This window comes from Phyllopteryx taeniolatus, chromosome 10 (genome assembly GCF_024500385.1).
Source record: "Phyllopteryx taeniolatus isolate TA_2022b chromosome 10, UOR_Ptae_1.2, whole genome shotgun sequence".
In the NCBI taxonomy this organism is placed as follows: domain Eukaryota; kingdom Metazoa; phylum Chordata; class Actinopteri; order Syngnathiformes; family Syngnathidae; genus Phyllopteryx; species Phyllopteryx taeniolatus.
In genome coordinates, this window is record NC_084511.1 from 21,501,495 (window position 1) to 21,645,673 (window position 144,179).

Consider the following 144,179-nt stretch of genomic DNA (forward strand, 5'->3'; position numbering starts at 1 on the left):
TAGTGCATTTTAGGTTTGCAGACGACTATCCCTTACTCAACTATTGTGAGTGTCTCAACCAGGAAAGTGTAATGATTGTACAGATTTAGTAATGTCCTATAAACTGCCCTTCCTGACTGTACCTTTTTTTTCTCAAAGCTGAATGAAGCAGGGTGGTACGCAGGGATGGACCAGCTGTAAGGATAGTCATCGGTGTGGTTCGAGGCGATGCCTGCAGAAAAACACAGCACGGCCATCGTTCACAACGTTCCAGTGAAAACGTGAATGACACAGCCAATCAGAAGACAATGGACAAGTGCGTGCAGGGTGTTATGAATTCAATTTACCCGGGTGAAAAACCTTGCCCACAGACATCGTAGCATAACCTTGTGATTTAAAGTACTGTGGAAGAGTTGTGTAGTTTCCAGAGTGCACCCTCCAGTAGGATTTAAAATCATACAGCCTGGTTGTATCTGGTCTGCGACTTGTTAACATGGAAATCCGACTAGGAGCGCACACAGCTTGCTGCAGACAACAACAAACATAAAACGTATAAACGTGCATGGGGGGGGGGGGATTCTAATCTTGCTGTGTTTGCGTCATCGTCGAACATTGATTCAAATACAAAAAGTTGGCTAACCTGTGCAAATGCATTGAGAAAAACGTGACTTTTGGATGCCAGTTGGTCAATATTTGGTGATTTTACGGTGACGTCTCCATAGCAACCCAAAGACGTCCTCAGATCGTCAGCGACGATGAACAGGACATTTCGTCTCTCTACACGCAAAGAAAGAAAACTGTGACACCAACATCGGCTGCAACGGTGAGAGGAAGTCATAAATCTGGGCCAGCAAACTGGAACGGACACAAACGCTGAAACAGTTGACTCCAGCCACAAATTGGACAACAAGCCTCGAATTATGACGAATCGCCGCTGAATTAGATTAAACACTTAAACCCTTCTTTCTCCTGTTAACATTCCTTCTTCAGCCCCACAGTACTGCTAATATAACGTTGCAAACTTTGACGGATTTACCTTTTATCGCAACAGCAACAAGCGCGTGCAGGACGACGATAAGACATTTATGGACAGTAACGCACATGTTGCTATGACGTCTAAATGGCCCTTTTAACGAACGATAATCAGTTTTGACATCTCGCCTCCGCACTTTTTGAATCTCCTGTCACCAAACTTTCTCACACATCCGGGCTCTTCCTCCTATTAAAACGCTTCTGATTAGCGTCTGAATGCTGTATCTGCATTGGTCTGCTCTGAAGGAACCCCGCCCCTAACTCATGATCCCATTGGCTACATAATGTGTCAATCACATTAAGCGTGTCGCTCTGCAAGAGCTCGTTTTTTCATTATACAATGACAGAAATATAGACAATTGTGATGAAAAAGCACTTAATTGTGTATTAATAGGAAAAAAGGTCGAGTCATATGTAAATGATTGAAACACACAGCCGGAGTTGAGAAGCAAGGCACGCATCGAAATCTCTTGGAGGAAAAATGTGACATTTAAAATTAATTGGGACGCGAGATATTTAAATTGTACATTAAATTAGCTTGAAAGTTAAAAAAATAATAATCATTTTAGGGATCTGTGCATGGTGCACATATTCAGGGTTAATCTTTCAATTTTAAAAAGAAATCTCAACAAGACCTCAAGAGATTGCGATGACATTTTTTTTTCAATTCAAAAAAACAAAAGGTATTCATGCCCAAAAAATAAGTCTGGCCTGTGACAGGAGAGGGCGCCATATTTTTACCAAGCCTTAACATAACGACCCTATGCTAGTCCCTAGTATTCATCTCTTTAAAGTAATGATGCTAGATTTGTTTCATTAATATTTGATTATTATAGGGTTTACCTCCCACAGGCGTTGTCTTTTTTGGTTTGTCGGGAAATGACATGTTCTGTATTGAATGCACACGCTTTGGCATTGGGGAAAAAATAGTAAAACCTTTGAAAATCGGTGGAGAAATTATCACATTACGACTTAATTTCAATATTCACGCATTGCCTTTGACGGGAACGTTGCCCCTGCCAACGTGGCCGCCACGTAGGCACGTCTGTTAGCCGGCCTGCTACTACGCGCTGATGTCTTTAGTCTTCTTAATCGAGTCTTTTTATCTGTGGGAACAGCCTACAGCCACACAACCAACTACTTTGCCCAAAATTTACCGCAATTCACTTAAAGGGCAAACAACAGTCTGAGGATAACGCCGGGCAACGTGGTGATTAGAGACAACGCGGCTTCTGTAAACCATGTGACATGAAGTTAACCAATAGGGAGCAGTTCGGTAAGTTCAAAGTGTGCAGACTTTCCTTTCCTCTGTTTTGATTGTGGATGCCGAGTGAATTATCTTGACTTCTAAACGATCTTTGGGCAATGTTGAGGAAGAGGCGTCAAACAAACATGGCCGCCGTTTCAACTAAACGTGAAAATAATCGCGAGGCATCGGACGAATTGTCTCCAAAAAACAAAAAGACAAAAACGGATCATGAAAATAGTCAAGGAGAGAATGGAAAGGAGTCTGAAGAAAATGTCCTCTCTGGCTTTCAAACCACGACCGTGTTGAGTGATTCTACCAGGGAGAAAACCATCTTTGTCCACGGAAAGGTACATAATATGAACGTTAGATTTTATTCCTAATTGTGGACGTGATTACTATGTAGTTTTAACGCGACGGTTTAATTTAAATTCCAACGAGAGTGAGAAGTTTTGTTTTTTTTCATGTTGCCCGCTGCGGTATGTTAATTTGTACACAAAGTGGGTTTTGAGGGATTGAACAATACTCTTTAGATGACTGGCCGTGTAAAAACGGCGAGGAAAAAAAGTATTTGCTGTAATTTTAAGAGGTAGCAACCTTTTCATACTTTTAAAAGCAGCTATGCGGTACACCTGAACAGGTCTGCAACCCGCGGCTCCAGAGCCACATGTGGCTCTTTCATCCTTCTGCTGTGGCTCTCTGTGAATTTAAATAATAATACATATCGTGAGTATTAATTCTGTTTCGTTCATTTTTCAGAGGTAATTCTAAATTGGAATATTATGGTGCTTTTATAACATTAAAATACTTTTTTGTTTGTTTTTATAATATTTTTAATATCCGTCACACCTGCCAGTGTGTGTCCCCTGGCACCAGGTTTTATTGAGCTATTAATCCACCAGTAGAAAAAAGAACATTTAATGCTACGTGCTACATAAAATATATGAAAAAAAACATCGCTCACATATTCTCTGACAGTTTGCAATCATGTGTGAAATAGTTGGCGGAGCTAGGCGGTGGCCACGGCCACCCTAAACTGAAGACTGGCCACCCTACCGACGGCCACGTGTCGGGAATAATTAGAAAAATATTAATATTTAAACCGTTGACGATCGGTTTTCAAGAGGCAAAAAAAAAGATAGCATTCTTGCCATACATTTATGTTTGGGTTGTTCACATTCTCATCAGCTTGACAACCAGAATGCTGTGGTCATCCTGGAGAAGACTCCCATCACAGAAGACGCTCTGGCTGAAATATTCACTGCTTCGACCCTGAAGCTAGATATGAGGAATGACATCTATAGCACCTACCGTCTCCAGGCTCCACCTCACCTTAATGGTACAGATAAGACCGGTACATAAAATATCTGTACAGAAGGAGCAAAGATGGAGGACTCGTATGTTTGTGATTTTCAGAGCTCAAGGCAACTGTGGTATTTCCTGCCACTGAAAAGCATGTGAAGAAATACCAGCGTCAGGAGAGCTTCCTGGTGGAGGAGACGGCGGATGACTACCAGTCCATCACTCTTCCCTTCATCCAGAAGCAAAGTTTTAGTGTGCAGGTTAGTGTGCCTTAAAAAAAAACTCCTCACTTAAATTCTCTGGTGATATTTTTCTTAACATCATATTCACCTCCTAGTGGGTATACAACATCTTGGAGAAGAAGGCAGAGTCTGAGCGGATAGTGTTTGAAGATCCAGACCCAAAGCTTGGTTTTGTGCTCCTCCCGGATTTCAAATGGGACCAAAAACAGGTGAAAGAAATCATTTCACTTCTGGAGGCAGCGCTTCATCACTAAGTTTCTGAATTGCTCTCGTCAATAAGTGTGTGTATCTGTGTATGTGGCGGATGCAGTGGACAGGTCCCCAGACACAAATACCCACCGCTCTCACGTCGGCAACTTCGGCGAACATTCGAGAACGTGCTGGTTATCAGCAGCCGACACTCGTGACACTGTTGACTAGCACCAATTGAAAATGTGTTCATCTAAGGTCTGTCTGCTCTTTTTGGAATAAGTGTCAAACCTCAGGGGCATTTGACTTTTAGAAGTTCCAATTGAGTGTACAGTATTTGCATTGGACCACTCAGCAGTAGCTACACTGCAAAACAGTGTTGATATATGAGCTGACTATCGTGTCAATCACTTAAAACACCTTCCACTGATTGAGTCGTAGGCAGTGTAGGTGTACTTAATGAAATGACTAGTGAATGCGTCATTGTGTTTCATAATGTGTGTCCCCTTTCAGCTGGATAATTTGTACCTGATCGCCATTACACATCAGAGAAACCTCAAAAGTCTGAGGGACCTGACATCAGAGCATTTACCGCTCCTTCAAAACATTTTCCAGAAAGGAAAGGTGACACTGCGCTAATTTTATTGAAGGCTGTCTTTTTTTTATATTCTAATGGTGTGCCACGTGCCGTCAGGACGCCATCTTGCAACACTACAGCCTCCCAGCCAGCAAGTTGAGAGTCTACTTGCACTACCAGCCGTCTTACTACCACCTTCACGTCCACTTCACCAAGCTTGGCTACGAGGCGCCAGGTTGCGGTGTGGAGCGTGCCCACCTCCTTATAGACGTCATCCAGAACCTCCAGTCTGACCCACACTACTATAAAACCAGGACCCTCTCCTTCCCACTGCGGGCGGATGATGGACTGCTCAGTCAGTTCAAGGAAGCTGGGAAATTATAAGCTTATGACAAGGTGTTTTTCAGTCAGTTTTTTTATTTTTATTAATTTTTATTTTTTATTATTATTTTTTAAATTGTGAGACTGAATCCAGACTCTTTTCAGCAGTACTGATTCAAAAATGTTAGCTCGCAGGTGAGCATGTACCGTCTAACTGCAAAACATTTTTATGTAAAATATTTTGGGGGGGATTTATCTTTTGTAACAACAGAAATCATTTAATAAATGGCTTCTGTCCCTCTTTTCTATGTCTAATTTCTAAACCTTCAGATCTTATACAATTATAATGATGCTGATTATCTTTGGCACACAATTTCAAACCCAACTAATGATGTATCTTTTTTTTTCAAGCTTATGTAGATAACCCCAAGGTGAGAAATACTATGAATTGAAACTTCAGTAAAAAAAGTAAAATGGTTTGTCACATAATTTTTTTTCTAATATAAAGTTTCAAAGCAAATTCACTGAAATGTCATTATTTTCTTATATTTGTTAAATTACTGACACGTGAGCTGCATAATGGGCATCTGTTGTAGAGTTATATACTATGTAGTCATTTATACTGTACAGTACATTGGAAAATGAACAGATGAATGTCTTAACTGTATTCCATATTTTAACTTAAATGTTATACTGTAAAGTATCTAACTCTAAATATAACTTCCTCCACAATTGAATTTAACTGTTGTTGTGGATTATAAATTTTTGTTTGTTTCCCTAATAATGACTCACTGTTTTGTGCTCTCAATAAGTAGTCTGATATTAAGAAGCAATCAATTTCCAAGAGTGCATTTTTCTTTTAACAAACTAAATTATGTTGATCTGTGAAGGTTTTTAAGGGAATTTCTTCATTGATGGACAAAGGTTTGGGTGTGGTAAGTAAATTGTGCTCCAAAAACTCAACACTAGATGGAAGTGTTTAGGTCCAAAATAATCAAACATTTATAGTGCAAATACATACAAGAGCTTATTCTTTCGACATGGTGGGGGAAAAAAATTATTCTGTAGAGTTACTTTAAATGGTCTAACAAAATAATTCAATGTTGTCATCAATTATATAATACCTTTGCGTTGTAATTACGATGCCTTCATGTGTTGCTGTGTAACAATAGCAGATACGGATGGTAGTGTTGAACCAGTTCTCAACTGTTATCTTTAGAACACTACAAACCACACATTTTTTATACTATCTGAAACTCAAAACTGCAAAATATGCTGTGGATATTCGATTATCTTGATCAGGCATGTGCACACATAGACCCCAAGTGGTGAACAACCACCTGCCCTTGTGCCCTGGATTTAAAGATAAAAAAATGCACTTTTTTGCTTTAGCCCCTTTTTTTTTTTGTCCATTATTTAAAAATATGAAAATTACCCTCTGTATCATCAATTCCACCCAAAGTGTTTTGCTATTTAATGGACATTTATTTGAGTCCTTGGGAGAAGTATACATATGATATATGACATTGATGCAGTTTTTTTTTTTTTTTTTGTACCCTTCTTCTGATTAATATCAGGAAAAGCCGAGTAGAACGTCTAGAGAGATTTATTTGGGGTTTATCACCGCCACTTTAAATGGTGGCAGGTGTGTGGTGACTCCCATTTAGCCTGAGTTTGAATGTGATTGCTTCATTCTGAAAACATCCACATTTATAAGAGAGTGTGTGCACTTATGCAACTGCGTTATCTCAGTTATTTATTTTGACTTCGCCTCTCCAAAATAATGTATTTTCTTTTCAATAGTGTTGTACAGATTACAGGTGAATTAATACAGGGGTGGAAGTTTTTAAAGGATTTATCTTGGCCTCATTTTTGTTACATCACAAAAACCTGTCATTGGGGTGTGTGGACTTTTTGTATCCAACGGAGCTTGATTTCACCTGCTTTTTTAATAGTTGTATTCTTGACTGTGTTGTGTTAACAGAAATAAATATATAAAACATATACTACTATTTTTTTCCTGAATTGTATGAATAATTTGGGGCGATTGTGGGCCTTTTTTTTTTTTTTTTTGGCTTGAGCACCTGCTCCCCCAAATGTCTGTTTACGTGCCCGATCTCGATTGCAATGGCTGATGATACTTCATACGCTACAAACACAATTTTAGTAGTGAAATTAAGTTGTGTGTGTGTAATTGGCTAATGGTGTTGTAGTATACAGTATAAATTAAAACGCAAAAGACGCTCTGGATTTTTGTAAGTGTGAAATGTCCGTGGCGTCCTTGAACGCATCGTGTGAATGCCGAGGAAACTGGGCTGGACTCCGACAAATAATCCAATCATGAGTCCACCAACAGCGCTCATGTCTTGCTTTCACTCACTGAGAGATGACTTCACTTTGAGGCCTTTCGAGAATCGGGAGACGCCGTAAGTGTGTTTTGTTCTCTCGAAGCTCGAACACGCCAATTTTGGCTTGAGTCTGCGCGAGCGAAGGCAACTTTGGCTGAGCTTTGTTTTGGGGCGCGGAGGACGAGTTTGTGCGCTGCGGGGAGGAGCGATTGGTGATCCATACATGCGGTGCATAAAGTGCTTTGAATTGTTGGGAGTTAGTATTTGAGTCAGGAAGAGGTGTCATTTCTTTCTACGTCACAAGGCTTCTCTGCCTATGGTTCAATTCCGCTGTTTAGCGTTGTTTTCTTCTTCTTGGAATATTCCCAAATAACTGCATACATTTGTATTTATTTTTTTATTTATTAGATTTGTAATCCTTCCACTAACTAAACCATCGTTGATCTGTCTGAGCCATGTTTGTGATGGCATCTTTTCATACTGCCTAGTTTAGTGCTGGTACGAAATGAGAGACTGCAATGGTAGTTTTTGACAGACAAATCAAGGGCGCTCCAGATTAAGACAGTTATCTTTAACTGCAATGGTACCACTATAATCCTACACACAGACACGCCTGTTGCGCGCTCTCTCTCTCTCTCTCTCTGTGTGTGTGTGTGTGTGTACACACGAGGGCGTGAAGTGGAAAGCAGCATTTGAGCATTTCTTTGATATTCTACTAGTGCGCTGAATTGTCCGTGTACTAGTATGCTTTTTGTCCTCACTCGTCAGACAATTTGGCACACTAGTAAAACGACTAGGGCTCACTATTGAGATTTTCACTACTGTATGATATTTCTTCCCACTGGTAGAATGACTAGAAGTTGCTCGTGAGGCAAGATGGTGTAATAGTTGACATCTGCGAGCTACTAGTTGCTCCTACTAGTGAAACGCTAGATGTTAACGGGTAAGAGTTTTATAATGTCATTAGTGCATCTAGTAGGAGGCAGTTGTCGACTAGTTTTCCCTTAATTTGTAACAGTCATTCTACTAGTGCGCAAAAATGTCATACAGTAGTGGAAGGCAGCAGTGGAAAAAAACAAAAAAACTTGTAAGTCAGTCGGTCTACTAGTGCGTGCTAGTTGTTCTACTAGTTCGCTAAATAGTATCAGTAGTGATGACAAAGCGCATCGTAGTACACGGACAATCTAGCACACTAGTCAGATATCAAATAAATGCTCGAACGGCTTGCCATAAATGAATCATGACGCGAGCGAGAGTTACAGTATGATGAACTGTTTTGGATGGGGATACGTAGCGTATATTTAAAAGCTTCAGATCTGGTAATCTGACCAATAGGTTTGGTGTGTGTGTGTGCGTGTGCGTGCATGTGGCATCCTGATTAGAGAGGCCTGATCAGGTCATCTCTCAGTCTCACTAGGTCATTGGCCAAACCATGTGAGAGCGTGTACAGAGATGTCATGTTCAGTCTTCTATCGTGATCATCATCATCAGGAAACAATTCGATGCTTGTTTTAACTCGCCAGGGACATGTACACAATGTCACCGTGGAAAAGCTCGGTTTCACCATTGATTGTCTCCGGATGAGCACACTGTTGGAGGTGCTCACACATAATTTCTTCTCTTCAAGGAAAACAAAAATGATCTTGTTGTTTATACAAAACCAATTGTTCTAAAGATGACACTTTGCACAGCTAAACACATACAGTATTTATGATACTGTATTTATCCGTATAATGTGTTTTTTATTATTATTATTTTTTTATTAGGCACTACAGTTGACACAATCAGTGTGACACTGGCATATTGTATGGAGGGTCAATATATTTGGTTGCCTTATGGGAAATGAAGCCGATAAAGGTGACTTAAAATCACTAGTATGCAACAATAAGCTGTTTTGGTAAATGCAAACTTGTATGTATGTTGGCAATATGTATTTAGGTGTCTATAGTTATAATTACCAGTTACTGGACTTCATGTTAGTATTTGTATTTTATCACAAGTATGTATAAAATGTTTGATTTTGTCGTCTTTTAGTAATTTCGCAAAATAATATAACGGCTAGCCTGCTTGTAGACTACAGCACACTATTATTTCATCATCAAAAGAGCCATTAATCCAAGCAACAGATAAGTCATTTAATTAGTCAGTCCCTTAATGATCATGTTAAATATGTCGGAATTCCCACCCCATTTGCTTTTTAATCAAATTACCTATTGAAATGTAAATTATGGCCGGCGTCGGGTCTCCCTTCCAAGCACGTACCTCATGTTAAAGCTTCTTTTCAACTGACATTGAAACTATGGTGGTAGAGAAATCGATTGAATTCATCACGTCATGGCGAAATATCGTAGACAACAAGACTAACAATTGTCAAATGCAGGAGGAAGAAACGATCAGCCAATTACAGCAAGATTTAATGGGCGACGTGGAAGGAGGGTCGGTCACTACATTTGTCGTTAGTTGCTTTTTTTGAAAAATTGTGGCTCGATTGGACAGCGTCATTAAGTTGTCAATACTGATAAAGAACACTTTTTAAAGATGCACGCTGCAATGTTAGCATCTTGCGCGAGATGCAAGCTTACCAGCGACTGGTTAGCTTCCACATGCTTTTCACTTGTTATATTTTGCATTACATCTCCTATTAAATGTATGACTGTTAATTTTAATAAATGTGATACACCAGCGATTCAACATTAATTACACCTCTTAGATTGTTTTTGACAAGTGTTTTGTTAACTTTTGTTTATGCTACACGTTGAATTTAGGGCTGGGGGGGGGGGGAAATCGAATAACTCTGTTAAGTCGACCACGAAATTTTTGTCTCGAAGCTCTGACGGAGCCATGTTTGCGCCGCGTTAAATGTTTTCCACACGGGCATTTATTGCAGACACGCGCTCATGTTGACCTCCCCAACATGGCCGCCATGTAAGCACGTCTGTTAGCTGTGGTGTATCTAGGGTGCGTTTGGAAACAGAATCTGACGCCCGAACGCTACTCTCAGAGTGCGCGTGATCCGCACATTCCACCAATTTATTATTATTATTTTTTTTGAGTTTCCGAACGGTCCCGATTGAAGCAGAGCACCAGAGTACATTTCCAAACGCACCCTTAGCCTTCATATTTATGTTTAGGACCACTGCTGTAATAGCGACAGAGGATGTTCAAGGTTTGAGATCACAAACTAAAAAAAGGACAAAAATAAAGTAGTATGCAACGACTGAAAAGCAATGTTGGCATACCACAGCAGCTCGAGAGAAAAAACATCCATACGCGATCCAGATGAACTTTGCGGCGTACATAAGGTAAAGTTGTTGTTGTTTTTACTTATTAGCTAATGTAATATACCCTACTATCACTACTTAGATCTCAGAACGAACCGCAACCCTGCCGTAGCTATTTAGAACATACTGTATGACGCAGTGTGTGCGCGCCTCTTCACAAAGTGCAGTTCATCGTATATTATGGTACTCTTTAAACTAGTACAGAACAACCTTGAAGTCTCAACACCTTACGTCCCATCACTACTTTACTGGAGCAAAGCATTAGCCACTAAATCGTCATGACGTTGAAGCTGATGTCTTTTTTTTCAACACATCACATGGCTAAGCAGTGATGAAGTGGAAGTGCAAAGTGGTGTGGTTATCGTGGACAAGTGTGTTTAAAAAAAAAAAAAAAAAAAAACAAATAAATAAAGAATTCTACGGAAACAAAAGCAATATGTTCTGCTGTGGTCATATCCTTATATTTACCACAACAATATAGCCTGTATTATTATTATTATTATTATTGTGTAGCCTACAATAAGGGTTAATGCTGCAAATGCACAAATAAATGAATATGAAAATGTTTACTTTGAAGTGAGTATAGTGTTATTTGGTATTAAGCAGTACCAAATAATCAACAAGAATTGGTTAATAAATGCTTATCAAATAGAAATTGATTTTGCCGGACATTTTAATGCAAAATCAAATTGTCAACATTCTTTATTGTCATTATGCAAGACATGATGCAACGAAATTCAGGTGCACTCAAGAACCGGACTTAGTGTACAATAAATCAAATAAGTGTAAAAGATAATACGTAATAAGTACTTCCAGTCGTTCACGTCAACTCACATTCTGCACACAATTATTCAATTATTCGATGGCATAACAGATAGGATAATCAATTCTAAAAAGATGTGACAGCCCAAGTTAAATGTAAACTTTTGAAAAAATGCCTGTACAGTTGAAAATGATAATATACGTTTTAAAAAGTACACTCAGCTACGGTTTTGCTGGTGTAATATAATATACCTTGTAGAATGTAGATTGTCCTTATCTTCATTAATTAGCTCTGTGCCACTTACTAGTACGTCCACCAAGCTCTTCCTGTTTACAGTATGTTCTTGCACCCACCAGTGACTGATAAGAGAGCGATTTTGCTTTGCCGTCAATTTTTTCCCCAGTGTGAAAATATCTATTGCAAAGAGCACCAAAGACTTTAATAAGGCTTTGTTGACACTGCCAGCCCCACATCCAGTTGTTGTCATATCCATCTTGATTTTATTTACATTAATATCCTGATCCCAACACAATAGAGGATACTTATGCCTGGTAAGGGAGGAAGCTCAGAATATAGTGATGTCCATGAGCTCCAGACGTTTTATCTAAGTACTAAAAATTACTAATAAATAAATAATAATAATAAAAATATAACAATACCGGCATAAATATTCTTTATCCGCTCTGAGAAATTACTAATATTACTGAGTATTAGTATAGTAGAAGTAGGCACAAACAGTTCAAAGCACAGGTGTCAAACTCATGGCCCGGGGGCCAGATCTGGCCGGCCACATAATTTTATGTGGCCCGCGAAAGCAAATGAAGTGTGACAGCTTCGTGTCTTTTGCTAAAATACCAAAATAGCAGATTGTCTTCACATTTGATAACATTGAGATATTACAAGCATTTCTTTATCAATCCCCCACTTAAAATAAATTGAATAATAGTTGAACAAACAATTTTTATGAGCTTCTGACGTCAAAACTAGTTATCAATCAATTTGTTGTGTATATGTAATGATAGTAGGCGATCAAACATTTATATGGGTTACCAGTATATGTTCAATACCACTTTTGTTCGAACTGATACCAGTGCTGTTTTTTCCTTATTAAAAACAACAACAAAATTGGGGGGTTGAGCTGGTATGGATGAATGGAATTTTTATTGATGATTTGAGATGTTTTGACTTGTGAGCGTGGTCACCGAACGAATTAGTGGTATCTCAAGGCACCACTCTACTCACATTCGGACGGAAGGACATTTTAGAGCTGGGGTGTCAAACTTAGTAGTTCAGGCCACACTCCAGTATTATTTTTTTACTTTCAAATTCATCCTGCTGGCCGGATTGAAGCCTCTAGCGGGTTATTTTTTTGCCTGCGGGCCTTATGTTTCAGCCTAACATGCATGTTTTTGGAATGTTGGAGGAAACCGTAGTAGGCCTACCCAGCCTTCGCTGTAATTCCTAAATGGTTAATTCCATATTTAAATTCTTTTTTTTTTTTTTATCAAACATCTTCAATCAAAACTTATTCTTCAGTCTCATATTATTTTAATTCAAATACATTGCGGTAGTGTATACAGGGGAACTCATAAAACTGTCGTAGTCTGAATACCTCTGTCACAAACCCCCTTATTGAGGCTCACTGTCCTAAACTTTCATACAAAAAAAATAAATACTGTACAACTCAAAATACCTCCTCCAAGGTTGGCGTTAATGTTCGGTCATCTATTAATAGTATCATTTTGCCACATTTAAGAGTTTGCTTTGATATTGTCATAGTTGAGATATTTTAGGCTGGCACAGTATTAAAGATAATTTTGATATGGTTATAGCAAAAGTTGTTTGCGGTTTCGGCACATAAATTTAGTTTACATCATGACAGAAAATCTAATCTGCACATAAAGAAGACACTTGGTTTTATGTAACAACTTAAAAACATAGATTTTATTTTACATGTTCATCTAAAAACAAGGTGATTAAAAAAAACGTGAAGAAGAAGAACTTCTCATCAGATAACTCAACTTTAATTCAAACCATGCAACCCATTGGACCTCAAACACAGGAATGTAAAGTTGTGCCAAGTCAGTTTTATTTATATATATATATATAATGAGCATCATACAAACCCTTTTAAGGGGAAAGTATGTTGGCAACATTTGGGAAATAACAGAGGAGAAAGATGCTACAAATGTAGGAAAAAAGATACTGCTTTATTTAAAGAAAGCATAATGGAGATGATATCGAGTACACACACACACACGCATACAGCGCGTGGAGGGTGGCAAACTGAGGGCAGGAGTATGATTATAGGGTTATTTACATTACAGCAGAGAGCTGTATCAAAAATCTGTGAGTGTTTGGCAAAGCGAGAGCGAAAGAGAGAGAGAGAGAGAGCGATGGCTTCCAGATGTGAAGTGGAATTCAGGGCGCCAGAGAGCGGCGGTGTAACCCCTCCTCCTCTTGCTCCACTCCCTCCTCCTCCTCTGCACATGAAGATACAGAAAGAGATCTGGAGAGAGGACGGGCACAGAGAAACCACACAATTTAAAAAAAAAAAAAAAAAAAAAAAAAGGGAGAGATGATGTCAAGAGAGGAATATGGAAATCTTCCCTGTAGCATTTAAACTAAGCTAAATACGCAAAAATGTACTTAGTTGGAGGGTCAGGCCAGGCCAAACTAAATGGTATGGGTTCCAGATTTGCATACAGTATAACTGTGTGGGGGTCCATCTTGGATGCGATTGAGGCAAATACTGAGTTTCCTACTTGACTGCAGTCAGACGAGGCGCTGTTGGTTCAGACTCGACTACTTTAGTTTGTGGTCTAAAGAAGAACAAAATGTAAGCTTGGCCTACATCCACGCTGACCTCCGCAATGGTACAACTCCTCCATACAGCGTTAATCTCCTCAAACCCTTACGTAAAATCAGGAATTCAGAATATTCAGAGAGATAAAAAAAAAAAAACAACAACAACATTAAGAATAATAGGGGGAAAAATGTGAATTAACATCTGCCTCACAGTTCTGAGGTTCCATGGTTTGAATGTCGGGTCCGGCCTTCCTGTGTGGAGTTTACATGTTGTCCCCGTGCTTGCATGGTTGTTCTCTGAGTACTCCAGCTTCCTATGACAGTCCAAAAACATGCACATTATGAAGACGCTAAACCAAGGGTGTCCAAACTTTTTCCTGCGAGGGCCGCATACCGAAAACTCAAAGGATGCCTTGGCCACTTTGGCATTCTTCACCTTTAATTTATTAAACACGCTAAAACCACTTCATCAAGCTTAGTTTTTTTTTTTTTTTTTCGAAAAACTATGTCACAACTTTTGGTTAAAGGCAATAAGGCAAAATAGGATTAGCTGTAGAAAGCTGACCATTTTTAATTCTGTAACTTGATGATCTTTTCCTACTCTTATTTAATAGCATTGCGGGTCTTGTCAGATGTTATTTTTAATATATGCCACAGGGCGCAAAAAAACGGATGACCCCCTGGGCCGTAGTTTGGACACCACTGCTCTAAAACTGTCCATAAATGTGAATTTGAGTATGAAGGACTGTTTATTTATATGTGCCCTCCAATTGGCAAGCGACGCATCCAGTGTGTACCTTGCCCCAGCTGACCTGCGACCTTCATGAGGACAAGCAGTAAAGATAATGGATGAATGGAAAATGACAAATTATAGCTCGATTGTTCACTTCCCCCATATTTGATGAAATTATTGATTTTGAAGGATACTCGAGAACTGAGACAGCCGAGTATTGTCAACACACACGCACACTTTTATGTTCAGGATTGTTGTTGGTTTGTAGTGATGTAAACTACTGTTCAATAAATAATGTGGTCTACGGTGTAAAGCATTGTAGCTTTACAGCAGTGCAAACTATAACCACAATAATAAACATAGAGCTTCACCGAAATTCACTCCAGTTAATGGTTATAGCAGCCTAATGTCAATAACATTATTAACGCCTAATTTAGATCACAATAAGACAACCAAAGTGGAGAATTCCAATACTTTGTAATATCTAAGTGGTGGTCTGTGCAAAACAGGGCTCTGACCTCAGTAACCACCCTCCAGAAGGCGAGATGAAGATGTTTTGAGAGCAAGACTGACTTGCTCTGTTGGAAATATGCAAGCAGACATAGTGGGTGTTCTCTGAGCTCATTCAGGAAATACCAATATCCACTTTTTCTTTTTTTTTCTTCCGAAGCAAACTCACTTGACCGACATTCCTCTTGGCTGTCCAAACAGAGAGTCAAATAATTGATAAATATGTATCCTCACACACTCACACATTTTTTGGAGGAACAAGCCCTCCTCCTCTTGGATGTGCTGTGACATGTCTAGTGTTGAGAAAGTCAACACTTGCACATTGGGGACATTCAATAGGTGTGTTTTTCAAGACTGTGAGAGGATCCTCATGGTGATGATCCCACAGGCTATTTTTACAGAATTGGTGAGTTGCTTTCAGATGTACTCGTCATTCCATAGAAGCAGCATTTAGCAGAAGAGTACCACATTTCCCTCACACACCAGCTTGGGACTTGTTGTGGGACTTAATGGCATGAGCCGTGGGCATAGCGGTGCAGAAAGTATTGCATCGATTATCCTAATGGAAATACTGTCAATATTTACCACTTTAACTGGACTTGTAGTTCACCAACAAATTCCAAATGTAATATGTGTGCACAATCAGTTTGTTCCATGACTCTGGTTAACCTAAGATTTGTTTATTTTTAAAACATTTCTTTTCTCTACTTTTGTGCAACTTAAGACGTGTACTTGTCCTGAATTCCTACTGGTTGGGGAGTTTACTGTAGGCTGCTGGACTTGCTGTTGCTGTATTCCATGATAAAGATACTTTTAGTTTTATTCAAACACGTATTCTAGTAATAACTTTTTATTATTATTATTTTTTTTTTAGCAGGTGTCACTGCAGGGTTGACAACAAACTACAAAGTGAAAACTGATGAGGGCACCAAATTACTTTTAAGAGCGCCGTTTGTCTTTGGTGTATTGATGTGTTGAACCTGTGCACTCCATTATCTGGCAGCCAAGTGCCAACTTGGTGGTGTGACCTACTTTCCTACTTTTAAGTAACTGAAGCCAGGATGGAATGTGGTTTATATCTCATTAGATTTTATTTGAAAGGTTTTGGAAAAAAAAAAGGTAGTGTTGTTTTAGTTACAGATTCACATGTATCTACAGTTGGTTATTAGTCTTGGCAAAGGTTTTCTTTTTAGTAGGTGCCCTTCTGGTATTGTATTACATCCCATCTGTAGTCAATCAAGGCAGGGAAAGGCAACATCCAAGACACAGACAAAGCAGGATACGTGGAAAATATGTAAAACATTTTTCTCACATTATGTGAATATGAAAGCAAGCACACTAATTTTGCAGTTCAAACTTTTAAACTTTAAAAAAGTCTTAAAAGCTAATTGTGTTAAGGGTGCATTGAAGGGTGACCATTGCTAAAAAAAATGTTTAATTAGAATAATGGCTTCTCAGTTCTATCATATAATCATTCTGATATATTATACATAAGATATTATAAAATTAGAAATGTTATGTTATATTGTGGCAACCCCTGATAGAACAAGTTGAAAGTCGTGACGACGTATGCTATGGATGGAGCTTATGGACAGACAAGCAATGATGCATTAACGATTACATGCTATATCCAAAAGCCCTCAGTCGCTGTCCAAACATGCTGCTCTGTCATCCCGCTCATATTTTGCCTATTATGCCAGGTATTGATATTTTTTCTCTTTTGATGTTTTTACTGACATCCTTTTCTTTCTCTCTTTGGTAATTTGCCGATTCAATAGCGTGGTTCCTCGGCATTCACCTCATTTCTAATGGAAAATTTAAACATTTCTTGTTGGCAGTGTAATGCTGTACACACCTTGGAGATTGTGCTGTTGAACACACATTTTATCTTCAAGGAATACAACAGAAAAGTCTGAGCATGTTGGGATTGAGAAATTTGCCCAAACATAACTCCTCTGTTAGTGATAGTCATGTTAAAATTTTCAGCACTGTGTTTTTGTCACTATACCAAGTTCAGATGTGCCGTGGGTTGACAGACAGGGTTTATTCCACAATCTTCTTTCCCTTTGAAAGCTCGCTAATCCTCCAACTACGTGGAGATGTTGACCTGAAAATCGGCCTCTTCTGAACCTCCATTAAGTCACCCTATAATAATTTCATTAAATTTGCCAGTAAAATAAAATTCTCCCCCTTGCTTGAGAGGGATGCTCATGCATCTGAGAGGCTCAAACGTGGGAGGATCCAGCAACAGGCCAGCTCAAGATCAAGCCTCATGTCAGTTTGCAGCCGCACACACCAATAAGCCTGTGGAGCTGTACTTTCTGTCGGTATTTACTGTAAGCTCCCTACTTACTGTGATCAGCTGCAACGGGCCGTTTGCAGTCTCTTGGCCCCCCTGCTCAGACAGATCAAGTGGGTAACGAGAGGCCCGTCAGGTGTCCCTTGTCATTGTTAAATCGAAACAAGGATGGCCAAAATGCACCTCCGGTTCCATTCCACTTTTGTTCCCCTTCTGGTAGTGGTGACGCATACAGTGGCTGCGACATGAATGGAAGACCCATCACAGACATTTAGTCATCAATACAAGACACGATATTGATTTTTGCGCACAATGGAAACTCATTTTTTGAAAGTGGAGCATGACAATGTAGCAGGGAACTGTTAAATCACATTCAATATGCAACAACGTTATGAACACTTGCACATTCTTATGATATCCAATGCAATATAAAAATTTGTAAATGTAGTTTATAACTGTTGGGTGTCTATATTTTATGAATGTACACAAAGGAAACAAGCACTAATATGGCACTTAGATGCTGGAAAATCTTCAAGCAGTAATGACTGCTGCATTATTTTCAATATTTTTTCAATGTTTTTTTTTTTGTTATAAGCCCCAATCAACATCACACAGTGTCCAAAAAAACATCTTAACAGTGTCAATCTTTGTGATGTATGAATTAGCATACAGCATCCTTGGATAGCTTGCAATACACATACAGTAGTGCACTCAGTGTAACTCCGTTGCAACAAAGGCACTGGAAATACGATGTATTTCCTGCCTGTAGGCAGTGCAGATGACTTTAATAAAGTCTGCATCAGAAGGCTGGTCCCCGCTCTCCTCATGAATCTCTTTCTCCCCGTCTTTCAAAACAATAACAAAAACACCTTGACCAGTCCCAGTGCATTTTATAGCTACTGTATATACTGTATTTGTTTACAATATATGAAGGAAATGTCCAAACATTTTGCTTCAAACTTTGAAACATATCTAGCTGTTTATCTGTCTGACTCTTTCATGTTTTATACACTGCGCTGAATCCATGAAATGAGGATTTTGATTCCATTAATCATTCATCTTATTTTGGTCACATTCCACTATGTAATACATTTCTAACCAGAATATTTCATTCATTGAGATGTAAAATGTGTTGTTTTAAGTGTTCCCTTTATTTCTTTTGAGCAGGGTGTTGTTAATAAAAGGTCCCTGATGTGATTTCACTAAAATACCTTAGGGATCAAGAATTATAGGACACTTTACACCCTCTCTTTCTTATCTCACTGAAGTTAGGCAGTTATAAGTATCCAGCCCTTTTTTATGCAAATGAGCGGCTGTATACCCTGTCCCATATGGGCCAATGGCGAATCTGGTTTTCATTACCATGGCAGCCGGGGGTGGAACATGAGCGTTGGACTCAAGTGGCTTCTTGTGGCAGCAGAGCCCGCGGTGTGGGGTAAAAAGCGAGTCCCCATAAAGACAATAAAAACCTTTTTACTCATTGCAGCATTGCATACACGACACTGTAAAATGAAAATGCCGCTGGACTCCCTGGCCATCACTTGAAAGTGAAAGTTTAATTTCACACTTGATTGGTGAACAGGCCCTCCAGAGACCCAACTATTTGTATACTAGCCATTAAAAAGAGAATGTTCCATAATATTCATATATTCCAGGGGTGTCCAAAGTTTTTTTTTCCTCTGAGGGCCGCATACAGAAAAATCAAAGGATGTAAGGGCCACTTTGCCTTTAATCACCTTTAAACCAGAGAACAATGAGTAGATCTGAAAGCAACTCACCACTCCTGTAAAATGTATACAGTACATTATATTTATTTTTCTTATTTTTTAAAAGAGTTATGGCAAATAGTTCAGGATTTTTCAGCATCCCGCGAGAATAGATCCGCTCTTGCACTGAGCAGTAGCATAATCTCATCTCCATGTTCAGAACCCAAAACAGTAGCAGTCTTTAGAAAGATGACCATCTTTAAGGCAGTATTTACTTCATTAGAATTATTAGTGCGATAAATGTGACTTGACATTGAGTACAGAAGTGGAGCAAACAATCGCGATTCACACTATTTTCTTCTGAAACTGAATTATGTTATTTGTTGCAGTGTTATAAATATAAATGTTGTTACTCTTATTTTTTATTGTCTTTGCATAACAAGAGAAACTCTTTATTAAAGTTTTTATTATTATTTGTAGTTTTAGGAGCTTCACTGTGATGGGGGCGGCACCTGTGGAGGATGTGGGAGTCACAATCCTCAGTTTTTCACACTGCCGCCTTTAAAAAAATAAAATTAAATAACATCATGGCCGTGTCAAATGCTAGTTTTAGCATATGTCGCGCGGGCCTCTATAAAACGGACGATGGTCCGCAAATGGTTCCTCGGCCATAGTTTGGACACCCCGACATATTCAATATTCTTCATTCATTTAATAGCATTCTTTCAACAGACTGAAGTCAAAACTGAAGGCAGTAAGACCCACAGAAAAGCAACAAGTGGAGTGGCAGATGTATAAACAAGTATCAGGTCGTAAGAATTTGGAATGTACACAATTTAAGAAGACAGGAGGGAGTAGCGTATAGGAAGTTTAGTGGGCAGCGTCGCCCTCCTCCCTTCTGCAGCCATCCCGCCTGCCCTCCTCCCTCTGCAGCATTACCATCCATGGTGACCGGGACGAGAGGAGCGAGGCATGCAGCAGTCAGCCTCTTAGTCATGTAGTCCATTGTTTCCCCTTGAGTTCCACACTGCACTGTAGCCCGCAGAAGATCACTCGCAAACTACCGAAAGGGGGAAAAAAAGACATTTGTTTTTGAAGGCTCACAAAATCCTGACTCAGTTGAAAAGAATGAATGCTTTTTTCATACTGTGCATGCAAATACTGGAGCGGTAAAGTATGACTTACTTTCCTGCCCTCTTTTTTTTTTCTTCCAACATTTGGTTGAAGGGAATTCTGTATGTAATTTGACGACAGTACAGTTCCATAAGTGGGAGGAACCTCAGAGGATGGTTTGACTGGGACGAAAGGGATCATCTCACACAGAGAAGCAACTTTAAGATAGATCAAGGTCATCGTTTCCCTGAAGTTTAAAGGGAAATTAACGTATTTCTAATCTGCTGTTGGACAAACCGGAGGACAATATATTTTATTTTGACGAGATTTGAGTCGTCCTACAGTCTGGCCGGAATGTATGGATGCTTCAAGAGCAAAGAGTAAGTTTCACATATGTGTATCTTCTTATAGGCTGCTATGTCATTTTCTTCCACATTACATATTAAGTGGCGGCAGATGAGCTGGAGTGCACTGAAAGATAATTAGAGGTTTGCACTGTCCTTGTAAAATTCCAATTTATTCATCAAAGTGTGCTGGTTTTAACTTGTATGGCACATTGTCACCCCACAGAGTTGAATCTGTCTTTTGTTCCAGAATGCTGGCTAATGAAGCTTTTGTTTGTCTGTGTTTATCGAGACAGTTGATGACTTATAGTTGGCACTGACAGTCAGCTGGATGACTCATAGCTGATGGACTGATTTTGTTTTTTACACAGTGAGTATATGCTTGGTCACACAATCTCAGAAATGAGTCTACTTTTGTTGTTAAGCAGGAAAATTAGGATGATGCACATGACTCAGCATCAGTCATATGCTTGCTCAATTGATGGCTTGCTTGCTTTGGATCTTGCTGAAGTCCTTCAGTGATTTATGGTTTGTGCTTTGAATTGGTTATACGGTGTATATATATAGCACTTTACTGGGCTTGGCAGTGTGTTTGGAGCACAGAGGTTTGGTATAATGAGTGCTTTGAGCTATTTAAGCTACAATCAAGCGTCATTTTTGTCCTAGATGTGGTGTGCGCCGCTTACCATCGTTTAAGGTTCACTTGGCAGATATGTCATAGACAAACATTTGGTTTGTTTATGTGGCACGTTGAGGGAAAGTCAGCTCATTGTTAGGGGATCGGTTTAACTGTGAGACAGCCACAGATTGCTGGAAAGAATTACCCTTATATACCCATTTATATTTATTTTAGTTGCCAGAAAACAATATTTCACAGTTTATGTTCTGTTTCCAACAATGGTCTAACTACTTGTAACTAAACTAATTACAAACAAATTGTGCTTGATTCTCCTGCCCTTGTTTATGGAGACAGAAGCCTATTTGACTTTTGAGTTCTCTGTTTCACGATTGCCACAAAGAAGTCGGGAGCAGAGGTCGTGCTGATCAATGAGTTCCGAAAATGGACCACAAAAATCTGCTTAAAGTAGACTGACCAGCGCAATCTGCAATGAATGGGGCTGCTCATCTCAGCATATTACTCTCCGCATAAACAAGAAAAGCTGCTGATTTTATTGTATTTTTTTGGGATATTAATGTATTCTTACATCAATGGGGGCTACAGCTGTAGCACACTATAAAAAATAAGAATGTACTGTAGTTTGCAGTTTTACAATGTATGATGGAAAGTGTGTGTGTGTTTGTGTGTGTGTACACAACAGAAGCCCACTAGTGCATCAGTAGAGCTGAGTTTGTTTAGCAGGAAGGGTGATACAGATGTAAATGAATGTACCCCAGACAGTGCAGAATGACTGATGACAATGTTTGGTCAAGTTCTGTCTGGAGTCCTTGTAAGGTCCGTTGCTAAGAACACATTTGCATTTCAAGCAGGGGAGTGTGTGTGCTGGGTGGGGTTAGAAGAGAATGTGGTATATGGAGATGCCCGACGGCAAAAGCCCCAAACCAAGTATCAAACAAATGAATTATATACCAAATGGTGGATGGAGAGGTTCCCCCCCCCCCCCCCCCCCCCCCCCCCATTTTATCCTGTACTTCGTAGACGACATTGTAAAAGCTCATGTTATTGTTCCAGTGAGAAGTAGAACACGGTTCAGGAAATCCTCTCTGACAAATTCTTCAAATCTCCAATTGAGTTATTTCCTCGCAACAGGCCTTGACTAGTTCACTTTGTTACAGGCCTTTTTATTTTAAAAATTCCACTCGTGGCCAAGCTGCCTTGTGACTTTCAGATTACATACGTGCAAAACAGCATTAAAATCAAAACTCTCACACTGATCAGATCGGATCGGATCTTTCAGAGCACATTGAACTAAATATTTTTGTTGATTTCTCTAATAAAACTGGAAATTTGTGATTAAAATGCAATGGATATTCACTGTGAGACCGAACTGGAAAGACAGATGAGCAGACACAGAGGCAAGATGGTGACATAATGATCTATTTGGAAATTGAATGTTTCCATATAGACACACACCGTGTGCAGCATTATTAGGCAAGTATTTTGACCATATCATCACTTTTAGGCATATTTTCTAGTTCCCAGCTAGATAAACCTGAATGCTTTATGGATTTAAGCATAGCAGGTGCTCTCTATTTATGAAATGAGTGTAGGTGTGGCCTAAGGAGATCAACACCCTATATAAAGGTGTGTGTAATTTTGAGGCAGCTTTAGGCAAAATGGGCCAAAAAAGAGATTGAACTGACTCTGAAAAGTCAAAAATGATCAAAAGTCTCTCAGAGGGATGCAGCACTCTTGAAATATCTAAGATACTGGGGCGTGATCACAGACCCATTAAACGTTTTGTTGGAAATAGTCAGCAGGGTCGGAAGAAACATGTTGAGAAGAAAAGGTGCAAATTAACTGCCAAGGATTTGAGAAGAATCAAATGTGAAGCTACCAGGAACCCATTATCTTCAAGTTCTGTCATATTTCAGAATTGCAACTTACCTGGAATACCTCGAAGTACAAGATATTCAGTGACATGGCCAAGGTAGGAAAAGCTGAAAAAACCCCACCACAGAACAAGACACATGAGCTGACTGGGCCAAGAAATATCTGAAGACAGATTTCCAAAAGGTTTTATGGACTGATGAAATGAGAGTGACTCTCGATAGACCAGATGGATGGGCCCGTAGCTGGATCAATAACGAGCACAGAGCTCCACTTCAACTCAGACGCCGGAAACGTGGAGGTGGGATACTGGTACAGGCTGGTATTATTAAAGATGAACAGGTTGGACCTTTTCAGGTTGAAGATGGGCTCAAAATAAGCCCCAAACAGTCTGTCAGTTTTTAGAAGACACTTTCTTCAGGCAGTGGGACAGGAAGACGTCTGTATCTTTCAAAAAACACTGATTTTACATAAATCCAAATACTCCTCTGCATGGCTGTACAGTAAGGACATGGCCCCCTTGCTCACCTGACCAGAACCCAATTGAGAACTTGTGGGCAGTTCTTAAACGGGAGACATAACAGTGAAGGAAAACAGTACACCTCGGAAGAATGTCTGGGAGGCTGTGGTTTCTGCTGCACAAAAACTTGACTACAAATCAAAAAACTTGACAGAACCCAGGGATGGAAGGCTTATCACTGTTATTGAAAAGAAGGGTGGCCACATTGGTCACTTTTTTATGTACAGTATATCTATCAGTTTTTATCTATTTATTTTGGAAAGTTTTGACTTGTTTATAGTTCTGACTTTAACAAATGAAAATAAAAGTGACATGGGAAAATGTGTTTTCATTTAGTTGCGTAATAATTCTGCACACCACTAGTTGCATAATAATTGTCCACATATTGATATTCTCCTAAGAAAGCTTAAACCTCACTTTTGCTTTCTTAAATATTCTTGTTTGAGGTTTATGAACCTTTTGGATTAACCTAAAGCATGGTTATGATTACCAAAAATAATCCTCAAAAAGGAGGCTTGCCTAATAATTCGGTGTGTGTGTGTGCGTGTACTTCTTACACAACTTGCCATTCTCGCGTGAGGAGCTGAATGGCAAAATTCACATCAAGTGTTTGATCCGTGAATAATGAATAGACCAGTACATTTCCTGGATCAATTAGAATTGGTATTTAAACTGCCGTCCTCAACATACTGTTCCCATTTTGACATCATGCGACCAAGTTGACATCTAACAATTAAGTCACAGTACCTTGCCCTTGTGAGTCTTCATAGTGGAAGTTCTCAGTGGAAAGTGGCCACTGAGCTCAAGAGTGTCATAGAGGACCATCAGCCGGTTGAAGTAGGAGAGACTGGATGAGTCACAGACAGACAGTGAAGTGGACGTCCTTGGAAATTTGGGGGGACAGTTGTGAATGTTTCTGTTCACCATAAGTTTTTGTGAGTAATCTGTTTTACATTTAGAAAATACTATTAATAATTGAAATTATAATGATCGAGTCTTAATCTATTTCAAAGTGATTTACTCAGTATGAAATCTGGGCCTGTTTTGTTGAGCACAAAACTGAATGCAACGATTTATTCTGTAAATTATTATTTTATTTTATTTATTTTTTTTTAATGAAAGGCAACAGGTGGATACGCAGGTTAATTGTACCTTCTGTCATCTAGTTGCATTTAGTTGTTCAACCTGTCAATATAGATCGCTGGCATAGATAAAAGTATAAATACACATTATTTGTAGTACCTACATTTTCTTACCAATAAAGAGAAATTGTATAATTTCCTGCGGCACACCTGATGTCTCACGGCACAATGGTTGGGAATCACACATTTAATGTAATGTGTTGTTTCCCCAAAGCAGGGTTTGGATTAAAATTTAACTGAAAATGGATACAGTTGTCGTTTTGGTCCTTTTTGTTTACACAGAAAAGGAAACAGTGTTTGTTTTTGGAGGCTTAGACCGACGATAAGTAACAGATAGTTGTTACTTAGATGTCAGTGGTGTCAATGCGCCATTTATCTGCTTGTTTATTCTCAATACCCTTGTGTCTCAGTTCTTTCTCAATTCTCTTTGGCATCTTCGTATCGTTCTGTAAATTGAAGGCCTGTGGTTCATTGACGCGCCAACGTCACGCTACCAAACTCAATCCATCTGCACTTCCTCTGCTCTGCTTTTCATCTGCCCTCGCGATGCAGGGCTACAATTTGGTTGGTCTAAAATGCAGCGTGAGGAAAAGATGCAAAGCAGATCTTCGACAGCATGAAGCACATGTAGGCAATTGTCAATTCTAAGTTCAGACTATTCTTTTAGTTTGACTTTTGAAGCAAAGAAATCCCTTGCTCAGAAATACAGCGAATTCATCAAACTATGTCTAAAACAGTAACAGTGTGAATGTGTTTTAAAAGGAATATTGCATGAATCAGTTTTCATGTTTGCTTTGTACAAAACTGAACTTAATTCATTAACTGCTTTAGCTGTTCACATGACTGTTTTTTTTTTTTTTATTTAAAGCACAGTCGAGGATTATTCTGCAGGGAAATTCCAATTCGGATGTTACTACTACTGAAGTAAAACATTCACAACGTGATGGTGATTACTTTAAGGTCTCCTTCAGAATTCATTTTTTCTACTGTTTTATGCATAACAAAGGTCAAAGCGAGTCTGTGACGTGGTTTAACACAACTGTAGCCCAAATAACACACAAAATTTCAGGGTGGAGACATTTTTTTCCGGTTGTTGGCATAGCTTGATTACTAACTGCACTATGTAGTGGCAGAAATGGGCCTAGCTATTTTTACTAAGTAATTCTCAATTATGCCAAATAGTCACAGACGTCGCTCGGTAGTTATATAGTGGAGGCGGACCCACTGATGTTGTTCCTTTCTTGCCTCAGTGCACCCCCGTATTAGGCCCACCCAAAAAAATGTGGACAGTTGAGAAGGTGAAAAAGAATTTTACACTATATCTCAGCAATTCAGTATTCAATTGTTCTCAGTCTTTACAGGTTTTCAGCACTTATTTTCAAGTGTATATAATTTATTTATAAATAAAACAAATGAGTTTACAGGCATTCGAAGTAGTATTGTACGCGAGCTCACTTTTAAGTTGCAAAATATGTCATTTTATTCAGGGGCAAATTTAGTCATTTGCCAGCCCAAGGCAAACCCACTCAAAGGATGTTCCACATCCATATAAACATTTGGAATATTGTGTATCATCAAAATCAAAGTGTGAATTTGGAAAAAAAAAAAATTCCTGCGCTATATAAAGTCATTAAAATCCTTCGAGAACTATTATGTAACAAGTGAATAATTTCAATGCTTTTACTGTATTTGATAAGAATATGAATCAACATAGTTTACCATTTGAAAAGCTTTAATACTCACAATTTCATGATGAAGATTGTCACTCTCTACTTCATCTCTACTGCATCCGCCTCAGCTGGCGCTGGAGTGCTACTGCTACCGGCAAGACAACGCCCAATCAGTGCCACTGTGGAAAATATTGATAACTTTGGTACTTTTGATAAAAATTGTTTTCAACTTCTCCTCTTCTCCGCTCTACAGGGTAACGCTGCTTCATTTTCCTCACAACGCGCCAACGATTGTTTTTCTACCCTTTTCTTGAATCAAGTCTGCAAATGCACTCCCTGTAGTTCATTGCATGAGCAGGGAGGGAACCAATCATAATAGATTTAAGTATTTTGGGGTTTCAATAATAATGTTTTTTTAATCAAAGAACAATGTATTTATCGGTTTTTATGAATGAGACATACCGATGGAAATTTTGGGGCCCCAGGCGATTGGTTGTGCTGGCTAGATGGAAAGTTAATACGACCCCTGATTTTATACTACAATCTGTAAGCCTATTAAATTCTGCTGGTACTTTTAAGTTGTAAAGCCTTTTTTTTTTCTTTTATTTTTTAGAATTAACAAGAGGTAAGTAAATCATTATCCAGATGTTTTATTTTTTATTTTTATTATACATAGTTTAGTGAACTTTGTTATTGTTGAGTAGCAGCTGTCTTATTGAGCCTGGAATGAATACATGGCGTTCGCCTGTGGTGCAGTGAGTCTGGTGACACTGGTTTCATTGAGTAATTAATGCGAATTAGACTGGATTTGTTATGCATCATTCAGGCAGGGGGCATAAGAACAATCTAGACCCATTTGGCTGTTTGTCTGCCCACATCCTTCTGTTCTCCAGTCATCTGAAGGTGTCAAACCTCAGCTGACATTTTTATTGGCTCATTTGGTCCTCTGTTTTCAGGCAAAACTTTATACTTTGTTTACATGTGCAACTGATGTTATTTCGTCTGCCTAATAAAGGCAGGCGTTTATGTGCTAACTGCTAATCCATTGTTATGTAAGGTTTCTGGCACAAACACACACATTTCCACTTGCATGGAGACAAGAGCTGTTGTGTTCCAGCTCTATAATAGCCCGTTGACACTGTCGTGGTTTTAAGAGAACATTGAATTTATTTTTAAGTTATTAGACAGTCATCATTTAAAAAAAAAAAAAAAAAAGAGGACAGTCAAAATCCTGAATATGCCTGGCAAAATGAAGCAGTTAAGGCCTGAATAGCTTGGCAATTTTATAGCTTTGCACAAAGGCAACATGTTCTGACCTCCAGGATGATGCAACTTGTTTTTGTATGTGAACATAAACTAAAGATGGGGCTGTTTCTTGTGAAATGTTTCAACACGATAATAAAGGATTCAAACATATTTACAAGAAAGTTGGCACCCTTTCGTGTGTGTTAAACTACCGGTATATTTTTGTTTCACTGCTGGTTGCCACTACTGTACAATTGGGTACAATACAACAGAGTATTAATATTTTGTCCCTATTCATTTACAGTATTACAAGGGAGATCCTTCTACTCTCCCTGGTGGACAATAATTTGTGTTTTGTATGAATTTGTTTTTAGGTAAAACACCTTCCACTCTTTGGTAAGACTTTATATATATTGTAATCTCTGTGGGAATTTTGTCCATTCATCCAGAAGGACGTTTGTGTGAGGTCACTGATATCGGACATGTGAGATCTGGTCTCTGTTCTTCCACACCGAACCCATCCAAGTACGTTAGCCTAAAATTAACAGCCAAGTCATGTGTCTGTCATTAGCACAGACGTACAGCGCTTCAATAAACTGTAGTAGTGCTGATGTGCAGTCAATTGAAAGTTCCGGCCTACTGGTCAACTCAACACCTTTTTGTTTCCTCCTGTCCAGTTTGGGGTGGTACATTAGTATTAACAAGCTACAACCACCCAACCCCTGAGCGCCATGACGCCAACAAAGGCTCCCAAGTGTTCTGTTGCAGAAGCTCAGCCCTTCCTGTGTCCATCTCAGCTTCACATCCTGTATGCTTGACCCCAGATGACCTTCAGTTCATGCCCCCTCTGTCCTCCCTTCCTTTCTGCCCACCCACGCAAGGCCTCTTGCTCGGGCCTTTGACTTGCTGTCTACTCTTATTTCAATGTTTTCTCCCATTGACTCCCCTCATGGTATCTTTTTTAGCGTTAAAAAGCATGTATGTACATCCATCCATCCATTTTCTGAGCCGCTTCTCCTCGCTAGGGTCGCGGGCGTGCTGGAGCCTATCCCAGCTGTCATCGGGCAGGAGGCGGGGTACACCCTGAACTGGTTGCCAGCACATAGAAACAAACAACCATTCGCACTCACAGTCATGCCTACAGGCAATTTAGAGTCTCCAATTAATGCATGTTTTTGGGATGTGGGAGGAAACCGGAGTGCCCGGAGAAAACCCACGCAGGCACGGGGAGAACATGCAAACTCCACACAGGCGGGGACGGGGATTGAACCCCGCACCTCAGAACTGTGAGGCTGACGCTCTAACCAGTCGGCCATCGTGCCGCCATATATGTACATAGTCAGGGAAATTGTTTGTTCTAGATGATCCATCCATCCATCCATAGCTACCGTTAATCCTGTTCAGGTTTGCGGGGAGCTGGAGCCTATCCCAACTGACATCCAGCAAAAATACCCACAAAAGCGGGTATTACCTGGTATTTTGAGGCACTAATATTTCTAGTACCTAGTCAGCCAGGATTCCAAGCGTGTCTGATATACTGTACGTGTTATATAAGTTATTTAAACCTCTGCAGGTTTCTCATTGGTCTTACTTAGAAACTTGGAAAACACCGCTTTCAAATGGTCATTGGCTCATTCCGTGCCGATGCTTGAGAACTGAAGCAATGCCTCATGAAATCGTTTCATTCTCTTTCTATAACCCTGTAACTATACTGTAGTTACAGTAAGTATTGTTGTAAAACACAACATATGTATACTTTATGGACTATTTGTTTGGCTTGACATTGTTGCCATTCAGCTGATTTGAGTGGGTGAGTACCAACCACGTTTTGTTGGTTGCGCCCTCTCGGCAACGGGCTTGCAGCAGCCCCGTTTCTGATGAGGGGAATGCCGGCGTTGTCCGACTGTCGCCTCTTGTTGTTCAGGCAGCACTCTTGCACCAGCCGCGAAAATAGCGGAGCTGGTGGACTGGACGATGGTGCCCTACGACTGGATGGATGGCGGATGGGCTGAGCTCAGCGAAGAGCGTCGGCAAAGTGGCGCGGACGAGTTGAGGAGCGATGCGAAGCTAGATGGAACTGGAGAGTGGAGACATTCTTTCTGTATGTGTATGTACGCGTGTTGCTCCCCAACGGCCGCTACATTTGCTTGTTTACTTTGAACTTGGCTTTCGGCGAACAGGAGTGACGTCATGTACGCTGTGATCACAACATCTATGATCTACTGGTGAAGGGAGACTCCAGACCTTGTCTTTTTCTATAACTGCTGCATACAACAAAGAGCATGTATGAATGGATGTTTTTATGTTTTTTAGTTTTTTGTTTTTTTTAATTGTTTTTGTGACAGTGGCCTCTTTGAAAAAGTACATTCGGCACTCTGTATGTTCTACATAAATACCATACCTTAAATGTCAAACTTAAACCATGTCACAGACTCATGTTATGTATAAAGCAGTGGAAAAAAAAAAAAAAAGATTTTGATGACATTGGGGACCTTTAAACTTCACACTCATATACACCGAGTCCATTCCGTCTGTTACGCCTCGGAATCCAGTAAAAAGGCTATAAAAGGTTTGTATGTTTGTTTAAGTTTCAGTTAGTAAGGGGCTACAGTGGTCTTTTTTCCATGTTTGGTTAAAAAAATACACTGGTGATTGATGTAGGAAGGCCTCTCTCTGTTTACTGTAAGTCTGTTTTCCTTCTCCTTATCCTGATCATCCGTTTATCTAACTGGCTTTTCTTTCTCCTCATGTTGCTCTTTCCCACAACCAAATCTTTGACCCCCCCCCCCTCTCCTCTTGCACGCTTTCTCCCATATTTGTTCCCACTGTTTTCTCATAAGATCATTTTCTGTCAGTCCCTTTGCTTTTCATGAATGACCTCATCCGTTCTGTTCTTGTTTTTCTCTTCTATCGTCCTTCCTCATCGTCCCAAATCTTTCTCATAGATGAAGCGGAGGATGTCTCCATGGGGAGCCAGCTTTGGAAATGGGCGAAGGTCAGTCATTTAGATCCCCAGCTCCCTGACATTTCCACAGAAAATAAGGCTTTAAAACCTTGTGGATTTCTTATCTGACGGTACTAAAGACATTTGGTGTGCAAAATTCGAATCGGCTTTTCTGCACAACACACACAAAGTGGTATTGTTTGCAGAATGTTGGCGGATAACTGATACTAGTGGCCAAAGCGAAAGCCAATTACCCTAACGCTGTGTATAGGTGTGTGTGTGTGTGGTGGGGGGGAGCAATTGGGCTTTTAATGCAACATCGTTTTAAACTGAAAACAGGTCAAAAGTGCAGATTTAGCCATTCCTGTACAAGAAAATGGTGTTTTGGAGCCTGAAAACACATTTTGTAGAAATGGTTTTAAAAGATGTTTTTCAAAACATGAGATGTCATTTCCCCCAAAACGCTGAAAATGTTTTTTTGAAGTGGCAGGTGTAAATGACATTGAAAATTTTCCAAAATCGCTCTGACAATGTTGTCATCAGTGTATGAAACGTTTCCAAACAAAGGAGAAAATGTTTACATTTTTTTATCATCATGGAAATGCACTAGTGATGTGTCTGTCGTGAAAGGTGACAAACAGTGGACTGCAGTAAAAATTTCATCCAGGGCAAAAGGGAAGGTTTGTGAGCACCACTTGGGGTCTAAGTGTTCTTGGGCCTTCGTAAAATGATAAAATATCAAGTACCTGGGAAACAAACTAATCGAGAAAATGGTAAAAAAACAACAACATTATCCTGACATGACAATTTCTCTCTGATGTCAATAAACTAAAAACTATAACAGTAATGGTCCAGCGTCCAAATAGTCTTTCCGTGAGATACCAGTGCAACATCTTTGCAGCAGTACTCTCACTTGGCTTAAAACCTTCTGTATTTAGATGATTGATTGTTAAAAAAGAAACTGCAGCACATATTTTCCCATTTTCATGTTGAGCTACATGGGCTTCAGCGGGAGGCGATGTTAAATTTAGCTCCGATGCCTCTGAGCAATCATTTGAACTTGATTGTGCAGTTTGTTTGAGGTTCTTGGATTGTAGTAAAAATAGAAGCTCCTTGTCGTAACTGAGAATAGTTTAGTCACCGCCACAACAGAGTTACACTTGAATCACATTGTAATCATATGAGTCCGATGCCCTTGCAAGTGCATAGACTGCTACAGTATATGAGGAATAATGAATGAAGATCGAATAGAATTCATACAGCCCCAGGAGAGTCAAATATATTTATAATACATATTAATGTTAGTCCCCATGGCATGAAATACACATTTATTAAAATAGTCACGTTGACTCAATAAATCACTGCAGTAGTCGTGAAGGCTCATCATGCTCATTGATGTCATTGTCTCTTTTCCAGCAGTGACCCTGCCGCCATGGCATCAGGACCTCCAGATGCGATGGCCAATCAGGAGCCTGCTGAGGTCGCGGAAGACTGCTCAGGTATATATAGTCACTGAACACAACGTACTATAAGTTATATCTGACTCCTGTTTTAATGGTTATGCTGTATATTTTATTTTACAAAAGACAAAATCGTAGCTCTTTTTGTCCCATAAATGGTTGTTGTTAGTACTGAACTGAAGTCTCACAAAATATGCAAAGTCAAGATTTGTGGAAGTCATATGCAATTTAAAATAAAAAAAAATTTTAGATATATATTTTCTTACTTTTAAGGTGTATTTCCCCCCAGAATTTAATGTGATTAGAAAATAATTTGAATTTCACAACTTTTAAATTTGGAGGTTGCACTCAAGACTACCCAAAAAGATAGAGAGATATTTGCAGAAGGGTGTAATGTGTACATAAATTGTTGTGCCAGTGTCTTGGAAAGGAACCTTTTGGCAGTGACACACACACACACACACACACCAGAGATTATGAGGCCGTTGCAGATATGCCAATGGCCTCACTGCTGCTGCCACCAGGAAATGAAGAAGCGGAGAAAGCTAAGATTATCTCACATGCCCAAGCAAATCACACTGTTGTTACACAGATATCACACGCTGATGATATGATTGTAACAAGGAAGCAGCGTGTTGTGTACTCCTCACATTCAAAGTGCTGTTGTGTTCAGCTTGGTTCCAGTGATGTCTCTAAACAGATGACTTATCTCCCATTGGGAAACTGCTGTGGATTCAATTTTGTTTTTAAGAAACGAGTGTTTATTTAGAACTCGTAAATCCATGATAGTGTTTTCTCCGGCTGCTTGTTCATTACGTTTTGTCCTTCCAGGTGCTTAAAAGGCATGAGGTCAACAGCTCTCAGAACTCATAGTTTCACTCCTAACAAATGCTGATGCAACATTACTGTTGATGTGCTTTACCATCTTTCTTTTTCCTCCTCTCGAAAAGGTCACCGTTTTCCCACTGCATGTGCTATTGGTCAGTTCCCATTATACTAAATGATAACATGTACTGTTATGTGTGCAAGTAATGATAGTGAAGCAACAACTGTAATTGGGTAAAATATCACGTTTTTTTCCCTACAGTTAGTCAATCTGACCTTCCATTGTATTACAGTAGCAGTCCCCTCTGTACCTGAAATAGCACAATATAAGTACCCAATTGTGTTTTCACCTGACTCTTATGTTTGTATTGCAGAAAGGCCTCTGAAGCCTCATGAAGAGCAGGCTGGAAGCTCTTCAAGTAAAGCTAAAGCTGTTCACTTTGTGTTGTCAGACAAAGGAAATGAGAATTAGTTGCCAACATTCCTAAATATAAAACAATGAGTGGGAAAAATAAAGTCCTCCATGTGTGACATCAAGGCAGCTCACTAAATTAATATTATATAAACTGTGTCAAATACTAAATGAGGCATTCTCAGGCCAAATGTGCACCTCCTGTCCTCAGATTCCGAACATATTTTCAGCTGTAATTTACTTTGATTAAGGCTTGAAGGAATGCTCAAGGATCTCTGCTATATGACTCACACAAGTAAAATGTGATTCATGTAAAATATTTTATAACCCCAGCATAATACTCTAAATCATCTAAATAGTGGTTGGAATTCAAATGGATTTAAATATCAGTATTCGACTTTCTGAATTAATTTTAAATATCCTCTTGACTTGCGGGTTTCCAGCCTACTGAAAAAGAACTTTGAGCTCTGGTGTCTCTAAGGGCCTTTTTAGTTGCAATTAACTATGACAAACTATGTAATGTACCAGACTCGGCAGGCATGTAGGCTGTCTTTGTCCTATACTCCACTTCTCTCTCCCCCCTAACGCCTCACCAAAGTGAGGAGAAAAAAATGGAAGAGGTAGGCCAATTCATGCATTTTTTGCTGTAGCTGTAGTCTGAAGATATTTGGGGTTCACATCAAAAGATGAATATGAGAGATGGGATCAACAGTTCCAGGTGTCTACATCTGCATCTGTTACACAAGTTAGAACACAACTTGGTTTTTAATGACACATCACCTTTTTAAGTGAGACAAATTCGGGGAATAGATAGACTTGAATTAGACTGAACTAAATAAGTCTTAATATTTAGTTGCGATCGAGCCTACGACCCATCGGCGCTTTTGCGTTTTACCTTTGGGATGGATGCTTTTCCAGGCTTTAAACACAGCCTTTTCCCCTTGTTTGTTTGGATGGTGACACCTAGGGCTCAGACTGGCCCTCTAAATCCCCAGTCGCTATTTGTATTGACAGTCATGAATGACTTCCGAATCAGAATCGAATCATTACTAGAATAGTCCAACAAATGAAAAATCCATCTTGCCGCATCTCCCTCCCGAAAAGTTCTTCTTTTTAGGTGAAAAAGTCTTACTTTAACCAGGATCCCTCGCTGTATCTTGGCCATAGGTAAAAACCCGGGTTGATTTTGCACCTGTCTGTGCCGTTAACCCCCTTTGCCTTGGACCAGCTGCTTCCTTTCTAGCTAGCTAATTGACTACCTAACCAGGGCTAGTTAGCAGGCTGGCTATCTGACACGCTGTGGTGGATCAACTTTCTCTAACTCGGCGATGGCTTCTTTTTCGGCTGCGGTTATGGCGTTGCCATGAATATCCGTACAACTCCTCGGGGTTAGGCGAATAGACGCCTCCTTCCGCTGAGATCTTTTTTAAAATAATGTTTTAAACAAACTTTATGCAGAGATCTCAGAAGAGTTTTACATCTGCGTACATTCGCAGAAACTATGGACAGTAAGTTCAAATGGCGTTGGCCAGTAAACAAAGATAAAAATCATGAAATATATATATATATATATATATATTTATATTTGTATGTAAATACAGCATGGCAGCATTGTGGCTCTTGTAAGAATAAAATAAATAGTATGTTATTCTTTGATTCATGAGGATTCAAATCTGAAAATTCAGATTTGCCATTTTCTATTTTTTCAGCGGACTCAAATGCCAATTCGAGTCACCACCGATTCGTGCATCGCCATAGAGACACTCGGCAGTTTGCTCTTTCGCAAGTAAAATGCATGCTTTACAGGGTTGAAGATTAATGGGCCCGTCCCAGAAGAGGCCGCTCAAGCCCAAACCGTGACTGTGTTTCACAGATGAGCTTGTATGTTTGGGATCAGATCCTTTCATTCTCCCAATTTTCCATGACTTTGTTGAAGGTTAATCTTTGTGTCATCAGTCCATAAAACCCAAAATTCCAGAGACTTGTACTTTATTTTAAGGTCTTTCTTTACAGCTCACAAAATGTGTAGGTCTTAATCTGCTGCTGATATCGTTGGTCCACTTGTTGGACCTGTCTTTATTAGTTGTTTCTTTCTTCATCATGACAGTCCAAATTGTTCAATTGGGCTATTGCCAAAGTTGGTGTCTTGGTTCTTTTTGCTCTCTGTGGTTTTCATGTTGGTTACACTTCTAATTAGGCTATTAAATATAATTTCCATGATCAAATCTAAAACTGCACCTGGAGCCAACAACTACTGGTATTTATAATGTGAAACAGTTAGAATTACGCTATCAATAATTGAAATTAATTGATAGTAAATACAATTCATTAAATAAAATCATTTTAAAAATAGCTATTGGTATAGTTAAAAAAAAATTTAAATTTTTTTTAATTTTCATTACATTAACTCAGGGCACAACCCTGAAATTGCCAATTCTCTCATTATGTCGTGAAATCTCATAACCTTACACTTAACCCTTTCCGCCCTCCACATAAGTGCCTTGCTGACTGAAAGAACTTTGTGGCTGTTTAACGAGGTATAAAAGAGTTGCTGAGTTTTCCACCGCAGTGCTAATGGGGCTGCAGTCACTTGGGGAAAACCTTTACAAGTGTGTGTGTTGTTTTTATGTGCTTCTCTGTGTGGACCAGGATGCACATGTGGTTTCTCCTCAGGTGCCTACCTGGGTTATTCAAGCCAACAGGTAAATTGCGGGAACTGTACTTCATATGTTGCAAGTGTATAAAGATGTTGAGTGTGTAATTATCTCATTAGATAACCATTGTGGTATTTTTTTCTGAATGAGTCAGTAGACGACTAACAGGGGAGCACAAATCTGCAAGTGTATTTCAAACTTGCTCGCATGTGTCCCCTCAGGAAAGAAGAAGTCCAAGTTCCAGACTTTCAAAAACTTCTTTGCAAGGAAGAAGAAAAAGGAGCCATCGGGAGATCACGCAGAGCTTAAAGGCAGCCAGTCGAGTGACAGTATCAGTAAAACATCCGAAAACAATACTCTCAGGCGCTCGGAGAAAGAGAGAGGGTAAGGTCATGTTCATGCTCATACAGTATGACTTTGCTGAAAGTGTCATCATGACAGTCAAATAGTAATACAGTTCTGGTTTATATTCAGATGATAAATATATTCCTTAAGTTTACTCAGAATGTTGACAAGGAGGCCAGCACGGTGAGATAGTGGTTAGCATGTCCGTCTCACAGTTTGGGGTTTGAATCTTTGCTCTGGCCCTACTCTCTGGCGTTCGCATGCTCCGTCAGTGCTTCCGTGAGTTTTCTCTGGGTACTCTGGCGTCCTCCCACTTTTCCAAAAGAGATATTTTCAGTTAATTCAAGACTCTAAATCCATAGGGTGTGCCCCGCCTCTCGCCCAAAGGATATTAATAAGGCTTATTTCTCTGCGTGCAAGGAGCAGTGGACCTCATTTACAGTTCTTAACAAAAACAAATGTTTACTCTTGTTATACAATCCTAGAAATGCATTTTTGCAAGATGAGGTTACAAACCTTGCAAAAATAAGTTATGAATGGACATCTATCGATTAGTATTCCATACAAGATGGTTTTTAAGGTAGCATGGGTTAAGATCCCACGCACATTCAGACAGATTTCTAGTTTATGTGCTAATTTCGTATTACACGTGCTGAAAAACTACAATGTTTCTTCAATAATAAAATAAGACATTTCAAATATTAACCCGTGGACATTAATATTCTACAACTAAATTGAGCTGGAATTGTTTTAGAACTGTTCCATTTATATAAATGATCTAAATCTATACTCACAGGTACATGTTTTATGTTTGTGAGGGAGAACTTACAAAAGTAGTCAACACAGTGTTTGTCACTGTCAAGTGAAGTGTTATTTTCCTACGTATTGCTTGACTAAACATCTGTTGGGTGACAGTGTCCATCTCCTGATCGTCCTGTCTCATCTCAATGGAGGACTGCTTTTTCCTGTTTTTGTTTTAAGTAGTGGAGCATCTCTTCCTCGGAACAGTCCTTATTTCCTTTGTTTAAAAAATTTAAAAAAACAGAGTTACTGCCACTTCCTGCTGTGGGTCCAATTCATTTTCACTGGTGAGATTGACAGTGTGTGTGGGAAAAACTGTTTGTCTTGTTTGGTGAGACTTTTTTTTATTTTCTCCCCACTTCCTGTTTCCAAAGGTCAAAGATTAGCCTGGGGAGTAAGGCCTTGTCACACGACTCTGTCTTTGTCTCGGACTCGTCGGAGGCCAACGAGGCTCTGGGGGCTTCTCAGGATAGCATTCATGGGAAAGTGAAATTTCTTCAGGTATACTTGCACGCGTCACTTTGAGGGATTTTTTTGGGGGGGTGGGGGTTTAACCAGTGACTAACTGAGCCAATGATGCGCCAAGCAGCCATAAACAATGTTTAGCTCAAAAAGGCAATTCCTTCACCAAGAAGGTCTGATATTCAGGCTTTTCCAGTCATAAAAAAACAATTGTAGGCATACGTTTAAGGGTGGGGGGAGCCCATTCATGTTATCATGATTATACCTCAGGGATTGGAATGTAACAAAATGACAAACCACTAAACGTCACTTATATACTGTGTGTGTTTGTAGTGTGCTAGCATCTTGATATGCTTATTCTACTGTAAATTCCAGGCGGTCAGACCTTAAACTAAAGTGTCCAAACAGATTTTAAGGATGCTAAAGAGAGCATACCAACAGAACAATGTGTCTCACAACAAATGGCAACAGAAGGAAGACGTCAGACGAATACAGACTGACCCCCAGTTAAACCGCTCCTCTGAACTGTCAACACAAAGAAACCTCTTCAAGGAATTTGACAATGTTCTCCTGTTTCACATAGTGTCCATCACAAAGTATTTTTTGCAGAAAAGTCAATGCAATTTAACATCATCAGTTAATGTGTAAAATAGTTCAATATGAAAGGGGAGGGGGAATTCTTGAACTTAACTCTGCATTGGGTGGTCGCTTTGATACATGAGGAGCCAAATGCAGTGTAAACATATTATGTAACACGCAAGCTGCATAAAGATTGCACATTTTGCCACCCACATAGTGGCCTTGTTTCCTCCATCCCACCACATTAACCAGGAGGTCAAACTTTTATTTTTATGTTTGTGTTTCGAAAAGTACTTGGGTTCATGATGTATCCCAAAACTTGTATCTACTCAATATTTTTTTTAATTATTATTTTGGATTAATTATTGTTGTATCGTGCACTTGTGTTTATAGTTTTCCTCTTTTCTCTAATGGCATAACCACATAAATATTCATGTGCCCGGATCTAAATCCTGTATGATAAAGGAATGGAAAATATACACAATTTTCATCAGAATCCATGTGTCTATAAACACAGCGTGACAATGCTTCCCTAGCTTCAGGCTTCGTTAACAAGAGTATGTTAGATATTCGCTGAACAAATGTTTGCATTTACTTTTACTTAATTCTGGGATAGAATTTGTACAGATAGGTTATTTCAATGCAAAGACTGTGACACCATATGCATGTTATTATTTATATCCCTAAAGCAGTTTAAGTGATTTAAAAAAAAAACATTGCAGTATTTGTTTTACACCTTGATAACGAATCACTGACTGACTACAGCAGAGAAACATGTAGCAGATAAAGTAATGCTAGTTTTAGTTTCTGTGATACCGGCAAACAGACGCATGCACGCACACGCACACACACGCACACTTCCAAAATTAAACACTTACCCCTCTGTAGTGACTGTATGAGCTCATCATTGTCTGTTAATCATACTCTACACCAATGAAACTGTCCTACAAACATAGCAAGGCACTCTCCAACAGTCGTTTGTTACCTCTTACAATGTTTAAATTGATAAAGAAAGCGATACGATATCATTCCACTGCATGTACTCAAGCAAAACCTGAAAAAATCTGGAGCCAAATTGAGAACTGTTGAAACGCCAGCATAAGCTAGTGGGATCCAATACAAACACACTGCATTTACAAAGATAACCTTTATTAGTCCCATAATTAGGGAAACTAGCAACAAAAAAAAACAATCTGTTTGACTCCAATGCGACAATGTCTTGATAATCCATCAATCCATTTTCTGTTAACTCTTTTCCTCACTAGGGTCATGGTTATGTTTTCATTCCTTTAACAATAGTTCAGTTATTAAGGTTGTAGTTTGCAGTGGTGCATAAATAAAATTGCACCCCTCTGAGAGGTATCTATTTGTGTTGTTGGATAGGGACATCATATTCATAAATATATGAATCAGCTCTTTGTAAGATAGGCTATAAATTGTACTCCACTGCAGCACAGTAACAATAATAATGGTATTGTTAACTTAATACCTCTCTGACAATTCTAATTGAATCAAAATGACCTCCAGAGGGAAGTTTACAGTTTGTCCAGAAAAGTAGCAGACATAATACACAAACTGTGCATAACCAAATTTCTACTAGATTTTGTTGGAGAAGGAAAGAACCTATTTATTATTATTTATTTTGCTGTCTGCTGTTGTGTGAATGCAAAATGGCTGCCGCATTCCGGCACTTCAGCTCACAGATCCCAACATAATGAGGCTCTACAAGGTGACAAACGTCTTCCAAAGTTATTTTCTGCCGCTAAGATACTTTTACTGAAGTATCACTTTCAGGTACTTTATAACCTAACGAGACTGCTGTCCCTTTACCGTCCTCTTGCATGCATGTATATATATATACACACAATTTTATAGTTTTGTACTTTTAAAAAGTAGACACTGGGATTTAAAAACCAAATATAGCATGTTGTGTACGTGGAATTGCAGCTCCAGCTGAAGCAGGCCATCAGACTGGGCTCTCCTCCATCGCTGATGTGCGTGAAGAGGGCAGAAGATGCCGGCACCACGTCGGAGGACGACGGTCTACCCTGCAGCCCCCCTGAGTACACGTCACCACATGTAGCTATGGTAACATGCACACGGGTGTCCCACCTCAGGGTCCAGCTAATCGCCGTTTAGACTCACAAATGCATAACTTCTTTTCTCTCCACCTGTGTCTTTCAGAATCAGACTCAGAGGAACAGCTCCATCAGCCTGGAGGGAGTAGACAGTGATGAAGACCAGGTAAGCGTAGAGACAGGCACAGACACTCAACCTTGGATTCTTAAACTTTTACACGTCTTTTACACGTGTGTTTCTTGGTTTATGACAGTTCCAACGTATGCAGTATCAACAGTGGTGTGCAGTCAGGGCTGCTATCAGAAGCACTGATCTACATCTACAACTTAGATGAATTTATGTCCTATAGTCTGTTATCTTAATTTTATAGCATGTCTCGTCTGCCCAGCCCAGTGCTGTATGTTAGATTTGTTTTTGCTTAATCATATTTCAACTACTATGTGTTGCCATGTCAATGTAACCTGGCCAGGGCCTTCAGAATCGGCAATGCTGGCCCATGACACATACACACTACCTTTTTTTTTTTTTTTTTTTTTTTGTTTTTTATAACCAATTGTCTTTCATATTCATCAAACAAGGCCTTCTCGCAGGCCTAGAATGGCGTCTGCGTTTTTCCATCCTCTGATTGGTTGATCAGAGCTTGTTCGTCGAGTCTAATTCGCACAACGGGTGACGGAAGACAAAACCAACTTGTGTCGGACATTATTAAAAATTATTTTTCAAGGCAAACTTTTCAAAAAAAACTGAGCATTTTGATGGTGGGACAACTAGCGAGCTCAGACTAGACAGTTAACTAACTAGCTCTGAGAAGCAAAGAAAGAAGGATGGATTTTGTGATCTATAAATAATCAGTATGAGCGTAATAATAATAATAATCAACGTGAGTACGATGTATTTTAAAGTTTTAATGTTTTTGTCATGTTATTAGGTAAATCTTGATTGTGAACAGTTTCAAATGATGTTGTTCGTGTAGAGGTTTAGAGTTGTTTGGAGGTGATGTATGGGAAGATAAAACGGTTAATTGCGTTTCTCGCTTTTGCAATACTGGTATTCATCCCAAATACGTGAAATGCCTCGCTCTCTCTGTAACGCTACGCACAGTTAAATTTGTATTTTCATATTATTATTTTGGAAAATTGTGATGAGATCGTGGCCATATGAAGAGGTGGATTAGGTCACTTAAGTTAAGTCTAAAATGCACTGCCCGCCACTGAGTTTCAAGGTTATGAGCATTGTTTGATAAACTACTTTTTATACAGCTGCGAATGATAACATCATCACGCAGAACAAGAGGGCACGTTCCGTTACCACGGGACGTACTGTTTTTCATTTGATTGCTTTATGTATGACCTAGTAGTGTTTTGAAAAGATAGATTTACTGTGAGAATGAATTTACGACTGGGCTAGCATAGGATTGGGGCCTGTTCTGGTTTACATATAAATTCAGGGTACCTCACGGCCGTAGAAACGAAACCCCCTGTTGAAGACAATGTGCTCTTAAAAGCCAGTTTACACTTATGTGGGGCAATGGACAATTTACTATCACAACATGGAACCACACCAGGAAGGAATTAGGTAAATATTAAAACCTCCATTAAGAGCGAAAACTGGACGTTTTCATATTCTGTATGATGTTTTCAGTCCATCGCATTGTTTTGGGGAAATGTTGGCCTGCGCTTCTTTACAAAATTACATCAGTTCATTGATGTTTATAAGCATTTACTTATGTACAGTTTTCTTAAAAGTCCTGCCACAGCTTTTAAATTGGTTTGAGGTGTAGACACTTGACTTGGCCATTGCAACTTCAGCTTATTTCTTTTTGCACCATTCTATTGTAGATTTGCTGGCGCTCTTTCTCAAACAGGCTCACATTTGATTCTTCTGTATACAGAGAGCTGCAAGGTGGCTTGCTCAACATGCCTTGGTCATCAACCCTCCACCAGTGTTTGACATGGTTCTAAGCAGAGTTAAGTCACTAGTTTGATCCAGTTAAATGCAACGTTTTCTAGAAAAGAAAGTTAATTCTTTGCAGAAGGAAGTCAGGTATTTAAATGTAGGCCAGGAAATCCATCCAAGACAGCGGCATAGGATTCGTTGTGATTTATGAAAACCAGGAGGACGCTTGAGGCTGAGCAGCAGAGCTTTGTATTATTGACATATTGCCCTTGTGACTAGGATGGGAAAAAAAAATCTCATGATTCAGTTTAATTACTTGTGGTTACTCTAAAAGCCCCCTTCATGTTGTTTGACCTCCTTCTCTCTTCAGCTTGATCTCTCCGACATGATCAGACCCTTAAAAAAAAATCTCTTTTGCCTTGAAGCACACTCTTTATACTTCATTTGCCAATCTCTTGACCTTGTGTGATGATCGTTGTTTAGCACTTAAACAAGCCTAATGGGCTAAACAAGTTTATTTTTAGATCTATGGCATAGTAAAGATCCACATTCAACATGGTTGACAAGTGTCTTAAAAATAACAAGTCAACTTTACTGCCTTTAATGTGCACTCAAAGTGCATTCAGCAGACGTATGTATATTTAATGATATGCACTTTAAGCTGTTTTAGCAAGTGTGGGCGTTTTTTTGTTGTTGCCGAAAACAACCCCAAATGGTTAGCAAAAAACGTGCACAAAAGGCTAGAAAATAACTATAAATGCTCCTTTTACACACATGAATTTGGTGAACCATTTCAGACTTGTGCAGGCTATCCGCCCCCTCTTCTGTGCGTGTTCTTCACCAAACGTTCAAGAACCTGGCTCACCTCTTCTGCCAGAGGAGACGCTGTCTACCGAACTTAACGATACTGTATACTGTCCAGTTCTGTAGAGCACTCACACTAGATAAACTGGACTAAGTGTCAAGTGAGCTCAAGCGCGACACAAATTGTGTAGTGTATGTCCTTAGTCACTAAAAGTCGGTCAGGACCTAGCGTCATACCAGAATGTATAATACGCTCTCGAGTGTAATGCTCAACACCAAAATTGACTCCAAAAATCAGGAAAAGGCTTCTTCCTACGTATAATGTGCACCCATGACTTTCTATCCATTGATATATTTATATGCAAAAATGTTAGTGGTGATCCCCTCCTAATATGATCAAATTAGGTCGGATCATTATTATAATTAATAGTAAGGTTTACTTGCTCTTTAGTAATGTATATACAGTATTATTGTGGCGCACCCTAGTGTTTAGTTTTAACACTGTGGGTTTGCGGAAGTATTTTCCACCTCTCGCGTTACCATTGTCATGACAGCCAGCTTGCATAATGTACTGAAAGCTAGAGAGGTCATGTGCCCAGATAACATGTTAACTCCTGGTGCAAGATAATAAAAAATAATAATAATAATAATTGTTAAGACAAAAATAAAGATGTGGAGGGGGAGTAACCACACATAAAATAGATTAACATTCACATTATTACCACTATTTATGGGATTAGCGGACTAACTGACTTAAAACAGCATTTTAAGAGCTACACAGCGGCACTAGGCACGCTGGGAGATCCTCTGACAGCCAGCCGCCACAGTGACGCCATCATTAAAACATGGTGGCTCGCTATCAGAAGATTTCCCAGCGTGCTTAGCGCCGTTGCATAATTGTTAAAATGCTGTTTTATGTCAATTATTCCCCTAATACCATAAATAGTTGTAATAATGTGAATGGTAATCGAAAATTGTGGGAAATACTTCTGTCAAGCCACAGTATAAAAACTAAAGACTGGTGTGCGTCACAGCCTCATTATTTACACACAATATAAGAGTAGATGAATTATAACATTTTAAATGTGAACTTTAATACGATGTAAACTTATAAATCACAAGATTTAAAACTAGTCTATCTACTCTGATACCTTATTTTACTATGAATGAATTTTGGAAATTTTACTGTACTTATGTATAATACGCACTTTTGACTTTTGAAGATTTTTTTTGGTTGAAAGTTTTATTTTTAGTTTATTTTTCTTGGAAGTTGTCCAAGTCCGAAATCTTCTCTTGGTGGAGCAGAGCACAGCATCTGTAATCAACACCACAAGTGTTAGTGCTGCGTATAAAGCACAGCTAATATTTATACAGCTGGGCACACTCACACACAGTCATGCTCTATTTCCATTTTGGTTTCCTATCTGCAGGCTTCATCATTCAAGTAAGAATCTTAACTTTTCAACACCAACCAACCATCATTTAATGGTGGGAAGTTTCCTTTGCAAAGCCACAACATGTCAGTGACTCGTGTGATGTGAGCTACACTGTCTGGAACTAATCTCAAACAATGGCAGACAACATTGTGGTTACAGTTGGTATTTAAATTTCATTTTTCCAAGATATTGGTTAAGATTTTTTTTTTTTATGTGAACAACATCTATAGGTTTCTGTAAATAGCATAGCACTGAAATATGGACCCTTTATTCACAGTGCCTAATGAATGAATACATCCATCCATTTTCTTCACCGCTTATCCTCACTAGGGTCGCGGGCGTGCTGGAGCCAATCCCAGCTACCTTCGGGCAGGAGGCGGGGTACACCCTGAACTGGTCGCCAGCCAATCGCAGGGCACATATAAACAAACAACCATTCACACTCACATTCACACCTACGGGCAATTTAGAGTCTGCCCAGAGAAACCCCACGCAGGCACGGGGAGGACATGCAAACCCCACATAGGCGGGGCCTGGATTTGAACCCCAGTCCTCAGAATTGTGAGGCAGATGTGCTAACCAGTCGTCCAACGTGCCAATGAATGAATAATTTTTAAGAAATAAAGGCAGAGTGTTGTGCCTTGTAGTTAGCATGTCTGGATTATGTTCAAGAGCTCCCAGGTTCAAATCTAGGCTTGGACCTTTCTGTGTGAATTTTGTATGTTCGCCCCGTGCTTGCCTGGGTTTTCTCTGGGAACTTCCTTCCACATTCACAAAACATAAATGTTGGATTTATTGAAGACTCACCCATGACCTTTATGACCCTTATGAGGACAGGTACTAATAGAAGATGGATGAGTAAATACTGTAAATGAAGTGAAAGATTGAAGTACTTTTCCTGTTCTCTTCCCAGTTGTCATGTGCTGCCTCCAGCAGAGCAGTGAGTCCCCTGGTGACAGTTCCGGGGGATTTCAGTCAGCCTGCCAGCCCCTTTGGCTGTCTGGATAACTCTGCTGCCAAACACAAGCTGGGCCTGAGACATAAGGCCTGCAACAGGAGGAAACCCGCCAATGTAAGAGCACAAATATGTTGTGTATATCTCTCGTACTAGTGAAATGTGCTTCCTGCCAGGGAGCCAAACTGTGAACTCATCAACAAGCTGAAAATGATGCGTGCCTGCCTTGCTTGAAGATCAATAAAATAGCTTAGAGCATTTTTACTGTGACAATCAGCTATCCAATAAAAACTTACTGTGACCCATTTTGGTTCCTAACCCCAGGTTTGGGGTATCTTTTTCACAAAAGCTCTTTTTTTTCTGTCATTTAACTTGGGTTTTATAGTGGACCAATTTATCTGGCATCCAAACTGTGAGAAAGACAAGGCTGGGGAAAAAGGCACAGATAGAGCTGATGGGAGTCGATCTAAAATCACAGAAAATACAAAATAAAAATGTTTAATAAAAGTATACGATGATGTCTGGATTATTAACTGTAATTTTAACCCCAGCAATTTAAAGATGCATTTTATTTGCACAACTGCCTGATCCTCAAAGCTCCTCCATTTTTATTTTCCCTTAACTCACTAAAGTGATTCATTAATTTTTCAATGAGCTCCAAGTGTTAATTATTGTTTTAAAAATCAAATCCGCGCACATTGAATCATTCGGTTTGGTATTCAGTTCTGCTTGGCTCAAGCACACTAATGCCTACGAATCAAAATACAAGTTAAAGGCTATTGAAAAGGGCAATCAAGCCCTTTGCACATGAGCTTGGAGAAAATGAATTATGATGGGTTGTTGTTTTTTTACTCTTGTATTTGTATGTGTAATATACACATCTTATAAAATCAGTGTAGGGGTGTCAAACAGATTTTTTCCGTGGGCCACATTGTTTGAAAACCAGCACTCTATTTGATGTGCTCCAAGAATGAGCCGTGTACAGGAATGTTGCTAGTTTTGACTTGCATCTTGCTTGTTTCCTTACTCTCCGGACCAATAATTTCACTGTGTATACTGATGATGTTAACGCCACTTTGTGTCTGGTCCATGCAGAGGATTGAGATTAAATCAGAGGAACACAATGGGATAGATGAATCGTTGAGCATCCCCTTCCCAGAATGTTTAGAGGCGCAAGACGAAGAAAAGATAAGAGGTTAGTGCTTTTATTTTTCTCTCCCTTCTCGCTAAAATCTACCTCTATTGTCTCTTTCATCTGTTTCTGCCTGTTGCTCCAGATCCAAATGGAGATGAGCCGAAACAACAGTTGGAAGAGGAGGACGAATGTCACGAGAACGAGCAGCTCTTCTTGCAGGGAGCAGAGGGAGAGGAGTCGGAAGCAGAGGAGGATTTGTCACTCGCTCATCTCTGTCAATCAGAGATGGTAGCTGCTGACACGCAACCTCCACCCTCCCCCGAACTCAGTACCAGAAGCTCCTCTCTGGACAGTCCCGGGTGATTAAACATAATTTCCTTATTTTTTTAAATGTATTATTGTGGTTTCTCCTACTAATAAAACAAAATGTTGGCTTTCAGAGCAACACTAGAGCCTCCTGCTGGCCACATAGACTTCCTGGATCACTCACTTGTGAAAGAAAAAGAGGAGAACATGGATGGACCAGATCTGGGAGAAGAAGATGGACTCGGGGACGGTGTGGCGGGAGACTTCTTACAGGAAGTGCTAAGCTCCCTAAAGAAACCGCTACCTTCTTGCTCTCCATGTGTGGACTCTGAGGATCTTGTCCTGGAGATAAAGGAAGAAAAAAAGGAGACAGAAGATGAACAAGAGGTGAAAAATGAGCCTGCATTTCATCAAGTTGCTCCTTGTGATGCTCTCCTGTTGGATCAGTCCAGCGAGGAAGAAGAAGAGGAGGAGGAGCTAGCCACTTTGAGCAATCCTTCTCTACATGTTGATGAAAAGGAGGAAAGTGAAGATGATGATGAAAAAGAAGAGGAAGAGGAGGTGGAAGAGGAGGAACTTGTCGTAGAAAGATTCAGTCAATGTTGTGTATGTATATTTTTAATCATTAACATGTCACCGATACATGTATTCACAGGAAAGAAAGCATTATCTCATATTTGTTTAGATTTGGGTGGCACGATGACCGACTGGTTAGAGCGTCTGCCTCACAGTTCTGAGGACCGGGGTTCAATCCCCGGCCCCGCCTGTGTGGAGTTTGCATGTTCTCCCCGTGCCTGCGTGGGTTTTCTCCGGGCACTCCGGTTTCTTCCCACATCCCAAAAACGTGCATGGTAGGTTAATTGAAGTCTCTAAATTGCCCGTAGGTGTGAATGTGAGTGCGGATGGTTGTTTGTTTGTATGTGCCCTGCGATTGGCTGGAAACCAGTTCAGGGTGTACCCCGCCTCCTGCCCGATGATAGCTGGGATAGGCTCCAGCACTCCCGTGACCCTTGTGAGGAGAAGCGGCTCAGATGGATGGATGTTTAGATTGGTATTGATTGGATTGGGAAGTATGACAACGGATTGCATTGTAGGCTATTCCACCTTAGTATACAAAATCCATCCATCCATCCATTCTCTGAGCCGCTTCTCCTCACTAGGGTTGCGGGCGTGCTGGAGCCTATCCCAGCTATCATCGGGCAGGAGGCGGGGTACACCCTGAACTGGTTTCCAGCCAATCCCAAGGCACATACATACAAACAAACAACCATTCCACTCACATTCACACCCATCCATCCATCCATTTTCTGAGCCGCTTCTCCTCACTAGGGTCGCGGGCGTGCTGGAGCCTATCCCAGCTGTCATCGGGCAGGAGGCGGGGTACACCCTGAAGTGGTTGCCAGCCAATCCCAAGGCACATACATACAAACAAACAACCATTCACACTCACAGTCATGCCTACGGGCAATTTAGAGTCTCCAATTCATGCATGTTTTTGGGATGTGGGAGGAAACCGGAGTGCCTGGAGAAAACCCACGCAGGCACGGGGAGAACATGCAAACTCCACACAGGCGGGGCCGGGGATTGAACCCAGGTCCTCAGAACTGTGAGGCTGACGCTCTAACCAGTCGGCAAAATGATTGATAAAATACAGTGTGCATCATGGAAGTGCAAAGTTTGTCCAATTTGGGAAATTGAACACTCAAGAGATACATCATTTGGTACACCTTCACATTGCAATTGTACACAATGTATGTATTTAGATTCTTCACAAAGAAAATAATGCTGTTTTCCGATTAAGGATTTACTTTAACAATATATGTTTACTGTTGTGTTTGTAATGCAAACTGCATCATACTGAATTTTGTCTATTTTACAGGGGTTTTTTTTAGTCCTCACGCTGCTAAAATAGTATATGAAAATATTAGCGACAAATATTGATGCCGTGCAGTTTAACAGTCACGACTTACCTACTTTCCTGCTATGGTTTTCATGTGTGATTCACACTGCTTCCCTTCTGAATTCTAATTGCCTGATTAAATTGCACTTAAATCTTTAACACTTAAAGCGACAGAATAGAGACATGTGAAATACATTCTTTAAAAGGCCCAAAAATGTCCTTTAAATTAGACACACCACAGAAAAGAGTGCTGTTAACGATTTAAATGGCTAAAAAAAATTATACGGCAATTATACAAAAATAAGACGATTTTTCCAATTATTGTACATCACTGCAAACTTCAACCACAATAATAAACATATTGTTACATGCCAATCCAATTCAAATTTGTTTCCCCTTTCAGATCCAGTTAGAGGACACAGGAGAGTACGACGCACCACAAGAAGTCAAACCCGAAGAGCAACAGCACCACTGGGAAGAGCAAGAAACTGAGGCAAGTGAGGAAGAACAAAAGGGGACAGATCTTGAACCGGAGGGAGAAGGTCAAGAGGTGAGCGTGGCAGAGGAGGTAGAAGAAAAACAACACTGGATAGAGGAGGCAGGAGAAGAAGAGTGGGACATGCTTCCTGATGAAATATGCCATGAAGTTTGTAATGTATCCATATTGACGGAGGAAAAAGAACATGCTGATGCCATGAAGAACGCAGAATGCACACGTGATGGTGAAACACCTCAAGAGCCATGTGATGGGGTAGCCGACAGCCAAGTGTCTCCCAACGAAAATGACCGTGAAAGGCAAGCGAGAGAGAGTGGAGCGGAGGACGAGGATGACATAAAGCACATAGAGCCACATTCAGAACCACAGGAAGAAGCAGACCTGGACAAGGATGAAAATGTGGTGCGGGAAGAAGTACTGGAGATGAAAGAAGAAATAGAAGCAAAGCAAATAATATCACCCTTTTCCTCGTCTTCACACGCTCCTTCACAAGACAACGAGGCCCTCGCTCTCAGTACAACAACCACCCTCAGTGGGACTAACACTCCCATTGAGACCATCACTCCTCAAGAGACCATGGTTCCCTGTGAGACTGTCACTCCTAGAGAGACCACCATTCCCACCGAGACCCTCCCTCCCACCGAGACCATCCCTCCTGCTGAGAACAACACCCCCACTGAGACCTCCAACGCAGCAACCACCGCTGTCCACATGAACCTTGTCTCGCCAAACTCCGAGTCGAGAACCTTTGCCTTTCAGCTGTCTCCGACCGATGAAGATTGCAAAGTGTCTTCTTCGAATTCAACGACAGAGCAACATGCTGTTGAAGAAGCCGCTGACACTGTTACAGAAATACAAGAAGAGCAGGTGACCCAGATCTGTGATACAGCAGCTGTTGTAGAAGAAGCCATGCCTTCTTCACCTGAGGACGAAGTCGCCAACCAGTCCCTCGAAGGTCCCGATGAGAGCAAAGTTTGCTTCACCATCGCACCCACCTGGCAGAGATCTCTCTCTGGTGGGGAAGACAAAGAGACCCCATCCTCTTCATCAGCGCCAACCCCCAGCGCAGGGCCTGGACATGGGGATGTGGAGGCGACCACCAAGGAAGACCCACAGGTGGATGCCCAGATGGAGAACTTAGTGAAAACAACAGTGGCTGGAGGCACTGCTGCCAAACCTGCAAATACTGTGGTCCAAGAGCCATTCAGAGCTCAAACCTCAGCTGTTGCAGCCAAAGAAGGTGAGGAAACATGATGGAACAAGCAGGAGGAGACTTAATAAGTCTCCTGTGCTTTAAATGTATACACAGTATTCCCTTCATGACTGACATCTTCACGGATGTTCAGTGAACAGCCACATATTCGCAGTTTGGCATTCATGAATTCAGCCATTGCTAATCTCTTTTTTTTTTATTTTTTTTTTTTTATGGAAGCTATCCTCCGTTTTTGCAGACAGAACTTACCTATTCTGTTTATGGGCTCAGGACAAATACATAAAAGCATTACTTTGGTGTCAAGTAACTATCCATCCATCCATCCATCCATTTTCTATACAGCTAACCCTGTTCAGGGTAGCGGGGAATTGTAGTCTATCCCAGCTGACTTCGGGTGAAATCCGGACAACACCGTGGACTGGTTGCCAGTCAGTACACAGTGCCATGAAAATGTATTGGCCGCCGCCACCAATTCTTATTTTCTTTTATATTAAACATTAAAGTGGGGAACTATTGAATGTTTCAGATCATCTATCAGACAAAAATAACCCAAGTAAACGCAAAATAGAGATTTTTAAGTGGTGATTTTATTAAAAAGGAGGGGGAAAAAACTGTTCAAAGCTACCTGGCCCTGTGTGGAAAAAGTAATTACCCCCTAAACTTAATAAGTGGTTAAGCCACCCTCTGCAGCAACAACTGAAATCAAGCATTTTCTGTAACTGGCAATTAGTTGTTTCTCATCTCTGTGGAGATATATTAATTTGGCCCACTCTTCCTTGCACAATTGTTTTAATTCAGCAACAACTGACAGTTTTCGAGCATGAATGGCCTTTTTAAGGTCATGCCAGAGCGCAACACAATCGGACTCAAGTTTGGACTAATGACTCACCGTGGTTCGCTGGAATCCTAAAGCTTTACAAATGGCTTTTGTAACCCTTTCCAAACTGATAGATATCAATTACTTTATTTCTCGTCTGTTCTTGTATTTCTTTGAATCGTGGCATTTTGTTGCAGCTCTTTGAAACATTTTGGCTGACTTCATTTTGTCAGACAGGTTTTATTTAAATGATTTCTTGATCGATCAGGTCTGGAGGTAATCAAGCTTGTATGTGGTCAGTGAGCATTTGACCAAAAATGTGATCAGCCTCAGTTAGTTCATGATTTAACAAAGGGGTCCATTACTTCTTCACACAGCCAGGTAGCTTTGAATGTTTTTTTTCTTTAATAAATAAAAATTACCATTTAAAAACAGCATTTTATGTTTACTTGGGTTATCTTTGTTTGATATTTAGATTTGTTTGATGATCTTAAACAAAGAAGTGGGGAAACCATGCAAAAATATAAGAATTTGAGAGGGGGACCAGCACTTTTTTTTTTACAGCACTGTATTCACGCTAACATTCACACCATCACTGTCTGGGAACTGAACCCACGGTACCTGCACCGAAGTCAGGTGAATGTACACCATGAGTGACTCCAAATAACTACGTGGAAGTGAACTGAGAAGTTTCATTTAGACTACAGTAGTGCTTTGCTATCTTGGTGCCAAGGAACTGTAGGATATAGTTGACCAGTTTCATTTTGACAGACAAAAACAAAAGTCCTTTGCTGCCATTTTGTGCCATATATAGGCACTTATAAACCTTTTACAGGGGTGTCAATAATCACGGACTTTCGCTATTCACAGCAGCGCTCAGCAGACATACTATGCAATTTCAAAATTTATAGCGGTTTCCAGGTGCCTTAAATGGTCTATGACGTTCCTCAGTAAAAATACACAAAGGATAAATAGTAACAGTGTGGTTGTAACAGGGGCTGGCTGTAGAAAAACTATAGCAACTTGTCATTTTGTTGTTTTCATTTTGCAATTGATGGGTGGGCAGGCACTCCAGAGACCCTGTATAATATCTGCATTAAAAAAATGTAAGTTTTCCAGAATATGTCCCATTTAAAGGAGTCTAATCTTCTAAAACTTGTTAAAAGTAAATTTTTCTTGTACTTGTTGTCTATCTATAGGTAGCTCTGTTGTGATAGAGGGAAACTACCACTCTCCCTTTGGAGTTCGTCTGAGGAAGACAGCAGTTCTGCACCGCTTCAGCTCGGAAGAGGAAAATACAGAGGTGCAAACCAATCTCTTATTCATGATGTCTTAACAAGTCCTAAAATGTATTATGCCAATAATAGCGCTGAAGACATTGAATTGTAAAGCTGTAACAAAGAGAGTGATTATTTTGGCACAACTGTTTAAGCATTCTGGAGGTTTGTTTTTTATTCTTAACTATGAATAAATCCCAGATAAAAAAAAATAAATACTGTATAATAAAGCACACATTCTTTCTGAGAACTGTGAGACCCACTGAAATGTTTACAGTGTTTATCTGGGGGCGCCTAGTGGCGGAAATACACCATGCAGCTATGAACTATGTACCTCTTACGGCATTTGATGTGCCCGCATTTTAGGCACCCATTGAGCCTCCAGTGGAGCCTGTTAGTTGTAAAGCTGAGGCGACCAGTTTCAAACCCTCCATAAGTCAACCAGTGGGCACCAAACCTGCCCTTCCCAAGAAACCAGATGTCCACGGGGACACTGGGGTGAAAACCAAGCGTGTCTCAGGTAGATACACACAGTCGGGCCCAAATTACCATTGGCACACAAGCTCGAATGAAACCAACTGTGTTGCCCGTTTAGAGCCTGCTGCAGCACCTGGTGCTTCTGCTGGATCTGACGGTCCCAGCTGGATCTCCGTGGCCAGACAGAAACAAAAGATCTATAAAGAGAATTCACTGGACGAGATGACAGTTAAGAAGGTAAGTCACCAGTTTAATGTTCATTCTAAAAACATAATTCTATAACAATATTCATCATGGCGAACTTGTTTTGTAAGGCTTAATATTGTGTTTGTGAGTGTGCGCGCGCGTTGTTTGAGCAGTAAAATTTGTCCCCAAATTCCCCCCCTTCCCCATAGGTGTTTCCAGACCATTTTGTGGGGTTCTGATTTTAAGCACCCCTTCATTGAATCCCAAAACCCCTCAACCTCTGATCCTAGACTCACCCATGCCCCTTCCACTGCATATGCATACGTGATTGACATCAACATACACTTTGAGTTGTTTATACAAATGAATGTGCTTCTCTTGTTTGTCATCATCAGGAGGAACAAGACAGAAAGTCTTCAGTGCCTACGTACGTCAGCTCAGCATTGAAAAAGGAACTCTGTACCAAAACACCTGAATTCACTGGAAGAGGTCAGAAAACACGCACACACACACACACACACACACACACACACACACATGCATTACAGCACAGGTGCCAATCTCAAGGCCCAGGCTGCCACATCATTTTATTTGGTCAGCTAAAGCAACTCGTGTGCATTTTTCATTCTAAAATATGTACCAAAATTTGACATTGTAATCTTCACTTTGAGTAGTGTTGAGCTATTGCAAACTTTTTCTTTGTTACCAATCGCCTTTTGAAAATAAATTGAACACAGTAGTAGTTGAACTGTGTTTTCCTTGACTTCAGATTCCAAAACTAGTGATCCATCTATTTGTTGTGCATACTGTAAGCAATAACATGATGAGATGTTTATACATGTATGTGGTTTTCACAGTCATAACGGCCCTCTGAGGGAAACCATAACTACAACCCCAATTCCAATGAAGTTGGGACGTTGTTAAACATAAATACAATGATTTGAAAATCATGTTCAACATATTTAATTGAATACACTACAAAGACAAGATATTTAATGTTAAAACTGATAAACTTTATTGTTTTTAGCAAATAATCATTAACTTGGAATTTTATGGCTGCAACACGTTCCAAAAAAGTTGGAGCTAATTGTTGAAGCTTTGTAGGTGAAATTCTTTCCCATTCTTGCTTGATGTACAGCTTCAGCTGTTCAACAGTCCGGTGTCTCCGTTGTCGTATTTTACGCTTCATAATGTGCCGCACATTTTCAATGGGAGACAGGTCTGGACTGCAGGCAGGCCAGTCTAGTACCCGCACTCTTTTACTACGAAGCCACGCTGTTGTAACACGTGCAGAATGTGGTTCGGCATTGTCTTGCTGAAATAAGCAGGGGCGTCCATGAAAAAGACATTGCTTGGATGGCAGCATATGTTTCTCCAAAACCTGTATGTACCTTTCAGCATTAATGGTGCCTTCACAGATGTGTACGTTACCCATGCCATTGGCACTAATACAGCCCCATACCATCACAGATGCTGGCTTTTGACTTTGCGTCTATAATAGTCCGGATGGTTCTTTTCCTCTTTGGCCTGGAGGACACGACGTCCACAATTTCCAAAACAATTTGAAATTTGGACTCGTCGGACCACAAAACACTTTTCCACTTTGCGTCAGTCCATCTTAGATGAGCTCAGGCCCAGAGAAGCCGGCGGCGTTTCTGGGTGTTGTTGATAAATGGCTTTTGCTTTGCATAGTAGAGTTTTAAATTGCACTTATGAATGTAGCGCCGAACTGTATTTACTGACATTGGTTTTCTGAAGTGTTCCTGAGCCCATGTGGTGATATCCTTTACACATTGATGTCAGCTTCTTCTGCACTGAATTTACTTCTTATAGCACGAGTGTTGAACTCATTTTAGTCGCGGGCCTCATCTCAAATGAAATAATATAAATGTGTAGTGCTCAACATAAATGAGTGAACCAGCCTTTAACCTCCTTTCCTGTTTGCAGTGGTGATGGATAGGCTGACAGATGAGGTTAGACTGGAATCCCCATGGACCATGATGTTCGCAGATGACATTGCGATCTGCAGTGAAAGCAGGGAGCAGGTGGAGGAACAGTTAGAAAGATGGAGGCATGCACTGGAAAAGAAAGAAATGAAGATTAGCCAAAGTAAGACATAATATATGTCCATGAATGAGAGGGGTGGAGGGGGAAGAGTTAGGCTACAGGGAGAAGAGATAGCGAGGGTGGAGGACTTTAAATACTTGGGGTCTACAGTCCAGACCAATCGTGAGTGTGCTAAGGAAGTGAAGAAACGGGTCCAAGCAGGTTGAGGGAGGTGTCAGGTGTGTTATGCGACAGAAGAGTCTCTGCTAGGATGAAGGGCAATGTTTATAAGACAGTGGTGAGGCCAGCCATGATGTACGGATTAGAGACAGTGGCACTGAAGAGACAACAGGAAGCAGAGATGGAGGCGGCGGAAATGAAGATGATGAGGTTTGCTGTAGGAGTGATCAAGTTGGATAAGATTAAAAATAAGCTCATCAGAGGGATGGCCAAGGTTAGATGTTTTGGAGACAAAGATGGAGAGAGCAGACTTCGATAGTTCGAACACGTTCAGAGGAGAGATAGTGAGTAGATTGGTAGAAGGCTGATGAGGATGGAACTGCCAGGCTCGAGGAAGACTGAAGAGAAGGTCGATAGATGTAGCTAGGGAAAACAAGAGGGCAGTTGGTGCTAGAGGGAAGGATGTAGAAGATAGGCTTACATGGAAAAGGATGACACACTGTGGCCAAACGAAAACAAGACAACGGATTTCTTCAAACAACAGTCACCTGCATTTTCTTCAGAAATGCTCACAATGTTTTGTTTTGTTTTTTCTTTCCTGTAGTGAGTTTGTCAGAGATCAGTAAGCCTTCATCATCTACAGAAAATGAGACCAAGAAGTCTCTGTCCCCTGTGACTCCAGTGCCACCTCAACCGCCTAAATCTCAGCCTCTTCCCTGCCCTGTAAACCCCAAACCACCACTTCCTTTGGCCACGTCCAAACCTGCACCACAGGCCGCCCCCTCCCATCGATCCTTATCCCCTCCTATTCCTGTTCCAGTTACCATAAAACCTCCTCCTACTTCCAACCCGTCTGCTCTGTCCAAAACCTCTGCAGAATTCAAGCCAGCGCAGACCCAGAGCCTGGCACTCACCTCGCCTCCTTTTTCATCAAGAATCAACCCTCCACTCCCAGCTTCAAGAGTTCCAGCACTTTCTGGTCCATCGACTGCATCTCAGCGCAGTCTTCCGCCTCCGTCTTTGTCCCAGGATGAGCCACCATGGATGGCTCTGGCCAAGAAGAAGGCCAAAGCCTGGAGCGAGATGCCTCAGATAGTTCAGTGACAGCCGTGGCTTACAGAAGCTCCGGTACTCTGGTCCAGTGTGACCTGTGCATTGAAGGTCCAGAAGGCTCACATTTGATGACTTGACTCTACCGAGAGTCTGAATGGACCGCAATGCATTTGCACATTAATGAAATGTTATTGTTCTCTCTTGCTTCTTGTTTCTATGCATGTCTCACACTAATTCTTTATTTCCCTATATTGTACAGCAATGTTACATCAATGACAGGGTAAGACAGTATATACGGATGTAGATAACTTGAAAGGTTTATCCACAGGTGTGCACTTTTAGTGTCTAATAAAGTGCCTGTTTGAGAAAAGAGGTATTATTAGGTATAATACAATTTTGTGAGAGATGCTGAATAACTATAATGGCCAAACAAACAAAAAAAGAGAGTAAAATTCCAAGGGAAAAATCACGTGTAATCTTGGAATAAAGTTTTATTTTGTTGAGGGAAAGTAAGCATAATTTTAACAAGTGAATGTCAAAATTCCCAAAGAAATATAAATGCAAGAGCCTCAGACCTGCTACGGTATATATAAGTCGGGAAATCTCAACATTTCTGGTTCCATAAGATCCTCAAATGTTGTCATTGTAAAACAGTTTATACTCGTATTACGGTAATGTGACTATTCTTGTGGGGGGAAAAATCTCAAGCGCCGACTTCATGCTCATACATAATTATTTTCCTCATATTACCACTATTCCTGTCAAGTTACACTTTTTTTTCCTCGTAACTATAATTTATTCTCGTAATCACATATTTTATAAACTTTCTTGAATATTCCTTGGCATGAAAGCGATGGAGGCACTGCAAAGTGATTCCTGCCCTAACAGAGGCCAAGACAGACGAAGTCAAAGCCAAGACTGTGTGCTTATTTTAGGATTTATTGTAAGGTCACAAAGTCACATTTTTGAGGAATTTAACCAGATTTGAACAGCACCTAATTAACTGACCAAAAATGTGCTGCTGGTGTTTCATCTAAATGTTCTAATCTGCATTTCCTTAAGGGGCCAGCACAACTTTTCAGGTGGTCAATGTATTTTTAAATCTTTGTTTCCACAAGTTATATGATCTTAAAGTGTTTAATACATGGATTTAAGTCATTTTATTATTTTTTTTTACTGCAGTATCATGTTGGAATCCTTATGAGGGTTGTTTGATTTGTAATCACTACCAAATGTACAGTATGTCAATGATACAGAAAATCTTATACAAAAGCAGCACTCAGCCATTTGGAGATTTTGATGCTCTGCTAATGCAGAGAAAACTATCAAGGACGGCAGGAGACATTCTATTGGCATCAGATTAATCTTTCTCACAGTAGATATTCAGTTGTATGTTTTTTATTTCGTATTAACTTTTGAGTATTTTTGTGTACATAAATGGTGCAGTAAATAAATAAAATCAATTTTTTCTGTGTTTTTATGTCCTATTCTATATATCCGCATGCTATCTTTTCACACGAACAACAATCATAATGCAGGTTCACTCTGATTAAAAACATCACCATGCAGTAGTCTTAGCATACCTTTGCAAGTATTAATAGTTAACCCATTGGAGTTTTCACACTTTAAAACAAATGATCGACAAAACGGAGAAGAAAAAAGCAGCATGCTTTAGTGGTAAACTTGCCTGACTTCTGTCCAAGCAGCATGGGTTCCGTTCTCACTCAGTGATAGTTTGAGTGTGTGTGTGAATGGTTCTCACAGCCGCAATATTCCTCATTACACATAGTCCTCTTAAAATCCACAACTCGTGCTTTAGTTTTGCTAACGTTGAGGACCAGATGATTCCAGCTGCACCAGTCAGTCCACAAAGTTGTTCACTAGCTCTCTGAAATCCATCTCGTCTTTCCCTCATACACTCCACACCACAGAGTCATCCGAGAACTTCTACAGATGCCAGAGTTGTAATGGTAGTCCGACGTGTACATGGTGAACAGAAATGGAGACAGAACAGTTCCTTGTGGTGCTCCAACATCACTGATCACCACAATCGACAGGGTGCTCCCCAAACTGGGGCCTGTTTGACAGGTAGTCAGTGATCCAGGAGATGCTGGATGATGAGACACCTACCCGAAGCAGCTTCTCACCAAACAGAAAAGGTTGGATGCTATTGAAGACACTGGAGAAATCAAAGAGCTACTATCATCCAGGTGTGAGTGAGCACGATGAATCAGATAGGTGATGGCATCCTCCACGCCAGGGGTCACCAACCTTTTTGAAACTCAGTTATTTCTTTTAGGCTACCAGTTTTATACACACTTCTGAATTTTCTTCCCTCAAATTACCTTTATATGTATAGCTATATACATAGCTGTACCAGATGCGTTTAATTCAAAAACTACTTTTGAGCTGAACCAATTGTTGGTCATTTCAATGAACTTGCAAGGAATACTATTAAAAATATATTGGTTAGTTTAGTTTACAAATACAATATGTAATAATGAAAAATAGATTTCAATGAAATGTTTAAAAAGATCCCATATTATACCAAATGAACTTTTTCTCGTATTTGGGAGTTATATTTGCTCTATGGTGCCTGATGTTAAATATGAGTTCAAATCATCCAGGCATTCCTGAGTTCCAGACATTTTTCTGCCGAGAGGCCTGAAATCGGGTTATTCGAATTTCTTGAGCTGATCAATGTCACTAGGCCAGTCTGTCCTAGTCAGCGCATGACAAACACGTTTGCTCTCACAAGTGGGTCTTCTACACGTAGGCAACCAATTGGAGGAAAGGGGGAAGTCTTAGCCAAATATGGACAAAGCGGATACAAAACAGGGTCAAACAAAACACTCATGACAAAACCTTTTTTTTTTTTTTTTTAATGAAATTGACACTTTTTACTGTCAATGTTAGAGAGTCACTCTATGGAAATCATGCTCGTCAACTTCCGTGACTTTTGCTAAAATCTGTACCCAAATTGTCATAATAATAAACAATAATGTTGAGGTATTGCATTTTTCTGTTACCAAACCCTTCTTCTACAGTAACTTAAACAATACTTGAACAAACTATTATCCTTGTGTTGGATTTATCTTACCCAACATTATAAAAAATAGACACAAAAGGAATGAAGACGCTGGTTTCTTTTTCTCATGAGGAGGGCGTATGGGAGATTGTTCAGATCACAGCCTCTCAACACGCTCTAAACAATCCCCCCCCCCCTCGCTCCTGCTTTTATTTGAAATAGGAGGGATTTACAAATCATAATGTTCTAAGCAATACGACACAACACAAAATATTTGATAATAAGAGGGTTTTTCCCAGACATAGTATTCTAAACAATAAGACACGACACATAATATTTGATAATAAGAGGGTTTTTCCCAGACATAGTATTCTAAGTAATAAGACACAACACATAATATTGAACCAACACCTGTCACGACCCGACCACATCCGATCACGTCCTTGGTCCAGGCGCCCTTCCATCGGATGATGCTGAGTCTTCTTTTTGAAGGCGAGACATCTAAAATTGTCCATTATACTAATGCAAGCTAAGCAAATGATAACTTCTACAATTTATCTAACACCTTGTCTTCTGATTTCAAAAGTAGTTATCCCTCAATTTGTTGTGTAATGGTAATAATATGATTTGGTGATTAAACATTTATATGGTTTCACTGTTCTAACGGCCCTCTTAGGGAAATCATAACTACAATGCGGCCCGAGACAAAAATTCGTTTGACAGCCCCGTTTTAAGGGATGTTATCAACTATGGAAAATACAGGGGGAGGAAAAAAACAATGCTGTGTAACATACCATTTTTCAAAATGATTGTGCACGTAATAATATACATATACCGTAAATGCCCCGAGTGTATTTTACAGTGAAAAGTTCGTGTCCAATCAGATCAAAGATTCCGCCTCCACATCATGACATAATTGATCACCTCTCAATCAAGAAAATCAATAGATAGAATGTATCAACACACAGCAAAGACAATGTAACAAAAGCATGTTTAATAGCAAAAGTTGACATTTTTGTACATTAAAAACAATATTTTACAGCAGCGCCTCCTACTGGAGGCAGAGGTGATGATGTCATACACACATGTTCGCTGATTGGTCGACTCCCATGGAAAGCCATTTGAGGTACTAGTAATTTTTTTGTACGTACTAGTAAGACAATTCAGCACACTAATACAATGACTGTTACATTTTGCCACTTCTGGTACTACTTTTGGCCTACTAATAGGCAACTAAAACTTACTCGTCAACTACTGTGCCGCAATACAGTAATAACAATATTGGGCCCAATTAGTACGCATACGCACTGGTAGCGTTCTAATCAAGCATTTTTTCATAAAGTTGTTCGAGCATTTATTTATCCTTGCTATCCATATACCAGTATGCTCTTTGTCGTCACTAGTAAGCAAACCCAGTGCACTATTAGGCCAACTTTGGCATACTAGTAGGACAACTACATGTTACAAGTGAGGCAAAACTTTGCACTAGCTGACATCTGCATGCTACTAGTACTACTTGAGAAGCACTAGATGTTTACTAGTTGAATATTATGTCACTTTCAGTACAGGTAGAAAACAGTTGTCAACTAGTGCAAAGTTTTGCCACACTCATACCATGTAGTCCTACTAGTATGACAGTTGTCCTACTAGTGAAGACAAAAAAGCGTAATAGTATATGGATCTTAAGATGGCTATAATGGACATTGAATAAAAAAAACATTTGATATCCTTGATAAAGAGGATACTAGTTCAAAACATGCTTACTGATTGGGTCTATTAGTGTTACTAGTGGAGCACAGTAGTTTACTAGTAAGGTTTACTTGCATATTAGTTGGCCAAAGTTGCACTAGTGGCGGAAAAAGGTTAGTCGTAAGACTTGAAGGGCTTTCTGTAGACCGGTTGCAGCATCAGGAGTCGTTCGGGAGGCCGAAGAGTTTGACGGTGCCCGCCTCACGGTTGTTGTCGTACTTGCAGTCCTTGTCATCGCAGGCGTACGCCAGAAGGGGGCGCTTGGGGTGCCAGGCCACCGTAAACGTGGGCAAGCACTGAACCTCCCAAAGCTTCTCGCCTGGCAACACACCACGACAGCTCGTCAAATTGTTTCATTGGTTCCTCGCGTGCGTTTGTGTGACTTCCTGTTTGTGTGACTTCCAGTCGGTACAAACCTGTTTCCACCTCGGCGATGTCGATGAAGTGGTCCTCCGACGCCGACGCCAACATCTTCCCATCGTGACTGAAGCTTAGCGTCCTCACGGGCCAGTCCAGCCTGAAGCGTGCGTTACACCAAGTTAGATCACACTAGATTCCATTGGCTCATACTAGACCACATTAGATCACCTTAGAGCATAGCAGAACACATTAGATCATACTAAATCACATCATACTAGACCACATTAGATCATGCTAGAGCATGTTAGATCATACTAGATCACATTAAAACATACTAAACCACATTAGATCATACTATATAATACTAGACCACATAAGAGCCTACTAGTTCACGTTAGAATATACAAGATCACGTTAGATCATACTAGACTACATTAGATCATACTTGACCATATAAGATCCGACTTGTTCACGTTAGATAATACTAGATCACATTCGATCACGTTAGATCACACAATACCCCATTATATCCTACTAGATCACGTTAGATCACACTTTGATCATGTTAGAACATCGTAGATCACGGTAGATCACCCTAGACTGTGTTGAATCAAGCTAGATCATGTTTGATCATAATAGATCATTACACAACAGCATACTAGATACTAGATCCCATTGGACTACTTCATCAGGTTAGACAACATTTGATTTAATTAGATTACATTTGATCACATTAGATTACTCGTCAGATTGCACCAAATTGTTACCTTGGGTTAAACTACATTAAATTACATAAAATTACTTTCGATCACTCTAGATTACATTAGAATGTGTTGGATTTTATTAGATCCCATTACATTATTTTTTTTTATCATGCTAGACTATGTTCGATTCAACTAGATCATTTTCGACTATGTCAGATCACAAGACAACAGTAGATGGCAGTTTACATTTGATTCACAAGCTTAATTATCATCATGAATAATTAATTAATATTTATTTGATGTTAAAAGTTGGACGTGTTTTAGTTTTGTAGCTCCGCTTACCTGGAGAAGCAGCGCACGCACACCAACTCGTCTACGTCCCAAAGACTGACCAGAGCGTCCGTGCTGCCCGTGGCGAAGTATTTGCCCGTCGGGTCAAACTTGATGCAGATGCAGTTGGAAGGGTGAGCTTTGATCGACTGGATGGTCTTCAGCTCGGGGTAACTGCGCGACAACGCCACGATCCGTCAATCGTTTCATCAATGCTTCCAAATGAGGGTTTGCCTCATGGCAGGTTTGGGGTTATGGCGTTTCACATGAAATGCTAGCATTAGTCAACATTCAATCGACCAAAACTGAAAAAAGACTAGGATTTTGAGATTCAAGTAGGGCTGCAACAACAAATCCATAAAATTCAATTATTACAAATTTCATTGCCGATTCTTCGTGTCACGCGATTAACGCGTCAGTCACTACAAATGTTAGCATTAGGCTAGCAGACTTTAATTCGACTAAAAACAGATTGGCGTTTTAAAGGCTTCAAGTCAGGGGTTTAAAATTAGGGTCAGCGTTAGAAATTTTGTTTTGAATACAGGGTTAGGCTTTTAAACGCACAATGGTTTCAAACATGGATCAGGGATTTAAAATTTGCGTTTTAAATTAGGTTTAATGTTTCAAATTAGGGTTTGAAGACAGGGTTAGGGTTTCAGGAAAGGTAAGGCTTGAAAATTTGAGTGTGCTTTGATTGGATTAAGGTTTTAAATGAGGATTTGGGCTTCAAATTAAGGTTAAGGATCGAACAAGGATTAAGGTTTCAAATTTGGGTTACACGGAAAAGGTTTTGGCTTCAAAGTCGGGTTTAAAGTTAGAGTTAGGATCAAATTAGGGTTTTGAAATAGGTTTAGGGTTTTCAAATTAGGGTTTGAACCCAGGTTTAGAGTTTTAGGCAAGGTTAGGGTTTCAAATTTGAGTGTGACGCCAATATCAGAATCAGAATCATCTTTATTTGCCAAGTATGTCCAAAACACACAAGGAATTTGTCTCCGGTAGTTGGAGCCGCTCTAGTACAACAGACAGTCAATTTACAGAACACTTTGGAGAAAACAATTGGGCAAAAAGATGCAGAGTCCTCTAGCACTTAGAGCAGTTCGAATGACTAATATCGCAATAGACCGGTGCAATGACCATTGTGCAAGAGGCGCTGAGACTTCAAGGAGTGTATGCGGTTTAAAGTGACGAGTAGTGCGATAATCTGGGACAATGTTGGTTGTGCAAATGTTACAGATACTCCTCAAACAGTGTGCAATGGAGCAGATGCTACTCTGGCATGAGTGGCCAGTATATGCAAATAGTGCAGCATGGCGAGACAACTACAGTGAGTGCACGAGTAATACATAATTGGCCCCACAGAAATGTGACAACGAACTCAAGTCAAAAAAAAATTGCCAGCTTGTTGTTGGAGTTTCAAAGCATGGTTTAAAGTTAGGGTTTTAAACCTGGGTTTGAAACCCCAAACCCAGGTTTAAAACCCTAAGGTTAAGGTTCCAATTAGGGTTTCATTCCCGGGTTAGGGTTTCAAACAGGGATTACGATTTCAAATTAAGGTTTCAAACAACGGTTACAGTGTAAAAAAAAACAAGGTTTCAAGCCAGGGTTAGGGTTTCAAACAAGAATTAGGGTTTTTACCAAGGTTATGGTTACAAACAGGGTTTTCTTTTGCAGTATGGTGCTTAGTTCTATTTTGCGAGTATGTTGATTAGAGATGGGTACCGAAGTCAGTCCTTTTCATTTCGGTGCATCACTAGTGTTTACCTGTTTATGCTGAAGTTGTGTTTTGCCGTACACCACTTGAGTATGTCAACGTTGTGTTTTGCGTTACGGCGTTTACCACTTGAGTACATCAACGTTGTGTTTTGCGGAACGGTGTTCATCACCTGAGTATGTTGATGCATCCGTTGCCGTTGGTGAGGAAAAACATGTTGTTGTCGTTGTTCCACGAGATCTCGTTGACTTCAAATTTGAACTGCTCCTCGGCCTTGGTCTTGTGGGTTTTGGCGTCAATGAAGGTGACCACGTCATCCTTGTTACCCACAGCGATCGTTTGGCCGTCCGGACTCCAGCAGATGTTAATGTTCTCGCCTTTGGTGGGAGGAGAAGAAAATAAAAATACATAAAATCAACCGCACTTCTGTACCTGCCACATGTCGTCGTGCCAACCTGACTGGGAGCAAGTCGGCGCCGACGGCTGTCAATCGTGACTCGTCAAAAGTCACGTCGGCACCTGACACGCTAACCCATCCAATAGCAAAAAGGGAATTTAAGACAGCTTGCAAGCCAGTGTTTTCAAAGTAGGGTTTCAAGTCTGTGTTAGGGTTTCAAAGTAGGGTTTCAAGCCAGGAAGAGGGGTTCTAGTTAGTGCTTGAAACTATAGGTAAGGTTTCATATGAGGGTTTCAAACAAGGGTTTCAGGACAAAGTCATGGATTCATGTTAGGGTTTCAAGCAAGGGTTAGGGTTACAAATTAGGGTCTTAAACCTGGATTATGCTTTCAAGAGAGGATGAGGGGTTCTAGTTAGTGCTTGAAAAAATGGGCAAGGATTCAATTTGGGGTTTTAAGATGAAGTGGGAGATTCAAGTTTGGGTTTCAACGACCTGATTTTCGATCACGTGATTTTCAACTGATCGAGATCGGGTGAAAAAGATGAGTTTTATTAATTTCCCAAAATTTTAAAGAGATTTCATGGAGGACTACTGAAATCAGAGAATATTTACTGTTGAGAGGCTGAAATGAGAGGAATTTTAACAATCTTCACTTAAACAAGGTCTGTGAATGATTATTCAATTATCAAAATACTTCATGAATTTGATCATCAATTAATTGTTGATTTATCAATAAATTATTGCACCTCTACTTGATTCAAGAGCTGAAACAATTAATCAAATGCGCGGGGCAGCAACGGTGATCTGACCTTTAGTCGTGACGACGGCCATGCACTTAGTGGTGCGCACGTCCCATATTCGCACACTTTTGTCACCCGACGCCGTGACGAAGAGGTCCGGATTGGTGGGGTGCCAGCACAGCTGATCCACGCTGTCGCTGTGCCCACGGTAGTTGTTCTCCTTCACCTGCACACACAAACATGGACACGTTGCAACATTATGGATGGAGCGACCGCGTGCGAACCGTTCTTCAAGACTCAGTGGGTTAGCGAATCATTTCAAATAGGGCTGAAACGATTCATCGAATAATTCAAATGTAATTCCATTACCAACCAGGGTCTGACCGATATGGATTGTTGTTGTTGTTTTTTTGTTTTTGTTTGAATGTCATTATTTTCGTCTTATGTTGTAATGTGTAAAAAGAAAACAGCAAACATCGGCATAAATAAATAAAATTGGGCAGATTTGAAAAGGGCTAATATCAGCCGACCCCCATTACAAACAGTCCAAACCCAAGCAAACAACAGCCAACTACACTCTCATCCCCTCTCACCAAAACACTTTTTATCCCATTACTCAATTAATCAAAGTGATAATTGGTAGAATAAAAATGCAGCCCTATGGGGGGCACAAGTCAGTGCAAACTGTAGGCCGGTCCCAAGCCCGGATAAATGCAAAGGGTTGCGTCAGGAAGGGCATCCGGCTTAAAACCTTGCCAAACAAATATGAGCGTTCATCCAAAGAATTCCATACCGGATCGGTCGTGGCCCGGGTTAACAACGTCCGCCACCGGCGCCGTCAACCTGCAGGGCGCTGTTGGAAATTCAGCTACTGTGGGTCGAAGTCGAAGTCAAAGAAGAAGAAGAAGAAGAGGAAGAGGTGGAAAGCGGGTTCTTCGGCAGAAAGAGAAGAGGAAAACACAGAGCCTAGAACTGAATGTGGGGACTTTGAATGTTGGGACTATGACAGGAAAATCCCGGGAGTTGGTTGACATGATGATTAGGAGAAAGGTTGATATATTGTGTGTCCAGGAGACCAGGTGGAAAGGCAGTAAGGCTAGAAGTTTAGGGGCAGGGTTTAAATTATTTTACCATGGTGTAGATGGGAAGAGAAATGGAGTCGGGGTTATTTTAAAAGAAGAGTTGGCTAAGAATGTCTTGGAGGTGAAAAGAGTATCAGATCGAGTGATGAGGCTGAAATTTGAAATTGAGGGTGTTATGTGTAATGTGATTAGTGGCTATGCCCCACAGGTAGGATGTGACCTAGAGGTGAAAGAGAAATTCTGGAAGGAGCTAGATGATGTAGTTCTGAGCATCCCAGACAGAGAGAGAGTCGTAATTGGTGCAGATTGTAATGGACATGTTGGTGAAGGTAATAAGGGTGATGAAGAAGTGATGGGTAAGTACGGTATCCAGGAAAGGAACTTGGAGGGACAGATGGTGGTAGACTTTGCAACAAGGATGCAAATGGCTGTAGTGAACACTTTTTTCCAGAAGAGGCACGAACATAGGGTGACCTACAAGAGCGGAGGTAGAAGCACACAGGTGGATTACATCTTGTGCAGACGATGTAATCTGAAGGAGGTTACCAACTGTAAGGTAGTGGTAGGGGAGAGTGTGGCTAGACAGCATAGGATGGTGGTGTGTAAGATGACTCTGGTGGTGGGGAGGAAAATTAGGAAGACAAAGGCAGAGAAGAGAACCATGTGGTGGAAGCTGAGACAGGACGAGTGTTGTGCAGCTTTTCGGGAAGAGGTGATACAGGCTCTCGGTGGACGGGAAGAGCTTCCAGAAGACTGGACCACTGCAGCCAAGGTAATCAGAGAAGCAGGCAGGAGAGTACTTGGTGTATCTTCTGGCAGGAAAGGAGAGAAGGAGACTTGGTGGTGGAACCTCACAGTACAGGAAATCATACAAGGAAAACGGTTAGCTAAGAAGAAGTGGGACACTGAGAGGACCGAGGAGAGGCGAAAGGAATAGATTGAGATGCGACACAGGGCAAAGGTAGAGGTGGCAAAGGCAAAACAAGAGGCATATGATGACATGTATGGCAGGTTGGACACTAAAGAAGGAGAAAAGGATCTATACAGGCTGGCCAGACAGAGGGATAGAGATGGGAAGGATGTGCAGCAGGTTAGGGTGATTAAGTATAGAGATGGAACTATGTTGACTGGTGCCAGCAGTGTGCTAGGTAGATGGAAAGAATACTTCGAGGAGTTGATGAATGAGGAAAATGATAGAGAAGGGAGAGTAGAAGAGGCAAGTGTGGTGGACCAGGAAGTGGCAATGATTAGTAAGGGGGAAGTTAGAAAGGCATTAAAGAGAATGAAAAATGGAAAGGCAGTTCGTCCTGATGACATTCCTGTGGAGGTATGGAAGCATCTAGGAGAGGTGGCTGTGGAGTTTTTGACCAGCTTGTTCAATTGAATTCTAGCGCGTGAGAAGATGCCTGAGGAATGGAGGAAAAGTGTACTGGTGCCCATTTTTAAGAACAAAGGTGATGTGCAGAGCTGTGGCAACTATAGAGGAATAAAGTTGATGAGCCACACAATGAAGTTATGGGAAAGAGTAGTGGAGGCTAGACTCAGGACAGAAGTGAGTATTTGCGAGCAACAGTATGGTTTCATGCCTAGAAAGAGTACCACAGATGCATTATTTGCCTTGAGGATGTTGATGGAAAAGTACAGAGAAGGTCAGAAGGAGCTACATTGTGTCTTTGTAGAGCTAGAGAAAGCCTATGACAGAGTACCCAGAGAGGAACTGTGGTACTGCATGCGGAAGTCTGGAGTGGCAGAGAAGTATGTTAGAATAATACAGGACATGTACGAGGGCAGCAGAACAGCGGTGAGGTGTGCTGTCGGTGTGACAGAAGAATTTAAGGTGGACGTGGGACTGCATCAGGGATCAGCCCTGAGCCCCTTCCTTTTTGCAGTGGTGATGGATAGGCTGACAGATGAGGTTAGACTGGAATCCCCGTGGACCATGATGTTTGCAGATGACATTGTGATCTGCAGTGAAAGCAGGGAGCAGCTGGAGGAACAGTTAGAAAGATGGAGGCATGCACTGGAAAGAAGAGGAATGAAGATTAGCCGAAGTAAAACAGAATATATGTGCATGAATGAGAGGGGTGGTGGGGGAAGAATGAGGCTACAGGGAGAAGAGATGGCAAAGGTAGAGGACTTTAAATACTTGGGGTCAACCGTCCAGAGCAATGGTGAGTGTGGTCAGGAAGTGAAGAAACGGGTCCAAGCAGGTTGGAACGGGTGGAGGAAGGTGTCAGGTGTGTTATGTGACAGAAGAGTCTCTGCTAGGATGAAGGGCAAAGTTTATAAAACAGTGGTGAGGCCAGCCATGATGTATGGATTAGAGACAGTGGCAGTGAAGAGAAAACAGGAAGCAGAGCTGGAGGTGGCGGAAATGAAGATGTTGAGGTTCGCTCTCGGAGTGACCAGGTTGGATAAAATTAGAAATGAGCTCATCAGAGGGACAGCCAAGGTTCGATGTTTTGGAGACAAAGTTAGAGAGAGCAGACTTCAATGGTTTGGACACGTCCAGAGGAGAGAGAGTGAGTATATTGGTAGAAGGATGATGAGGATGGAGCTGCCAGGCAAGAGAGCTAGAGGAAGACCAAAGAGAAGGTTGATGGATGTCGTGAGGGAAGACATGATGGCAGTTGGTGTTCGAGAGGAGGATGCAGGAGATAGGCTCTCATGGAAAAGGATGACGCGCTGTGGCGACCCCTAACGGGACAAGCCGAAAGGAAAAGAAGAAGAAGAAGAAGATAATTGGTAGAATAATCGATTCTAAAAATATTTGATAGCTGCAGCCATAGTTTCAAATCATGGTTTTAGGGTAGGGTTTTAAATTTGGGTTTCAACTAAAGCCAGGGTTACGGCTCTAAACAAGGGTTACGGTTTCAAGACAGTGTGGGTCTTTTAAACAAGGGTTAGTGTTTCAAACCAGCGTCGTGGTATCAAATTAGAGTTTCAAGCTCATGTCAGGGTTATGAAATTTGGGTCCAAGCCAGGCTGGGGGTTTCAAATAAGGCTTTGTGTTTCAAATTTGGATTTCATGCCAAGGTTGGGTGGTTACAAAGTAGGGTTCCAAGGCGGGCTCATTCTAAACAAGGGTTAGTGTTTCAAGTCGAGGTAGGCATATTAAAAGTTAGTGTTTTAAGTCATTGTTATTGTTACAAATCAGCGATTGAATCTTATGGTTTTGAATTTGGGTCCAAGCCTCGGTTTGAGGTTATATAATAGCGTTTCAGGCCAGGGTTAAGAGTTTCAAATTTGGGTTTTATGGTAAAGTTGGGGCTTTCAAAATAGGGTTTAAAATTGGGGATTTCAAGGCTGGGTTTAACGTTTCAAACTAGGGTTTGATGCCAAAATATCAATAATCTTAGTCAATACTAACTTTTAAAGTTGCTCTATGTGTTTTAATATTTGTGCTTTGGTCATGTATTCTTTCTTAATTTAATACAATGGCGTGCCTAATTATTTCCGTCATTTTAGAACCCAAGCCGACTTCGTCACCTTGTTCTTCATTTATCACATTTTCTAGTAGTTTTACAATAAACTAATTATGTTAATCAAGAAACTTTAACATGATTATTAAGAATAATATTAATAATAAACGTGTAACTAAATGTAGTGGATCTTTCTGGTCGCTCATTGGTTTCCATTCATCGTTTTCAAGACGGACGAACCCGGACTCACCAGTCGGTCTTTTTCCAGGACAAAAACGCTGGCGGTTTTGTCGAAAGATCCCGACGCGAGTCTTCTGCCGTCGCAGCTCCACGCCACCGAGTGAACTTTGGCCGAATGCGCCGGGAACTCGCGACTTTTGTTGTTCGTTTTGAAACTCTCCTGCATCGTCTGGTAGTAGCGCGACGCCATTTTGGCTCAACTGCGTGACGTCGCAAGGGAGGAAGCGGAAGTGGGACTGAGAGAGAGAGAGAGAGAGACAAAGAGAGATTATTATTATTATTACTATTATTATTGTTGTTATAAAACTAGATATAATTCATAAAATATAGGTATAATCCTATAAAATATAGGCCTTGAACTAATTCAAAAAAATAATATAATTTGCCTATCTATCTATTTACCGAACGAAAAAAAGGCATATATTTGAAAATATTATTTTTTTAAATCTTGAAAAGAAAACCGACTTGATTCTCGTAGTACAGTGCATTTACTTGTGTGAACTTGCACGTTAAAACTTCTGGGTTTCGTTGCATGACAGTTTCTGCACATGACTACAGTACAGCCTGATTAATGTTTGTACAGTGAGTACTGTGTATGTACAGATATTTGTTAGTGTTATATACCAGTGATCACACGTGAACATTTTTAATAAGATTAGTCAATTGTTATATTCATGTTGTAGATACGTGAAGTATGAGCGCAGCATAGTGGCAGTCAAAATGACAACCATATATGTACATTGACATACATCATCATCATCATCATCATCGACATCATAATGGACTATATCGTTGCCGCTTCAGCATTTGAAGATGAGGAAGGCTGCTGGCGATGACGTCAGAGAAATGATGAGGGAGGGGGGGGGCGGCTGTTGGCGCTCGGAGCGTCTCTTCATCCTTCTCCACGAGATCACACGATGACATCTGGAGCGGCGGAAGCGAGCTGCTTTTAACCCTTTCGCACTCTGTGCGCGTTCGCTGTTCGAATCCCAGCTTTATTGCAGTGATTATCCTGTCATTTGGAGTCAATCCAGAATGCTTCCCTGCTCGTCGTCCTCGCCGATGGAAGGAGGTGAAGAGGAGGAGAAGGAGAAGGACGCGCACATGCACACAGAGGTAAAACCAACCATTCATCCATTCATTCACATGGAACGCACGTAAAGACTTTACATGGAAAAATCACGCATGTCTATGAAGACAATTTGTATTTTGTATATCACAGGACTGTGAGATGATTTATTGTTGTGATTTATGAGCTCACCACCGGCCGGCTTTTTCAGGCTTTCAGACCCCTCCCTAAATTGATGTGCCCACTCAGCACATTTGCACATATACGTATTTATATACACACTTTATGTAGAGTATATACAATATGACTAAATGTAGTATATGAATGTCCACATTTATACACTATATCTATTTTTATGAAAGAAGCAGGTCATGATCCAAAGCAGGCCACATTGTGTGTCAAATCTTTACCGGGAAAAAAAAATAAAATTGTATATTAACACACGACTAGGATGCGTACATTTGCTAGTCAAGTACGCTTGACCCGAGAGGTGACGAGTCATCGCCATGGCAATCTTGAAGACCAATCTCAGGATGCGGGTTGTCACAGTGACGGCTAACGAAGACTTGTTGGGAAGAGGTCATCTGTGGTGCATCACGTGTGTGGCGAGCTAACATACTAATTATGTCTTGAATGGTCAGACCATTGGAGGTTTGTAACGTTCAAAGTTTGTCGTGTTTAATATTTGAAATGAAAAGTGTTTCTAACATTAAATTTTCATAAGGATTCAAGTTTGCAACGTTTCATTTGTGTAACCTTAAAATTTGTAATGTTAAATGCTTGTGGTGATAAATGATTGTAACGTTTAATGTTTGTAACGTTAAGTGTTCATAATGTCTAATGTGTGTAACATGGGTAGGCGGGCGGGCACATAGGGTAAAAAGTGGGTGGGCACGTGCCCCTCAGCCCCCCTCCCCGGTTCCGCCCTGTGTGGTGTGTAATGGTTAATGTTTGTAATGTTCGTAGTGTTAAATGTTTGTAACATTTGTAACGTTCATTTTTTAACGTTTAATGTTTGTAACATTGAATGTTTGCAGGGTTAAGTGTTTTTAATGTTAAATGATCATAACACCGAATGTTTGTAATGTTGAACGTTTGTAATGTTGAATGTTTGTAATTGTAAATGTTCCTTATGCTATGTTTCTAACATTGAATATCAGTAACACTGAATGCTCATGACGTGTAATGTTTGATACCTGAAAGTGTTACATGCTCAAAACATTTTCATAATGGATTTAGGGTTTCATTTACCTAACGTTTAAGAGTTTTAACATTTGTAACGTCCACCCTAATGTTGAATGCCGGCAACATGGTGACAGTGGCACGTGTCCTTGCCGCCTCCTCGGGGGTCGGCTAATGTTAGCTGTTAGTGTGCGAGGCTGCAGGTAGTTGAGTCCCAAAAAGTGGGCCAAGTGCTTCCTGCTGCTGCTGCTTGGGGGAGAGGATGGAGATAGGGAAGGAGGGGGATGTTTCACCTCTCCATGATGCTGTCAGCTCAACGCAGCGTCACACCGACACGCTCGCGCTTAGCTGGCTATGCTCATGCAGGAGGAGAATGTTACGAGAATGGCATCGATGACGCCGACGGAAATAAAAGCAGTAAACGCGGTGATCGATATTCAACTAACAATCAAATTGGCTACTAATTTGCCAAGTTCATCATTAGGTAGCGCTATCTCACTGTGTGCAACGCTGTGCAATGCTGCGTGACATTGTGTCATGCTGCTTGTAACATTGTGATATGTTGGTGTCAACATTTGGAACGCAGTGTAACTTCGCATAACACTTTTTAACTTTAGGCAATGCTGCGCAACTCGTCGGAACATCCTGTAAAAACTGAACTTTGAGTAACATTGTGTAACGCTGCACAGTGCGCTCTACCATTATGTAACACTGCATAACACAGCATGTAGTATTTGTTTACATTGAGCACATTTAATGTAACGGTGTGTATTGCCCCATAGAGACTAACCTTGCATAACGCTGTGCAAAGCGGTGTAACGTTCAGAAAAAAAATATATTCGGTAACATTGCATCTAATATCTGTGTAAAGTTGCGGAACATTGTGTTACACTGTGAAACACCACATAACATTGTGGAACGCTGCACAATGCGCTGTAACGTTCCATAGAAAGGTAACACTAAGAAACATTTCATAAATCTCCATATCTAACGCTGCGCAAAATGATGCTACGTCGTGTAACATTTTGCAACATTGTGTAGCGCTCTGTAACATTCCACAGCACTGTGTAATGTTGTGTAATTCCCAGCAAAATGCCATAACATTCCGGACCAATGGAACGCAGTGTGATAGTTCGTAGCGCTGAGCAATGCAGTACAGAAGAGTTTAGCATGTAACCATGTGTAAAATTGCCAAAAACTGTGTGTAATGATGTGTAACATTGTGTAACATCATGTAACGCTGTGCAATGCAACATAACGCTGTAAGTTAATTGTAACTAAATACTTAAGTAGAACATTGTGTAACATTGTGTAGTGTTTTGTAACATTTTATATCATGTAATACTGTGTGACATCATGTCACATTGTGTAAGGCAACAACATTGCATAATGCTGCGAGTAAGTAGTCAGTAGTTAAGTAATACTTGTGTAATGTTGTGTAACATGTAACGTATAATGCAACATAACATTGCATAACGCTGCAGGAAGTTGTAAGTCGGTGGTGCTTTGGGTAACATTGTGTAATGTGTAATATTGTTTAACGGTTTGTGACGGTGTGTAACATCACCTAACATTGTCTAACACACCATAATATTGTGGATACGTTGAAAGTAATCAAGTATCGTGTAACATTGTGTAGCGCTATATAGTATGCGTAGCCTTGTGTGACATGTAACACTGTGTAACACAACATAACGTCGCATAACACAGAGTAAGTCGTTAAGTAGTGCATTGTGTACTGTGTAACATCATGTAATGTTGTGTAACACATCATATTGTTGCATAACGTTGTGAATAAGTTGTAAGTCAGTAAAAGCAAGTACTACTTAAGTAGTACACTGCGTATTGTTGTGTAACACGGTGTAACTTCATGTAACATTGTGTAACGCAACATTGTATCAGTAAGTAAGTAAGTAGTACACTGTGTCACGTTGTGTAACGTTGCGTCCCGCAGTGCAGCAGACTGACGGAGCAGAGGGACGAGGCCGAGAGACAACTCAAGCACATCAAGAGGGGTGAGTCTCAAGAAGTCTGCCTTCACACACTCATAATCAGCGCCTTTACAGAGGCCCCCCTTTGAAAAACGTTTGTCCGTGGTGTTTGAGAGGTGGGTGGGGGGGCGTTCTCAATTGGGGGGTGCTGAAGAAGTTTTCCTTCTCAAAAATCTTGGTCAACGGGGGTGAGGGGGGGGTTGTGGTCACAGTTTTTCTTCAAGGTATTATTTCCTGACAGGGGGTTTGGGCCCTCTATTGGACAGCTATGGGACCCCAAATTCTCAAGGACCTTGGGAAAGTTATACCCTAAACCCAACCTCCCACCCACCCCCGTTCGACACTCACAACACACACACACACACGCACACAGAGTGGGCGTGCCCTGGGGAGGGCAGAGTGTGGTTACCGTGGCGACAGCAGTTTTAGGATCGGAGGAGTCAGTTGTAGGCATCCATTTGTTCTTCCTGTCATGACAATCCACACAGGTAGGAATATATGCTTTATTACTCTTTGTTCTACCATAATAATAAGATTAATCCTTCTTGTACGACAGAAAAAGACATTTGTATTGGAATTTTGAGACTTTTTAACTATTTAGGGACTACTGAGTTTATAGTTATAACGTGATGATAGACAACATAGTGTCCAAAAAGACCCTTTAAAATATAACACATTCATACAAAAGTAAATTAATAGACAAATTATGGAAATTATTACAAAATGAGGGATAGATAATGTGTTAGTTTGTTTGTTTGTTTTTTGCCCCCTTTTGTTTCCATAAACCACAAAACACATTTTGCCTTGGCTCTCTTTAAATTTATTGAATCGTCTTATATATTTATATCTAATATATATATTTATATTAATTATTGTATACATCTCAGTGGCTCATTTAAAAACAAGATATGTTGCCTTAGTTTCAGATACCCTGTTGATGAGATATTGTACGTTCTTTTAAATAAACCCTTAAAACTTACAATTGCAACTACTTGTAGTACATTTGTTCAAATTGAGCCACTGAGAACTAGAATGGGCTAACTCCATTTTGGTCATTTTGGAGGAGAATGGTTTAAAGTTTGATGGCTGAAATAAAATGTGGAGGATTTACAAATTCAGTATGTCAATTATTATACGTATGTCACTAATTACTTTTGTTGGATGTTTGTTTTTACAGAAATTTCAATTTAGATTTTGATGAGATATAATGACACTTAGCGACATATGTACTGTCATATTACTACTGTCATATTATGTGCGAAACGACATGAAATTTTGGCACTAAGCCCACTGTAGTCCTCAATGGCTCATTTGTAGAGACTTTGTGGACAGCTTGTTCATTTGTGGAGATGAAGTGATGACTGTTATTATTAAAAAGGGAACAGTAGAAGCATGAACTCCCATCTACCTCCCCCTCACTCTTGTGTACATTGTGTTTCCTTTGTGTCCTAAGTTTATGTGAGCTAATCCTTTCTTGCAGTACTTAAGTAGAATTTTCACAAAAGCGCACTTTACTAGTGTTTATTTTTCAGACAACGTTTTACTCGCTACATTTATAAACAGATATTTGTACTTTTTTAAGTTTTTTTAAACATCAAACTTCTGAATGGCCTTTGCCCAGCCGATGTGAGCTGTTAAAATATCTCGGGTGGACGCTCACCCCTCCTCACTTCTCATACGCTGAATTATTGAGACTGGAAGTGTTGAATAATTGACTGCACTAACAGCACCTCAGCGGCGCGCATGAATAAATGACACCGAAGGAATAGATGACACCACAGCAAGTCAGCACGTCTTCATTTTGGTCAAACAACAAATTAACTTTCAGTACTGTATGACTTTTTATGTGTTTTATTCTTTGGATTTCATGTCAAAAAAAGTCACATTAAAGACAGACTGGTTGGTGTCCATAAATTCAAATATCTTTTAGTGCCTGTCTCTTTGAGGGCCCCACCACCTGGAAGTCCTCTGTGCTCTGATCACCCAAATATATTCCAGTCTTTTTTTTTTTTTTTTTGACGGCGTCGCCATTTTACAACGGTCCCATCCCTGGTCCCTTCAGAAACACACAGGTAACATCGGCGCATACCTGAAAGTGTCTGTCATGAAAAATGGGAGCAAAAATAAAGTGTTTCATTTACATTTTTGTTCAGTAGATTTACTTTTATTTCACATATGACTGAAATATACGTAACACAGGTTTGATGTGAGTCTAACGCTGCTTTAATATTAATTTACTTTCACTTTATTATAAATTTCATTCAGTGTAACTTGAGTAGTATGAGCTTATATGGCGTTAATTTGTCCACCATTTTTTTTATAAATGACAATAAGCAACATTTAAGGTGCGTTTAACAGGCTGTAACTTGAGTTTAAATGTGACTTTGATAAAAGTTTAATTCATCCAACATTGAAGTTGAATGAAGATGATCTAACTTGAGTAAAATAAAGAGGAATTTAAAGTAAAGCATGACATTTACCTTATATTTTGAGCTGTGTTTAACCGCTTCATCACCACTTCGAATGACAAAAACAGAACACTAACTTAACTAAGGGTGCAACAAAATGATGCACAACAAAGGAGAACACGCATACAACTACGTTTGTACTATAACACTACGAGAAAACACAAACTAGCATAAAACAAATGGCAATACTAATAAGTCTTGCCGTTGCGCAGTAGGAAACCATATCAGGTAGCAATTTTCTTTTGTCAGCCCAGTAAAGCAGCATGTCGCACATGCCAAAATCCCCCACTGTTTTAATGACAACTAATCAATAAAGTGTCAACAATAAAGAGATTTTACAGACGAAAGACAACCTGTCACATGATCAAAGCTTGTAATATAAACTTGGGCCCAAATGATATTTTGATGACAAAATATATGTACTTAATGAATAAATTAACTTCCTTTTGGTCTCTTAACGCTTACAACAATAAAGATATGAATTACCGGCAGAACATTTGACTGTTTTACAATACGTTGTCCTTTAGTATTTTTTTAGCTTTACAAAAGAGAGAAAAATTGGCCGATTTTCTTTTGCCGATTTATTTTTTTAAGTGTTTGTTTGAAGGTCATTAGCTTTGTCTTGAGTTGAAATGTGTTAAAACTCATTCACTGACAGCTCTCGCAGTTAACATGGATAGCTGACTTCAAAAGCCGTCATTGGCAGTGAATGTGTTTTAAAGTGAAAGAAAAATAAAAATCAGCCAAAAAAATCTGCCGTTTTTATGCTGACTTGAAAAGGGCTAATATCGGCCAATGAATCAGCTTGGGCCTAATATACATCTGAAACTATTAACTATTGTTTCTGTATTGTCTTCTACGTACACACAACAACAGTAAACAATATGATGTAACTGAACAACGTGAGCTCACAGGAAGTACATGGAAAAAAACATTATTAGTGGTCAAGAAATAATGTCAACGTGAAAGCAAATCATCTCACAAAGTGGATCATCCATCCATCCATCCATCCATTTTCTGAGCCGCTTCTCCTCACTAGGGTCGTGGGTATGCTGGAGCCTATCCCAGCTATCATCGGGCAGGAGGTGGGGTACACCCTGAACAGGTTGCCAGCCAATCGCAGGGCACAAACAAACAACCATTCACACTCACGTTCACACCTACGGGCAATTTAGAGTTGTCAATTAACCTACCATGCATGTTTTTGGGATGTGGGAGGAAACCGGAGTGCCCGGAGAAAACCCACGCAGGCACGGGGAGAACATGCAAACTCCACACAGGCGGGGCCCGAGGATTGAACCCCGGTCCTCGGAACTGTGAGGCAGACGCTCTAACCGTGCCGCTCAAAGTGGATCAATGATCTCTAAAAGCATCTCCACTTTGTGCGTGTGTGTGTTTCATTAACGAGACCCACCTGAGTACCATCAGAGTTGTAGACAGGGGCTGCATCGTGCTCTCTCTCAACTCTGTGTCGGACATAATTACTGTTTCCTGTTCAAAATGCACCTTTGTCATGGCATCCTGACATGATAGTGCGCTACAAAACCACAATCATCACTATCATAAAAATTCAACTATTAAACTATAAATTAGTCAATGATTTCAATTTACCGTTTCACCCTTTCACCACTTTTAACTCTTTAACCCTTTGATCACTGCTCATGATCGCTAAGATTTCCATCTGAACTCTCACCTTTTGCAAATGCACCGATTGTTATCATTTGTTTTGTGTGTGCGTGCCCGTGCGTGTGTGTGTCAGTGTCTCAGATGGTGATCGAGGAGGTGAACGTTCTACAGACTCAGCTGGAAATCGAGAAGTCGTGTCGGGAGAATGCAGAGGCGCTCGCCACCAAGGTCCGCGTAATCCTCGGTGGGATTAGCTGCCATTTGCGCCCTCAGCATGACTCGGCACAATACGGCTGACATCTTCTGCCGCGTCAGGAAAAAAAGCATCAACACTATTCAACACTCAAAGATACACAAAACTAGTTCAGGCATGGGCAAATTTTGTGGTCAGGGTCCTTCGTAGATGACAACAATAGTAGTTTAAAATTACTTGAAATATGTAAAATAGTTCATTTGAAAAATGTAATAATTTATAACCATTGTTAAAAAGTAACTAATTTATTTAGTAGAGTGAGTATTTTAATTTAATTTAAAAAAGATTTACAATAAATCAAATCAAATGAATTAAAATAAATGAATGTAAAATTGTATTAACCAATTTTAGGAAAATGTCAAAATTAATGTAGCAAATAAAATATTTTTAATGAAATGAAATAAAACATTTTACATTTTAATTCATGAATTTCACCCACACCTAAGATAAAATACATCATAAAAATATACTAATGTCATACTGCTGCAGATCATAGCAATCCGCAATAGCGTTCAAATACGCCTCCAAGTAGCTGTAAGCAGTATAGTGATGACATGAGAGTAATTTGATTTGACGCTTTGATCTTTTGCAATAAGTCTAAATCTGTCATAAAAGTGGTACTGATTGACACCTGTGATGCAGCTAAACAGCGAGAACAGGAAGTTGAAGTACCTGAGCCTGTCGTCGCGGCCGCCGTGTTTGGATGAGATGCTTCCCAGCATCTCCGACTGCATCGCCATGGAGACCGACGACGGCGAGACACCGGAAGACGATATGATACGATACCAGCAGCAGGTCAAAGGTAAAGCACTGGAACAGAAACAGGAAGAGAAAAGTGAAGTAAGCAAAAGTATGGGGACACACAGGAAGTTCAAAAGAAAATGTAGACATAAGTATTGGGACACAGAAAGGAAATTAAAACATGGAGTTTGGACAGAAGTATTGGGATACAAGAAGTGGAAATTGTAAAGTAAATGTGGGTAAACGTTTTGGGACACACAGGAAGTGGAAAAGAAAATGTGGACAACATGAAGTGGAAAGTGAAGTGGGCAAAATATTGGGACACACAGGAAGTGAAAAAAAATGAAGACATAAGTATTGGGACACAGACAGCAAATTAAAACATGGAGTTTGGATCAGTATTGGGACACAAGAAGTGGAAAGAGTAAAGGTGGGCAAAGGTTTTGGGACACATAGAAAGTGGAAAAGAACATGTGGACAACAGGAAGTAAGATAATGGGCAAAAGTATTGGAACCCAAATTAAATGAGAAGTATTGGGCAGAAGTATTAGGACATAAGGAAGGAAATCAAGACAAAAGTATTAGGACACACAAGAAGTGAAAATAAAATGCAAACAAAAGTATTGGGACACAGGAAGTGAAAAGAAAATGTGGACAAATGTAGTAACATAAGTGTGCATGTGTGTGTGCGTGCGCGTGTGAATGTGCATGTTTGTGCGCGTGTGTGAATTTTTGTGTGCTTGCGTGCGTTCGTGTGAGTGTCTTTCAGAGCGGCGAGAGGCGATGAGTAACTTGTTGGAGGAGAAGAAAAACTTCCTGTGTCAGATTGATGAGCAGCAGAGAAGAATCGAGGAGCTGAGCGAGAAGGTCGTCTTCATCTTCTTGTTGTTTTTTTAAATTTTCCCTTCAACATTGTTATGAATTGAGATGATTGATATTGACGGCACGGACGACGATTGCAGTCCGAACGAGACGAGCGAGAAATGAAGCAGCTTCGTGATACCGTCGAGCAACACAACAAAACCATCAAGCGCTTCAACAGAGGTGAGAGATTACGTCATCCGAACACGTGACATGGACTGGCGACCATTTTGTGTGCCCTGAGATTGGATGGCGTCAATTGTTTTGTTCTTAAAGAGGTATATTTTGCTTGAAAAAGGAATATCTTATTAATTTATTTATCTGTGGAGAATAATAACAATAATAATAATAATTATTATTGTTATTACTATTATTTGCTTTTAACTTTGAAATTGTTAATTGTTTTGTATTGTTTTATTGTTATTGATGTTCAGCACTTTGCTTCAGCTTTGGTTGTTGTTGAGGACAAGCTGGATGTTTCTATTTTTGATTTCATGAAATTTGGTATGCATTTGAATCATGAGCAGACCCACAAAAATATCTCAAGAAGCCATGCTCAAAAAGACACAGGAAGTATGCCATTTTGCGAGCCGGGATCATTAACGGCATTTGTGGCACCCACCCGCCAGTGTCCGTGATGGCGACGCAGGAGTACGAGGGCATGAGGGAGCAGCTGGACCTGGAGCAGAGCCTTCGCATCAAAGCCGAGACGTATGCACATGAGGTCAGAAAACAACAAAAACAACATTTTTAAAGCATGTTAACTTAAAGGTGGCATATTATAGAACATTTATTTTGTAATGTTCATGTGTCGGCAGTCAAGTGTGAAATAAATAACCAAGTCAATTTTAAGTTATCTCTCTATTTGTGTAAATTGCACTTCCGCCCTCACTGTGACATCACAATATGGCAATTGACAAAATCCCACCCCCACATTGACTTTCTCACTGACGGGGCAAAGTTCCACAGTGAAAGAAATGCTTTGACTTGGCAACCAAAGCACAATCATAGCAAAGCGAAAAGGTAAGCAGAGCTGCAGGGTTTGCACAGATTGGCATTAGCATTAGCTTGTGATAATAATGTTGTATAATGTATAATAATGTAATGTATAATCATATTCATCTTATTGAAAAACATCTTAGAGATGGGGGTATTTATGTTTAGCGATGTCATCCACCACGCTGCTACATAAATTGACTGTACTGTTGATATATTGACAATAGATATGTGTGTAAAATGCAAAATTTTAGCCACAAAAATACTATCTTGTGGCTTTGAAACAGGTGTAATGTATGCTCAAAATAATACTGTGTGTTTTGGCCACAAAATACTAAATATTGGTCACTATATACTAATTTGTATGGATTCGGGCTGATACCGGCCTTATTTCAATGTTTCGGGTCCTCGTGAAAGCTGCCAATACCAGCCACCGATACGTAAAGCAAAAAAATATGACATGGAGTAAGTCCTCCTCGCCAGTAGTTGGCAATATACTGCAGCTGTTTGACATATTGTCGAATCATCATGTGTGTTGTTCACAATTCTCATCATTGTCATTGTGTTCATGGAAAATCTTATGCATCAAAAGTACTAGTGGGGTCAGTACCCAGTAATGGTAAGTACTCTTAGCTAGGTATCGATATTGAAAAAACTTTTATATCGAACATCAATACTTGGACAACGTATTGTAAAACAGTCAAATACTTGTCACAATATAAATATAACACGTGCACAAAATGTTAATTTGTGGCCACAAAATAGGTATAACGGGCACATGAAGTACTTATTTGTGGCCACAAAAATGCTAATTTGTGGCCATGGAATAGCAATAACATGCACAAACACTTTTTTTGTGGCCACGTAATACAAAATTGTGGCCATTAATCAGCTGTATCGTGTGCTCGAAATATTATTTTGTGGCAAAGAAATAGCTATTACGTGCACACGAAATACTAAATTGGGGCCACAAAATGCTAAATTGTGGCCACAATATAACTATATATAATATATACTGTATTTGTATGCAAGAAATACATGATTTTACCTGTTGTCTGCAGCCAGGTTGGCACTGCAAATGAGAATATGTTCTCAATTGCCTGACCTGGATAAATAAAGGTTAAGTAGATTCTAAAAATGCGTAATTTCGTAACTTGGTAATGAAATGCTGCGATCACTAACGTGCTGTTGCTCTGCGTGTTGCAGATGCTGGTGAAGCAGAAGGAGGCCAATCGTCAGAGTGCGCTGCTGCTGCAGAGCGCCGAGCCGACGCTGCGGCTGCTCAGCGCCTTGGAGGAGGTCGCCGTCCTCACCAAGACGCTGGAGGCCGAGCGGTTGCAGCATCAGCAACAAGTAACGATGAACACATTTACATTTCATCTTTTAAATGTCTGTAATTCCTTCCAAATTTCAATGGGCAAAATTAACAAGTGAGATAACGTGGTTGCAAAAGAGCGCACACCCTTTTATAACTGGGTACGTGGCTTCAGAATTGATCAATCACATTCAAACCCATGTTAAAGTTCAGATGTTCTGATAGGCTTTTCCTGCCATTTTTGTAATCGCATCTCACAGTACAAGACACGGACAGCACAAGACACGGTCTTATCTTACTCTCATTTTTTTAAGCACAAAACTTGGTATTTGAACAGAATCCAGGTGGCGGCTTTCCTGTGTGGAGTTTGCATGTGAGCCGGGTGCGCCTCCTCGCCTTCCTCACACCCATCCATCCATCGATTTTCTGAGCCGCTTCTCCTCACTAGGGTCGGGGGTGCGCTGGAGGTTATCCCAGCTATCATTGGGCAGGAGGCGGGGTACACCCTGAACTGGTTGCCAGCCAATCGCAGGGCACATACAAACAAACAACCATTGGCACTCACATTCACACCTACGGGCAATTTAGAGCCTCCAATTAATGCATGTTTTTGGGATGTGGGAGGAAACCGGAGTACCCGGAGAAAACCCACGCAGGCACGGGGAGAACATGCAAACTCCACACAGGCGGGGCCGGGGATTGAACCCGGATCCTCAGAACTGTGAGGCTGATGCTCTAACCAGTCGTCCACCTTTCCGCCCCTTCCTCACACGTTCCCCAAAAATATGTATACGTTCCGCTTATCCTCACTAGGGTAGCATCTTGAAGACTCGAAGTTGTCCTTAGGTGTGAATATGAGTGTGAATGGTTATTTGTCTATATGTGCCCTGCGATTGTCTGGCGACCAGCCCTGACAGCCTATTTCTGTGTGTGTGTAGGTGTGTGAGCTGCAGTCCGAGCTGGACGACAGCGTTGCGAAGAAGAATCTCAAGAGTCTGCAGAGGCAAGTGGAGCTGCTGGAGGAGGAAAAGAAAGACGTGGAGGGACGACTGGAACACGCGGAGAAGAACATCCAACAGCTGCACACACAACGTATGTACAAACACACACAACCTTACACGTGTAGGTTCTAATATCCTGTGTCCAGTGGCACACTGTATGTCTTATGTACTGTGATTTATGTCCTGCATTCTGTGTTCTAAATATTATGATCTGTGTCCTGTGTTTCATGCCCTTTGACTATGTATACTATATTTTTCCTGTCCTATGTCCACTGTTCTATGCCCCATTTTATGTTCTATGCTCCCATGTCCTGTGTCCTATGTACTACATTTGATGAGCTGTTGTTGTACTACATGTACTGTATATTCTATGTCCAATCAACTTTTTCTATGATCCGTGTTTTGTATTCTACATTTTATATTATGGTTCAATGACAGGGATGTTCATACTCACCATATAGACAATATAAATGTATAAACCATGTGACAAATTTTGAACAGACTTTTATTTACTTTTATTAAAATAGAAACTAAAAATATATATAATTTGTTGTTAGTAAGCGGCACGGTGGACGACTGGTTAGAGCGTCAGCCTCACAGTTCTGAGGTGCGGGGTTCAATCCCCGTCCCCGCCTGTGTGGAGTTTGCATGTTCTCCCCGTACCTGCGTGGGTGTTCTCCGGGCACTCCGGTTTCCTCCCACATCCCAAAAACATGCATGAATTGGAGACTCTAAATTGCCCGTAGGCATGACTGTGAGTGTGAATGGTTGTTTGTTTGTATGTGCCCTGCGATTGGCTGGCAACCAGTTGAGGGTGTACCCCGCCTCCTGCCCGATGACAGCTGGGATAGGCTCCAGCACGCCCGCGACCCTAGTGAGGAGAAGCGGCTCAGAAAATGGATGGATGGATGTTGTTAGTAATATTAAAATATGCCACAAATTTATTATATTCTTTACATGTATTTTTTAAAAGTGTGATATTTTGTAACATCCAAATTTCTTTACAAATTAATTTTTTTGCTTAAAAATCATTGTGTGCTGCCTGTCAACATTTATTTCCTCTACATTACTACTTATATTTTTTTGTAAATACACTATTTTATATTTTATATCTTTTATTTTTCATTATTTACATACACGTTTGCACTGGAGCAGGAGCTGCTTTCAATCTTATTGTACATGTGTATAGTAACAAAAATCTATTGTGACCTATGTTTAATTTATCTACTAGAATATGTGGCGGGCCAATAAAAAACGTGCAGCAGGCCGCAAATGGCCACTGCGCTGGATTTTGGAAAATTAAAATTATCCTATGATATATCGTCTATTATCTATGTCTTATGTACTTTGTCTATGTCCTGGGTTACGTTTTCTGTTATGATGTCATTATTGAACGGTTTAACAGCTGTGTGGCCTATGTTCTATGTCCTTTAATTTATGTGTCCTATGTTCTGTGATCGATATTATGTTCTATAACTATCTTGGTCCTGTGTCTTTGTACTTTGTCCTGTGGTCTACGTTCTCTGTTCCTTCTCTGTTGTTTTTAACACAAAACCAACAGCAGATGTCATCTTCTTCTTGTTCTCGTCCACAGTCCAGCTGCTCCAGAGGGTCGCCATAACGACCGACCCGACTCCACCTCCCCCTCCACCGCCCCCTCCTCCTCCTGCTCCCATGACTCCCAGTGTTGCTCCGCCGCCAACGCCGCTCCCGCAGCCGCCACCCCCACCTCCTCCCCCCCCCTCCTCCCCCTCCTCCGCCTCCTCCGTCCAGATGCAACCCCCTCAGGTGAGGAGCAACTCAGTTTCTCCACGCACAACAACCAAAAAGCATTATTGGTGGCCGACTGGTTAGCACATCTGCCTCACAATTCTGAGGTTGTGGGTTCAAATCGGCCTCGCCAGTGTGGAGTTTGCATGTTCTCCCCATGCCTGCGTGGGTTTCTCCGGTTACTCCAGTTTCATCCCACATTCCCAAAAACTTAATTGAAAAAACTAAATTGGCTGGAGGTGTGAATGTGAGTGGTTGTTTGTTTATATGTGCTCTGCAATTGGCTGGCGACCAGTTCAGGGTGTGCTCCACCTCTCGCCCAGAGCCAGCTGGGATAGGCTCCAGCACGCCCGCGACCCTCGTGAGGGTAAGCGGTACGGAAAATGGATGGATTATTACAGTGGTAACTTGACTAAAATCAACATGTAGCTAGGTTCAAGGTGTATTGTTTGTGTCGCCACCAAGTGGACAATTTATGAAGTGTTTCAAAAGTGACATAACTGCATTGAAGTGTCAGTAACACGTCTTTGAATGACCTTATACTTGTTCAGTTCTCTGATCGCCATCATGAGAAAGACGTCCAAAGGCTCCAAAACATCTCTGAAGGTGGAGCAGCCTGCAGGTGACGGCCATCTTTGTGAACATGCTAACTAGCTTGTACATGTTAACTAATATTCAAACGTGTTTCTGCGTCTGATGATGAGTCTAGCTAACATTAGCACACACTAATTTTAATGTCCTTTTAGTGTCTGATGACGATGCTAGCTAGCTCGCTAACACATGCTAACTAATATGTGAACTTAATTTGTGTCTGATGATGATGCTAGCTAGTTCGCTAACATGCTAACATTTGAACGAGAGCTGTTGATTGATTAACATTTGTAATTGTGATTAACTGTATGATATCCATAGTTAACTTGCGATTATTTGCAAAATATTCACTTTTATAAAATTTTGTATGTATTGTAAATACAAGTTTTTAATATCCTTATCAACATATTAGTGGACAAATATGCTAAACCTTATGCAAATATATTTAGTATTGCAACATTTCAAATTCAAGCCAAACAAGAAACAACCGATAGGCATGTACTTTAAAGCTGTTATGATCCTGTACTGTACTTTGTACCGTACTGTTACTGTAAAACTAAACACACAACAAAAAGAATTATACAGATAATACTTTTAAATACAAGTACTTCATTTTACAAATAGCTTAGTTCCAAAGATCATTACCTTAATGCTAACACACAATGTAAAATTGACCGGCTAGCAGAAATTAGCATCGAAGTCACAGTAGTCATGTATCTTCAAATCACAATATTCAGACACAAATGCTGTATGAAAAGATAGATAGATAGTATAACAATACTCACAGACATGTATCCTTTCTACCCTGCAAAAAACAAGTTTTATTAATGCAGTTCAATCGCGACTTTCTGCTTCTGGTCTTTTAACTAATGTTGATGTGTTATCTGCATGTGTGTACCACACTGCCCCTCAGAGGCCAAGGCATGCACAGCAGGAACAACACACTGATCAAGGCACACACAACAGGCATGGTACAAAACCAATTAAGGGTCGTGCCTTAAGTGAACGTTAAAAAAATTATTAGCGTTAAAAGGACTTTGCGTTAATGCGTTTTTAAGGCATTAATTTCGACAGCACTAGTTTGAACATCGATTTAATGTCTGATGACGACACAAGCTAACTTGTTAACACATGCTCAGTGCCTGATGACAACACTAGTGAGCACGTACTTATTAACGTTTAAATGTGTTTTCAGCCTCTGATGACGCCGTGAAGGTGAAGGCCGTCAATGAGATGATGGAGCGTATCAAACATGGTGTGGTGCTGCGACCCGTCAAGAGTCAGGACAGCAAGGTCAGGACGTTTGTTGTTCGTTAGCTTTTTTGTCGTTTTTCTAGCGTGATGCTGACATTTCCTGGCCACCATTCACATGATGCCGTTTTGTCTCCCCTCATGCCTAACTGAAACTTGAATGACGCTGCAGAGAGTCGCCGTCAGAGTGAGAACTGTACATTGACAAATGCATACAGTACGTAAGCAAAGTAGTAAATTGTTTGTGTTTTGCTTTGTTGTTCAGCAACCTCAAGCCAGTGAGGAGAAATCTCAGGAGAGTGCTATGGACGAACTCAAAGGCATCCTGGTACAACACAAGCATGTACGCACGCACAAACACAAACAAACTACCCTTTTTTGTGCTCCCCCTTCAGGAGACGGTGAAGCGCAGTCCTAGCCGAGGCTCCCAGGAGGCGCCATCACCAACGGGGAAGAAGGATAGTGAGCTGGAAGTTATCCTGAGAAGACGACGCAACAAGGCGGGAGGGGCCGGATCTGGAGGTACAACAGTCACTACTGGAGTTCACGCTATAGGAACTCATGCCGTATTTGACTCTCCTGACTCTCATTATGTAGTCGAGTCTCTTAGCTCTCATGTTGTAGTTGACTCCACATTATGTCTAGTTGACAATTTGGGCTCTCATATTGTCATTGAGTCTCACGGCTCTTGTGTCGTAGTTGAATTTATTGGCTCTCCAGTCTAAAAACTGGAGTGTATAATTATTTTTTGTGAAAAAAAAGTCATTTTCACCCAAGCTACTACTAGAGGAGATGACACAATGCTGATTAAGACAATTAGCTCCTCTAACATCTTGCTGTATTTTTCAGTATTTGATTTTTCCACCTGTGCTCGCAGCAGTTTCCGACAGGGGAATTGTCTTTTTCTGACACCGAGCAGCCAGACCGTCTTTCCTGCCAGGTTCCCGATTTGTCTGAGTTCTTCCTCAACAAAACAGAATAAAAATGTAGAATGTTATAGACTCCTCACATACAAGGGGCCCCCTACATCATATCGAAGCAACAGTTTCTGTTGTTGTAACGCTGAATTTCAGTCTAGGAGACCCCAGAACTTACATTATAGTTTAAATTGATTCTGTAGGCTCTCATGTTGTAGTTGAGTCCTTAGGCTCTTATGTCCTAGTTGACTCTCTTGGCTCTTATGCTGTAGTTGACACAATAGGCCCTCATGTCGTCGTACGTTGTTGACATTCTAGGCTGTTATATTGTCATTGAGTTGAAAGGCTTTCATGTCGTAGTGGAATCAATGGGCTCTCGTGTCACAGTCGACTCTGTAGGCTCTTCTGTTGTAGTTGACTACATTGCTTCTCATGTCGTGGTTGACTCTATAGACTATTATTATTGATTCTCTAGGCTCTCGTGTCGTAGTTGACTATTTAGGCTCTCATGCTGAAGTTGAGTCTCAAGGCTCTCGTGTTGTAGTTGACTCCTTAGGCTGTTTTGTAATTGATTCGGTAGTCTCCCATGTCGTATTTGACTCTTCGTTTTGTCCAGTTGACAGCCGGCTGTCATTTTGACACTGAGTATCAAAGCTTTTTTGTCGTAGTTGACTCGGTTAGCTCTCATGTTGTGGTTGAGTTTTTAGACTCTTTTGTAATTGACTTTCTCGGCTCTCATGTCTTAGTTGATTCTCTTGGGTCTTATGTCGTAGTTGACTTTCTAGGACTAAGCTCAAATCATAGTTGACTCTCTTGGCTTTCATGCCGTTGTTGTCTCTCTAGGCTCATGTCATTGTTGACTCTCTTTGCTCTCATGTTGTAGTTGACTCCATCGGCTCTCGTGTCATAGTTGACTTTTCAAGACTCTCTTGTAGTTGATTATCTAGGTTTTCATGCCTTAGTTGACCCTCTAGGCTAATGTCATAGTTGGGTGTCAAGGCTCATCTCATAGTTGACTCTCTTGGCTTTCATTCCGTAGTTGACTCTCTTGGCTCTCATGTTGTGGTTAACTCACGAGACTCTTTTGTGGCCAACTCCCTAGGGTCTCATGTTGTAGCTGACTAAATTTGCTCCATGTCATTGGTGAGTCTCTTTGCTTTCATCTCATTACATTTGAACAGAGTGATGTCAATACGTTGAGTGATGCTCAGTAAGGTTTACACGGAGCTCATTGAACCGGCTGGTGGGTTGACATGATGTCCCACCATCAGTGATTGGAACACCATGGGGTCACAGTAACAACAGGGCATGCAGACTTCACATTAACTTCATGCTTCAGGCTATGTCACGTGACCTGCAGTGTCAGCATGTCTTCAGTAGAGTCAAAGTCAGGTCATGTCATTGGTTGATTGATGTTTCCATTGGGAATTTTTGAACAGACTCCAGCTCGACCTCATCCACTCTACAAATTATTAGAACAGTACACTCAAACATGATTGGACGCTGTCATTCACACGGACGATGCAAAATTTAAATGCTTACCTTGATTTAATTTAATTTGTAATAATCTGTGACTGAGTTTGTAACTTTATTTACCTTTATCTGAAATTGCGAGTCAGATGCAGGATGCTCGGCAGAAGTTTAAATGTTTGCCGCCGCCAAATGTGTCTGAAGCTCTCTTGTAGCTCAAATTTGGACTCCCAACACAAAGCAAGAAAATTGGTCACGCAATGGAAGTGTTTGTTTGATTTTGTTTTTCCATGTCTCATGTCGTAGGAAAACTATGCTCTCATGTTGTGTTTGAGTCTTTAAAGGCTCTCATGTCGTAGTTGACTCCATGTTCTCATTTGGAGTTTGAGTCTCTCAGCTCTCATATCATAGTTGACACTCAAGGCTCTCATGTCATAGTTGACTCTCTTCCTCTCATTTAGTCCTGTGGTAATTGACTGTAATCTTACATGTTGTATTGTCTTTTTTTCCTGGTCAGATGAGCGTGATGGTCATCTGAGTCACGTGTCATCCTGCGACAGCCTGAACGGGAGACGCGCCAGCAGCGAGTCTGGAAAAGATCCGGACGGTTCTGTCACACCGTCCAACTCCATTGCGGGTCCATGGGCAGTCGGGGAGAAACGAGGAAATGGGCCGGGACCTGTGGTGGTGAGGAGGAGGAGCTCGGACAAATCGGGATTCTGGCAGGAAAGACGATCTGGCTGCTCCATGTCGGAAAAAGAGACGGCCGATTCTCCTGTTGGAAACGGCTACGAGCACAGGTGGAAGACCAAAGAGGGTCTTTAATTTATTATTTGTGATTGTTTTGATTGTCAGTCATCCAGATCAAGGTAATCTACAAAAAAAAGTAATGGCGGCAACTTGACTCTTCTTGGTTGTTGAAGACATTGTACCTTTAATCCATAAGGTTTCTTCACTTCTAAAGTTTGGATGTGGAGTCCGCTATATATGTCTCTGATGTGGGTGGTCACAATAGGGTTGTTGTTATTCTTGTTGTTGCTTGGTGTGGCTAGTGAACAACTGTTTTGCATAAAAACCAGTCGTTCACCTGTCTGGTGGCCAAATGACTGTCTAGCGTCTACTTTTCCAGGGGAATGAGACAATATTTAAGGGAGAAAAGTCAGGATATTGTTGTAAGCAGGCGTAAACCTCCTCCTTTGTTTAGCTAGGGTCATTCTAGTTTGACCCTGTCCACACGGAAATGTTTTTTCGATGTTTCGTCCACATGGAACCGGCATTTGGGGAGTTTGAATACAATCGTTTTTAAAACTGTGTCCCAGAGTGAATACATTTGTAAATAATGCACACGCGTTTCCATGTGTGCAACTTTCCTGAGAAGTTAATCTAGTTCCAGTTCCCGTGTGACCATGTGCTAACATTGCCAAAAACAACAATAACAATGGTGGATCACAGTGTTGGCTGTTCTTTACCTTGGCGGTGATTTGGGCTTTTGTTTCCGAAGCAGAAGTTCTACCTCGTTGTCAGTCCACACCAATCTCTCCTTTCTTGCCTGCTTCACATTACTTGTCATTGTTGTAAGTGTATATCACACAGGCTTCTTATGCTGCTTTTGGTGACTTCTTGTCTCAGCATTACAGCATCTTTGTGTGGAGAATAAAAAAAAAAAAAAAAGATTCTGTGTTTAACGGGACATTTTAAAAACAAAAACGAAATAGATCATCTCTATTTCCTTGTGGATATGGCCTTAGAGAGGGTCTTTCTCGTTTGACATTCTTGACTTCTTTGAAACCAGCAGTCTTTTGGGTCAGGAATTCTGTCAAGAATTTTGACATTGTGATCCTCAAAGGAAAGTCCTTTATTCTTTGTGAGAGGCAAAGTAACTCCTTATTCTGACCCCGGAGAGGCTGCCGTTGTCTTGTGTAGAGGTTGCTTGGTCTCTCCAATGTTGAGGTGACTGCACTCCTCACTGCACTTCAACATTCCAAGTTTCTCTGACAAAGCAGCCATGTAAGGGAGCACCACATTCTGCTCCCTGTTTTTATCCACAGGATCGGGTTTATAGTGGCCCTTCTTCTCCTGGTGGATTTGACAAAGGCCTAGTTAGGATACCTAGTTAGTTGAAAAGTAAAGCTTTTTGGATTTAAGATGAAACATCTTCACCAACCAAAAGTCCATTTGCTACCCTTATACTTTGGTGAGTTGATTCAAGAATTCCCAATTAACATGACTCGTCTCCACTCCGCAGTGTCACTCTGGATACCGCAGCAGCAAAGATGCCTATCCAGTCCAACGGTGTCGAGAATGGCAAGGATGCGCATACAGCCATCTTTGTGGTGGGCGAGATGTACGGCGGCGATGCTGACGGTGACAGCCAGGGTGCTCTCTGAGGATGTTAGCCTAATATGCACGCTTAAATCACAAACAGATGCAAAGATTCCTGACGCTGTACGTTTTTTTTTACAACAAACACGTGAGGTTTTGTCCAGGTTCATGCTAGCAGGCTAACGTGCTAAATTGCTAACAACCATAGCCTGTTAGGCCACATGAGTGACATTTTTAAAATGCAGACGCAATGAAATACTTACTTTACAAAACAAACAATGAACAGACACTGTACATTTTGTACAAACACATGAGGTTTTGTTCAGGTTCATGCTAGGAGGTTAACATGCTAACATAATAATGACCTTCAGTAGGGCGAGGATGCGTGCACCACCATCTTTATCATGGGTGAGATCAATGGCGACGAAGCTGAGGGTGGCTGCCAGGGGGCGGTCAGAGGCTGTTTTCCTAATATGCACGCTTAAATCACAAACAATGCACAGACGCTGACGCTGCACGTTTTTTACAACAAACACATGAGGTTTTGTTCAGGTTTATGGTAGCAAGATCACATGCTATAGTGCTAACAACCATATCCTGTTAGGTCACATCACTGACATTTTTGAATGCAGACAAAATTTAACACTTATTAGCTCAGAAAATAAACAATCCAAAGACACTGTACATTTTTTACATTTTGTTCAGGTTCAGGCTAACAGGCTAATGATGATCAGCCACGTTATTTACACTTAAACATTCATTCTCCCATAAAACAAACGCTTCACATACACTAGCTGTACTGTTATTATTTTTTTTAACACAGAACACAGTGAGGTTTTGTTCAGGTTTATGGTAAGATGCTAACGTTCTGACATTGACAGTCTGTTAGGTCATATGACTGACATCATTTGATATGCGGACACACTTTACCAACTATCCACAGATGCTGATGTTTTACCTTTTTCCCTCCACTCCCAACCAAACCATGAGCTTTTTTGAGGTTAATCTCGAACATTTTTTAATGACTACAGCCTGTTAGGTCAGAAAACTGGCAGCATTGTACAACCCCAATTCCAATGAAGTTGGGACGTTGTGTTAAACAGAATACAAAGATTTGCAAATCATGTTCAACCTATATTTACTTGAATACACTACAAAGATTTAATGTTCAAACTGATAAACCTTATTGTTTTTAGCAAATAATCATTAACTTAGAATTGTATGGCTGCAACACATTCCAGAAAAGCTGGGACAGGTGGCAAAAAAGACTAAGAAAGTTGAGGAATGCTCATCAAACACCTGTTTGGAACATCCAACAGGTGAACAGGGTAATTGGGAACAGGTGGGTGCCATGATTGGGTATAAAAGGAGCTTCCCTGAATTGCTCAGTCATTCACAAAGATGGGGCAAGGATCACCTCTTTGTGAACAAGTGCGTGAGAAAATAGTCGAAGAGTTTAAGGACAATGTTCCTCAACATACAATTCCAAGGAATTTAGGGATTTCATCATCTACGGTCCATATTATTATCAAAAGTGTCAGAGAATCTGGAGAAATCACTGCATGTAAGCGGCAAGGCCGAAAACCAACATTGAATGCCTGTGACCTTCGATCCCTAAGGCGGCACTGCATCAAAAACTGACAGCAATGTGTCAAGGATATCACCACACGGGCTCAGGAACACTTCAGAAAACCAATGTCAGTAAATACAGTTCGGCGCTACATCCGTAAGTGCAACTTGCAACTCTACTATGCAAAGCAAAAGCCATTTTTCAATGAAACCCAGAAACGCTGCCGGCTTCTCCGGGCTCATCTAAGATGGACTGATGCAAAGTGGAAAAGTGTTCTGTGGTCCGACAAGTCCACATTTCAAATTGTTTTTGGAAATTGTGGACGTCGTGTCCTCCGGGCCAAAGAGGAAAAGAACCATCCGGACTGTTATGGACGCAAAGTTCAAAAGCCAAGCATCTGTGATGGTATGGAGAAACATATGCTGCCATCCAAGCAACGTCTTTTTCATGGACGCTCCTGCTTATTTCAGCAAGACAATGCCAAACCACATTCTGCACATGTTACAAGAGCGTGGCTTTGTAGTGGTACTAGACTGGCCTGCCTGCAGTCCAGACCTGTCTCCCATTGAAAATGTGTGGCGCAGTATGAAGCGTAAAATACAACAACGGAGACCCCTGACCGTTGAACAGCTGAAGCTGTACATCAAGCAAGAATGGGAAAGAATTCCACCTACAAAGCTTCAACAATTAGTGTCCTCAGTTCCCAAACCTTTATTCAATGTTGTTAAAAGAAAAGGTGATGGAACACAGTGGTAAACATGACCCTGTCCCAGCTTTTTTGGAACACGTTGCAGCCATGAAATTCCAAGTTAATGATTGTATATATATATATATATATATATATATATATATATATATATATATATATATATATATATGCAAAGTAATGCTAGGGCCTTTAAAAAATATTTTTGGGTATGTTACTTAAGTGAAGCCTTCTTTATTGTTGCCTTTCATGGATTCTTTTTTATTTTTTTAGTATACGACAAGTAGATGAGTGACACACAGTCCTTTGTCTCACTTGGTGTTTATATGCATAAAAAAATACACTAAAAATTTTGTGATTATGAAACAATAAAAAATGGGGATGGATTACATTTTTGGGACAACACCCCAATTTCTTGAAGTTGGGATGTTGTGTAAAACACAAACAGAATACAAATATTTGCAAATTATCTTCAACATATATTTAATACACTACAAAGACAAGATATTTAATATCCAAACTGATTATCTTTTTTGTTGTTGCAAATATTCATTTATTTTTAATTTGATGGCTGCAATAGATTTCAAAAAGCTGGGATGGGTTATGTTTACCACTATGTTACCTCCCCTTTACTTTTAACAACACTCAATAAGTGTTTGGGAAACACGAATTGTTGAAGGTTTCAAGGTGGAATTCTTTCTGTTCTTTTTTTATTTGCGGTTTACAGAATGTCCCAAATTCATTGGAATTGGGGTTTGTATGATACGCTACAATATGCTGCTATATTATGTTATCCCCTGAAAAAAGCAAAACAAAGAAGCAAAAGTTTCAAAATGTGCATTCAATACCATGTGCTCACTGACCACTTTATGAGGTACACCTTCCAGAAAAGTTAATATCCATCCATCCATTTTCTACAGCATAATCCCTGTCTAACATAGAACTAGTGCTTTGGCGTCATCTTGTGACATTTATAGGTAATTACAAACCTTTTTAGGGATGGTGTGAATTACTCACGGAAACCCAATTTGAAAGCCTAACCTTTGTTTACCTACCTTGAAACCCTCCCCGTTGTTTGAAACCCTAAACATTTGTTTAAAATCCTAAACCCAGGCTCGAACCCTAATCTGGAACCCTAACCCTTGTTTCAAACCCTACACCCAGACTTTTCACCCTAACTTGATACACTAACCATTGTGTGTAGCCCTAACGCTTGTTTGGAACCCTAATTTGGCGACCTCTCCTCACCGCAAACCTTCCAGTCAAGGTCAATCAAAGAAGTGACGCCTTCATACAGGACAACATGCCGGGAGCTAAACATCCCCTCACTTTGATTTTGTTTGGTTTGATATAACTTGATGTCATACACTAAATGACTTGTGATGATAAGGTGATTTTATTGTGCTGCAAAGTTTTAGGGATGACGAGAGCCTCTTATGCATATATCGAGGCCTCCTGCAATTTCATTTTTAACATTAACATGATGTTGTGTGTGTGTGTAATATATACATCAATATATGGTGTGATAGTTTTTTTTAAATCTGAATTTTCATGTAACCATCACTTGAAATAAATTGCAATGCAAACTACAATGTGTGTCGTCTATTTTACAAAAAAGAAAGCAAATATTATGAGATCATATTTGATGTCGCATCTTTTTTGCTGTGGCTTAATTTCGTGTGCATTCATCACCAAATAAAGATCAATGAACATTTCCTGAAATGACCAACGTGAACATCTCGGGCTTGAAAGTCTGCACGGTAGTACATTGGTGCTCTCTAGTGGACATAGAAGGACATTGTAATGGTAATGAAAATAGGTGTTGGTCACAGTGAAAAAGAAAATATAGATCAACGTGGGGGGGGGGGGGGGGGTAAAATACAAACTATTTATGACCTACTATGACACCACGTTTGAATTAAATACACTGTAATTTTAAAAAACGAGGAAAAAGTCACAACGTAATGAGAATAAAGTCACATCTTTTACATTTTTATTTCGGCTTCTCCGACTTCTCTAGCGACTTTTAAAGGACGTATGTAATTGGCATTTAAGCGATATTTAAAAACAAAACGTCAAAACGCGTGCGTGAAACCATTGAACAAACGTTTCCGGTGACGTCATACGTCACGTGACAAGTCATGGGACGCGCCCCTGCGAGCTAACGTCAGACGCGGAAGTACAGCAAACAACCAGTCGCTGCGGACCAGTCGAATTGAGTGCTTGGCTTGTTGACTCCATCAGCCGCCCTTCTTTCTTCTTGTCTGCTCTTTTTTGTGTGTGTCGTTTTTCCGCCGTAGAGAAGCAAACATGAAGCCCATTGTGATGTTTGCCGTCACGTTGAGCATGCTGGGAGTTGTAGTTTTAACCGAAAGGCAGCACGGCTGGAAGAGACTCAACAAAGTCAAGGTGACGAGGACTCAAAAGATACAATGAAATGTTTACTTTTTTATTTTTATTTTTTTTTTTTTACAGCCATCATGTAAACATAGTAAATGTTTCAAAACTAAACTGTTTTTACTTTAATAAAAAGTTAGCCTTATCTTTTCGCGTAGTTTTTTTTTTAAACATTGATTATCATTGGGTAATGTACCTAATTAAGTGTCCAGTGCGTGTATTTAATCTTTTAACGTTGCGTGTGCAGATTTCTGGCTTTGCGTGGGAGAACTGCGGCAAGCCGGACGCGGCGGCGGTGCTGAAGACCCTCAGCTTGTCGCCTGACCCCATCAGCATCCCCGGAGACCTGACGGCGTCCGCGTCGGGCTCCACGTCCGTGGAGCTCCGTGCACCTCTGAATGTCAGGGCTGTACAAACGAGGCAAACCCGGTCACGGGGCCCTCCACATCCGCGCACTGCAAAGATTTTCAATATGATTGTTTTCCAACTAAAAAGTGGGAATCAGGGAAAATTCAATTTCCTGAGCTAGATAAAGTCCTAAAAATTATTCTTGGTGATTATCATCTAACAAGTGAATCATCTCAATTCCTCTACTGTAATTGATAAGACCACCAATCAACAATGAAATCAATTTTGTTTACTTTTTCGACCGGTTTAATACTAACGTGATGAGAAAGTGTCACTCGTGTCACTATCGACTTCTTCTCTACTGCATTCTTGTCTGCTGACACTGACAGTAGTGCTACTGCTGCTGGCAAGAGCGTCTGGCTCTTTGGGTTGTCAGTTCAGCTCATTTGTGAAAAAGGTTAAAGCCAGTGCTAGTTTTAATCAGGGCTGCAATGATTAATCAAATACTATAATTTCTCATGTATAATGTTTATTCCCCCCTCCAAAATTTGTCGAAAGTCGATAGGGTGCATTTTACATTTGTATAATGAAAATGAAAACAATTCTTTCACTTTATCTAAAGGTCGGGTTGTGAAAAAAGGTGTTCTTTCATTCCAATATAATGAATAATGTAACTCATAATGCACTTGTGGGCGCCGCAATCCGTATCATATAAAATCTCTTGCTCCTGCGTCCATTGACGACATTTGATTTAACGTCTTAGTTTACCAGACGGCAGATTTATTTATTGTACTGACACTTAACTAAGCACATCTCCCAAGTTAAAAAAATAAAGATAAAAAATATATTTTAAAAAATGTCGGGTAAAAGAACGCATTTGAAAGAAAACACGTATAGTGAGTCAACCGGTAGTAGTCCGGTACACCAAAACCTTGTGGAACACGTTAACAGCCCTTAGTTCCCTCGGGGAGTTATGTCAACCCACCAGTACTTTCATTCTACAATGATACTTTAAAGCCGTTGTTTTAAACCCTAACCTTGGTTTAACACCTTACTTTGAAACTCTAACACTAGTTTGAAACCCTTACGTAGGCTTGGAACGTTAATTTGAATACCTAACCTTTCTTCGAGTTCCTTCTTCCTACTTTGACACCCAAATCTTGACTTGGAACCCTAACCCTGGCTTGAATCTCTACTTTGAAACCCTAACCCAGTGTGAGGCTTACTTTGTAATCCTAACGCTTAGAATTAATAATGATTAGATTTATGTAGCGCCTTTCATGGAACCCAGGGCCGCTTTACAAAACTCTAGCTTGAAACCCTACTTTGAATGCCTAACCCTGGCTTGAAACTAATTTGAAACCCGAACCCTCGTTTGAAACCATGAGCCTTTATTGAAACCCTACTTTGAAACCTTAACCTGTAATTTGATACCCAAGCCCTTGTTTGAAACGCTAACCCTGGCTTGCAACATTAATTTAAAACCCTACTTTGAATCCCGAATCTAGACTTGAAATCCTAACCTAGGATTGTTCACAGTCATTGGAAACTGTATCCCTAGTTTGTAATGGTAATTTGAAACTAACGCTGGTTCGAAGCCCTACTTTGAGGTCGTGTTGTCATCTGCGCAGGAGTTAATGTCACGGTAACAATCAGTCAATGACCACCGCTTTGTTTTACGATGTCAATATAGAATGTTAAAAGTCTTCAGATGTGACTTTAACAAGGAACATGTCAGTAAATGACCAGAGTTTTCTGAAATGTTATCGTGTCAGGTGAACGTCACTGTGGAGAAGGAGGTGGCCGGCTTTTGGGTGAAGATTCCGTGTTTAGACGAGCTGGGAAGTTGTCACTATCCCGACGCTTGCGACCTTTTGAACCAGCTGATCCCGCCTGGACAAGACTGCCCGGAACCGCTGCACACCTACGGACTGCCCTGTCGCTGCCCCTTTAAACCTGTGAGTGGCGCTGCACTCCATAATATGAATTGAAACACACTTACATACAACTGGATTAGTAGGCGACTGTACTGTAGCAGCATTAGCATTAGCACACGATCGTCACAGCCAAGTGACTTGATTGTGTGAATGCTCAAGCATTCACACACATGTTATTCTACCTTTATTTTAATCTTTTTTATTATTCCGCCGCGTTTTTTGACGGGCTTCTCCTTCGCCATTTTACATCCGATTCACTCCGTTCCAACTTCGACGTGCTCGAAAAATTCATGCGACGCGTGCTATTACTCATCTAAGCCGCAACATTTCCGCATTACCCACAATTCCACATTTTACACCCCAAAAAATTCCCATTCATTCCCAAATACACTTTAAACAAAATACTTTCACATCATTCTCAACTTCTTCAACACACATTCCAGTATTCCCCACATTCCCATATTACCCACATTCCACATTTTTCACCCACATTTTACTGTTAAAACACCCACATTCTCCCCCATTCCACTCTATTCTGCCTTCTTCCCCCCTGCTTCCACATTTCATCACCAATTCAAACCATTCCACTTACTACATGTTTTCCACATTCCCCACATTACCCACATTCTGCACTGTGCAACACTAAAATACCCCCATTTTAGCCACAATAAGACAAATTCTACATTTTCAGCTACAGTTTCCTTATTTCTCAACCGATTCGCACCGTTCCTACTTCTACGTGTTCGGCTCATTCAAGCGCATTGCAGCATTCACACGCAATTTCTCCAGGAATTGCACCTTCTAGTTTGTAATACTTTGCATGCAGTTTTAATGTTGGTCGACGTGTTAGACTAAAGAAGAACTGGAATAGCATTAGCTTGAGAGATAACATTAGCACAGGGGAGTCAGTTATAGGCCTGTCACTATCCAATACTTTTAGAATCGATTATTCTATCGACCATACCATCGATTAGTCGAATAATTTGATAAAACATTTATTTTGCATTAGTTTATTGGAAAATCTTTTTTTTTTTTATTAGTGTTTATTAAGTCATTGTTGTTTATTTGGTATTGTTTAATGATGAAAAAACAAATAAAAATTAAGCAATATCAGACAAGAGGGAGTAACCTACTCACCAACATTTTGGAAATTGAGAGCTTCTTCTTGGCTCCTGATTAATGCGAAGAAAGGGCTACTAGTTTGATTTACCGTAGACTTCTGAGTTCTGCTTCGAGTTCAACTACATGTCACTTACAGTTTATTCATACTACAGCTGCAGAAAACAATTATTTTCAAGATAGATTAAACTGACGATCAATTTTTCCACAAATTGATCATGATTCAGTTAACTCGTTTGGTCTGCAACATATCCATCCATCCATTTTCTGTCGCTTATCCTCACTAGAGTTGCGGGCGTGCTGGAGCCTATCCCAGCTATCTTTGGGCGAGAGGCGGGGTACACCCTGAACTGGTTGCCAGCCAATCGCAGGGTACATACAAACAAACAAACATTTGCACTCACATTCACTCCTACGGGCAATTTAGAGTCTTCAATCAACCTACCATGCATGTTTTTGGGATGTGGGCGGAAACCGGAGTCTGTAACATATCAGAAAAAAAAATGTAAACAATGACTCTGTGTTAATTATATATTGTTGTATTTATGGTTTTGAGGGCTCGTACGTGCTGCCTCAGTCGGACTTCTTCCTGCCCTTCATTGACGTCCCGTCGTGGCTCAGTAATGGAGAGTATCGTCTTCAGGGGGTCCTGGGCGACGGCGATGGTGAGGAGCTGGGCTGCCTCAAGGTGGCGCTGTCTCTCCACTCAGAAAAAACGTATGCAGCGCTCACTTCTACTGGATCAACACATGACGCTCAAGTCATATTTTAAAAGAAATAATAATGCATGTTTTTTTACTTCAGAGATGATTCTTTGTTTTTTCCCCATATATATTAACTATAGAGAGCATTCATGTGTGTTTTTATTTGTTACAGATGTTTTAAAATCATAATGGCCTTTACTTTTTTGCTTGTTCTTCATTATTGACCTTTGTGGAATTCCTTTAGTGAATAAATGATGGAAAAATGATGGATGTTTACCACGATGACTTTGCTGTCATGAGTATGAAAGTGTTGCACGGTGTACAGTTTTGTAATAAATGTGATCAAATTAAAATGTTTGTTGATAATATTTAATGTAAAAAGAAAAAAGCTTAATAGACATAACCAAATGACAAAGGGACAAAAAACACGTCTTAACACCGGTTGTCCACTAGAGGGTAGAAAAGTGACCCAAAGATTAAAGAAAGAAATGGGAGAAAGTTTAAACAATGTACACTTTTGACATTGTTTTCCAAGCAGGTCTCCTTCTATTACTACTAGTACACACACAGAGTGAAACATGAGTGCTGACGTGTGTGTGTGTGTTGGTGTGCTCAGGAAGACTCACAATGACAGGAAGAAACTATGAAGGCCAAACACACACAAATGATGACTTTATTTTTCTTTTCCCATGGCAATGATGCACAGAAGTCTCCCTAAACACCAACGCTCTTTTTAAATTTCAACTTACAATCAATCCGTGTCACGTGACAACATTTTATTTCATGTTATGTGGGTATAACTGCATTTAATGTCATTGGACAATGAACAGATTCAATAATGTCTTGAGCACATTTAATAATGTCAAGTGGTAATAAGCACATTTAATCAAATCGTGTGACTACAAACTTGCTTCATAAAGGCATGACAATAAACTTACTAACTCCATGTGACATAAATTTTTGTTTATTATGCCTCGTTTCCCAGATGTGAACGTGATCACGTTAGCTCTTTGTTAGTGTGCGACGCCTGCTTGTAACGTAGCATTGAGCGAAGGCTTCACCTTTGACCCCTGGCTGGGCTAAATGTTTGTTTATTTGAGAAGAGTCGAAAAGGGCTGCGGGGAGGCTGCTGGGCTTTGGGGGGGTCGACAATATCAGATGTCAGCCAACACTTGAGGTTGCAGCAAACAAAAGACGTCAGCCATCGCATATAAAAATGAAATTTGTGATGTATATGACAGAGATAGACTATATTGATATATGTGTATATTTTTTTCATTTATTCAAATATGATCATGTCATAAGGTTGGTTTAGCTGGTGTGCATCCAGGCTGGTCAGATGTCAGACAATCGGATTCGATTACACGCACACATTTCTAAAACACATGGACACACACACATGCACACATATGGACACACACACACACACACACACAAAGAAACTCATGCACTAACGAAGTTAGCACACTTGTGTGGGGTCAACACATCACGACAATCTTTTGTGTGTTAGTAATAATTCTGCCCCTGCGGCAGCGGAAAGACTGAAATGTGTGTATGTGTGTGTGTGTGTGTGTGTGGATGGTGGGGGGCGGGGGGGCGGGGGGGGCGCACTGTACATTTGAGGCGCTTTTTGCCATTCCGAGGGCACTTTTTTCCCCTCCAAAAACAATCGTCGACACAGGGGGGAGGGAAAGCTGATCATATATTAACGCTCAAATTATTGTGTGGGCCAAAAAGGCACGGCAATTGTTTAAGGAGGGGGGCACAATATATTTCGGGGGCACTTTTGGTCGCTCCGATGGCACTTTTTACTGCATATAGGGTACAAAAGGGGCACATAGGGTAAAAAGTAAGGTGGCATGTGCCCTCCCCCTTTCCGCCGCCTCTGATTGTGTGTAGTCCTTCTCTCTTCCCCTCCTGTCCTGTTCTGTTCTATCCTTTTTTTTTTAACACACATAACAATATTCAAGGTCAGAATAATTTGTATGTATTCATATTACTACAGTAAATGAAACAACACAAAATCCTGAAGTTTGCTATATGTATATAATATCAATGGCATGTAACGCATGCCCAGTATCAATTCTAATAATACAGAATGACAAAGAATGTGATTTTGTTGTGTCTCGTGCGGCGTCCCGTGTGCCCCCCTCTCTCGAAGCAGGACGTCCCGTCTGCGGCCTTCACCACCGCCCGACCGCTTCCTTCACGGGAAGCAAAAAGAAAGACGCGAGGGGGAGGCAAAGGGAGGAAAAGACGGGCAAAGGAGTCAAAGGCATTTAAGGAATCGGCGTGGCGAAAGGAGGCGATGAGTTGATGATGTCGAGGGAAGTGAAGGGGTTAAGGGTCAGCAAGCAATCAGTGGTACAGAACAATTGAAGAGAAAAAAAGGTGAACAAGTTCAACGGCTCTCAACACCCACAAAACATTCTGTCATTTGACTGTAAACACATTTAATAAAGTAAAGTGACAAACATTGTTTTTCGGGGGAATTAATAAATGACATTTCCATTCATTTCAATGAGGAAAGATCATTTGAGACACTAGTGTTTTGAGGCACAAGCATGGTCATAGAACGTATTCAACTTGTATCTCAAGGAACCACTGTACATCAAAAGGCATGATTTCAAACATATTAATGTTGATCTACACACAAATCTACTAACACAACATTCGGTTATGTATTTTGTACCTCATTGTCTCATGTTTGTCAAAAAATATGCCAAATATGCTCAAATGTATGCTAATTGCATTTGTGGCTAGAGCAGGAATGTGTCTTCTGTCACTTTTAACGTTTTGGTGCGTGTTTTACTGCTGCCGTCCAAGATCACAGACTACAACAACGCCAGAACAAGCTTTGCAAAGAGAAGCTGAAAGCTGTAATTGTGACACTTGACGACAAATTTAAAACGTCACCACATGAATGTGCACCCAAAACCACTAGCAATGTCCCCGTCATCTTCACTCAACACAGAAAACTTTGGGAATAATCCTCAGGTTGGGAAGGGATTGGACCTGGGTCTCAAATTTCCTCCAGACGGGGGAGGATTGTCCTCCTACTTGTCTGCGATTAATTTGCATACTTCCCTCCCGACCAGCTCTCCCATTGGCCGAGCCCGCCGGCATGTGGGTACTCACGTCCAAACTTCTTCAGTCTGAGAAAAACTTTCCAGCGGTGAGGAGAATGATGAAGTGTGCGGCAGGATGGTGGGAGCAGCTGTTGGAGTGAGCAACGCCAGCCCAGATCAAATTGGGAATTATGATCTTCTCCTGGGCCTAAAGTAACCCTGGACCTGGACTAAACCTTCCTCGTGAAAAAAACAAACTTATTTTTTTTGTATCACAACTGGAAAAAATAATCTGATCTTCACTTGTACTCTGAGTTTATTTTAGATTTTTTTTTCTGCTATTGTTGTTATATTGTCCTGACCACGCTGGACCTAAAGTATACCTGGACTAAACCTCTCCCCAGAAAAGCTATGCTTTTTTTTTTTTACGACAGGAAAAATTGATTTCATTTGACTTTTTTTCATTTATTGATTATTTTCTTTCTGATGTCGATTAGCCAGTAGACATCTTCGATATGCTTCTTCTTCATCTACTTCTGGTCCTGAGCATAGGCTGGTGGGCTGGCTGCTCTGAGCCATCATCCATCACCATCCAGTACCTCGTCTGGGAAGAGCAGCCTGCGGGAACCCGGGTGGGCCGGCTGGTGGACGACCTCTGGCAACTGGACCAGATGGGTCCTCTGGAGAACTTCCAGGTCGTGGAGCACGGGTGGGCCCTTCCCTTTGCCATCAATGCCGGTGACGGCGAGGTCTCCACCCAGGGCCGCTTGGACCGGGAGGAGCTATGTCGCGGCACAGACGAGTGTGAAGTGAACTTTAGCGTCCTCTACAGGAAGAGCGGGGTGATGCACTGTTTGCGGGTTCACGTGAAGGTGATGGACCTGAATGACCACAGTCCCAAATTTGCCAGCCCCGTCCAGGAAGTGGAGATCTCGGAGACGGCTGGCCTACGGATGCGGATCCCTCTTGAATGCGCGGTGGATCCAGACGCAGGAGCCAATGGACTTCAGACCTACTCGTTGTCTGTCAACCAGCATTTTGCTCTTGATGTGACTTCTGCGCTGGGTGGCACTAAACAGGCAGAGCTAGTAGTGATCAAAGAACTGGACCGGGAAGTTCAGGGGTCCTTCGAGCTCACCCTGGTGGCGTGGGACAAAGGGAACCCCCCGAGGTCTGGGAATACTTTAATCCATGTTAATATTCTGGACTCCAACGATAACAGTCCTACATTTGAGGACAGTGCCCCCACGGTGGAGATACCCGAAGACACAGAACGTGGGACAACCATCATCCACCTAAGAGCCACGGACCCCGACCAGGGCCCCAACGGGGAGGTGGAGTACTCGCTAAGCAAGCACACGCATCCTGACGTTCAGAGGCTCTTCTTTGTGGATCCGCAGAGTGGCGCTGTGAGCATCAGAGCTCCTCTGGACTACGAGGCGCAAACCTCCCACGAAGTGGTGATCCAGGCGCGTGATCTTGGACCCAACTCGATTCCCTCGCACTGCAAGCTCCACGTCAGGCTCGTGGATGTCAATGACAACGCCCCGAGGATCCACATAACCTGGACTCATCCCAGCTCTCTGGCTGCGACGGTGCTGGAGGGCGCGCCAGTGGACACCTTCCTCGCCTTGGTGATGGTTTCAGATGCAGACTCAGGAGAAAATGGGAAAGTGGTGGCCATGATGCAGCACGGTTCCGGCCCCTTCCGTATTAAAAAGGTTCATGGTGAAAATTACATGATTGTAACTGCAGGTGTCCTGGATCGAGAGAAGGTGATGGACTATAACGTCACGGTGGTGGCGCAGGATTACGGAGATCCACCATTGTCCTGCATAAAACACCTGCCCGTTCGACTTCTGGATGAGAATGACAATGCGCCAGTGTTTTCCTCAGCTGTCTACAAAGCTTCCTTTAGGGAGAACAATGTTGTAGGATACCACGCCCTCAAGGTCCAAGCGTATGACGCCGACATGGAGCTCAGCGGCAGAGTTCTGTACCACCTTCACAACTCCAGCGACATAAAGACGCCCACTCATCCCTTCTCCATCCACCCAACCACTGGCATTATCAACGTCCTTCAGCCTCTAGACTATGAAGAGTACCAGTCGTACTTATTCTTGGTGGAGGCCGTGGACCAGGGCCACCCGCCTCTTAAGACCACGGCCACAGTGCAAATTGACATCCAGGATGTGAATGACAACTACCCAGTCATCAAGGAGCCCCGACCCAAACACGGAGTGGCTCAGCTAAGTGTTCCCATCAACGCGGACCACGGGGAGATTGTGGCGGATTTGGGAAGTGACGCAGAGGAAGGTTCGGCTGCTTTGCCCATCGAGCACTCGGTCCGAGAAGGATTCACCGGATTTCTTGCCTCCACCATAAAGGCTGAAGATTCCGACTCAGGACTGAATGGACGACTGCAGTACTTCATCACCGACGGGAACCCGCACGGGCTCTTCTGGTTGAATCAGGCCACGGGCCGACTCTTTGTCAACACCACCAACGCCACCCAGCTCATCGGGAAAACAGTGAAGGTGGACATTTCTGTCTCTGACATGGGCACCCCCAGCCTGTCCGCTAAGGCCACACTTGAGGTGACTTTCATCAACCTCAAAGACCACTTAAAAAACTCATCTGCTGGGGACCGGGGCCGGCTCAGCTTCACCATGATGCTGGCCATTTGCTTGGGGGCGACCTGCCTCTTGTTGCTTCTCACCATAGCCTCAGTCACCACCTTCTGCCGACCTGACAAAAGGGACCACCGGGCCTACAACTGCAGGCAGGCTGAGTCCACATACACCCGCCACCCACGCCGACCGCAGAAGAACATCAGGAAGTCAGACATTCAGCTGATTCCTGTGATGAGGGAACGCAAAGAGGACCCTCCACTGGAAGAGAGCGACAAGACACCGCTCACTCCATCACATGACCAACACACAGAAAAACTATTTGAGTTGACGCCGCTGATGATAAACTCAAGCTTCCATTCCCAGACTCACCTGGAAGCCAGCGCCTCTCATGGCAGAACACTACGGAAACCTGGAAACATCCAACTGGATGGCGCTTTACCTGTGACGCCGGCAACATCCTATCGGTCACTTCGGAAGGCAAGAAACCCGTCATCGGCGTCTTCTTCGGGGTCCCGTTCGAGCACGTTGAAGCGGGAGACGTTGGCTTCGACACCTCAGGCGACGCTCAGGAGGCCAAAGACGTTGGAGGGTCGAGGGTCGAGCGACGCGGAACAACGACAGATGCTCCAGAATCTGGTGCGTCTGTCCATGGCGGCCTTTGCAGACTCCATCGAGCTCTCGTCCACAACCCCAGAAGTGCAGGTGAGTCCTCAAACTTCTGTTTTTTTTCCGCTTCTGGGGGTTGCTAGACAGTCAAAGAAAACTTACAAACATGACCTGATTTCTAAATTTATTGGCTAAATTCGATAGGTTCTTCTTTACAGTTGTACGTAACATCACGTTACATACATCACATAAACCCTGAAGCCTTTTCCAAAGTTGTAAGCAACATACATGTCACACAATTAACATATGTAAATCAACTTGCACACATGGCTTACATACATCACAATGACTATTACACGTAACATGACTTACATACTGTACTCCACATACCTGTATACGCTGATAAAGGCTATTCCAAAGACAAGCAGTTGGTGTGTTGTGTTTCCACGAAAGTGCAAATATGTTCTGCAATCTTCTGGTGCCTAACGTGCTAACATGCTAATGCAAAGGATGGTTTTCACTTTGCTTGTTGTCTTGCAAAATGTGACAAACTTTGTGCTGTGGTGAAAACGAGTCTGTGCTGAAAACCCTTAAGTGCTTCTGACCAACATAATATGACATGATTGACATACAGGTCTATGACTTCCATTCATCACATGACATCAATCTCCATCCCAATTGGACTTGAGCAAGACTCCATTGACTCTGCGTGACTGATTACCCTAAATCTCCATAATGTCTTTTTAATCCCCTTCTTATTTACTCTCTTTCTTTGCTGCTTTAATTGTGTTCTCCCGCCATCGCCAATGTGTGATCATTTTGGATTGAACATGTGCTTACAGTTAGCGTGTCGCTAATTAACTTGCATCCCCACCACCACTATTGCTCCCCTTCCTTGCCCTCTCCCGCAGGCTTTGAAATTAATCTGAAGTGAAGTCCATTAGAGAATTGGGAGTAAGACGCGCGCATGCACACACACACACACACACACACACAAACCTACACGCACACACAAACCTACACACACACACACAAGCGTCTGAATAAGTCATCAAATAGGAGTCTGGAAAAAAAGAAGTGAGGGTGTGTGTATGTGTGTGTGTGCATGTATGTGTGTGTGTGTGTGTGAGTGATTGTGTGTTTGGTGAGTGATGAGTGTGAAGTCCAAAAGCAGAAAGTGTATTCATGGTCTGGTGTGTCATTCGTCAGTGTCATCTGCCTCCAGAGACGCTGCTTTCAACTCAAGATCGCATATCAATGCACAATGAGTGCGTGTGCATGTGTAAGGTAACACCGTCGCTCGACTGATAAAACGAGGCAGAATATCACTTTTGCTGACCCGAGTTGCTAAGACAAACAATGAGAAGATTTAAAGTCAGTCATGTCGTGTCCACATGAAAACTGTTATTTTTAAACACTATATTTACTTTTCTAAAATTTGTTTTAGGCTACTCAACAGACTTTAAGGAAAACTGCGGTCAATATAAGATTTTTTATTTTTTTTCTCCCAAACTCAGTGGTGGTTCACAAGGAGGTGTTTGGATCAGAAAACACATTTGGGAAAAAAATGGCTGGCACTGTTTCTTGAGACGGCGGCACGGTGGACGACTGGTTAGAGCGTCAGCCTCACAGTTCTGAGGACTCGGGTTCAATCCCCGGCCCCGCCTGTGTGGAGTTTGCATGTTCTCCCCGTGCCTGCGTGGGTTTTCTTCGGGCACTCCGGTTTCCTCCCACATCCCAAAAACATGCATTAATTGGAGACTCTAAATTGCACGTAGGTGTGAATGTGAGTGCGGATGGTTGTTTGTTTCTATGTGCCCTGCGATTGGCTGGCAACCAGTTCAGGGTGTACCCCGCCTCCTGCCCGATGACAGCTGGGATAGGCTCCAGCACGCCCGGTACCCTAGTGAGGAGAAGCGGCTCAGAAAATGGATGGATGGATGGATGGATGTTTCTTGAGACTTTTTTTGGGGTCTGCTCATTCAAAACATGTCTACCACATTTCATGTAGAGGGGTGAAACTTACAGCATGACTTACACAAATATTCCCATAACTTGTAGAAATCAGTAGTAGTAGCCAGTAGTAAGTATTATCGTAATCGTCAGTAGGGATGTTATAATAGTCATAATATCACGATATCGCAGCAAAAAATGCCTCCATATCTTGTCTCCGTTTAAAATAATGAACCGTTGTGCTAGAAGGCGAATTAAACCCTAGATGTCAAAACGTTGTGTTATATTTTAAATGTGCATTCTTAATGTGATGCTATTTACTTAATATACAAAGTATTTATTAAAATAAACTATTAATACACCACATCTTCTTGACTATGTGGGCCACCATTTTTACGTCTTTACATGTGAAATGTCGCGAGAATGTGACGTTTTATCAGTCCTTCCTTCCAGCCTGCTTTATTTACTGATAAAACCAGACAGAGTTGGTAAATATTCAGCAGCCACCACAATGGTTGTTCATACTAAGCATTACGGTAACACGCCAACTTCAAAATAAAAGCCTGACAAATAGTACATGGACTTCAATGCCTTGCTAGGCATTTATTCCGAAGTTGATGCAATGGCAACATGTTAACGTACTGCTTAGTATGAACAATTGTTTTGGCAGTTGGCTTGACTTCTTGACTGGAGGATATCCAGTTTATATTTCAATCATATACTGTTGCCACCAACATCAACACTACATCATCCCGAAATCATGTTCACTTGCTAATTTAATACGCAATAAATAAATAAATTGCCAATTTATTACGCTGTCATTGAGTCGATGGTAGAATTCGGTACTCGCTCGCTAAGCTTAGCGGCTACCAGTTAGCGGCCAGACTAGTGCCCGGTAAGGCAGAGTACTTTTCCAAGGTGATTTAATAGGTGAAAATGAATCTTCCCTTTGATGCTGACAGCCTGACGCAGTTGCAGTTCCTACCGATTCATTTTTAACAAACTAGGCTTGCTGAAAGAGGAGGCCACAACTCGTAGGTACATTAATTGTGACGTCACTTCCTTCCTGGTTGCCTTGGGCAAATGGCCAACTAGCAGCTAGCTATTAGCCACTATGCTAATAACACTCGAAGGAGGGACTGATACACATCACATTTGCTTGACTTTTTCACATGAAATGATGTAAACATGGCACCCCCCCCCCCCCCCCCCCGTGAGTTTGTAGATGCAGTGTTTTAAACATATAGTTTTAGAATACTCATATATTTAAGTAAATAGCATCAGATAAAGAATGTATGCAAATTTAAAATATGACAGGAAGTTTTAACATCTAGGGTTTTGTCCCCCTCTTTAAGATTTTGTTTTGGGTCAGCTATACGTCGGCACGTTTTATAGCCGGGCTGCTACGGCGACGGCGCTCACTTTACTTTCCTGTTACAGTATACAAGCACCTGATTGGCCGTGTAATCCATGTGACTATGTGACGACATTTGAAGAAATACACTGATAATTGGATGACTGACCCACGAGACTGAAATGCTGCATTGAATGCGGAAGTAATGTTTCCAAAACTGCGGCTGTGACTGGGTTACATAAGGGCTGTGCATTAATCACCCGATTAGAAAACAAATAGTGTTGAGAACTACTGTAATGTGAATTCCCGGACACGTCGATCATCGTCACTTTGAACGTGCCTCGCCTGTCTGAGAGTCGCTGCGCAGTCGATCGGGCGAAAGGTGCCCCTCGCGCCGGCAGTCCACCAGCAGCCGTTCCCGGACCGACGGTAATCAGTAGCCAGTAGTCGGTATCAGTAGTAGTAGTCAGTAGCCAGCAGTAGTAATCAGTAACCAGTAGTCAATATTAGTAGTCAGTGGTTGTAGTAAGTAGCCAGTGGTCAGTAGTATAGTCAGTTGTGGTAATGAGTTACAGGTAGTCAGTAATAGTAGTCAATAGCAATTGGTCAGTATTAGTCAGTTACCCAGTAGTTAGTAGTAGTAGTAGTCATGAGTAATAGTCAAAAGCCCCTTTCCCCCTTACCCTAAATCTCCATGATGTCTGTTAAATGCCCTTCTTATTTACTCGCTCTCTCTTTTCTCTGCTGGTTTAATTGTGTTCTCCCGCCATCGCCAACGTGCGATCACTTTGGATTCCACATGTGCTTACAGTTAGCGTGTCGCTAATTAACTTGCACCCCCGCCACCACTATTGCCTTCCTGGGACATCAGAGGCGTAACGGAAGAGCCGTCCTTTTATTCTCCTGTTACTAATCCACTCGCTACCCACTCACACGCAGGCGGTGACATGCTGGGAGACTTTAACACAGTTCAATACCTTACACACAAAAAAAGCTGCCTTTGACGGACAGTGTGAAAGGGGTTTTTATGGGGATTCAGTTTTTTTTTGTCATGGTGGAGGATGTTCATGTTCGCGGTCCCACAAAATTAATTTGTCACGTTGAGGAAAAGGTAGCCATCAATGTTTCTACCCAGCATGCATCACTCGTCACCCCTCTCACCCTGCTCGACCTGCCCTCGTGGCCCATTTGGCACCAGAACCGCTACAGACGTCGACCGCCTCCCTCCGGCTCATAGAGGATGTGGGCTGCTATGCGCACACACATTTCCGCGTCCATCCCGGAAGGAAAGCAGCCAGAAAAGAAGAATAGACTTTTTTTCTTACGTGAAGGTCACTTCCTGCAGAACACACGTGCAAAAACATGCTAAGTCATATATTAGTCTACACAGCCAAACGCGCACACACACACACTGACAGATTAACCTTCACTAGTGTGTATGTGATTTTGTGTGTGTGTGCATGTGTGCTTCAGACGCCAACAGCTGCTTCTCACTTGAAGCAGTTTTGTTGGTTTCATTTTATTGTGACTTCCACTTACTGTATGCACATCTCAACTTCCACGCATCACATACTTACATACGTCACATGAATTTGTCCTCGCATGACTTACATAACCTAGATATGTCATATGATTTACACAGGTCACGTTACTTTCATACCAGGCCTACATATGTCACATGACGTACAAATACATGCCACGACTTACATACTGTATGTCACAACATACGTCTCCTGACTGACGTACATGAAATGACTTAAACACGTTATATGACAGGTCACATCATTCACATTTGAGATTTACATACGTCACATGACCTTTTTTTTTTTTAATTTACAGTTCATCCCAATTTACACACATCACATGATTTACAATTACATACCTGTCACACCTTACACATGTCACAACATGCGTCACATGACTTATACACATGATATAACTGAAGGCTGCCGCACACCGAGCGATGCGGCCGAACCCGACTGAACTCTTGCGCGGTGTGCGGGGTTCTGCAGATATTTTCATGTTTTACGATTAAAAATTTTAATTGCTGGTGCACGGGGTCGCAATGTGGTGGAATGCGTCCAATCAAAATCCACATAAGCTTTCACACTCTTAAAATACATTACTGGGTTTAGAGTGTGCAAGGGTCAGACATTTAAAAAAAAATAATTACTTCCATTACAACTAACACACGTCACATAATTCACACACAAGACTTACATATGTTGCATGACTTACATTCGAAACTGTACATGACAACTAACATCATTGAACTTGCATAATTGACACACATAATATGACTTTGATATACTGTATGTATGTCACGACTTATGCCCCAGCTCAAAAACACACTCTCTTGTGTTGTTTAGTTGTTGTTTTTTGTTGTTGATGGACTTTGTTTTTGTGTCGGCATGCAGCAGATTTCTCAGCTCCTGTCGCTCCTCCGTCAAGGTCAGCTGCAGCCTCGGACCAACTTCCGCGGAAATAAATATTCGCACCGAGCCGGAAGGTCAGTCTTCGTTCCCGTCTTATTCTTTCTCTTGGTCCACAAAGTACACTAAAGGCAAACGGCCAACAATTCCATAAATCAACATCAGGTATTTGTTGTGTGTGTGTTTGACTTTGGGGGTATATTTCTAATATTTTGATCTCCTCATGAATCTGAATGAGGTGGTCTAAATATTAGGAACAGTTCTCAGGATGATGCAGTAAAACAGTGATAAACATTATGATCTTAATGGAGACCTATGCGTGCATGCGTGTGTGCGTGTGAGAGAGACTTTCCGTGCCTAAAATAAATGCAACAGATAAACAGGAAGTCAAACAGTCGCAGGAAGTGGGTCATCACCTGACACTTGACTGTGCAAAGAACTGTAGTAAGTGCGGTATTAGTATTTTCGTGTATGTGTATGTGTGTGTAGGTATGCAGGTCAGGACTGTTCTGACTGGCAGAGCACCAAGGACAGCGGGCACGGCGAGAGCGAGGCGGGCGACGTGGACTGGGAGGCGGGCAGGGACTCGCCCATCGACCCGCAACTGGAGGAGGGATTGCACAACCTGCTCAACAACCCTGGTATACACACACAGACACACACGCACACACTTGTACGCGCGTGCGCACACATGTGAGTGTCGACCATGTTGACTGTGGTCAAAAGGCAACACACACGCACACACGTTTGTACTTAAACTGACTTCCTGTTGAAAGCGAGTTCTACTTTGACGTGGAAAAAAAAAAAAACTTGGCCACACAATGGACGCGCTAGCAAAGCAAAGAGGAAATAACACACATCCTCCGCCTGCAGCGGCTTCACTTGTCTGCTCGTTAACGTCTACTGTACGGTTACGCTATACTACTATAAGACAAAAGTAAAGTAAAACAAAAAACACATAAACATCAACCAACCAACCAAAACCAAATCAAGAAGTAAAAAAAAAAAAGTCAAAACCAAATCAGAAAAAAAGGCAACAAAAGAGAACCCCCCCCTAAAATGTAAACATAGTAAAGAACCAATCAAAACCAAGTCAAAAATCACACACACAAAAAATCAAGAGGGAAGTAAAAAAGAAAAGCTAAGAACCAAGTCAAAAGCGGTCAAGAGCCACGTCAAGAACTATAAACTAAGTGGAAAACCAAGTGAAAAAAACCCAGACAAAACTCAGTCAAAAAACGGCGTAAAAGAACCCCTGTCAAAACTGAAACAAAGAACAAAAAGTCTAAAAATGAAGTTTAAAAAACAAGTAGAAAAAGGTCAAGAGCAAAAAAAAAAAAAAAATAAATAAAAAAATCTGTAAGAACCAAGTCAAAAATGGTCAAGAACCAGAAGTAGGTGTCGATTCAAAAAATAGCTTCTTGTTTTTGTCCTATGAACGTTTTTCGTCAGACGTGAGTATCAATTTTTATAAAAAACATTACTTTGGTTTTTTTACCGTAAGTCTAATAAAATATATTTCTTGTCGTATTTGGGGATCTATTAAAAAATATGGTATCTCATTTTTCTGTTTTGTTATAAGTGGCGTCAGAAGTGGGGATCCATTTTAATTATGTGCTTTAAAAAAAATAGGATGCTTTTTATTTGTGACCTTTGTCAGAAGTTGCGATCAAGTGACAGCTCGTATCTCAAAAAACTCTTCAGTCAAGGCACTCACTCAAGGTATCTCACTTTTTGCTCGTGTCTCAAGACAAAAAACTGGTCATGTGACAACTCCTTTGTCTGAAACTCTTAAGTCAAGGCACTCGTATCTCAAGGCGGCAGTGTATTAGTCTTTCTTTGTTGCAGCATGCTAACTAAAGCAATCCACTTACTATTGGTTCAACGTTAACATGCAACCTTCAAATTTGTTGTGTTGACGTTTTAAGTGTGTTTGTGGGTCACTGGGCCGCATGTGTGTGTGTGTGTGTGTGTGTGTGTGTCTGTCTGTGGGTGTGTGCCTCTGTGTGTGTCTTCCTGCTATTGTGGTGGTCTGAGCCCTGAGGCCCTTTAAGGAGGGAATTACCACCAAAACCAGCACCACCCCCCCAGGACAAACACCCTGTGTGCGTGTGTGTGTGTGTACATAACTCACACCTGTGACATATACAGTGTGTGTGTGTGTGCATGTATGTGTGCGCGTCCGCGTGCGCACATGTGGAACCTTTGATTCTCCCGCCAACATTCCGATGCTCTTTTTTTCTTTTTGGGCCCTTTGACTTTTTTCTTTTTCTTCCTGCGGGGTGAAGATTTAGTTACACTTCAAGAAGGCGGAGGAGAAATGAAAGAATACAATATCCATCTTCTGTACAGTTAGGTCCAGTTTGCAGGGTCACAGGCGGGCAAGAGTCAAGAGTCAAGTCAGTCAAAAACAAGAACCCCCCAAAACATTAAAAAAAGCAAGTCAAAAGTCATTTGAGTTAAATATGAACCAAGAACTAGTGAAAACCCACCTTGGAATTACATGTGAACCAAGAAACCCATGTTAAAAACCAAATCAATAGTAGGAAAAAAAAAATCAAAAAGCTAAGTCAAAATCCAAGTAAAAAAATAAATAAATTAAAACCACCGTGGAATTAATACAAACCAAGAACTAATTTAAGGAACAAGTCAACAATTAAAAAACAAAAAACAAACCAAAACAAAAAAGAGTAAAAAAACAAGTCAAAACTGTCTTGGAATTAAATAACAAGCCAACAGTCAAAAACCAAATCAAGGACAAGTAAAAATCAGAATCAAGAACTAAGTTAAGAACTAAATCAATATTACAAAAATAACAACAACAACAACAACTCACCGCATTATGAAGTCAAAACAAAGTCAAACCCAAAAACAAGCAAAAGGTGCCTTAGAATTAAATATGAACCAATAACCAAGTTAAGAAACTAGTCAGTTAAAACATTGTCAAAAAACAAGTTAAGGACTGGTTGCCAGTCAATGTCAGGGCATACTGTATATGGACAAACAATGGACTAGTTGCCAGTCATTCACATACAGATAAACAAGCAAGCTCACCTTCACAACTATGGAATTTTGTTTTCCATAAATTTAACATTCTTGTTCTGGGACAAGGAAATCTCCACACAGATTCAAACCCAGAACCTGTGGACTGCGAGTCAGACGCTTTCACCGTCTGCTCACTGAGCTTTTTCTTTGTTTGTTTGCTTTTCTTTCCAGCTGAAACTTTAAAAGGTTTTCAGGTGGAGTTCAAATACTTAAACAAAGACAGGAAAGAAGGGGCTTAACTGAGTGGGCGCCAGATCCGTAACTACTGCTTGTATGTGCGCGCGTGTGTGCACTAATGGATCGCATGTGTTTATGCTTGAACAAAAGGAGGCGAATGAGTGAAATTGTTCTGCGTCTTTTTTTTAACGACACCAAAGGAGACTTCTGTTGTTCAACTGTTTGTCATTTTAAAGTTTTCATTTGTTGTGAACAACTAACTCGGTTGTCATTAAAGATCTTAAATGTAATTTTTACACTTGACTTTAATTGGGAAAACTTGTTCAGTTAAAAAAAAAAAGTAAAGCAAAGTCAGCTTTAATGTAAAATGATTAGAAGCACACATTTAACCACATGAACAGGACAGAACAGGGACAAATACAAGACAAGACAGTACAGAAAAAGAACTGATCTGGCCAGACCAGAAAAAAACAACAAGAACACTGACAAGACAGGCACAACAACATGATTGGACAGAAAATGAGTAATAATAGGACAACAGGAAAATCAAGACAGGAACAGGACAAGAACAGGCAAGGAATAAAACTGAACTGCTGAAGACCTAACTAGAATAAGAACAGGACAAGAAAATAAGAACTAAGACAGAACAGGACAGAAGATAACTAGAACACTGACAGGTCAGGACAACGACAGAACAGGATAGCCAGAGATGCAACAAGGACAAGAACAAAAAGCACTATAACAAGGACTGAGTGAGAACAGAAAGGAAAACAAGGACAGAGGCAAGAACAAAAAGAGTCAATGTCCGTAAGAGAACAAGAACAGGACAGGCAAGGACAGACCAAGAACAAGGAATGAATGAAAACAGTACAGGAAAAATAAGAGCATGACAGGGCAAGAACAGAACAGGACAAGGACAGGCAAGGAAATGAACAGAAGAGCCGAGGACCTAATTAGAACAAGAACAGGACAGAAGAGTGCAAGAAAATAAGAACCAAGACAGAATAGGACAGAGGAGAACTAGAGCACTGGCAGGGCAGGACAAGGACAGAACAGGACAGGCAGAGATGCAACAAGAACAACAACAAAAAGCACTAGAACCAAGACTGTCTGAGTACAGGATAGAGGAAAAATGAGAAGAGGGACAAGAATAAAAAGGACAAGAATAGGCAAGGAAAAGAACAGAAGTGCTGAGGACCTGACGATAACAAGAACAGGAGAGAAAAGTGCAATAAAATACCCAGAACAAAGTGAGAACTAAAACAAATACTGAATGAGAACAGGACAGAAGAAGAAAAAGAAAAAAGAACAAGACATGATGGGACAGAACAGGAATAGAAAGGACCAGAACAACAACAAGGACTGAACAAAAGCAGGAAAGAAAAACAAGATCAGAAACTAGTTCAAGAACAAAACAAACATTTCCTGTTCTTACACGTACACTATCATGTCTCTTAAAGATGCTGTCGTCATGGTGACAACAGAAACAGGAAGCGCCGACAAAGCCACCAATCAGAATAAAAATAACGTGACAAATTTGTTTTTTTCCTTCAGAAGATGTTTTCTCGGAAGCCGGAGATCCATCGTGGATGGCGCGTCTGTCTGTGACTCTGTCGGGAGATTACCACGAAAACGTCTTCGTGCCCAACGAGCCGCCGTCCTCCGAGAGCGAGCTGATGCCACGTGACGCCTTGGACTCCTCGTCCTCCTTCTCTACCTTTGGTAAAAAATGTTGCTTACAAAGAAATATGAAATTTGGTAGAAATGTCTATCATGAGTAGCCGCCCCAAAAGGTCTGAAGAAACCATATGCAAAATGACACAGGATGGCTGCCGTTTTGGTTTGAAGCTGTCATTAGAGGGCATAATTCCAGGGATACGAGTTTTTTCTGCGTGAAAATGCAGCCCCCAAAGCAGTTTCACTTTGGTAGGTACTGTATGTTGGCAAGAAATACATTCACAAAAAAATGTCAAGAAGCCATGCCCCCTGAAAACATTGGTTGGTCAATTTGGTTGGAAGTAGACATTGTAGCGGTAATTTCTAAGGATCGTTTTCTCCTGGTTTTATTTTTTCAAATCCCGGTCCTGCCTGTGTGGGTTTTCTCCGGGTACTGCGGTTTCCTCCCCCATCCTAAAAACATGCATGGTAGGTTAATTGAAAACTCTAAATTGCCCGTAGGTGTGAATGTGAGTGCGAATGGTTGTTTGTTTATAGGTGCCCTGCGATTGGCTGGCGACCAGTTCAGGGTTTACCCCGCTTCTCGCCCGAAGATAGCTGGGATAGGCTCCAGCACGCCCGCGACCCTAGTGAGGATAAGCGGTACAGAAAATGGATGGATGGATGGATGGTTGGCCAATTTGGTTTGAAGCGTACATTTCAGGGGTAATTTCCAAGGATTATTTTCTCCTGGACTTTTGGGGGGAAAATTCAGCCCCAAAAGTCAGTTTCACTAGGCATGTAGACCCCCACACGAGCCATTTTTAAAGTCATTTTGTCCATTTTCAGGATATTGTATCGTTTAATGCTGCCAATAATGATGGCTAGAAATGATGACAAGATGACTAAACGTGTTTTTAAAAGTTCTGAGACTCCTCTGTGACATGTTCTCTTGTTACCTCTCTCAGGGAAGACCCCAGACAAAGATGGCCCACTGGATGGGGCCTTGCTGTCAGAGGTCAGCACGCTCTTTGAGATGTTGATGACGCAGAAGGCCGACGCCCACCCGGGCCCTCGAGCTGATGTCCTCTACCGCCTGTCTTCGGCGTATCGACGCTCGCTGGAAGCGGACCCCGCTACGGCCGCTACGAGCAGCCCAATGAGAGGCCTGGCCCCGCAGCCTGGACAATTTTAACACTGGAAACCAAAGAAATCATGTGTAGCGTTATCTTATATCATCTCATTTGTTCTTGAATTTAAACCCACAAGTGATTTGTTTTTGCTTGACTGCATCCTTTTCAAACAGGAAAGCAAATAGATGCACGACATATCGTATGTCTAAATGGTGCCTAAATGAAACAAATATCCCTTGACCATTGTCAACTGAAGCTGTTTTGTTGCATTTCTAGTGGTTACGACAGCCTGGAGCTGCACAGTAGGTTCAGCAACAATAATAAAAAACAGCACTGTAAAAATGAAAACAAAATGTGAAACACTCAGAAACTCAGAAAACATTTACATGCCGGATTCCATGAGTATACAGAGTTTTCAGTTATACATTTCAGGCACTAGGGTCCTGTGAGTCCCTGCAGGGCGACGCCGACGAATATCACAAACAAGACGTTTGGTCAAGAGATGAGCTTGTAGAGTTGACTTTAAGTTTCCTTTGTTATTATCAAATTTCGACACCATCGTTCATCTGTGCTCTGGAAAATGAAAATGGCCACTTTAAACCGACTACACGAATGTAGCCCGATTTGGTCCCGACAGAAACGCAGCAGACAAATGCTCACGACACAGCAAGTCTGGCGTGTCAGAATGGTTTGTTTTTCCCCGCATAGTGTGACATGTCCTACATGGTCCAATAATTGTTCTAGACATTGAACAATAGTGTGACCGAGAGCCTTTTAACACCCATGACTCTCTGACTGGCGCGTTCACGCTTTTCTGCCGGAGAGAACAGATGCCGGGGCAGCACGCCATGCGCTCGTTGTTTGTGCGGAGCCAAGCTCCAGTTAACCTCGTGGATCTGCACTTGTGTCCCGCGGTCCTGCATGGCCACAAACTGTTTCCTTGCTGCCTGGACTCTTCTTGTCCCCCCTACCCGAAGGCCCGTGACATCGGACTGTGCTCTTGTTGACAGCACGCGATGATGAAAAATCACGCAGTCTGAGCTTGGCATAAGTGGAACTGCTTTCATTGGCTGAATTTTCAGAAAGATTACAGGGGGTGCGGGTAAGGATCCCTGGAATGGACCCCTTTAATGTCCACTTCAAATCAAAATGGCACCCTTCTTGTATCTTTTCAAGCATGTCTTGAGACTGCTCATGACAGACATACTTATCAAATTTTATGTTGCTAAGTGAAACTGGCTTTGGGGGCTGATTTAAAAAAAAGACTAAAGCTGGGCAAGGGTCCCTGGAAATGACTGCTACAATGACCTTTTCAATCCAAAATGGCTGACTTCCTGTGTCTTTTCAGGCATGGCTTTCTGAGACTTGTTTTTTTCTTTGTCGGTCTACTAATGATACACATTCATACCAAATTTCATGTCAAGTCAAACTGGCTACGGGGGATGGATTTTCAAAAAGTCCTGGGGGTGATACATGGTTAATTGCTGAGTTTTAGGTATGGGAAAATCCCCCCAAAAAATGTAAATATTTTTTTCCCAAGCGCCCTATTTACATTGTAATTGCAAATGCAAATTTCTGAATTGAGACAAAGTTTAATGTTGTTTTGTTTTGGGTTTTATCATGTTGCCAAATTTCAACGAGTTTTAATTTGTTTCAAATGTTGTACATGCATTTTAATTTTTGCCATTTTGTTCTCTGGGCCACCTTAGCACAGTGACACACAAGTCAGACCAAAGAGCAAATAATGACGGTTTAGTTGTAAAAAGATGAAATATGACATTTGTGACACGTCAAATGTTGCTTGCACTGACAAATGTGCAGCATTTAGACTGGACACAATTTTGTTCGTGTCAACACTGAATGAAATGTTACTTTGTACCCGAAAGAAGAAGATGAGGACTGCCTTTGGGGACAAACAGACAAATTGTCACAAGAAGGTCGCTGGGTGGAAACAATGAAGACGGGAAAGAGGAAGTGTGAGAAAGGAAGTAGCGTTAATGGTAAATAAAGTGAAGGGAGGCAAATAGCCACGAGACAGGCTTTTGCTTCAAAATGGATTATAAAAAGGGGGTGTACAGTATATATTTAGGGGTGTACGGATGTGTGGGGGTTATATACGCGGGGGTGACAGCATGACAGGTGTTCACCTGCTGAGAACACGTTGACCACATTGAATGAGAAGACTTAAAATGTTACAAACTGCTGTTAGTGAGGGAGGGGAGGAAGCACTTTGTACATATTTGTTCCTTATCAAACATGTTTGTAGCCTTCTTCCCAATAAACTGAAGTTCACCCTGACTTTGTGTGTGTACAAATTCAAACACTTTGCTTTGTGCACTGATTCCCTCTACTGGTCATTAGGCGCAGTTACAACCAACCGACATGGAAGTTTTTTTGGGGGGATTACAGCAGTAACTTCTTTTGGAATAAGTGTCGGACAGAAGAAAAAAAAGACAAAGAAAAAGCAAAAACACATGCACATCTTTGATGAACTAAGCTCTTGTGAGATAGAGGTTTTGAATGTGGCAGGTTTTCCTGAATATTTTGGTTGGATTCCCAGTCTACCGAGCTTTACCACCTTCAACTTGAAAGATTCTGTCATGGATTTGTGCTGTTTGGTTGAGGAGTGCAGGAAAGAGGTGGACCCAAATGTGAGGAAGCTGGAGAAGCATGACAGCCTGTAGAAGGGGGAAAAACAACAACAACAAAAATTAACTTCAATATCTCCCACCATTATGTAAGTTTCACCATTCAAACCACATTTATCAAACTCACGCTATTATTTGGTGTCGACACATGGATTTGTTTTGAGTGACATCACCTAGCATTAAATATATTAGACAGTCTGTTAAACGTCAGTAAGTGCAGTACATGTGTGATAAAACGTATATTATTGGCGATGTAATGAGGAAACACCAATGTCTCTTGTGTGAAGCCACGGGCCAATCACAGCCTGCCTGAATGGATGTGTGCGTGGTCTCTTGAAGCGTCATGCGAGCGATGACTCAACGTGACTTGTAGCTACACTTCCTATGCATTTGAACAAGAAATTGAAATTATTGGGTTGAAAAAGAAAATCGATGTAAAGCACGGACCATAGAACTAAAATGGAACAATTTAATGTAATTATAAGGTTTTCTTTACTATTCACATGCAGTGGAAAGGAAAGACCACCAGGGGGCAGTGAGGCTCTGCCTCACTTGCCTACCCTGAACGCACGTCACTGGTGTGGAAGGTTTTGATGGCGACAGTGCCGCTTTATATGCTCTCTGTGCTTTGTTGTCATGGCAACGTGAGTGAAACGGGTAGCAAAGGCTCTTAAAGTGGACAAATACTCTCTCCCACGCTCCCATCTGCCTCGTTGAAGCGTCTGTGTCGCATATTTCTCATCTGTCGCATATTTGTCTTGCCGATGAGGTGAAAATGTTCCCGTGCTAAGCTGCTGCCGATTGCGCCGTCATACATCAGCCGGGCCCTCGCTCCGTTTTTCGACGTACGCTGACTCGGCTCACTTCCTCTTCCACTTAGCCATTTGTTTGAAAGAGAAAGAAAGATTTAGAGTGTAGGAGCGCCAGAGAAAAAGAGCAAAACAAACACATTGCTTCCCTGGCGGCTTACATGCGCGCGGGGCTAATGTGCTTCGCTATTAAATGTGCCACCCGCGACTCGGAATGTGAGCAGAAATGTAATAAAAATCTGATTAAAAGCAGTCCACTATTGAAGTTCAGAGTGAGCCGGCTCGCTCCCGGCAGAGCGGCGCACGGATAAAAACAACAGAAATATTACCCAAACAATAAAAGTGCAACAACAACAGGTGTTTAATTTTGTTGCCTTCCTCTTTCAATGATGAAAGATTACAAATATATTGCATTAAAATCCAGAAACTGGCAAGGGATGTTTGCATGAGCGCAAACATTAAAAGGACAAAAGGTCCAGCAAAGTTGCAGCACCACAATGAAAACATCATTACTGGATTTAAAAAGTCTACACCACACTCAATTTGATCTCAGTGAGAGCTCACTTCATACAACAACAACGACAAAAAAAAAACAACCAAAAAAACACAACCATGAAAAAGATAACACCAAAGAAAAAGATGACCACGAGGTCATCAACAACAACTGCACAAAGACAGCAGGGGTATTCCAGCAAGCAGGTTCAACATTCTCTTCAACCAAACCTGAGTTCTGACTTGACTTCACCTGAACTTGAAAACTGAGGTCATTCAGGTCCAGAACAGTTGATTTGAATTAGTTCAATCAAGTCTAAGGACGCTCACATTGAGGTATGCTTGTGCATGGCCATAAACAAGACATCATCAAATGTATATGTAAAATTGTTTTCGGAATGTTAATTCATTTTATTGGCAATAAATCAATTGACGAATGATTTAATTGGAGAAACAAATAAAAAGGTATATAGTGATGAATAAAAATGTAAAATGGCTTATCAGATTAAACAATGGAAGGACCCCAACAACCATGATAACAGTGACAATGACAACTACAACAAGGACGACAAAGACCAACAAAAATTACACATGGGCAACAATAAAAGACAATAATGAAAACAATTACAGCCTCCCTTCCCCATATCACGGTTCACTTTTTGCAGTCTCACTGTATCAGGGATTTTAAATCATTCATTCATTCATCTTCCGTTCCGCTTATCCTCACTCGGTCGGGTGAGCAAGCAATCTTCGGGCGAGAGGCGGCGTACGCCTTGAACTGGTCGCCAGCCAATCGCAGGGCATTTTTAAATCTTACTTTCAATATTTTTACCGAACAAGCATAACAAAATAAACATTTTCCAGTTATCAACCGGCCAAATTCATTCGCTAACCCCCACGTCACACAACCAGGCTGGTCCACGCCTTTTAAAACCGCACACGTTCAAAGTCACAGATACTGCAACGTAGAACATGGGGATGGCAACCCCACGTTAACAAAAATAATACCGGCACTTCACTTGCATATTTTGTATTGATATGATGCAAAACCATTTTTTATGCGATCACTCCAGTAATCAATGGGATGATCTGAAGAATAATACATTCTAAAAATATTAGATGGCCCTAGTGCTAATAGTAAGTGTTTATTAGAGTATATTACAAGTGAGGTTGAGGGTTATAAAGCTTTAAAATATACATTAATAAAAACATGACTATTTTACAGATTTATGTCTATCGTGGGAGAAAAGAAAAAAGAACATTAACCTCAACAAAGACAACAATAATTAGAGAACAGTAACAACCTTGACACACAAAAAAACGTAAAAAAACAGGACAACAAAAAGATAACCACGAAAAAAAAAGCCTATTGATACGAGATTTATCATGCAACCAATTAAACTGATAACTCAAAAGGTTTATTGAGATGCCAGTCAAGCTGTGTGAAGACACTTGTGACATGTTTGAAATCAACAACATGCATAGAAATACGAAAAGGTGCAAGCGATGCAAAGGTTTCTTCTTGTGTTGTTGCAGATCAAATCACCAGAGGGCAGCAAGCAACTGCAGATTAACGTGTCTGACTTGGGGCTGGCTGGTCAGTGCATCAGTGCTATCCACACAGGGGTCACAAGAAAAGCTCTTTCACAACTTCAAATAAATTAAAGCCAGACTATTGATTTTGAAAGGGAGGTGCTAACTTTACTAACAGGAAGCTTGCAATGTAATTCCTACACGTCCTGAGAAGCGGCGTGGGAACGTTGAGAATTAGATTTTCTTTGACGTTCCAACTATACAAAAATTGACTTTAGAGAGTCAATTGCTTTAATTATTTTTATAGTAATGTCATTATCGTTTTATGATGAGCTAAAAACGCAAGCAGAGAATGCCAACTGACAAAGACAACAACGACAATGATGCCAACAACAAAAAAACAACAACAATAAAGAGGACAAACATAAAAATAATGACAAGACAAAAACGATAACGGCAACAATGACAACAATAAAGACGACAACAGCATAAAAAACATGACAATTACGACGGCGCCAATAACAAAACACCACTATAATGAGGACAAAGAAAATAGACACAAATGATGACAGCAACAAAGACGATAACGACTACAAGAACAGCAACAAAAACAAAGATGGTGCAAACAAAAGACGGCAAAGATAACCACGACCATAATAAGCAAATGACAACAGCAACAAAAAGACTACAAGATCTATGACAAAAACAGCCACAATGGCAACAGTTAAGGAAAGAACCACAAAAAACAAAATTACAGTGGAACCAAAGACAACGATGACAACAACAAAAACAACAACAACAACAAAGAAATCCACATACACATACAAGACAAAAAACAAAATAGAGACAACAACAACAACTATTATGACATCAGCAACTAAAGACCACAACAGTAAAGAAAATGACTAATAAGTAAAAAATGATAATGGAAACAAAGACAACAACGTTGATGACGACAACATTAAAGAAATCTACTTACAAGTGAAGATGACTCCACTAAAGACAATGACAAAAACAACCATAATGCCTACAGTAAAGAAAAATAAAGAGAAAAACACCAATACTCAGAAGTTTAGCGCTTTACTTCCAGCGCTAGCAAAGCATGTCAGAATAATAAGCGGGAGGCGTAGTGGTGTGCGTTTGTGTTAGCGTCGAGTGATAGCCACCAGGCAGACAGCCGAGGCTGCTAATCGGGTTCCGAGCCACCTCGGTCGCCTCAATTCCAGCTGCGGGGCTGCGAAGGAGAGGGTCCAAATGATGAGAGATGGCGACGACAATGTGGGAAAATGAAAGTAGGCGACAGAGACGGATGAAGGGATGTTCACATGTATGAAGAGCGCCCTTGTTCAGGCCCAGCCACGCGGGGCCGGGACCCTCCTCAAATTGAAAAGTTGACCGTTCTCGGGCCAAATAAATCAACATTTTGAGGTTTTCACATCCTCAAAATTGTTGCAGCTGTGTTCATCTTAGGAAAAATTCCCATTTCGTACATGTGTTGCGGGTGTAAAATACAAAAAGTGGCTCAACAGCGCCCCCAGGCACGGTTGGAAAATTCAGTCCCCAATGCTAATGGCTTGTGTGGACATTTTAGCCTCATTTTGGCCATTCACCTTAATTAAAAAAATTCTGCTCCAAACGTCATTTTGACTTAGTTACATAAAATTTAGTAGGCTTATCGATCACAAGTACATCCACAAAAAAGTCTCAAAGAGTCCATGCACGAAAACATACAGGAAGTCTGCCATTTTGTTTAAAAGTGGCCAATTTAGGCTCAATTGGCTAGTTGCCCCCAGAATTAAAAATACCTTTTTTTCCCCCAGGGGGCGCTACAGGCCTGTCGGAGCAAGGAAAACACCCAAAAAGCCATTACCACCCTAACTCATAATGACTCTACAACCTAAACCCTGACCCCATGTTTCCTTTACCCACCCACTGTGCAATATTTAATATATGTAATGTGACTGTGCTATAATCAATGCTGTGAAATTCTACTAATTGGACCAAAATTCAATATCATCGGGCAGGAGGCGGGGTAAAACCTGAACTGGTTGCCAGCCAATCGCAGGGCACATACAAACAAACAACCATTCACACTCACATTCACACCTACGGGCAATTTAGAGTTGTCAATTAACCTACCATGCATATTGCTGTCTTCGCACTGTCTTCGTGTTGCCCTCTTCACCTCGCCATCTTTGTGTTGTCGTCATTGCATTGTCATCGTTGCGTTGCCATCTTTGTGTGTTTTTTTTCTGTCACCGTCTTTACGTTTTTGTCGTTGTGTCGTCTCCGTGTTGCTGTTTTTGTGTTTCCATCTTTGCGTTGTCGTTTTTGCTTTGCCGTCTTTGCATTGCTGTCTTCGTGTTGTTGTCTTCCTGTTGCCATCTTTGCGTTGTCTTCTTTGTGTCGTCTTTGCCTTGCCATCTTCGAGTTGTTGTCTTGGTGTTGTTGTCTTTGAGTTGCCGTCTTTGCGTCACCGTCTTCGCATTATCGTCTCTGTATTGCTGTTTTCGTGTTGTCATCTTCATGTGGCCGTCTTTGCGTTTGCATATTTGTGTTGTCTCCGTGTTACCATCGTTGTGCTGTGATCTTTGTCATTTTCGCATAGCTGTCTTTGCGTTGACTTGTCATCTTTGTGCTGTCGTCTTTGCGTCACCGTCTTCACGTTGAGCCTTTGTGTTCTTGTCTTTGCCTTACCATCTTTGCGTTGCCAGTTTTGTGTTGCCATCTTTGCATTGTTGTCTTTGCGTTACTGTCTTCAAGTTGTCTTCTTTGCATTGCCGTCTTTGTGTTCTCGACTCTGCGTTGCAGCCGTCGTCTGCTAACCCCATTTGGTGGGTTAATTAGAACACAAAACGGACGCCAGGCTGCGGATTTTTGAAAGGTTGGGCCGCTTCTCCGCTGCCTCGTAGCAAAGCGCAACACCTCGTAACACCTAAATGCCACCCATCACTCACACCAGTGCCCGACCAATGACATTACCCATGAAAGAAACTTGCAAACGCCCTCGGGATAATATACAATATAACATGAATACAATTATCAATATCAACATTAATATTAATAAATAATCTCAGTATGAAGCATGTGCGCAACACATGAACCCACACTGCTGATGGACATGAGAATTCAATTTACAAAGACTTTTTTTATAGTGCGGACTCATGAGGATTAGTGAAGACATGTTACTATATAAATTTAAAATTTCACTTCTTGTTTGACATTTTGAGGATTAGAAGTTTAGAGTACGTAAACCTGCCGCACAGCGAGCAATGCGGTCGAATCCGAATGAACTCTTGCGCAGTGTGCGGGGTTCGACAGCTCGTTTTCAGGAGCGGCCATTGTTTTTTATTAAAATTTTGAATCGCCGGTGCACGCCGTCACAATGTCACTGATGTCACAGATGTAACAGCCAATCAAAATGAACATGATCTTTCACAAAAAAAGAAAAAAAATAAGTTTCCGGGTTTTAAGATCGCCGCCGTCAAGCCGTACGAGTATAGTTTATGGAGTATACATATATTGTGTTTTGCAACAATACTTAACTCTGTTTATAATTAAATATGTACATGTGGATGAAATTGCCAAGCGGGCAGTCTTTGTTGTCAAAAAGCACGCAAGCGGTGTACGTACCGCGCCGGGTACAGTCAGTGAATGAGGGTGAGGGAGCCTCTCAAAATATCCAGACTTTCTCCCTTATTCTTGCCAACTTCCTTTCTTTGTGGGAACCCACTTCTTCCTTGACAATCATGACATGTTTTTATGGTTTAACAAAAGTCATACAGCACAATATACTGTAAGCCTATAGGCTACAGGCTCGCAGTTTAACATCGCAGTGCGTCGCTACATCAAATCGCTCAATGTGCGGCTGTATGTCGCCAACAGTTATTTTTTTACAATGGTATATTCCAGTCGGGTTAGGCCACATCATGCGGTGGGCCTTATAAAGAATAGGAAAGACTCATGAAGACTTGCTAGAAATTTGGAGGAAACTAGGCACTGGCTGGTATTAGATTCTGGCGGAATCGTGGTATTGCAATTTCAACTCTTAAATGTATTCTTCTGACATGTTTATCTGCGCTTCTCCACTTTGTGAAGTAACATCAGAGCTGAAACAAACTGATACTAGCCACGCTAGTTACCTAGTTATCTGCCTCGGTTGTCTAGTCACGCTAACTATTATAGCTGGTTGCAAAGGTTCACTTCAAGACAGTCTTATCGTAATATACAGCATTAACATTACCTTGAATTTGTCGAAGAGTGATGAGTGGCACTCTCATCAATGTGATATCGTATTGGAAGTATTGCGCCTCTAGCAGCCACTCTTCTTAAGCACCTTTTGCCTATTGTTGCCAATTTCGTCCAAATATTGTCAATTTCATATTTTTTTTCACAAATCGATACGCTTGGTCTATCCCCACTTTTTCATTTTTTTAATGCATTATTAACCAATTTAAAATTTTGGAAATAGCTAGAGAACAAATCTATTAACATTTCTGAGAAATTTTGTAAAACTCCTGTAAAACACCTCTTCCCTTAATCAGCAGCATAATTGTCTCCACAAGTTTGAAAATCCGGATAACGACTGAAAATACGTTAAATATACAGTAATTTGAGTTCAAGTATCCTCAAATATCCTTCCTCTATCAAGATGCGGTTCCCCAAAAATGACCCAAAGAGCCGACTTTTTCAAAAAGGGGAGAAGTCGTCGTGCTCACTGACTGCTCGCAACAACAACGGAAAAGGGAGAGGTCGTGTCACTTTGCCTGCACTGACAACTCAGACAAAAAAACAAAAAACAGCTCATAACACTGATGGAAAGTTTTAGCGGTTTTGAAACCTCTGGCTTTTTAAAAACGCAGTATACTTTGAAACCGGCAGACAGCCCATTCCTAGTTAGGACTTTTTAGACGTTTTGAGGACAAGTGATGACTATTGCAGACTTGTTAAAAGGGTTTAGAGACATTATGTCTGGGGATTTCTAAGAACTTGGTGAGGCCTAGTTAGAAGTTTTTAGGACTTGTGAGAGGACTTGTTACAAGTTTTGAGAACCTGTGAGGACTCGGAACATTTAGAGGACAGGAGATGTTCTCATGAACAAATTGTGTTTCATGCAGCAAAATTATATATATAAAAAACTGAGCTGTCATATCAAAAGAAGCTTGAACGAAGTATCTGGACCTTTTTTCATTTTTCAGGTGGGCATCAACTTTCGAAGGCCGCCACATATTTTTAATATACCAAAATATAAAAAATATGTGGCGGCCTTCGGATGGTTGTCAATGATGCTGCCTGTCGCACGGGACAAAGAATTTATCTTCAACAACTTCTTCAGTAAACTCTTATTTCACTTCTCTTCAACTTCACACTCAAACTCACCTTTACTTTTTGACGTTTTATAAGCAAAGTCAACATGTCTAAATACTTTGTAAGGGCTTTTTAAAGTCTTTAGTGCACTTCCTGTTTTTTTAGGGGGGGCTTGGGTTCTCTTCATAAGTGCTTGGGTGTACTTTTTTTTATTTTGGGGGGCTGGGTATGCTTTGATGTTGTTTTTGCAGCTCAGGTGCACTTTTTAGATGCTTTTCAAGGGATTCGGTTGTGCTTGGAGATTCTTGGGGCTCAGGTTCACACCATTTAGGCTCAGGTTAACTTGGGGAGCTTTTTTGGTTCTGAGGTGCGGTTTGTGGCCTTTTTAGGGGCTCTGGTAAGCTTTGTGGGGACTGGAGTGAGCTTTGTTTTTGTTTTTTTGTGGCTCAAGTTTGCTTTTTGGGGGGCTTTTTAATGGATAGGGTGGGCTTGGGATTTTTGGGACTCGGGTTCTGTTCAAAAGGGCCTGGGTACACTTTCTGGGAGCTTTTTGGGGTTAGAGTGGACTTCATAGGCTTTTTCAGGGTTACGGGGAGCTGGGATGTGCTTTTTCTTTTTTTGGTTCGGGTACACACTTTTATTTGTGTATGCTTCATGTGGGCTTGGTTGCACTTTGTTTTGAAGTTTCTCGGGTGCACTAAATGGGGACTTTTTTGGGGGTAGGTGTGCTTAATAGGTGCTGGGGTTTACCTCTTGGGGGCTTTTTGTGGCTTTGTGCGCTTCATAGGGTCTTTGTAGTGTTTGTGGTGTGCTTCCTGGGGACTTCCTGGGGCTCAGGTTCTCTTCAATATGTCTACATGTAGTTCTCGGGAGCTTTTTGGGGGTTGGGTGTGCTTTGTATATGCATCATGTGGGCTTGAGTGCACTAAATGGGGACTTTTCTGGGGCTGGGTGCGCTTCACGGGTGCTGGGGTTCACTTCTTGCTTTTTATTTCGGGGGGGGCGCTTGGCTGCCCTTTGTAGGTTTTTGTGGTCTCAGTGCTTCTTTGTGGGGAGCTTCTGTGACCCTCGGCATCACCCGAAAGCATTGAAAAATTGACCTAGCATGTTAACAACATCCCGAAAGTTGTCAGCCATTTTCCGGATTCCAACCCAATGTTTGTGATCATGTAAAAATCCGGAAGAATAAAAATAAAGTAGTGAGTGCCAAAGTGATGTTTCTATCAAAAGTTCTGAGCGTAGGTTTGATTGTCGTGGGTTCGACGGTGCTCTATGGTGCCAACATCTTGGGGCTGTGCGGCGTGACGTTGACATTTGGCGGCGAGCTTTTGCGCTGGTATATGAGCCAGCGGTGACTTTAACGCTGTTTGTTTTACTTGAAAGTCGCAGAGCAGGCAAGCAGAAAATGACATTTAAAAAAAATGTTTGACGCTTCTGTCCAGTCGCATGGCCTTTTCAAGCCACCGCCTCGCAAATATGAAAAAATAAACTATTACTAGATTAGTGTATGCCGCACATTGAGCCCCCCCCCCCACAAATGACAACCCTTTTGGCACTTTATTTTTCATTTTGATTAGTCAGCGTCAGGGTTGATTTGTGTGGAATGGGGAAAAAAAACTTGACATAATACTTTTGTTACAGTTAGCTGCCTGTAAAAGTTGTCACTACAGTTAGCATTGATAGCTAATTATTTGGCCTTCTCCTCTACGAATTAGTCAGCGCTAGAAACACACTATCCCTTGTAATTACTATTTTTAAAGTTAACATTGATAAACAATCATTTAGCCTCCTCCTTTAAGAGCTAGCCATTGCTTAGGAATAGCTATGTTCATAGTTACCATTAAGAGCTAATCATTTAGTACCTACCTTGACGAGTTAACCAGCTTTAACTACACTCTACCGCTAGCCAGGGGATGTTTTCAGAGTTAGCAATGAAAGCTAATCTTAACGTCTTCCTCCACAAGCTGGCGAGCTGCACTTAATCACTTATGAATAGCTATTTTCAGGGTTAGCATTTATAGCTAACCATGTAGCTTTCTGATTGACAAACTAGCTACACAACACCCCTAGCTAATAACTGTTTTCAACATTAGAATTTATAGCTAACCATTCAGTTTCTTCCTCCACCAGGTAGACAGCTTTAGCTGCAATTCATCGCTTATATGTAGCTGTTTTCAAAGTTAGCATTCATAGACAATCGTTTAGTTTCATTTTTGATGGGCTAGCAAACTTCATTTCACCGCTTGCTGGTGAGTGTTTTTAGAGTCACTGTTGATAGCCAATCATTTCACATGCTCCTCCACAAACTATAGCTACTCGCCGTTAGCCTTGATAGATAATCATTTAGCTTCCTTCTCAACTAACTTTAGCTATACGCTGTCAGTTGTAAGTAGCTATTTTCAACATGAGTACAGATAGCTAATTATTTAGCTTCCTCCTCCACAAGCTATTCGACTTTACTGACACTCAGGGTAAATTCAGAAATCCACTCCAAGCACGCCCTGTGCACTGCGGACCATTCGGAAACTCAAGAGGATTGTTGAAATGTGGTTCGGTAATTCAGAGCACCACACTATGGGAGTGTCAGAGAGCACTCTGGCCGCTCCGGGAGACAGAGCATCGGCGTGTCAAGCAGGAAGAGCATGGAAGCTGGTCAAGCAAGGCGGTCGTTCATAAATTCAAGAAAGGGAGCGAGCGCTGCCTCTCAGAACAATGCATTCAGAGTAGAGTTAGGGTGTCAGATTGAATTTCTGAACGTACCATCAATCACGCTAATACCTATTTCTTGCGTTATCACTTGATTCCTATAAGTTATTTTATCTGGCGGCACGGTGAACGACTGGATAACACATCTGTCTCACAGTTCTGAGGACCGGGGTTCAAATCCCGGCACCGCCTCTGTGGAGTTTGCATGTTCTCCTCGTGCCTGAGTGGGTTTTCTCCGGGTACTTCGGTTTCCTCCCACATCCCAAAAACATGCGTGGTAGGTTGATTGAAGACTCTAAATTGCCCGTACGTGTGAATGTGAGTGTGAATGGTTGTTTGTTTATATGTGGCCTGCGATTGACTGGGGAACAGTTCGGGGTGTACCCCGCCTCCCGCGGCAAAACTAGATAGTTGATAAGCATGTAGTCTGTCAAATACAGAGATAAAAATAAAACTACCAGCATCTTTATTGTTTTTATTTGTCTGAATTTGAGGCTGGTTTGGTCAGCTAGGTTTCGAACATGTTAAGGTCTTCTTCTTGGAGGTAACACGGTGGTGTAATGCTGCACTCTCAGGCTGTTTTTCATTTTGCAATTCCTTTATATCCGTTTCCACAGGAAGATTAATTATAGCACGAGGTCAGCGTCCTGCTGTCCTCATTTGCTTGTGTCAACAAGGAAAGAAAGCTCATCTTTTTTTACATGTTATTGTTTAAAGAACAAATTTGTGTTGCCATCCTGATAAAAAATGAAAGGTCACCGAACGAGAGAGACAAACCACAGTGGACAGGTGCTACAGAAAACATCAGGATTATTTCTTTCTAAGGGCCACACTCAACAAGAACAATTAAATCAGTAAGTGAATATAAAGTCAAAATTGTAGGACAATTAAGTGTAGACAAAAAGGCATAATCTTATATTTTTATTTTGAAGTCTTTCTTAAAGTTGTGATACTATAAGACGTAGTTAAATGAGAAAATAATATATATTCTGTTAGTGAATGTGACTTTTTTTCCTCATGAAATTTTTCTGAAACGAATAAAATACCGTTTTTTTCCCGAACCCGCCATCACTTTAATCTCAGAAGATTATGATTTAGTTAAAAACAAAAACCAAAAAAAAACTATGATGGTCCATCAAAATATGTCTGACGTCTTCTCTGACACCAGACCGTGTTGCAAAAAAGATTGGGGACTGCTGCCCTTGAGAACTGTGCCAAATCAGCTGATCGCACAGTTCCATGCTGTAAGCAGTGCTAGCATGAATGGCGTCCTGTGGAAACTCCCTCAATGGCGCCCCACCCGACCCCCACCATATCATCTTCTTCCTCATTATCATTGCTAATGACAGTGTGAGCTGGCACAACCACGGTCCTCCCCCTTTTGCCATAAATTCGAAATAAATAACATGAAAATTTCTTCATGGGATTATAAAGTAAGTATCTATAAGTACATGTGCAAACTCCAATTCCAATGAAGTTGGGAAAATAATTCCAGATCCAGGCACTCAGTGGGATAACAAATGTAAATAGCCTTTATTTTTTTCACGTAACATGCAGCACATTGATGCACCCGGTAACCCGCACAACCCTGCAGCATTACGCTGACCTGCTAGCTTGAGCTTCAGGAGCTTTTCATGGAACTATTTGGAAATATCCACCTCTGGAAAATAAATTGAATTGTGGCTAAAAACTTCATACTGCCACTGAAATTGAGTTTTAATCACAATGCGTGGGTGGCAAAATCAGCTGATGTCAAACGAAAGTCATTTAAACGAAAGTTTCTTATCCAGACAACATTTGCTTCCAATCGAGTCACTTTACCCGTCTGGTCGCACACTTCCCGGCCGGAAAGTTAAAGCACACCAAAGTGGACGTTGGCGAGCATCCGTGGTTGTCATCCGTCTTCATGCTTCCGCGGGCACGATTGATCACCCTCTCTGGGGGAAAAGTATTTATTATGAAAGCTCTCATTTTTTAAACAGCCCTTTTAAAAGCGTCGGCCACCATAAATCACTGCAAAATGGCGGCCGATCCCGGCATGCTCCCGCTGGAATCCATTAGTGGTATTATGTCAGCCTAAGTGGACGCAACAGCTTAATCTGGTATCGATCCTGACGTGAGCCAGTGCTGCTCATCCCGTCCCGAGCCGCCCTCGGACGGCGACCGCTCATGCGTGATGCTTGAGCTCATTAGACGGCAGCAAATCTGTGTGTGCGTGTGTGTGAAGTTCAATCCCAGAATAAGATTGTAAATGGATTCCCTATAGAATATGCCCCCCTCAAATACAGACTGATATGTTCAATATTATGATAATATTAATATATACAGTGAACCCCTTGGATATTCCTGTCCTCGGTTATTTGCTGAAAACTTCACAAAGTTGCTCTTTTTGTCCCCTCTTGGATGCCAAAGAACTAAGTTGAAGTGAGTTCAAGAGCTTCATTTAGCCCAAAATAGTCATTTGCTGCCATCTATTGGCAATTATAACCCTCTTGAATGGGGTAGGAGGGTGTCAATTCCTGGCAGATTTTTGCTCTTTGCTCACATAGGCCTAGCAAGGGAACACATAGACAACAACACAAAAGATGAAGAATACCAATTTTATTTAGTAATTTTATTGTAGACAAAGATAAAAATATAAACAGTAACAATAAGTAAAAACCGTTTTGCATTGTGTGTTACATTAAGCTGGCGGAAGGCAGTGTGTATTTTAAATCCACAATGGGTATAAGCTTCAACTTGGAGTGGCAATAAACAGTTTGAAGCCTCCTTTTTGTACAGTTGTTCACTAATACTATCTGCCAAACTGCTTTGTTGTGAACAGTGTTGCCACAGTTAAAAAGTAAGTCAGTTACTTTACTGATTACTTGAGTTTAAAATTAACTTAGTGACTCTACTGATTACTTGATTTTAAAAGTAACTAAGTTAGAAAAAAGTAACTTAATTTTAGTTACCTTCAGCAGCTGCCAAGTGGCAGGAATATCACTTATCCACAGTACAAAAAAAGCATTATCTTAGCTGTACCCATTACTTGGTAATGTACGCCACACAAGTTACAGAATGATGTCATCAATATGAAGCAATAACTTAAATATTAGTGTAGTTAAAGCCACATTAAATCAATCTTAGTGCAGACTTGACATGACAACACAGTACAGTAAGTACAGTAAACAAGCACACTGTTCTCAGTACACTTCTCCAAAGACACTTAACTGATAGATGGATGCCGATTGTGGTCCATGAAGGCAACTGTGTGTGTGTGTGTGCGTGTTCCAGGGAGTCCAAATTCCAGAGCAGGAACGTGCGCCTCTAATTAAGAGTGCACTTATGATGAGTTCATCAATTATTAATGAATAAAGAATAAATTTAATTATGCACCAGCTCAATATTTGTAAGCATAACAGAAAGTAAGTGGGCTGCCTTTTCCAAGCGGGAGAATCCCCACATTACCCCCCACTGCCATCCCCGCCTTCACTGTTTCCATCCCGTTGCTATTCGCCTGATCAAAAGCGGGATGATGACGACTCAGCAAGTTTGAATGAAGGTTCCAAGGACCTCATTTAGCAAAGGGTCCGTAGAACAGGTTCTAAATTCGTCATACGACTGAAATTTACGATGTTTGTATGGACAAAGAAATCCATATTCATCCAACGTACAGTAAGTGCACCTGTCGCACGCAGACCAGTAAGCAGAGGTGGGTAGAGTAGCCAAATAGTTACTTTAGAATAATATGAATGACTAGTTTCAATGACTAATATAGCAATAGTCCAGTGCAATGATCATTGTGCAAAGGGCGCCGAGACTTCAAGGAATGTATGCAGTTTAAAGTGACTAGTAGTGCGATAATCTGGGACAATGTTGATTGTGCAAATGTTGCAGATACTCCTCAGTCAGTGTGCAAGTGGTGCAGATGCTACTCTGGCATGAGTGGCCAGTATTCACACCTAGAATGCCAATTAATTCCGAAAGAACGAATGAATGAATCGTGCGCTCCTCCAAATGATGTGGATCACAGATTATTTGTGCATTGATTGAATTAAATACTTCCCTGTTCACGTAGCTGAATCAGTTATGGAATTGTGCTTTATTTGAAATCTGGCTATCTATGGCTCCAACTATATATTTGGATGACCCTTGTTCAATTTCGTCTGCTTGGTGATGTCTATATGGCAACTGGATGTAAATTGATGTATATTAAATGTAATAATTGCACATCGGCACGATTTGGCTTAGTGTCAATTGTGAAATGCAGCATATGTCGCCAATCTCCAGCTAAAATGTCCCGGTGGCCAAATGTCCCGCAGCGACAACAGGAGCTGGATAAGCACTTGGATGTCTTTGGTGACGCTTCTCGGGGCATATTCTCCCGTATTCTTCAGTCCGCGCTTCTTTGACTGTGGAGATTCTCCCGTATGTCATGTACGCACCCTGGTGCCAACTACGCACTCTGGGTGGAGCAACCATGGAATTTAGGCCTTCACGTTAAATCTGGATATGCTTATCTGTTGTTGACCAATACTGTGCTTGAGAAGTATCTGCACCATTTGCACAATTGACATTGTCTCAGATTATCGCACTACTAGTCACTTTAAACTGCATACATTTTTGAAGTCTCAGCACCATTTTGACATTGGTCACTGTACCAGACTATTGTTCTATTAGTCATTTCAAACGGCTCGAATTGCTAGAGGACACTGCATCATTTGCACAATTGTCAAAAAATATAAATAAAAAATGTATCGCCATTACCACTGGTAACCTTTTACTGCTCAGTGACTGTTTTTATGTTTTTATGTCTCAAAAGTATTCTCTGTCAATAGACTGTTGTCATACTAGAGGGGCTCCAACTACCGGAGACAAATTCTTTGTGTATTTTTGACATACTTGGCAAATAAAGATGATTAGAATTTTGATCATATGGCAGTTGGTATTTGGAGTCAGTTAAAAGTCCTTCACGTCATACTGTGTGAAAGAGACTCCTGGAAAGCTATACAACATATTTTTACCACCAACAATAACTTAAATGTTATTTATTAGGAAAGTAAATTTGAATGACAACAGGATAGCCACAAATCCCTGTGCAGTGGACGGCAGCACAAGTACGGCAAAGGATTGTCAATCAGCATTTCTAGGGTTCACAATTTTACACCAGTTAAAGGCAGGAGACTGTCACCACAGAATGTATGTTTTTTTTTTGTAATATACAGTTCAGTAATTATTTGCAACCCCTTGTCACGTTGAGGCGCTGGGAGCTCCTCCCGCTTGTTTAGTGAAACACTGCGCTTTGATTTTTTTTACACACTAATGTCAAAAATCAAAACGTGCAAATATGACAGTGATGGCAAATCACTGGCACTCTCGTGCAGTCATGAGCACAGCTTTGCTAATGAATGAAGCGTTGGGCATGTAATCAGCAATGCGGCGATAATTAACTTCCATATCTGCTACGGACGTTTATTTCACATTTGGAGTACGACATGACTTCCAGGTGGATTTCAATGGCATTCCGGTCCCAAGAAAACTCCACAACCCTCCTGCAGACATCAATGAGTCACTCCTCTCAAGCTCTTTCATCCAAACGCTGGGCTGTTGCAGAAGTCATTGTGGGAGAATTCGTTCACGTAAATAAGACTTGCTCAAGGCCGAGAGAATATGGCCCGTTGTACCTTCTGTTTGTCGTTTCACTGTTCTACTGCAAGGTATTGTGTTTATACACGGTCAAAGCTGTGTGTAAAGGTAAGCACGCCCCCACGAAAATGTCCAACTTGATAAATCCCATACTTTGTGTGGTAATGTCCATACGCACGCTTTATATATATTTATGCAAATATTCCGAGATTCACATTATGTACTTAAGTATAACTATAGACAATTATGTAAAAAAAAAGACTGGCAAAAGTAGAAATACTGATTCGAATACTTGAAAAGAAAAAAGTACAGACTGAAATGTACTTGAACAGGAGTAAATATGAATTGTCAATAAAAATAATAACTTGACTTACTAGTTACGACTCGTAACTCAATTTACTCTATATCAAATCAATGTTTCCCAATGTTCGCACTGTATTGTATTAAAACGTTAAAAAAAAAAAAAAATAGAATGTGAAGAAATAACTTGGTTTTTGACAGTGTAATTACTGTACAAACTGTAGCAATCGTGTTTTTGGATGTTTGCCTTTAAGAGGCATGGCCCAGTGAGAGATGTCAGAAGCTGGAGCAGGGTAGTATCCGTGTGAGCGTCTGGGTGTGAGTTGTGGCCTAAAGCAGCTCCTTGCGAGTGTTGTCATTTTGAATTTATGTGTTTCATTGTACCGTTCAATAAACGGCGACTGTGGCTCTCCTTGCCCACATGCCAAAGCATTACACTACCAAAAGACATTTTGTGTTTGAACATGAAAAATCTACCGATAGTCCAACACATACAAATGAATGGGAAATATCAAATGTAATGACCATTTTTCAGTGATCAAATTTTTTCCTTTGCTTTCTAATACTTCACATGGTTTACGATTTAATGAGAAATGAACTAATTAACATCATTTTACATTACAGACAATGGCCCTGACTTTATGAAATAATAACACAGAATATAACCGTGATTTTTAAAATGCAGATTGAACAACAAATTGTATTTATTTTAATTGCATTCTGTTGTTTTCCATCCAGGGAAAACATTGAGGAGAAAATGAAGCCAAATGAAATGAAAGTTGTTTAATGAATTGCCTCCGCTCAGGTGAAACATCTCAGCATACCTGACACTTTTTTTTAATTTTTTATTTATATTTCCACTGAAGATGATGGATCCCAGGCAGCATATTATTCTCAAATCTGAACATAGCTTTCACTCAATTTGTGTTGGAATGTGATTTTTATGTGACACTGCCCACACACACACACACACACACACACACGTGCAGTAATGGCCTCCCTCCTCCACGTCATCTATAAATAGGCTGAAGCCGAGCGTGAAATGAAACGCGAGAGAACAGCGTGAAATGAGAGCTAAGTTGGGGAAAATGGAACATATTTATCCTTTTGTTTTTGAAGACAGGCGGCAAATAGCACTTTTATTTTCTACGCAGCCACGCAATCTTCCCAAACACGCCTGCCATTATGCTGATTCTGCCGCCCGGGTTGCCTCGTCCTTACCGGCGTAATGAGTCCTTTTCGCTCTCCTGTTGTTTGAAAATAACGGGAATTAGTTGTTGCGGCCAACGCAGCACGCAGCAGGAATATTTTTTTTACATATTAGTCTTTCTTTAAATTTTATAACAGTGGCAGGAGGAAGTCCATCTTATGCTAAAACAGCAAACAACTTCTTGAACAGCGCTTTCAGATAAAGAAATTTGAGAGGTGTGCCGGGGGGGGATTAGATTCAAGAATATAGACTTCTTGCATGTGTACACTTCTGCAAGTAGGGGATGCCAAAAAATCTCCCCTTCAGACACAGGACATTGCATCTTGTGCCAAAATAGATTCTCGAGACTTTTTTGTGGTTCTACTCATGATAGACTTGCCTACCAAATTTCATGTTGTTAAATCAAACTGGTTTCAAGGGATGAGCTTTGTGAAATTACGATCTGTACGTGACTGAGCCAATTGATTCTAAAATGGCAGAGTTTGTGTGTATTTTCAGGCATGGCTTTTGAAGACTTGTGGATTTACTCATGATAGGCAAGCCTACCAAATTTCATGTTATTAAATCAAACAGGTTTTAAGGGCTGAGTTTTTTAAAGATATGATTTGGGCGAAACTGAGCTGATTGAGCCTAATATGTTCCCTTCAAACCAAATGGCAGACTTCCTGTTTCTTTTGGGTTAGGACTTCTGAAACCTTTTTGTGTGTCTACTCATGACAGACATGTTTACCCAAATTCTTGTCGCTATGTGAAACATTTGTGCTAGTTATCACATTCCGGAATTGACTTAAAAGTTTCCTAGTTCAAGGTAAGTAATCAAATTTTCAGTTTCAAATTGAGACGTATTTTTTTAAGTCTAATTGTGATCGATTAGTCTACCAAATTTCATGTTTCTAAGTGAAAGTGGCTTGGACAAGCTTGTCTTTGAAGGATTATTGGAATGGCCAAAATGAATCTAAAATGGCTGATACAAACGAAAATATAAGACCTCCTGTGTCTTTTTTCAGGCATTGCTTTTTGAGAATTTTTGGCCCCTCCCACAGGTGGTGAGCCCATGGGAAGGGGGACCCACATTACACTTTCGGGCTGTCCCCCATGGGCTCAGGCCTGGCCACCAGGCGCTCGCCTTGGAGCCTCAACTCCAAGCCTGGCTCCAGAGGGGGGCCCCGGTGACCCGCGTCCGGGCAAGGGAAACCTAAATCCATTTATAATATTCATCATAGGGGTCTTTTGCCGTGCTTTGTCTGGCCCTCACCTAGAACCTGTTTCCCATGGGTGACCCTGGCAGCCCCAGACAACTTAGCTCTTGGATCATTGGGACACACAAACCCACCCACCACGATATGGTGACGGCTCCAGGAGGGGCTATTCTAGACATGTCTACCAAATTTCATTTTGAAAAATCTAACTGACTTTGGGGCTGAATTTTCAAAACATCAGTGGGGGAGCTACTGAACCAATTTTTTGAGCTCATTTCAATTCACTAGGATGAACCTGCCAGTAACATTTGCTGAATGAGTTGAGATGGTAAGGTCTCAAAATAGGGATTTATTTGGCCTAAAAAAACACAACAAAACAAAGCAATTTAAAAAGGCAGAATATAGAACATTTTCCACAACAGAGGGGGCGTGAGGCGGATAAGGGCTGCGCCAACTCAGCAAGTTTGGTGTAAAAATGATCCTTCACTCATCATGATGAGTGCTGTAAAGCTTACACAAGATAATTCCATGGGCTCAAATAAGCGTCAATAAATTCATTAAAAGATGATTTATCTCACGGGTAATCTGGTGTACTTTGTATGCAAATGTAATCCGTGAGCGAGCTGATTCATCAGCCCGTTAATGCGCTCACAAATACGTCCTCAATTGTTTTATTCTTCTTGGAATAGTGAAACTGAATTTGCATGTTGAGGAATGTTTTGATCTCCTCCTACACCCAACTTGACGACTACATTAACAAACAGAGCAACCTGCAGCAAAGATGCAAGTTAGTTACTTCATCTCGCTTGTCAATGACCTGACCACCTGGCCTATCATTGTGACACACCAGTGACATGTTACTAACCTTCTGATGACCTGTCACTGACTTTCTAAGAGCATCAAATCAATAGGAACTGCACTGTTCTGGTTGTCTTAGATGACGTTTCACCTCTCATCTGAGCAGGCTTGATCAGTGCGTGCAACAAGGCTTAAGACAGGCTAGCCTGAGTTGGTGTGGAGAAACTCAACTATTAATGATCCAAGTTGGAGGCACACCCCAAAACTATGGTTGATTCTTTTGGAATGCGAAAAAGGACAGTTGTTAGGATGCCTGGTAGAGAGGCCACAAGAGTTGTGAGGTCGTTAGACAGACAACCTGACATTGACTTGCCACTAGCTTTTCAATGACTTAGCAATTATTTGTCACTATCATGACAGTGACCTGCCAGTGACATGCCACTGACCTGATTGACTCACACTGAACAACCTGCCACTTACTGATATACTACTAATCTGCTACTGACCTGTCAATGCCAAGAACTGTTACTTGCCAGTGACTTGCCACTAGACCTGCCACTTATCGGTCACTTACTTATCAGTGACATGCCACCAAACTGCCACTGACTCACCTCTGATTTGTCAGTGACCTGCCACTTATCTGTCATTGACATGACATGACATTGACCTGCCACTGAATACCAAACAGGAATATCACAGATGCTTGATATATTGACATATTCAAGAAAATTAGCAACGGTTGTTTTTTCTCAACGTTCAATCCCACTAACGGCGTCGGCTGTGGTGGAGTGTAGTCAGCGAGTGAAGTAAATGATTATTTTCAGCAGGGTGGAAAAGGTCAAATGCTCAGCCGGTGACGTTCATCACGGAGGTCTGCAAAGGTCGCGTCATGTCTGCACACGTGTGCACGCACCCTCTGGCGTGCTTACCTCCACTGGGCACCAAGTCCCCCACCCCGATCGCCCCTACTGCCGCCATGTATCAGGCCCCACAGTTGAGCAATGTCAGCATATTTAGCATCTTCTATGAGGAACTCCAATGTTGACCTAATTTGACTTCACAACTGCATTGGAAATTTGGATAGCACTATAGATTTATTTAAATTTATAGTTTTAACTGAATTAAAACTTTTTTTTACCATTAATAAAAGATGGCATCTTGGGTCATTGACCGACCCCTGACTTGCCAAATACCTGCCACTTATCTTTCAATGACATGACATGCCACAACCTGCCATTGACTCACTAGTGACATGTCAGTGATCACCCACTGGCAGTCTAATTACCTGCCACTTGTCTACCACTGACATGACAGTAACCTGCCAGTGACATGCCCTTACACATGACACTGACCTACAATACTATTGACTGACCACTAAATTGTCAGTGGCATGCCACTGATTGTTACTTACCTGCCACGAGACACTGACCAGCCATTGAGCAATCACTGATCTGCCACTATCCATAACCACTGACTGTCCAATTTTCTGTCACTTTACTGTCTCACTGACTTGTCAATGGCCTGCCACTTATTGTCAATGACTTGCCACTTGTCTCTCACTGACATGACAGTGACCTGCCATTGACAATCCACAAAACATTTATTGCACCAGAAAATGAGACGCTTCAACAGCTGAGTAGTTTTACTTTACTTTACTTTACCTATAGGTATTTTATCTCTTCAGGATGAGTGTCTCTGGTGCCATTTTCAAAGTGATGACATCATCACAAATAGTAGTTGGGGGGTTGTGCAGTCATTTACTTTTTGTAGAATGAAGGTGTCGTCAGCAGCTGTGTTGCATTTGTATTTTTAACATGTAGGCCGCTGTGCCAATTCAGTCACATGACGTGGCGATGATTTAGCACGCATCCTTTGGATACGGGAGTGTGGTGGTTTGGGGGTGTAAGGAGGGTGTGTGTGTATGCACAGCGTACTTCATCAAACTTAATTTTAATGCTGCTCTTTCGGCGTGTTCCTCCGATGTTCCTCCTCAGCTGACCTCGTTTTTAATTTTCTGCTGCCTCAGCAGCTTGCCTGCACGCCGCCCACTCAAACATGGCCAAAGTGAACGTATTTTTGAGCACGAGTGCGCCTACTCAATCGCCCAACATTCACTTTTGCAACCACTTGATAGAAGAGTGACCTGCCATTCATTTGTCACTGATGTGACAGTAACATGCCAATGACTTTTCAATGACCTGCCACTTATCTGTCACTGAAATGCCAGTGACCTGCCACTGACTTGTCATTGACCTCCAAATTTTCTGTGACTGAAATGACATTGATCTGTCACCTATCTGTCACTTTAATCACAGTTACATACCATTTGACAAGCTATTGATATCTCGTTAAGGATCCATCACAATCTCTGAACATGAGTGATTCGACTAACCCGATTTCCATTTGTAGTGCCACCTTTCTGTAGCCTGATATGACAGAGACCTGCCAGTGACATCCCACTATATATTTGGAGTGAGTATTCATACCACCGATTGGCCGATGATTC

The 144,179-nt window shown here is 41.1% G+C and overlaps 7 protein-coding genes across 27 annotated transcripts in view; 5 read left to right on the forward strand and 2 right to left on the reverse strand.

Annotated features, from left to right (window-relative positions):
- The window catches only part of ids (iduronate 2-sulfatase), an 8,923-nt gene extending 7,728 nt beyond the window's left edge, over window positions 1-1,195 (reverse strand). Inside the window, exons 1-4 of one of the 2 annotated variants that reach the window (XM_061788369.1) lie at window positions 1,016-1,195; window positions 620-756; window positions 327-504; window positions 123-211 (exon numbers count right to left, since the gene is read on the reverse strand). In XM_061788369.1, coding sequence (XP_061644353.1) covers window positions 123-211; window positions 327-504; window positions 620-756; window positions 1,016-1,082 — 471 coding nt within the window. In that variant the 5' untranslated portion in view covers window positions 1,083-1,195. The remainder of the gene's footprint in view (window positions 1-122; window positions 212-326; window positions 505-619; window positions 757-1,015) is intronic. The other variant, XM_061788370.1, reaches the window with a different exon arrangement.
- Window positions 1,196-2,323: 1,128 nt separating this feature from the next.
- dcps (decapping enzyme, scavenger) lies at window positions 2,324-5,412 on the forward strand. Its single transcript, XM_061788424.1, has 6 exons — window positions 2,324-2,607; window positions 3,446-3,596; window positions 3,674-3,819; window positions 3,897-4,010; window positions 4,504-4,614; window positions 4,685-5,412. Exons 1-6 carry the CDS (start codon window positions 2,377-2,379, stop codon window positions 4,949-4,951), a joined length of 1,020 nt encoding a protein of 339 aa, XP_061644408.1. The 5' UTR covers window positions 2,324-2,376; the 3' UTR covers window positions 4,952-5,412.
- A 1,751-nt stretch (window positions 5,413-7,163) lies between these two features.
- zgc:66433 (uncharacterized protein LOC321250 homolog) lies at window positions 7,164-58,091 on the forward strand. 19 transcript variants are annotated; one of them, XM_061786643.1, is made up of 19 exons: window positions 7,213-7,314; window positions 30,825-30,874; window positions 32,240-32,322; window positions 36,396-36,558; window positions 37,695-37,821; window positions 40,309-40,449; window positions 40,546-40,605; window positions 42,332-42,406; window positions 45,490-45,648; window positions 46,627-46,726; window positions 46,809-47,025; window positions 47,107-47,578; window positions 49,276-50,608; window positions 52,598-52,701; window positions 53,042-53,195; window positions 53,271-53,389; window positions 53,734-53,827; window positions 55,286-55,447; window positions 56,169-58,091. In XM_061786643.1, the coding sequence occupies exons 2-19, from the start codon at window positions 30,825-30,827 to the stop codon at window positions 56,666-56,668; spliced, it is 4,113 nt and encodes a 1,370-aa protein (XP_061642627.1). In that variant the 5' UTR covers window positions 7,213-7,314; the 3' UTR covers window positions 56,669-58,091. The 19 variants fall into 19 exon arrangements, with proteins under 19 accessions (XP_061642619.1, XP_061642620.1, XP_061642627.1 ...); XM_061786645.1 differs by having other exon boundaries at window positions 7,224-7,314; window positions 32,243-32,322; XM_061786637.1 differs by lacking the exon at window positions 7,213-7,314 and adding an exon at window positions 10,333-10,538.
- Window positions 58,092-60,624: 2,533 nt separating this feature from the next.
- thoc3 (THO complex 3) lies at window positions 60,625-70,609 on the reverse strand. Its single transcript, XM_061788265.1, has 6 exons — window positions 70,392-70,609; window positions 65,707-65,863; window positions 64,672-64,876; window positions 62,801-62,962; window positions 61,811-61,911; window positions 60,625-61,713 (listed from the first exon to the last, which is right to left on the reverse strand). Exons 1-6 carry the CDS (start codon window positions 70,569-70,571, stop codon window positions 61,553-61,555), a joined length of 966 nt encoding a protein of 321 aa, XP_061644249.1. The 5' UTR covers window positions 70,572-70,609; the 3' UTR covers window positions 60,625-61,552.
- Window positions 70,610-71,221: 612 nt separating this feature from the next.
- shtn3 (shootin 3) lies at window positions 71,222-93,310 on the forward strand. The gene is given in 18 exon segments (XM_061787650.1): window positions 71,222-71,497; window positions 74,587-74,647; window positions 78,851-78,945; window positions 79,613-79,772; window positions 80,481-80,578; window positions 80,674-80,755; window positions 81,202-81,296; window positions 82,775-82,921; window positions 83,822-83,975; window positions 85,479-85,618; window positions 85,620-85,672; window positions 86,206-86,276; window positions 87,441-87,538; window positions 87,669-87,683; window positions 87,762-87,824; window positions 87,892-88,018; window positions 90,401-90,683; window positions 92,129-93,310. Coding segments are annotated over 18 exon segments (1,965 nt in total). The 5' UTR covers window positions 71,222-71,416; the 3' UTR covers window positions 92,271-93,310.
- Window positions 93,311-96,628: 3,318 nt separating this feature from the next.
- On the forward strand, window positions 96,629-101,252 carry gm2a (ganglioside GM2 activator). Its single transcript, XM_061788249.1, has 4 exons — window positions 96,629-96,890; window positions 97,126-97,278; window positions 99,002-99,184; window positions 100,839-101,252. Exons 1-4 carry the CDS (start codon window positions 96,792-96,794, stop codon window positions 101,052-101,054), a joined length of 651 nt encoding a protein of 216 aa, XP_061644233.1. The 5' UTR covers window positions 96,629-96,791; the 3' UTR covers window positions 101,055-101,252.
- Window positions 101,253-103,540: 2,288 nt separating this feature from the next.
- On the forward strand, window positions 103,541-121,341 carry pcdh12 (protocadherin 12). Of its 2 annotated transcripts, none has more exons than XM_061787942.1 (5): window positions 103,541-107,389; window positions 113,018-113,109; window positions 113,522-113,673; window positions 117,812-117,976; window positions 118,879-121,341. In XM_061787942.1, exons 1-5 carry the CDS (start codon window positions 104,570-104,572, stop codon window positions 119,103-119,105), a joined length of 3,456 nt encoding a protein of 1,151 aa, XP_061643926.1. In that variant the 5' UTR covers window positions 103,541-104,569; the 3' UTR covers window positions 119,106-121,341. The 2 variants fall into 2 exon arrangements, with proteins under 2 accessions (XP_061643926.1, XP_061643925.1); XM_061787941.1 differs by having other exon boundaries at window positions 104,007-107,389; window positions 117,809-117,976.
- Window positions 121,342-144,179: the final 22,838 nt, after the last annotated feature.

What these genes read in the sequence shown, in the direction of transcription:
- pcdh12 (XM_061787941.1), top strand. Translation starts at nt 104,570, where the DNA reads ATGCTTCTTCTTCATCTACTTCTGGTCCTGAGCATAGGCTGGTGGGCT. An exon ending in CCACAACCCCAGAAGTGCAG is followed by an intron (nt 107,390 to 113,017) that starts GTGAGTCCTCAA and finishes GTCGGCATGCAG; the next exon opens with CAGATTTCTCAGCTCCTGTC. An exon ending in GTCCTCCTTCTCTACCTTTG is followed by an intron (nt 117,977 to 118,878) that starts GTAAAAAATGTT and finishes TACCTCTCTCAG; the next exon opens with GGAAGACCCCAGACAAAGAT.
- zgc:66433 (XM_061786635.1), top strand. Translation starts at nt 7,187, where the DNA reads ATGCCGAGGAAACTGGGCTGGACTCCGACAAATAATCCAATCATGAGT. An exon ending in ACCTGAATTCACTGGAAGAG is followed by an intron (nt 53,828 to 55,285) that starts GTCAGAAAACAC and finishes TCCTGTTTGCAG; the next exon opens with TGGTGATGGATAGGCTGACA. An exon ending in AGAAATGAAGATTAGCCAAA is followed by an intron (nt 55,448 to 56,168) that starts GTAAGACATAAT and finishes TCTTTCCTGTAG; the next exon opens with TGAGTTTGTCAGAGATCAGT.
- dcps (XM_061788424.1), top strand. Translation starts at nt 2,377, where the DNA reads ATGTTGAGGAAGAGGCGTCAAACAAACATGGCCGCCGTTTCAACTAAA. An exon ending in TCAAATGGGACCAAAAACAG is followed by an intron (nt 4,011 to 4,503) that starts GTGAAAGAAATC and finishes GTCCCCTTTCAG; the next exon opens with CTGGATAATTTGTACCTGAT. An exon ending in ACATTTTCCAGAAAGGAAAG is followed by an intron (nt 4,615 to 4,684) that starts GTGACACTGCGC and finishes ACGTGCCGTCAG; the next exon opens with GACGCCATCTTGCAACACTA.
- gm2a (XM_061788249.1), top strand. Translation starts at nt 96,792, where the DNA reads ATGAAGCCCATTGTGATGTTTGCCGTCACGTTGAGCATGCTGGGAGTT. An exon ending in AGAGACTCAACAAAGTCAAG is followed by an intron (nt 96,891 to 97,125) that starts GTGACGAGGACT and finishes TTGCGTGTGCAG; the next exon opens with ATTTCTGGCTTTGCGTGGGA. An exon ending in GTCGCTGCCCCTTTAAACCT is followed by an intron (nt 99,185 to 100,838) that starts GTGAGTGGCGCT and finishes TATGGTTTTGAG; the next exon opens with GGCTCGTACGTGCTGCCTCA.
- thoc3 (XM_061788265.1), bottom strand. Translation starts at nt 70,571, where the DNA reads ATGGCGTCGCGCTACTACCAGACGATGCAGGAGAGTTTCAAAACGAAC. An exon ending in GGATGCATCAACATACTCAG is followed by an intron (nt 62,963 to 64,671) that starts GTGATGAACACC and finishes GTTGTCGCGCAG; the next exon opens with TTACCCCGAGCTGAAGACCA. An exon ending in TGCGTGCGCTGCTTCTCCAG is followed by an intron (nt 61,912 to 62,800) that starts GTAAGCGGAGCT and finishes CGCACGCTTCAG; the next exon opens with GCTGGACTGGCCCGTGAGGA.